Source organism: Bufo bufo, chromosome 10 (assembly GCF_905171765.1).
Source record: "Bufo bufo chromosome 10, aBufBuf1.1, whole genome shotgun sequence".
Taxonomy (NCBI): domain Eukaryota; kingdom Metazoa; phylum Chordata; class Amphibia; order Anura; family Bufonidae; genus Bufo; species Bufo bufo.
In genome coordinates, this window is record NC_053398.1 from 98,735,913 (window position 1) to 98,880,091 (window position 144,179).

Below are 144,179 nucleotides of genomic sequence, written 5' to 3' on the forward strand. Positions count from 1 at the left end.
GTCTTCTGGTAAAATAGATAAAAATATGTCAAGTTTTCCCCCATCATTCTGCACTCAATAACCCCCATTGGTCTCTCTGCCTGAGCTTCAAAGGCCTTGTCTGCTGCTTTATTACAGAGTGGAAAGAAAGAAGTATCTCCTCCATAAAAGACACATTAAAGTTTCAAAAAAAAAGCATCTAAAGGACTCTCAGACTGTGAGAAACGAAATTATTTGGTCTGATAAAACCTAGATTGAACTTTTTGACCTTAAATCTAAGCGTTATGTTTGGAAGAAACCAGACACTGCCCAATACCATCCCTACAGTGAAGCATGGTGATGGCAGCAATATGCTGTGGGGATGGTTTTCAGCTTCTGGGACAGGGAGACGGGTAAGATTCGAGAGAAAACTGAATGGAGCAAAGTACAGAGATATTCTTAATGAAAACCGTATGCAGGATGCTTTGGACCTCAGACTGGGTCTAAGTTTCACCTTCTAGCAGGAGAATGACTAGGGATGAGCAAACCCGTGAATGTTCTGGTTCGGCAAAACTTTGTTTCAAAGTTTAGTTTGAGTCCCGAACTTAACCCTGAACGCCGAACCCCATTGAAGTCAATGGGGACCCAAACTTTGGGGCTGAAAAATGGCTGTAAAAAAGTCGTAGAAAGGGCTAGAGGGCTGCAAAAAGCTCCAATGTGGGCATAAGAGCAGTACAATTGCCCTGCAAACAAATGTGGATAGGGAAATGACTTAAAATAACATAAAATACATAAAAATAAAAAATATTAATCTTGAACCAGGAGGCAGAGGTTCAAGTGGAGTAAGTTGTTGAGGAGTCTGTAGAGTCTGGCAGTGTAGGTGGAAGAGGTGGAGGAGGAAGCCAACACTGTTTTTGTTTCTTTTAAAAAAAAATTAACTATAGCCATTTTTAGGGTGTGGCTAGTATGCTTCTCTACTTTGCCAATATAAGACATAATATTTGAGCCAGGAGGCGAAGCTCTGAGTGGAGGAGGAGGTGGATGTGGTGGTAACCATTGGCAGCATTTTTTGTTTAAAAATTATTATTATAATTTTTTTTGGTTTGTGTAGGCCCCAAAACATTGGCAAAGAGAATGCACTAACTGCACTGGAGAATAACAATGGCTGGGGGCAGCTGGTATACCTCTCTACTCTGTGCAAGGTACGGACAAGTCCCGTGGGATCCATGCCTGGTTCTTTTTAATGAACGTAAGCTTGTGCACGTTGGCTGTGGACAAGCGAATGGGCCTGTCCGTAATTAACCCCCCCCCGTCCCGCTGTGCTAAACACGCGTTCGGACAATACACTTGCCGCAGGGCAGGCCAGTAGTTCAGACATGCCCAGTTTGGAAATGCAGAAGATAAATGGGGTAGACCCATCAGTCAGTACATGCAGACGTATGCACACGTACTCTTGTACCATGTTTTTGAAATTCTGCCTGCTAAGACGGTCTGTATCAGATGGTGGTACTGGATGTTGTGGCGTGCTGCTCATTTCAGCCATGCTAACCCTCCCTTCTGAGGTGCTGGCAGAGCCCCAGCTGAGTTGGCAACTTCCTCCTCCTCCTCCGCCTTGTGCTTCCACTGAGCCCCCGGTGTCAGGTGGGAATGCCATCAGTAGCGCGCCTACCATTGTGCGTTTTTCTCATGCGTCTTCCGATCACGCTCCAGTGACGGAAGTAAGGACAGCACGTTGTCCTTGTAGCAGTGATCCAGCAGGGTAGCCACCCAGTAATCAGCACTGGTTGCAATGAGGGCAATTCAGCAGTCTTTGCGCAGGCACTGTAGCATGTAGTTGCTCATGTGTGCCATGCTGCCCAGAGGCAACAACAAGCTGTCCTCGGTGGGAGGTGTATCATCTGTGTCCTCTGTATCCCCTCAGCCACGCTCCATTGATGTCCGTGAGCTGATTTGGGTGCCACCCTGCTGTAAACAAGGATCCTCCTCCTCCTTATCATTCTCATCTTCCAAAACTGTGCCCTGGCTGGACAGTTGGGTACCTGGCCGCTGTTGGTGCAGGAACCCACCCTCTGAGCCATCTGTGGACAACTGGCTGGATAACCGTGGGAATGATCCCTGTTCCTCCTCCTTTTCCTCCTGTGCCACATACTCATCCATCATTGCCTGAAGCATTTTTCAAGGAGACATAAAAGTGGGATAGTAACGCTGATGACAGCGTGGTTAGTGGTGTACTCAAAACAGTGCAACATAGCACACATGTCCCGCATGGAGTCCCACTCGTTGGGGGTGAAGTGGTGCTGTTCCGCAGAGCGACTCACTCGTGCGTGCTGCAGCTTAAACTCCACTATTGCCTGCTGCTGCTCACATGGTCCAGCATGTGCAAGGTGAAGTTCCACCTTGTGGGTACGTCGCATATGAGGCAGTGAGTGGGAAGGCTGTGAGGCAGTGAGTGGGAAGGCTGTGAGGCAGTGAGTGGGAATGCAGACAGGTGAGCAGCAGCAGGGTGAGAACACCAATAGCACGCACAGACGACCCGCACTTTCTGCAGCATCTTTGACATATTGGGGTAATTTTTCAGGAACCTCTGCACCATCAAATTCAGCACATGTGCCAGGGATGTGCATCAAACTGGCTAGGCCCAGAGCTGCTACGAGATTTCATCCATTGTCGCACACCACCAGGCCGGGCTTGAGGCTCAGCAGCACTAATCATTCACAGCTTAATGGTCCACGTAATGGCGGTTATGTGGACCTTGCCACTGATGGCGTTGCGCAGTGCACACCTGTTTTTTTCCGCCACTTGTTCGTGCACGGCAGGGACAGCCTGCCTGGAAAAGTACTGGCAGCTGGAAAAGTAGTGGCGGCTGGGAACTATGTTCTGTGGGACAGCCACCATTAAGTTTTTAAAACTATCCATCTCCACCAGATGAAATGGAGGCATTTCAAAGGCCAGGAATTTGGAAATGCTGGCATTCAGGGACAGGGCTCGCAGGTGGGTACTTCCTCTTTCTCTCCAGTGTTTGGGGGATGGACAGCTGAATGTTTCCATGGGACAGTGTTGAGATGCTCGGGGACACTGGTGGTGTTGTTGCTGTCGCATCCTGTCTTTTAGGGGTGCCAGGAGGCCCTGTCACTCTAGAGGGGGAGGAAGAGGCCGAGACAGAGCAGAAGAAGAAGCAGAAGGAGCCTCAGCTCTTTCAAGGTTTTTCAGTTGTCTATTCCACTGCAGCTTGTGCTTTGCAGTTAGATGCCTGGTCATGCAGGTGGTGCTCAGGTCTAGAACATTTATGCCTCGCTCCAGGCTCTGACTGCACAGCGTGCAAACCACCCGTGTCTTGTCGTCAGCAAATTGCCTGAAAAACTGCTACACCAGGGAACTCCTTTGAGCTGGCTTTGGTGTGCTCTGTCCCTCGGCACTGGGCAGTAGCAGGCGTACTTTCAAGGTGCTAGCCACACTGCTTTTGCACCCTGCTCCCTCTTTTGCTGTGCGGCTGGTGCTGCGTGTCCCCACCTCATCCTCCAAACTGCACATGTCACTTGGATGACCTGGATGCCATGTGAGGTCTAGAACCTCATCATCCTCCACATCATCTTCCACTCACTCCTCACCCCTACTCTCCTTGACGGTCTGCACGCTGCAGAAAGCCGCAGCAGTTGACACCTGTATTTCGTCATCATCATCAGCGACGCGCTGTAGCGGTCCTCCCACGTCTTCATCTGTGAGATGGGGAAACCGCTCTCCTTGTCTGAACACTGTTTGTGTAGATTAAATTAAATGTTTTAGACTGACATTCTGCTGTTTGGCCACAAGATGCCGCTGTTTCCTAAACACAGCTACAGACTGCACATATATCTCCATAATCATGACAGGTGGAGTTTAAAACAGAGCCTGGAGAGGAAGAGAAAGACAGAGCATCCATCTTAGAGTAAGGTGAAAACGAAGGAACTGTGTGAGCAGAGAATCTGACGGCATCCAGGTGTGAGAGCATCCCACAGATACCGGAGCTGTAGCTAAGTGAAGCTGATCGTGTCCAAGGCCCTGATCCTGTCCAGAGGAAGGAAGATTGCAGCCAGGAATGCTGATGAGAGCAGAGGAACAAAGCAACATACACTGTGGTACTGCATGCTTGTTGGAGAGACGTAGTTACCAGCGGATGCAAAGCAGACCCGGGTCAGTAAAATCGTGCACGCACCTCATCATAGTGTCGGTCGCCTAGAGACTGAAACCAGGCCTGTAGTTAGTTAGTCAGGGTTTCTGTTTGTGTCGGGCCACAAGTGTTACTCGTATTCATTTCAAGGACTTTATAACTTAAAGCGACATTTCACATTGGACAGCTGATAAAATTCTCACGAACTCAAGGCAGACTGGCGTTTTCTTGCTCAGGAGGAATACTCAGGCACACGCTACAGGACCTGTTATGGGAGGAAGAATACTGTAGAACTTGTTAAGATTGTAAGCTATTGTGCTGCACTGCAGGATAGCCCGTAACACACGCACCCATACAGTGGTTCTTGTTTTCAGGGTAATAACAGATAAGGGGTGGCAGTGTAGTTGTGTCCGCCAGTAGGTAAATTACTGCAATTTTCCTCCTTCATCCGTCGGAGGGCGCAGTGCTGTGCAGCACAAGGGTCTCAGCCTTCGGGTTGACTGTATGTAAATTGATTGTATGTTCTCAGCATTTGTGATTGTGTTTATTGCCACAATTAAGTAAAATTCTGTTTTGACAAAAGCTGGTCTTGGGGTTGCTTTCCTCGTTCGTCACTGTATCCTGGGGAGCCCACCATGGTACACGGCTTACACATCCGCAAACATAAGTGGTTGGGCATCAGTGCACTCAATCTCTTCCACTTCTGGGGCAGGGCTAGGTGGATGGCCCACAAAAACCCTGCCAGCAGAGTCATCAAAAAGCATAAATGAATACTGTATGACTTGGGGTTCAGACTTCTTTGATGATGTGCAAGGGGTTGAGGTGGAAGCCACCTGTGCCAACTCAGCGATTTCAGCAGGGGACCAGGTGGAAACAGTGTGAAGGAACTGGAGGCACTGTCAGCCATCCAATCTACTTCTTCTGGCCTCAGTATTCATAGAGCGGTATTCGGGCCTACAAAATGACCTGGAATATCCTATCACCTTAGTGCACCAGAGGGAGGTGTTTCATTTGGGCGCCTAGCTGGCACAGATTGACAATGTCCTCTCCCTGCAGCAGGAGCTCCACCAACACCAGCAGCACCACGACCACATTCCCAATTTAATGCCCTTCTCATGTTTTTTTAAGTTCAACCAAAAAATTGGCTCACAGGTGAACAATTGTATTTTTGTGTCACGGCTGCAAATGAGGTGTTTTGCACCCCAAAAAATGGCTATAGGTCATCGACAGAATTAACAGACAGGATAAATATTGTATTTCCATGTCACGGATGCAAATGAGGGGTATCTGCCGACCAAAAATAGGTTTATGTCGCCGACAGAATTAACAGACTGATTAACTATATTTCCATGTCATGGATGCAAATGACGTGTATCTTACCTCAAAAAATTGTTTTATGTCACCAACAGAATTAATAGACAGAATAACTATTGTATTTCCATGTCACGGATGCAAATGAGGGGTATCTCCCCACCAAAAATAGGTTTATGTTACCGACAGAATTAACAGAAAAATTAACTATTGTATTTCCTGGTCACGTATGCAAATGAGGAGTATCCCCCCCACCCACCAATTAACAGACTGACACAATTAACAAACCGATAAACTCTACTATTACAGTAAGATGCAGAAAATGGGACATGCTAGCTGGATCAGTCCTTCTAATTTAGTGCATTTTTTACTTTTTATCAATGAGTAATTAATTGGGTGGGGTTAGAGATAAGCGGATCGATTCTAAACTGATCAGATTTGTCACAATTTTTGCAAAAATTCTTCTTCCAAATTAATCTGAAGTTTTGGTGATTCGATTCAGATGAATCGTGCAAAACAGTGCCATTTTCCTTTTAAAATTCAATACACTAGTAAGGGAAACAGGGCAGGGAAGATGAAGACAGAGGATCACATGAACCTGGTCGGGGTCCTGGCAGAGGGTGGGGGGAGAGAGAGCAAAAAAAATTAAAGAGAAAAAAAGATCAAAAATATGAGTCCTAGGAGACCTCAGAGTGTCATACATAAAATTCCAGCCCAGTTGGAACACTTTTGATTCGGGTAGAATCGATTTGGACTCTAATCAAATTTTTGACCGATTTGTTAGAATTGGACCCAAAACGAATTTCAAGATATTCGTTCATATTTAGTGAAGGGCACAGGCAGATTTTCTGAAACTGTAATCTGGTAACTTCCTGTAAGCACACATGAGATGACCATTTCTCATGTACAGGTTCACATACTGAGTGTATGATTTCAAATGAAAACTATTTCTGCAGTCAGTCTTTAAAAAGGAAAGCTTTCTCCTCACATTCCTTTTATCCCAAGTGGATCTTTAACTATAAAAACTCTGCTATGTAATTCTTTTAGTGATTCCCACAAAAGAATCTTTTTGTTCCTTTAGCTTTGTTCAGAAAATAGTTGAAAAGTTCAGATGCTGCTTTATGTTTGAAGAAGCCTCACCCTCAGTTAAAAGGCTGTGTTCCGAAATCAGGCGAACATGCTTGTACCATCTAACTGTCTACAGTTTCAAACTTAGTTTCATGAAAGGTCATCTTATGAGTGCACATACTTCAGATTATCCCATTGTATGAAACTCTAGAACTTTTTTTTTAAATGTTATAGGAGGACAACTTCTTAAAGTGCATATTCACCTTTGAACACCATTTAACAGTTTATGTGCAGGCTGAATATCTACATAAGCCAATGAGGAAGGCTGCAGGCTGAAGTAGCAGACAAGAGGTTGTCCAGTTTCATGACCCAGGATAGGTCATCAATATCAGATCGATGGGGTTCCGATTCTCAGCACCCCCACCAATCAGCTGTTTGAAGAGGATCAACAGTTGTAATTACTCTGCAGCACTGCTGGGTAAACTTTGAAGAGGATGCAGTGGGCCCCAGCACCTTGAGACAGCAGATTAGCAGGGGTGGCGGGAGTCGCCAATCTTATACTGATGACCTATTTTAAAGATAGGCAGATAACTTTATTGACATTAATCTCATGGGAACATGAGCCAGGAAAAATCCAATTCGGCCATTTTATTTTCTCCTTAGACGTCCCCCATAAAAATCAGGGCAACAGTGTCCTATATGGAAAGTCACAAAGATGTCAGTTTAAGCCACAGTGACATTAGCAATATAAGCCTCAGTGAGGCAGCCACTTTACTGGATAACAGTTACAGTCAAGGTGCCCCTAGAACAAAGTTAGCCAGTTTCTCCAGTGCCATACTGCTCCCTGTCAGCAAAATATCCTTTCTAAGGCCAACTATAGATAAAACAGAATTAGGCCTCATGCACACGACCGTTGTGTGCATGCGTGCCCGTTGTTCCGTTTTCCATGATTTTCTGCGGACCCATTGACTTTCAACTCGGAAAATGCACCGTTGTTCATCCGCAGCCGTTATCCGTGTTTCCTGTCCGTCAAAAAAATATGACCTGTCCTATTTTTTTGACGGACAACGGTTCACGGATCCATTCAAGTCAATGGGTCCGTGAAAAAACACGGATGCACACAAGATTGGCATCCGCGTCCGTGGCCGTAGGCTACTTTCACACAGACGGATCCGCAGATCCGTCTGCATAAAAGCTTTTTCAGAGCTGAGTTTTCACTTCGTGAAAACTCAGATCCGACAGTATATTCTAACACAGAGGCGTTCCCATAGTGATGGGGACGCTTCAAGTTAGAATATACTACGAACTGTGTACATGACTGCCCCCTGCTGCCTGGCAGCACCCGATCTCTTACAGGGGGCTGTGATCCGCACAATTAACCCCTCAGGTGCCGCACCTGAGGGGTTAATTGTGCGTATCATAGCCCCCTGTAAGAGATCAGGTGCTGCCAGGCAGGAGGGGGCAGACCCCCTCCCCTGTATTATATTCATTGGTGGCCAGTGCGGCCTCCCCTCTTCCCCCCCTAATTAAAATCACCCCCCCATCATAGGCAATGCGCCGCACAGACCTTTCACTTACCAGTAGGAGGAGCGCCCGGCCGGTCACAGACAGCGAAGGTAAGTATAATGCTTCTAAAATTGCTAAGTAACCATGGCAACCAGGACTGCAGCAGCGTCCTGGTTGCCATGGTTACCGATCGGAGCCCCATCGATTAAACTTGGACTCCGATCGAAACTCTCCGCTGCCACCAATGATGGGGGAAGGTGATTTTAATTAGGGGGGGAGAGGGGAGGCCGCACTGGCCACCAATGATGGGGGGGTGATTTTAATTAGGGAGGAGGGGGAGAGGGGAGGCCGCACTGGCCACCAATGATGGGGGGGTGATTTTAATTGGGGGGGGAGAGGGGAGGCCGCACTGGTCACCAATGATGGGGGGGTGATTTTAATTAGGGAGGGGGGTGAGAGGGGAGGCCGCACTGGACACCTATGATGGGGGGGTGATTTTAATTAGGGAGGGGGGGAGAGGGGAGGCCGCACTGGCCACCAATGAATATAATACTGGGGAGGGAGGGAGGGGGGCCGCACTGGCGACCAATGAGTTAAATATAGGGGAGGGGGGGTCTGCCCCCTCCTGCCTGGCAGCACCTGATCTCTTACAGGGGGGCTATGATATGCACAATTAACCCCTCAGGTGCGGCACCTGAGGGGTTAATTGTGCTGATCACAGCCCCCTGTAAGAGATCGGGTGTTGCCAGGCAGCAGGGGGCAGTCATGTACTCAGTTCGTAGGATATTCTAACTTGAAGCTTCCCCATCACTATGGGAACGTCTCTGTGTTAGAATATACTGTCGGATATGAGTTTCACGATCTAACTCAAATCCGATGGTATATTCTAACATAGAGGCGTTCCCATGGTGATGGGGACTCTTCAAGTTAAAATATACCATCGGATTGGAGAAAACTCCGATCCTATGGTATATTAACTCCTGACTTTACATTGAAAGTCAATGGGGGACGGATCCGTTTGCAATTGCACCATATTGTGTCAACGTCAAACGGATCCGTCCCCATTGACTTGCATTGTAAGTCAAGACGGATCTGTTTGGCTCCGCACGGCCAGGCGGACACCAAAATGACTTTTTCTTCATGTCCGTGGATCCTCCAAAAATCAAGGAAGACCCACGGAAGAAAAAACGGTCACGGATCACTGAAGAACGGAAATCCGTTTTGCGGACCGCAAAAAAAAAAACGTCCGTGTGCATGAGGCCTTATTGGCCAGAATACAATCAATTGGTCATCTGTGGGATAATTCCAATGAATGATCCATCCAGCTGATCATGCCACACACGTTTTAGCTTTTTGTAACCAGGGCCCAAATTTTCCAAACAGATTGATAACATTTTAAACAGACAGCCTGCCATTGGCCGTCTCAAACAATTTTTATATAATGGCTGGACAAAATAGAAAAGTTGTCTATTATGGACAATTTTATTTCATGTGTATAGGCATATGGTGATGATCCTTCCTAAGATGGTTTTGTGCTCAGACCATAGAAGTTTCTAGAACTGTCTTTGTTTGTTCACATTTAAGGTGTGTCTCTAACAGAGTAAAAGGGGCAGGGTCTTTGAAGTGTGCATACTCCATTAATTGTCATTTAACATCAACATGTCAAGCCTAAAAGCACATCCTCTCTTCCTAAGCAAATATCAACAGCTCAACACCTCTAACAACAATGTGATCTTCTGGATAATCACATGCATGCCAGACAGGGGCATACACAAGCTTTTCACAAGGCAGGCATGGGGAGAGGGTGTTTTAAAAACATCATTATGAAACCTTGGGCCAAACTCAGGGTGTTGTGCACAGAGTCCAATATTAGCACTGTTTAGTGACCATATGGTGGTGGGTGCCAGATCTATACAGGTGATTTGCAGATCGCATAAATAATTACATTACAGGAATATCCAGTTACTCTTTTTCATCTCGAATCTGACACAGTCATGACAACCCATGATACAAGGACTGTAAATACGGATATATTTACAATAGGGGTGTGAATGGGGATGGACCTCTCTTCAAGGATGGCGATAGAGGCTATCCCGACCCACATAACCCTAGAGTGAATGGAAATTTGGGACTGATAATCCCAACATCTGGGACAGAAGTCACTGTATGATGGGACTTGGATACACAGTCCTCCAGTGTGAATAGTTGGGTATGTCACAACTACCACTGCATCCAACGTTTTATTCAGTGCCCCTCAGCAGTCTCCTGGCCTACCCTCATAATATTACGTTAACTTTAATTGCTTTCTTCTAAATACTGACCTTACTTCATGTTTTGGTAGGCCTTCATTTCCATTATATACTAGCCAGTTCGTCATCAATGATTGAGTTTCAAAATACATCCTCTTATTTCAACTGAATGAATGGGAGGAAAGTCTGACTGCATAGATAAAAGACGATTTCTGTCTAGTTACTGTAATATCTCCCGTTTGCCAATACATTTTTGCACGGGTTGATATGGTTATCCGGCATCGGCACGCTCCGCGTGTCATGTGACCGGAAGTCTTTCAGCGCTGTTGCCGGAAGCTCCTTCAGCGCTGTTGCCGGAAACTCCAACCACGTGGACACACGTGGAGAGGAGACGCCGGTAAGCGCACCCGTGCGGCTAGACGCCGTCCATAAGCAAGTCTCTGTACGGTCCCCTCCAGCCTTGAGTAACTGGAAGATTTGATTCATGTTTTTCAGTATTGTATGTTGATGATGTCACCCCTTCATGGTATGTGGGTAAATGTGTAATGGGGGAGGGGTTGGTACCTTAGGGATGGACCTCCCACTCAATCAGTTTTAGGCAATGTGTATTTATTCTGTTCATTTGTTGTATTACATTGAGCTTGATACAGACTCATTAGAGTCAAAAAGTCGCACGCTGGGTGAGAAATAAACACAGAATTGACTTGAGAAGTTGGAGTGTTGCGGTTTTTCCTTCTACTCCTGTATCTTGGGGATCCTAAGAGGCCAGGATCTGACACCACAGGCACCGCCACCGAATGGACTTACGGAGACATCTTAGCAGGTAGTTCTGTCTTACCTCTTTATTTACTCTACAAACATTATCATCACTTGCTGTTCCCACTGGAGCTCACAATCTAAGTTCCCTATCAGTATGTCTTTTGGAGTATGGGAGGAAACTGAAGTATCTGGAGCAAACCAAAGCAAACACGGGGAGAACATACAAACTCCATGCAGATGTTGTTGTAGGTCAGATTCAAACATAGGACAGCAGCGCTGCAAGGCACCATGATGCTGCCACCATTATGTTTCGCTATAGGGATGGTATTAGGCAGGTGATGAGTAGTGCATGGTTTCCTCCAGACATGACCAGAGAATCTTGTTTCTCACAGGTTGAAAGTTCTTTAGGTCTTTATTGTAAATTCCAGGAGGGTATTCATGTGTTTTTACTGAGGAGAGGCTTCTTTCTGGCCATAAAGTCCAAATTGGTGTAATGCTGCAGTGATGGTTGACCTTCTGGAAGTTTTCTCTTCTGCAAACAGGATCTTTGGATCTTAGCCAGAGTGATCATTGAGTTCTTGGTCACCTCTGTTACTAAAGCCCTTCACCCCCAAAAACTTGGTTTGGTAGTGTACCGGTTTTTCAAAACTTTTTCCATTTAATACTTATGAATGCCTCTGTGCTCTTAGGAGCTTTCAGTGCAGCAGAAAGTTTGTTTTACCCTTTTAAAGATCTGTGCCTCCACACAATTCTGTCTCTGAGCTCTACAGGCAGTTCTTTCCTCCTCATGGCTTGATTTTTGCTTTGATATGCATTGTCACCTCAGACCCTATATAGACATGAGTGTGTCTTCCCAAATCATGTCCAATAAACTGAATTTACCACAGGTAGACTCCAATCAAGGTGTAGACACGTCTCAAAGATGATCAAGAGAAATGTGAGCCCCCCAATCAAGTGCCATATTAAAGAGTCTGAATAGTCATGTCCATGCAAAATGTTAGTTTTTCCATTTTAATAAATTTGCTAAAATTTCTAAAATTCTGTTTTCACTTTCTGATTGAGTGCAGACTGATGGAGGAAAACTTTATTTTAATTTTTTTAGCCTGAGGCCGCAACATAACAAAATGTAAAAAAAAGTGAAAAGGCATTGTATTAGACTTAATTAATGCTATAGGGGTAAAACTGTCTCTGATATGAAATAAATATCATATGTCTTGGCTCTAATTTAAATCCATAATTTAGGCATAATATTAGCTCTCTTTTTATTCTCTTCATTGTAGGTCTAATCTTCAGCATCAAAGGGACATTTTTATTTTGTCCCTGCCGTGTGTTAGCCACAGTTTACACAACTGAATGCAGTTTAACAGCTCCCTCTCTTTTGCTGCTCTCCCTCTTTGGGTTGATCGCCTGCGAGCATTGTTTTTAGATGCAGACATACACAACTTATTAGATCCCAACATCAAAGCTGATGTCCCACAGTCTTGCTGTCAAAGGCCCCATTGTGTTTCTGTGCGGAAAAAGCTGCTGGAAAAGAAAAATATTCTGTTCAAAGACTCATCCAGAGGGGGCAGGAAGAGGAGTGGATGAGGTAGGGTGCATCTGTTCTGGGGGAGGGAGTCTGAACCCCTCAATTCGCTGCTCTATATGACAAAGGATTTTGTCATTTAAAAGACGCATACATTTTTATTTAGTGCAGGGAACTATTCATTTGCATTGCAGCTGGGACAGGATGGATAATTCAGCGAGAGTCAAGGAGTTTTTTTTACTGTATTTTAATTGTATTATATCTCTGGATATTGGGGTATAAAAATGTATAGAAAGTATTCAATGCAGAGTAAAGACATAAAACAAACATGATGGAGCATGTAGCAGGCACATTTATATCACTGGTCATACTGTAAGGCTACATTCACACAACAGTTAAAAGAATGTGGCCATGAAAAACAGACAGATTTAAATCCCATCCCATGCAGTATACATAATGTCCTCCATAGTGACCCCCAGCGTTATAAATGTCCCCATAGTGATCCCCAGCAGTAATGATGTCCCCCACAGTGGTCTGCAGCAGTAATAATGTCCCCCATAGTGGCCCCAGCAGTAATAATGTCCCCATAGAGACCCCCAGAGTTAAAAATGTTCCCCATAGTGACCCCCAGCAGTAATAATGTCCCCCATAGTGGTCTGCAGCAGTAATAATGTCCCCCATAGTGGTCTGCTTCAGTAATAATGTCCCCCATAGTGGTCTGCAGCAGTAATAATGTCTCCATAGTGACCCCCAGCAGTAATAATGTCTCCATAGTGACCCCCAGCAGTAATAATGTCCCCTATAGTGGCCCCCAGCAGTAATAATGCCCCCAAAGTGGTCTGCTGCAGTAATAATGTCCCCCATAGTGGTCTGCAGCAGTAATAATGTCCCCATAGTGACCCTCAGCAGTAATAATGTCCCCATAGTGGTCTGCAGCAGTAATAATGACCCCACAGCGGCTGTCAGCAGTAATAATGTCCCCATAGGGGCTCTCAGGGTTTAGGTGAAGAATTTGGCATTGGGAGGGTGCTGTTACAATTTTTGCTTCAAATTCTTAATTTGCTTCCATTTTTCACTAGTGTACCCATTTTTACCAGACGTTAGACGGGTGCACTGCTCTCTAAGTGCCATTAAAAATTGTCCCATTGATCTCAATGAAGTCCGTCTGGCTGTGAAAATTTTTTAATATTCTATTTTTTGACAGCCTCTATTCACTGTCCGTTAAAAAAATTGGCATGCAAATAGCCCCATACACTTCAATGGTTCTGATAATAAGAACTTGGTATATATCGTATATTAAATTGATTGATGTGGTTTTATTGTGTGTGTTAACATTTTAACATTTTAGGGATTGCCCATGATTGTTATCTTGCAGTGAAGATATTAAATTGATAAATTGATAATCAACTCCACGGTTTATGTGTGATCCCCTCTGCAGAGAGTGCCCCTCTTAATTCTATCTATAGGTTCTGATAATGGTCGGGTGAATTTAGCCTAAGCTGTAGTGATCTCTAACCTGTGGCTCCACAACTTCCAGTAAGTCCTGACAGCCAAAGGCTGGAGATCACTATCCTATAGGTTCTCGAGATCAAGTTGCTAATAGCGATAAGCAAAACTAGAAATTGCGCATTCAGATGACTTGTCGAGGAATTAACTAATCTGCAATTTCTGCAACAAATCTGCCATGCGTGAATATACTGTAACCTAATGGAGCCTAATTTATTTAAGCGCCATGTTAAAGGGGTTGTTTTAGCTTTTGTGCTTTCACAACCCCCTTATTTAGGGGTTGTCTCATGAATGGACCTCTGGAAGTTGCTGTTACCCGATCCGTGGAATGAGCATCCATACAGTATATGGACGGTCCAAGTCCCCAAAAAGATGAATGCTGCTATTTCTTTGTGGTCCTAACCAGCAGAAGACACCATCACCCAATGATGTCCTCATGATGTCATAGAGACTGTGATTATTCTCATGGAACAACTTGATGCTTTACTTCTCTGGCACTATCCAGTACATCATCAAACATTTCTTACGTTTTCCTAAAGGCAATTCATTAACACTTTATTTGCAAACATCACTTGGTTAATGACTTTGCACTCCTCAGTTCTGACACTCTCTTTCCTCTCACTTGTTTTTGTCCACCCTTCTCCTCTCCCACCTCCTCCTCCTCCTCTTCTGCTCTCCCCTTTCATCCCCCACTCCCAGCCCCTAACTCCTCCTTACTCTGTGTAGACTGTGTGTGTGCCTGGCAGAATGAGCAGCAGCTAACAGGATAGCATGAGGTGTCACTGCTTCTAGGGGTCTCAGCTGCTTCTGGATTGCAGGTCCCTACAATAATCTGCAGTTGTGGATTCCTATTTTTTTAGAAAATCACATGGATTTTACTGGATTGTAATGTGCATCTGATGTCCAGGATCTGGGGGTCTCCTGCTGAGAGATGGGGAAACTTTATTCCAAACATGGTGAGTGATGGTCTTTATCTGCTCTATGTGTTGATACATATTATATAGAGGCTCTTTGCTTGCAGTCAGTCATCTAATCATCTCTTTTTGTTTCTTTTTCTGTACTTCATGTTCTTTCTCCTGACTGGCAGCTGCAGTTTGCAAACCCAGAGAGAGCCCTGAAGGTAGGAAATGAAATCCCCTGACAGATTTGCTGGCCTGTCCTGGTCTGTTTGGTTATTTGTTTAGTACAGCTTTTCAGTTTTGTCAACTTTGTATCATATTGTGGGATCATGTGTCCAGTATGAATCTCATCATAGTGTAAAAAGTGTCCCTTATACTGGTTGTCTGTCTGTGTAATTCACAAAAGGTTGCATATGAAGTCCAGATGACATCACGCCTCTTCAGTAGTGGTACTTTGTCATTTTCGTTGCTTTGATCCATGGGTTGCTTTACTAGAGACTGTTTCATAGCATCCCCTTCTAACACCAAAAAGTATCAGAGCTTCTGGTACTTGTTCCAGAATACCTAGGTAATAAATATGGTCCATTTTAAGGGGACTTTGCCATGTTATGGAGTCTAGCAGATTCAGTCTTGTGCCCCAGTGGGTAATGTAATCTATAGGGGAAGTTCCTGTTCTTTATCAGTCATGGTGATCCAGGATAAAAGTATGCAGGCAGCAGTCTGAAGTATGAACTTGATAGGAAAGTTTTTGTACTTTGCAATATAGACCTAGAGCGCTTCATGCTATATACTGGAGAGTAACTTGTACTTTTTACTCTAAAGCATGAAGAGCAATGCCTTTGAGGTAAATTATACTTCCATGTTGAGTTATTTAAAGTATTTTTGAACCTTTTTGAAGGTATTTAAAATTCATATACTCATGTCTGGTCACATATTGTCCATCATGTTATAACCATCATTTCTGATATCAGACACTATTTATAGGCCACTATTTGAGGATTGCACCAAAGTATTGCTGTCAATAGAAGGTGCAAAATTGTAGAACCACCATTGGGAGTCAACTGTGCGGAGCTCCTATGAACCTTTCCAGTCATGATCATGTCATTAATATGGAGTGACACTCTTCCTTGGTTACATGTTTAAGTTAAGCCTAACTTTATAAATTCCACCTGGCTGTGGTTTTTCTTTGTAGAGAAATAATTCCAGATAAAGAAGTCAGATCACATTACATCCTTGAAACATTATAACTTTCGTGTAAGGTTTTATATATCCTAATGCATTAAACCTTGCGTACATTAGTTAGTAAGTGTCCTTTACATATTTCCAAGATGACCCATTACATTTCCCAAGTTCTGAAATATGATATATACACTTTTAATGATGATGTACTCAGATTACATATGCAGATTGCGTGAACGTTCTTATCTGTGAAATGGAATTTGGTCTTTTATCCAATAATAATAATAGGGAAGGTGAGATGTTTGATATGGTCTTATTAATTTATTACCAAATTTTCAGGCACTGGTGATCTAGGATTTGAGGCTTCTGATGATGGACTGTTGTCTGCCTAAGTGTGTTTGATCAGAGACCAGTCCTTGTCTAATCCCTTCATGTGTCACTGACCCCGTAAACTGGGCTTTACCAATACTTAAGGTCGATCTTTGAAATGCTAGCTTCCTGTGATCTAGTCTAATTCCTTGGAATGTCTTAGATCACTGATATGGTCAAAGTGTTTTTGTCAATTCAAAGACGCTTTAAACTTAATTTTTCATAGCTTTGTTTAAAATAGGTCTCACTTGAGGTCATACTTGATGCCAGAGCAATAAAGTGTCCTCCAACTCATTATAACTGACAACCCATCATTCTGTAATATGGACTTTGAGGATCTGTGTTTTTTTATTATTAATCTATTTGGTTTATAAAGTGGGTGCCAGTATTGGTAGTATACCAGTAATTGAATGCAGATTTCAGTTTAGGATTACAGAGTCTATGTTGGGTGTTACAAAATTGTATTTGATAGTTGGATTATTGAGCTAAGTGTTCACTTCTGTTTGAAAACTCAGTCATGCCTTTTTTCTGTAGGTGACAGCTTTGCAGTAAATGCTTGCTTGGCCCGGAAAGGCATAGAAGAATGGATTGCTAAACAGAAGTCGTCAAATATTCCCAATCACAAAATTGGGTTTAAGAGGGTAAGTCATTGCCTTCAATGTGTGCCATATGATTTTGAGGAATCACTTGCTTATTTATATGGTTGTTGGTTAATTTCCATAAATCTATTATTCTATCGATATTGGATGTAAGTCTTCAATTCTATTTGTAAGGAATTTAGCAATAGGCCATATTGGCTGCATGGTGTTTGACTTTGGAAGAGTATTTTTTCACAAGCATAACCCATTATGAGGTACCGGCTCCAAAAAGTTGATTGATCACTGATTATGTTGGTAGCTTGATAGCATTGATACAAAACATCTAGCTCAGTTTTGGTATCTATACTTTTCAACATTTGTTATAACTTTGGTTTTGTAAATGATAAGACAGTTTGTGATCAACTTCCAGTTCAGGGGAATAATCCAAAATAGGGTTATCCTTCAGCAGAGCCACAAACCAACATGCCGTTTTTATGAGTAACCTCCAGTGATTTTGTCTACCACTCTGTTTTTCCTCTCTGTTTTATAGATAGACCTATTCGGTTCTAGAATGGACAGCATTTGGTCTGAATACTGACCTAATAAAGTCAATGAGCCAGTTGGTATGTGCAGTTCTCCGCACAGACCATCAGTCCATGCAGAGAAAATAGCAACACATACCATTTTGGTGTGATTTTCCCAAGACTTGCCCATACAAGAGAATAGGTGTGCAAGAAAAAAAAAATCCATCCCCCCCCCCCCCCCCAGGCAGTGCTTAGATGAGTTGGAGCTCACTCGTCTGAATGTGCCCTTAGACTTGCAATATGAAAAGTAATGAAGTAACTTTTTCACAATGTATTCCAAATAATGCCACCAGATGTACATTTATCTTGCCAGTAATCGATTGTTCTTTTCATGAAACGTTTCGTGTTTTTCATATATAGCGTGAGGAACCTAGTTGGAAGTGTTACTCTTACTGTCAAGAACAGCTGCCGCACAAGATGTTGGCTTTGGCATTACTTTTAAATTTCTGGCATTGTTCCATTTAACATTAACCCGTACTTTGGAGATCGATGCGGCACATAAGTATAGAAGCAAAGGGATGAAACAGATGCATATCAGAGAGAAGAAATCCTGTTTTACTACTTTGTATCTCTTCTGAGCACAACTATGTGTCACTCTTCTGCGGGAAACTTCATTTCAACACATAAGCTCCTTCCATTCAACTGTTTGATTAATGGCAGCTTTCTAAGCACTTCAGAACCTAGATAAAGCAAATACGTTTATCTGAGGGCTGGAAAATGCATCAGTCCTACAACAAAAGATTTCACAGGAAGATTATAGAGGTGGAGAGCTTTTTGAAATACTTGTTTGCTTTCCCTTCTTAAAAAAAATAAAAAGGTGTCAGAAGTTGTATGCAGAGATGAGCCTGATTGTTTCACATGGCTTGAGATGAGCACGGAATGCAGCCATTTTGCAAGGTCATAGCCATCCGCACACATGTTTTCTTTCTTTTCTTTTCAATGTCTGGCAAAGAAGTCCACACACTATTCCCAGATAACTACCAGGTGCTTAAGAAATGAGCCAGCTGCTCAGATCCTAACCCAAAAAATTAAGCAATGACTGCATATTTGGAATATAATTTTTCTAGTTATGCTTTTTAGGGCTTAGAAGTGATTTTAAAGGTTAGGTTTAACGTTGTTAAACCTGAATTTAGGTATATAACGGATAAATATCAGTTCTTTAGCATACTACATCAAGCTCATAATAAGCTTACGGGGATGTATGGGAGGCTGCCGATCTAGCAGGCAGGCATAAACAAGCCAGTACCTGTTGACCAGTGATGGACCAAGCTTTTTTGACCCCTAGAGCCACCCTATATCTATAAAGAACTGCTGATATCATCAAGCTCCAATGGGTTATTTCAGTATTAACCCATACAAAAAAAGACCCTTGATGCAAGTGGTTGGTCCTAAATGGGTATCATGAAACCTTTGGGGTTTATTTTTGCATCAGAGGCTGGGTCCACCAAAGGCTCCTCTGGTTCTTTTTTGCCCATACCGAACCTACTGACTTGGAAGCCACAGTAATTTCAAGTTTTTTAGGAGTTCCCCTATGTGTTACCGGTTCATTTGGGTGTGTGCAGGCTTTTTGACGTGTTCTAGATATACATACATTTTCAAAGACTGTAGGACCCTGTTTTTTTTGGAGGTGCCCATCGTATTTTACATAGCACTTTATCAGTTTCCTTCAACTTTTAAAGAGAGTAAGCTACCACTGGGTGAGCAAAAAGTCACGTCCAATCCATATGCAATGCAACTGATTTACCAAAATATACAGGGGCAGATTTACTAATCCTATAGATGATTTAAGATAAGGCAGTCTGTCTAGATCAGCACCAGATTTATCACAGGGGTTAAGGATGATAAATGTGGCGCAGGGGCAGACACTTTTGTCTAATTCTATACTACATATTGGCTTACTTTGAGACTGAAATTTACGCTACAATTGTGGCTCAGTTTTAGTGCAAAACCACAAATGTTAGACCACACACTCTTTCCGGCAAAGCCCCACCCCTTCTGCTCAACCTACACCCCCTTTACAGGCAAGTCGAAAGACTTTGGGGATACCTTAGTTGTGTCAAATTGCAGTAGGTACAGAGAGACAGAGACATTAGTAAATCTGGCTTGTTGTTTGTTTCGCATCCTATGATGAGGAGTAAAGTAGACATTGCTTTAAAATTATGTATTGCTATACTATTGATAGGGGCAGATTGACCCTAGATCGTACAGTAAAATTTCTTGATGGCCCAGGGGGCTGACCTAGCCCCCATCTTTGCCACTGGCTAGGTACATAATAAGCTATCAGTGGTAATTAACTCTGTGAAAATCTGGTACGCATGTACCCGGCCAGCGACATACCCTCCTGAAATCAACTATGTTCCACATCCTGCTCCACATCCTGCCTCTGTTGATGGCCAACTGAGAGGTACAGCTTTTGGGGCAATATATTGTCTGGCATTGCTGTATGTGGTATTTTGCGCTATGGTGTTGCTGACCCCCTACTTTTCCTGTCAATTTAGAACCTCCTACAATATGGGGCTACTTTTAGGTATTATTTTTCAGGGCCATTTTAGGTTCCCAATCCACCCCTGACTACTGAAACATAGAAACATAGAATGTGTCGGCAGATAAGAACCATTTGGCCCATCCAGTCTGCCCAATTTACTAAATACTATGGATAGCCCCTGGCCCTATCTTATATGAAGGATGGCCTTATGCCTATCCCATGCATGCTTAAACTCCTCCACTGTATTTGCAGTTACCACTTCTGCAGGAAGGCTATTCCATGCATCCACTACTCTCTCAGTAAAGTAATACTTCCTGATATTACTTTTAAACCTTTGCCCCTCTAATTTAAAACTATGTCCTCTTGTAGCAGTTTTTCTTCTTTTAAATATTCTCTCCTCTTTTACCTTGTTGATTCCCTTTATGTATTTAAAAGTTTCTATCATATCCCCTCTGTCTCGTCTTTCTTCCAAGCTATACATGTTAAGGTCCTTTAATCTTTCCTGGTAAGTTTTATCCTGCAATACTGAGCATTCGACAAGCTTTAGTAACTATGCCCTACTGTGCAAATATAGTATCAATTGGCATATCTGGTTTATTTTGTGCAAGCCAATCCTTTCCCAAAAAAGATAAACGAGGCTCCATAGGCACATCTTTTTTAATTTACATGATGAAAATAGTATTATAATACTAGATTTCATCCATAACCTAACTGTGTTCATTAGTGAAGCCTTATCTCTAGGTAACACTCCTAGGTGGTTCTTTCAGCCATTTGAATTCACCTTTAAATGCACAACCTTTACATCTTCCCTCACTATAGAAATGTTTGGTCAACGTCAAAGAATGGATTCCTGGCAATTATCTCATCACTGGCTACCAGTATATCATCTATTCAACAAGTCCTTTGTTCTTATAACACTTTTGTCTCAGAAAGCGCAGATCACTTAGACTTTGGAATTTCTGACTGCGGAGGGATTATAAAGCTTACATTATATTTGCTGCAACTGTTTTTTACGTTTAATAGAAGGAGCGTGCGGACAACTCCTGCAGCAATTCGTCTTTCTTTGATGTTCTTCTTCACAGAATGTTTATAGTTTCTAATAAAAGGATTTATTCTTCTTTCTGATTTAACAAAGAAAATGATTAATGGTGAGATTGTTCTTCTAGATTCTTTAATCATTGCAGGAAAGAATATTCAAAAATGTAGGGAAGGGCAAATAATTGTGACGTCGGCATACTGTTTATGCATATCTGTCTAGGTTCGTAGCATTGTTTGACACAGTATAAAAATTAAGCTTGCATTACCAGCCATAGTTTTACACTACTGTTGTAGAGTCATTTTAGACATTGCTCATCATATGTTTTGGGTCATTTTACGAGAAGTACATGTAAGTATTATAAAGCCAAAGCAGCCCAGTGCTCTGGTATAATATAATATGACCTATCAGGGAATATGTACATCATAGAGGGGAGTCCGCTGCTCAGGACCCCTCACTATGTGCCAAAACAGAGGCCATGCTACATTTGGACTTTAGCTTGCGATAACAGCTGATCACTGGAAGCAGCCTTCGTAAGAAAACCTCTTAATTAAGGGGGTTTGTTCCATCATAGCAATTTTGTACTTGATTGAGAACAAGTTTCTCTGAGTCCTTCAAGTGAGTGGAGTGAAAGTCATGCATATGCATTGCCACTCACATACTTATCACATACTTATCACATCTCACATACTTATCTCCTATCCACATGATCTGTGATAAGTGACAATTGCAGGCCCACCCCTTTAACGTATGCTTTTTAAATATGTTTATATTGGAGGACCACATTTGTCAGTATTTGCAAGAATTGTATGCTTGGCTATTTATATATGTGCCAGTCCTTGATGATACATTGATGCAGGGCCTTGATGACTATATAACTTTTCCAAGAGGTTTATCCTTCCAGCCACCCCTAGGGGGAGCTCAGTGCAAAGAGATGTTTAAAGCTTTCATTGTAGTCAGTGGTAGCTGTATAGATTCCTATGCACTAAGCTCCCCCTAGCGGTGGCTGCAGGCAGATACTTTTATAATAATCTGTGTGAGGGCAAGCAGAAGATTTATTAATGCATTTATGCCAGTGGTGTGATGTAATTACATTGAGATGTTAAATGTGGTACTATATTTATGAAGCATCTTACATTTAGGCCTCATGCACGCGGCCGTTCTTTGGGTCCGCATCCGAGCCGCCGTTTTGGCGGTTCGGATGCGGCCCCATTCACTTCAATGGGGCCGCAAAAGATGCGGACAGCACTCCGTGTGCTGTCCGCATCCGTGGCTCCGTTCCGCGGCCCCGCTAAAAAAATATAACATGTCCTACTCTTGTCCGCGCTTTGCGGACAAGAATAGGCATTTATATTGCCTGCGCCCGTTCCGCAAATGCGGAAGGCAACACGGGCGGCTTCAGCTTTTTGCGGATCCGCGGTTTGCGGACCGCAAAAAACGGCACGGCCGTTTGCATGAGGCCTTAGAAGTCAGACAAAGTGGGTGTTGCAGAGGGCAACATTTTATTGCAATTGTTTAATTGAAAGTTTCCAGCTAATATAAATAAATTGATCAAGGTCATCACACTTTTGCATCCTTCACTGCATGGGGGTGTTCGAACTGGGAACTAGGTGGGGATGGGGCTATGTTAAATTTTGGAAATGGCCCTATGAGATCTGTGTATGCCCTCAGTCTAGGGGTTCACTTTAAGAATTTTGGCTCTAGACATTTTTTTTTTGCCTTCTCTGTATTCTTTCTTTACAATGATCCTGCAATCTGAGTTGACCAATGCTTTCTTGATTTGGGAAGTGGAGAGAAATAACAGAAAGTTTTTTAGTGATAACAGTAATATTGGTACTAGAGAGTTAAAGGGAATCTGTTACCACAAAATGCAGTGCAATCTGCAGAAAACCTGTTATAGAGCAGGAGGAGCTGAGAAGATTGATATATAGTTTTGTGGGAAAATACTCAGTAAAACGTATACATTTATATCTCTGCTTTCTCTGACTTCAGTTGTACACGGGGATGGGGGCTGTCTTATCATATTGATAACATTCCCTGTGTAAGTGTGTATACAGAGATAGCTGTCAGTCATTGATAGCTGTACATGGGATGAGCTTAAGTTCAGAAAAAGCAGAGATATAAATGTACAAATTACAAGTTTTACTGAATCTATTTCCATAAAACTATATATGTATCTGCTCAGCTTCTCCTGTCCTATAACATGCTGCCTGCAGATTTTGTGGCGACAGGTCATGTTTAACTGAGTACTATGAACACTAACAATGTTTGCTAGATGGCAAGAGCCAAACAGGATGTTAGTTTAAAAGGAATCGTAATTAGAATTCAAAGTTATGAAAAGAAAAGTCAACAATTTGTGCGACTAGTATATCCCACTGCCCTTTTTATAGATAGACTATGCTACTATAATGTTTCTTGAAGTATTAAAAAGTTCCAACTTTTAGTGGAAAGTACAATGTTGAATGTAAAAGATCAAAGAGGCAGAGGATTAAAGGAGTATTACCAACACAGACATACATATATGCCATAGATGTCTAATAGAACCAGATCCACACCTCTGAGACCCATAACTATGGAGAGAATGGGAGTACCCAACAGTTTTAACCCAACTGGTGAGGAGAAGGCTGATGCATCTAGGCGGAGGGGATTACACATGTGTGCAGCTCTCTCCATTCACTTGCAAAAGCAGTTGAGCCACTGGCCACCTCTCCATTCTCTGCTTTGATGCGGCCTGGCTTCAACAGGTGGGTAAAACCCCAATGTAAAATGCAGGTTAAAAGAGTTTATATCTCCTCACTAGAAGGAGTTATGCTACGACAGCCACAACTCTTGAAAGCATATTGCATGGGAAGTTGATCTGAAGGGCATAGCTGCAGTTCCAACCTAAAAGAGCATCTGGCAGCATGATCAACCCTATTAAACCAGGCATAATACCTGGTAGGGTTGATCATGCTGAGCATACCTGTATTTTATCTCTATGGTATACTGCTGCAGCAATATATGACTTTTTATATTCATGTAGATGACCTTTTTGGAGCACCCTAATCTTGGAAACATCTTTAAGAGTGTCTCCTTTGAAATCCCAGGAATAGTATTCAGTGATGAAAAATATAAACAGCAAGATTCCAGGGCACTGTTTCTGAAAGAATATGAAACCTTCATTTAACATAGCATGCTGTACACTGGATTCTGAGGTTGTACCAACCTCTTCCTCAGGTACTCTTCATGGACACCTACAAAGTCAATATGACCAATAACATTCTTGCTGCTCTTCAAAATTTGGTGATGTCATAACTGTTGGCACAGGGAAACCCCATTGATGTCATCTGTCTTAATCAAAACTTAAAGGGGTTTTTCTGAGACTTTACTACTGATAACCTATCTTCTGGATAGGTCATCAGTATCTGATTGTTGGGGGTCCATCACCCGGGACCCACAATGATCAGCTGTTTGAGACGGCACTGACTCTCGCAGTAGCACCGCTGCCTTCTCTCAGCTTTCTCTAGGCTATGTGATGTCACGTACATTGGCACCTCGTCTAGGCGCAGTTCAGCCCTATTGAAGTGAATGGGGCTGAGTTGTAATACCAAGCACAGCTGCTATCAAATGGACGGCGCTGTGCTTGGTGAGTAGGGAGAGGGCCGCAGGGCTACGGTGAGCCTTCTCAAACAGCTGATTGGCGAGGGTTACAAGTGTCAAATCTCCACCAATCAGATACTGATGACCTATCCTTAAGATAGGTCATCAGTTGTAAAGTCTCCCTTTTAAGGTGCTCTAATAATCGCCAAAATCTCAATGATATTCCGCTAGTTTTGTCTTACATTGGTATTTGAAGTGGTATAAATGAATGTTAAAAAGGTGGAATCACCTTCTCGAGGGCATCTCTTCAATACTCTATCAACAGAATTCAAGTATTACCAAAATCAGGAGCTGAACCATGCAAAAATAGACAAATGACAAACCAAAGTACCCAAACGGGCACTGCACAAGACTAAAACTTAGAGAAGGTTAAAAACTCCTGTAAAGTTCTCTTTCCATGTCTTCCTCTGCTGAGCCTATATTATCTTTCAGTAGTTAGATTATGTGTAGACTGGCTGGCAGCAAAGTGGTTAAACTTGTCAATGTTGTTTGCTTATTAACTCTTGGGGGGAATACCCCTTTAAAGAGACTAAATGCTCTTGTGACATAATGAAGGGATTAGCTGCACTGCCAGCAATGTAACAAAGCCGGATTCCAAGGAATTATCTCTGAGCGATACCAGTTGCTTCCATAAGCTGGGTTCAGACCTCTGTACAGAGTTTGGGACACTAAGCCCCCCTCTCCATTAATTCATTATTTTGGGCTCTGACACAAAGCAGATTTATTGGCTGACAATTTGTTAGTGAACCATCTGGATTTCCAGCTGCTTTAATCAAACGGATGTCCAGCTGCCTCAGTGTGTGCTTCACGTATACTTTTCACCTGGATGATATCATATTAATTAAAGTCTACCTCCATTATAGATCACGAATGCAAGTCTCCACCCAATGTCAAAGCAAAACTTCATTAAAAATACTTCCCTCGTGCCACGTTGAGCAACAACCCTTTGAGGAGCCCCAAAAATACTACAAATAGTGGTTGTTAAAGTCCCTCAGTCATGGAAATACCTGAACCCAGGTACCAAGCAGGGTAGCAAGGAAGCAGTGGACTATAGGCTGCCGTAGAAAACAGTCTAAAGCTTCCAGAAGGGACTTTGGTGAAACCAACATAAGTTCAAATTGTCAACATCTTAGTTGTCAGCAAGCTCCAGAGTACTAATGTTATGTCCATTCATGACATGGTTGAAGCTTCAAACTACAAGTCCGAGAACTCAAGTGCTGCCTCCCAAACGGTGTCCACAAACAAAATCCACCGTGTTAACAGGCCCTTAAGGGAATATTTTCATTTGAGACATTTACGTCATATTGATAAGATGTGACAAAAATAGGTGTGGGACCCACCTGTGAGACCTGATCAAGAACATGGCGGTGTTCTGAATTCATGTACAGCATCCTCTCTATTCACTTCTATGGGACTTCAAAAACCACCTGCCTGAGCTAGCATGCTTGCCAAGTTTTTGAAGTTCCATAGCAATGAATGGAGGGTTGACCACACATGCGCGACACGCTCTCAATTCACCTCAAAACCCCGTTCTTGAGATAGGTCTGGGTCCCACCTCTGGGACCTGCTCTTATCAGACATTTATGGCATATCCTATCGATATGACATAATTGTCCCAGATGGGAATACCATTTTAAAGAAAGTTTCAGAGAATATACAGTACATTGGTGGCTTTTCCTTAGGATATGTTTGATGTGGGATCCAATCCTGGAACCTAAATGTAGGGGTTTACTGGAGCAGTGCAGCCATTGGAAGATATTGTTTCTTCTTGTGGAGTCTTACAGGCAAGGCTCCCTTTGAAAAAGTATGTAAACTTGAGCTTCTTCAGAGGAAAGCCCTAGAGAGACAGGTTTCTTCCTCCTTCAGGAATGCAAATTTACATTATCAGATACAGTGTTTTTTCTCAAGAGTCGACTCCCCGCCGATAACACATTAAAGGCCTATCATAAGAGTAGGCCATGGGTGTGTATTGCTGGGAAAAGAACTGTAAGGCTAATGTCACACCTACAGTGTGAAACTCCGGCATGGCTTTTCCGGCAGACAAGCAGAGAATTGTCCGGACACAAACCGCAGAAAGTTCTCTGCTTGTCTACCGGAATGCGTACGGATCTCTGCCAGACCCCATTATACTTAATGGGGCCGGTGGACATTCCATCCGCATCCAGCAGTGCACCTGGATCTATGAAACTAGTCAAAGGTTGGGGTCATATGTCACTGATTAGCTGCGGATTTGCCAACGCAAATTTCTGTGCAGCAAATCGGCAAAGTGGATCAGAATTTCTGAATTCTCATCCACACACTGCATAAAAAATGTTGTTGCGTTGTAGATTTGAAATCCATAGTATGTCAATTTATACAGTGGATTTCTCAGATTTCACCCTTTGCAATGGAGAAGGTGAAATCTGCTGACTTTTCTGCTGCAAAAAAACCTATATTTTTTTGCCTTTTTTGTGCATTTTTTCCTGCTGGACTTTCAGGCACTTGTGAACCCAGCCTAAGGGTATGTTCACACGTGACTGATAGCGCCGTACATTTGAATGGCGTTGTTTTTGCAGCATGTACATTAATATCTACAAGCCATTTTCAGAAGAATGGGAGTTTTGCAGAGGTTTCTGCAACAAATCTGACGTAATTTGAATACACTCTAAAGGGTGTATCCCAGAGTAGATAAAGGGTGCCCACAAACATCAGCAGTGCTGTTTTTGGGGGTAAAAAGCAGGCCCTTTAGAATTATTCCAGCAAACCTAGAAACAAATGATAAAAGTAAAACGTGGGTAAACATGTGGACACTGCTTGTCCATCTGTAGAATTTTCTGCATGTTCTTAAAACAGTTTGCAGAACTCTTGAAGAGAACACAAGGGTTAATTTCCTGCTGATTTCTTTAATTTTCAGCTGGGAAACAGCTAAGGGACTTGGCAGACGGGACTGAAAAATCTTTCTTTCCTACAGCCCACAGAGCAGTGGGAGAGGCTCCCTCTGCAGCCAGTTGTCTTACAGCCTGAACATCATAGTGAAGAGGAAGCGCATGTCTGATATCCTGGGACACAGCGAGAAGGATTTTATCTAAACTTCTCAGTTTTAATTGTAATGAGACAAAATTGGATGAACATACTATGTTTTTTGTGTGCATTTTTTATGGTTAGCTTTCCTTTAAGGCTATGTTCAGCAGACTTCTTGGTTGTATGTTTGGGCTGCTCGGTCTCATTTCTAGAAATATGAATAGGAGAAATATCTATAAGTGTTTTCAGGATCAATTTCTTTTCCTTTCAAAAATGTTTTTAGGAAGCTAAACATTACAGTTATAACACACTTGATTTGGAAACACGATAAAAAGGTGTCGATAAACCAGAAAGCATATTTGAAATATTTTCATGTTTTTTCTTAAAACTATTCTCCTATTTTCAGACTGCTATTTGTATTCCCACAAGATGAATGAAAGGAAAGATTTCTTTTTTTTTTTACGGGTTACGTGGCATCCAATGGGTTAATGCCGCATATGAAACACATAAACAGACTGGGAAGGAAGTAGCTGAATAAATACAGACTCCCAGGGTGCTTTGAGGTAGTAGCCAATAAAGACTTGGAGGAGGACTAAAGTGAGTAGGACAATCAGTCGTCTCTTTTAGAGGCAGCCTTTCATGTAGGCTGTTAGCAGTTTTGGAAGGGGTCGGGATTTCACCTCTGTGGTCTCCTTCATGTTAAAAAAATAACATCAGCAGCTCCTGGTGAAGCCTCTGCAGTGTAAAAACAAATAGGAGCACCATTTTGTTTGCTTTTCTTTTTGGTAAGGACATGTCTGTCTTACTGCGTCCTCTTCTTATGTTCCACTTTTCACTATTGGACATTTGTGGGATAAATCAAGACTGACAATATTACTACGTGGGTTATGGACATGAAAGCGAAGAATTTTGAGAGGCAACATAATATAAAAGTGTCATTCGTTTAGTTAAAACTCCATATTTGATTAAAGGGGTTATGCAACCACTAAAATAACTCCCCATACGCCCGGGCCCTTCACACGGATTGTACTTACCTCGGTCCCCAACACCCTCCTGGTCACCGCACAGCTGCCGCTGCATCTCAGGAGGCCATGACAGGAACAAGCCTCCCTAGCGTCACTCAGGATGCTAGGGAGGCTTGTTTCTGTCGTGGCCTGCTATTGGCTCGCACTCCCCCCCCCCCCCCTGATGCCAGATGTTTTCATCCGCGCGACGGGGGGATGCAGCGGTGGCCGTGCTGGCATGAGAAGTGATGCGGATCCCTGAGAGTGAGGTAAGTACAATCCGTGTGAGGGTCCCGGGCATATGGGGAGGCATTTTAGGGGTTGAATAACCCCTTTAACATTGACTATACAGTCAGCTTATTTTTAGTTTGGTAAGGACTGTGTGAGGACTTTTTCACTTATGCTGTACAACTCTCCGACAGAGAACAGCCTGCCAGAGCTCTCTAGATCCAGCATAGCCAGATGTTACTTCATGCCCACCAGCCCCGTTGACTGCAATGGGACCCAGCAGAGATCCAGCTTCAACCCATAAAATATATCAGGATTCGTCAGGATAAAAACCTGTGCGTGCAGCTTGTTTTTTTGTCTGGCGTAGCAGCTGGATCTCTGCCGGGGTCCCATTATAGTCAATTGTGCCAGTGGGCATTGCGGTAACATCTGGCTGTGCCCGATCCAGCAGCCTGCCAGAGAGCTTTGACACTAGTGTGAAACTCTCCTGGCTAATCTAAGCTCAGATAATACCACCATACACCATTTCAATACTGCCACAAACAGCCCACACACCATATTAGCCCACACTATATATTTGCCAAATAAGATGATAAATCCTAATAATACTCTCTTAGAGCGCTGCCATAATACTACCATATAGTTTCTATACAATACTGTGAATCAGTTCCGAAATAATACCACCATGCACTGCAAAATAGTACTAGGTTTTAGTTTTCTCACAGAGCTGCCATCCTAGGGGATGTCCACCAAAAAACTGGGGTCCTGGGAATCATATGTGACTACAGTGCTGGGATCTCTTCCCAGCTACTGTGCCTCCACTAATATGACTCTTATATCTGATTTCCACATACTTCAAACTTGTGTTCAATATGTTTTACTGGTTTCTCATCTTATAAGGGGCAAATTAGATTACAGGTGGAGAATGTTTCCAGTCAGCAGACATTCTTCAGGCCATCTGATTGCTCAGTCTGTTGTTGCAGACAGTTCCAGACTAATAATGATTTTCGGCAAAGAAAAAATCTCATTCTCACATATGGTGTGCCAATGTTCTCCTCGGGATAAATTAGTAGATATAAGTGATCTGTATTTATGAGGCTGGTATACGAGAAATATCAGTGCTCAGTGACTATGTCCATCCATCCATATGGTAATGTTGAGCTAAATCACATTTTTAGATCTCATAAAGCTTGGTTCTTCTCAGAAACTTGTATATCCAAAATAAAAAGGTTCATCTAGTTCCTAAATATGGCTTTCATTGAAAGCTTTGTTTCTCATTAAATGCAAAGGCCTGTGTTACAGATGGACTGTTTCTGATATAAATGATGTGCCTCAAACTAAGGGTCCATTCACACGTCCGTAGTGTATTGCGGATCTGCAATACACCCGGCTGGCACCCCTATAGAACTGCGGACAAGAATAGAACATGTTCTATTTTTTTCAGGGCCACGCTCTGGAAATGCGAATGCGGACAGCACACTGTGTGCTGTCCGCATCTCTTATGGCCCCATAGAGAATGAATGGGTCTGGATTCGTTCCGCAATGTTGCGGAACGGATCCGGACCCATTCTACGGACGTGTGAATGGACCCTAAAAGTGTGTGTCTTCATGAAAAAAAAAACTGCTCATATGCTATGGACACCTTATAGAGGGGGTTGATCTTAATAACCACCATATATTCAGGGTTGGACTGGCCCACCAGAGTATCTTCTAGTTGGCCCAGGCTCTGATAAGAAAAAAACAACATTTGGCTGCCTTTGGAGCCAATCAGTTGCCGATAAAATCTATTTGTTTTATTCAAAGCCTATTAGACTTTATTGGTGACATAAGGGTTGACCCTTGAGAATAGTTTCCTCAAGAAACCCCAGTCTGAGACTCTATGTACCTCTACATTATAAACAGTTACAAAAAGGTGCTCTTCATGAGACAGCCTATTTAACTTTGTGTAAAATGTATATGAATATGTTATGGAGCTCTATCACTATTACTGAAATGTGAATAATGTGCTAAATGTGAAAACTTATCTATGACTAAGGATTGCATTTTACTCTCTGTATTTAGTTAACTACCTAGGAACATTCCTATACTTGAGCATTTTCACTCAACCACCCACTGAGTGATCCAACTGGTCTGATTTCACAACAGAAAAGCCTCACTTTACAGCAAGGTCTTTGAATATGGTTAACTAATTAAATAGTATTCTTTTTTGTGTTGGTCAGGAAAATGGCTTCATATAAGTTTCAAGTGGCATAGATGAATCTGTAATACACCACCCATAGAAGTTTATGGATCTGAATGTACATCCTTATGCCTCCATACATCTCTAGTTTCACACAGAGCTATACATAGGTTTATTGAGCTCTTTGACTGAGGCATTTAAGAATACATCTCCATAAAACCTGTTTTTCATGATGCGATAGTTGTGCGGTTCCTCTCCCAACCACTAGCAGTAAGTTCGAACATGTCCCTCCTGCCGCTAACAGATGTGTGAAGGTCCTCTCCAATGTATAAATGGTGTGTGGATTTCTCCCCCGTGACTATTTTATGACAGATCAATTTGTTTTTACATCTGGTTTGGTCTATTAGTAATGTTAACCTCTGCTTTCAATGGAAAAAAAAATCCATTCCTCTCGCTATTGGTTTAGAACAAACTTTGCATCGCTATGTGAGTCCCTGGGACAAGAACATTTTTGCAATCTTTTTATAATGTCACGGAGGGTCCAAAAGGATTTGAACTTCTTGTTCCTTAGATCTTTGCTAGAAATGTGGAAAGACTTTTGAAATCCTGGCATCAAACTCTGCCAAATTCTTCTGAGCTCTGTCGTGAATCCTAGCCATATAAAATACTTCTTTTCTGAGCCTGTTTCATTACACAGACGGCAAAAAATGCAGAGTCCTGGATGGAGATCCTCTTTGTTTTGCTTGTTTGGATGTGAGAAGGGTAATCTTTGCTTTTTATTCTAGTTCTCCCTTTGACGTCTTTTGTGTTTTAGGAAAAACATCCAGGCTACTCTAACTTAGACAAACTCCTCTCACAAAGGCTGCTCTGTTAAACATCTTTTAAGAGTTCATTTTGATGGGATTGAGAAGCTTTGGCAGACGAGAACAAAGAGATCGTAAAGACAAACTTATTTTGCAGTCATTGAGACTTGATAATGTCTGTAGTCTTACCCTAAACAATAAAAGTAATATATAGTTGATGCTAACAACAGTGCTTTTTTTCTTGTGCTTTATCCATTGTGGTTGCCAAATTGTAACAAAAATATGGTCAGGTATGAGCCTTCCACTGGCCATACACATTAAATATCTTTTGGCCGAACCTTCAGTGGGTCCAGCCAACCATCTAATGTGTATAAGAGCCTTCTGACGGCAAAGAGCTACCTAATGTATATAGCTGGCCTTAGACCCCATAGAATAATGAAGATGTATAAAGCTGTCATGTGCATGAGGTTTTAAGGCTAGGTGCATGTACTCCAGTTAGACTACAAATTTTATTCTCACAAATATTCACTTAAAGGAGCTATCCCATGATTAAAGTAAAAATGGGAACCAGACATAATGTAGTACATGATGATCTCTTTCTAATAAAGCTAGAACCAGCTCTGTGCCTCACACGGATCCAAAAATCTTTCTATTCGTTGCTCCAACTGCTCAGCTACGTTCATTTTCAGCTGGCAGCTCAGGGGGCATGTCCTTTCTGAGGGGGCGTGCCCATGTGCTGCAGCTCTCTCCCTATAATTGTCACAGCTTCTAACAGTAGATACAGCTGGTTGTAGTAGGAGGATGGAACTGAGCATGTGCAACCACCTCAGCAAGGTGGACAAAGAACAAAGGAAAAGGATCAATAGCTGCTAGTGCTATACATATGTATTGTATTGAATAAATCAGTTGCTATACTATATTTTTACTTTCATACAATTACAAAACTATTTAGATCCAGGTGATGGTTTGAAAAATGTTGAATATTTTTTCATGGGACAAGCCCTTTAAGACTAAATCCATATGTTACAACAATTCATTTGTATATGGAGATTACTCTCTCTGATACCATTTGCAAATGTCCAATTACAGTATATTGAATATTCCTCTGTCTAGAAGCCTTTGTAGTAATCCAGAGGAAATAATGGGGTCTTCAGAGTGAGAACCTACCCACTCTTGGTTTTGTAGTAACATGCTGTCTTGGTTTCATTATGTACGTCATAGGTTTATTTCTGGTTTACAGCCATTAGTGATTTGGACATTGTTAACTAGAGCGACCCAGGAGTAACAGATCGTTTTCAACTGAGGCATCAACACCATAAATCCTTTACACAGGCTGGCCTCACAGTGTACCTAACTGATTTGTGTCCTCCTTTGATATAGGATAGGATCCTTATGTCTATTCAGCTGATATCATGATTGCAAAATGCAGTCACTTCGAGCATGCACACACAAAAAAACCTTCTTACTGCGGGAGCTCTTGGTGTTGCAACCATAATACAAACCCCCAAAAAGTGGTCTAAGGTCTGATTCATGAAGCCTGATTGAAACCTGAAGGGTAAATATGGTCATCAGCCAGAGTTATTTATGGTATTTTCTACAAGGCTAGACAGATTTATATAAAATCAATAGATTATTGTAACAGCTTATTAAACGTCTTCTGTAAGTTTACCTTGAAGGAACTGAAAAATCAAGCAAAATGCTGTGATCTACCAGAGAGCTGTGCATGAATTCTCGGCTCCTGCCCAGTTCATGCACTTTTTCTCATTTACCCTAAAAATATAATTTCATCTTGCCTACGTTTTCCTTTTCCCGTCCTTTCCTTCCTTAAATTCTGGTGTTACTATGAAAATCTTGGCTCATTACACAGTAGACAGGGTGTGCCACGCAATTGTCACACAAACTGAACAGAGTCTTTGCACACAAAATGAGACTGGCATGCAAAAAAAAACTAATCTTTTGTAGAAACATTCATGTGGCACTGAACAGTCAAATATCCCAATTTATATTTCCATCTGTAGAATTTTTCGCTCCCATTAAACATTGTGAAAGCATAATGCACAGTCTTTACAAGATTTAAAATAGCTGGAAAGTACCCTAGAACTTTCGTGATGTTCCTCTTTTGGTGATCATTTGTGGAACTTTAATATGGATTGCATAAGTATGCTCTGTGTTGGAGATGTGGGCAGTGCAATTTACTTTTAAAGGGGATGTCCAGGACTGAGATATTGATGTCCTAACTCCAGAATACATCATAGACATCTGATTGGTGAGGATCCGACTCCCAGCACATCTGTCAACTGTTGGAAGGGGCTGTAGCGTTAAACCAAGCATTGCCACGTCATCCTCAGCCTGTGACGTCATGTCCATCAGTCACATGGACCTTCTGCAGCTCAGTCCCATTCAAGTGAACAGCCACTATGTGTATAATGCTGGGCCTGGTACTCATCTGAGAACTCTGATTCCTTTAAACAGCCGATCGACAGGGGTGCAGAGATTAAGCCCCCATTGAGCTGATATGGATGATCTATCTAGAGGATAGGTCATTAATACTTAAGTCCTGATACAGCCCTTTAATTGCAAGTACCACAAGTTCTGTGTTGTTGGTGATATGGATCAACTCAAAGTCTGGGAAAGGCATGTATGTAATATTTTTTTATATTTCTATATTTTCTAATACTTTCGGACCAAAGCAGCAATCTTAGGGGGAAACGTTGCATGGGAATGCCAGTTTAAATGCATTATTTCTTAGGTATAGTTTATATATCGGTAGTGTTTCAATAATTTAAGGTATATTGAAGACTTTGGACTCTGATATGAAAGAAGTGTTTAGCCAGTAGCTAAATCCTACAGTCCTATGATCCTACAGTAGCACTGGTGCCTTGCACAATAAAGGTCCTGGGTCTGAATTCGACCAAGGGCAACATCTGCATAGAATTTGTATGTTCTCCTCATATTTGTGTGGGATTCCTCTGTGTATTTTGGTTTCCCTCAGAATCTCCTCCAAGTTAATTTGAAATTTAGATTTTGAGCCTTAAAAGGGACACTGTTTAGTGACAATCTGTGTACCAAGCTGAGAAATATTTTGGGGCTATATAAATGAGTAAACTTAATGAATAAAACATAAAGTAATAACCTCCTTCTGTTGGAATGATGACTTGTGTCCATTACTGTTTTGTTCCCTCAGGCGGGCACGGGGGAGTGACTCACCCTGCTGATCCTTCTGAGGCGGTGGCCCAGACCCACTTGCCCTCAGCTGCCTACCAGCAGCGGGTTTGGCCGCAGGTGTCCTATGTGTCTTCTGCAGGTTGTGGCCCCTGCTTCTCTGTGCAGGCCTCCTAGCTTGTCTCAAGGTGTTATGCATGCTCTCTTAAAGAGCCAGTACATGCACCGTAGTTTCCTTCAGCCAATGGCTGATCATTTGAGGGTATTTTAAGCACCTTCCCCTATGCGGGGGGGTATCTGAGCTTTAGGTTTCCTATGGATGTAGCAGAATTAACAGTCACAGTCCTAATATGTTAACTAGATGTGATAACTCACCAAGTCTATGTGTTAACTCTGCTGAATTTGCATAGACTTAATCATAAGAAGTACAGATGCAGCAGAGTTAACAGTCACAGTTATAACGCGTTAACTAGATGTGATAACTCATCAAGTGAAGGTGTGTTGCTTAGTTTGTCTGCCTGTGTACTGACCTCTTCCTGTTTACTTACTCTGACCCTCTGCTGCCTTTCCTGACCCTAGCCACTTTACAATATTAACCCTTTCCTGCCTGCCCTAACTTTTGATCTGTTTCCTGACTATGAGTATTGCCTGATCCCTCAATGTTTTGCATTGGTGTCTCTGACCCCAGTGAGTCAGCTGCCAACCACACCGAGACTATTCTGAGAGGTAGTGGCCTGGTGATAAAGATCTGTGTGGATATAATCAGCATGTGATCCTTGGGGGTCTTGATATCCAGTAACGGGTGGTCACCTGCTTTATGCCCTCATACCTATTAACCAACCAGTGACATCTACTCCTTCACAACTGTAGATGTGCTGTTTAAATATCTCCTTCACATGCTTGCAAGACGACACCACAGTCCAATGGACCTAAGTTTTACATCAAAAAAAATCTGAAAATAGTTTTTAAAAATGTGCTTTCCAATTTATTAAAAGGCATAGTCTTTCTCCTGACAGCATGTGTCTGTGCAATTAGATCCATCACTCACCCAGATGCCTCCAAAGCACCGGCAGTGTATCTTTTAGCCTTGAAAGGCGGAGGTGCTTTTTTTTTGAACACCTACTATTTCACCGAATGAATGCTACTATTGTAATACGCGAAAATCGTCTTATTTTCCATTGGCAGTTGAACAAAGAATTTAATTATGAAGGATTTTTGCCTTTCATTTTTTTCATGTTTGTGGCTTTGGTCCCAGGCATAGGGTTGACAACACAGAGAGATGCTGCTATTTTGGGCTTTATTGGGCACTAATTGATGTCTACTAGTAAAGATTTTTCCTCAATCTGATTAACTGTGTATGTGCTGCAGTCAGTCAACAGCAGATTTATTCATTCAGAATTATCTATTACACTGCGTGCAGAATTATTAGGCAAATGAGTATTTTGACCACATCATCCTCTTTATGCATGTTGTCTTACTCCAAGCTGTATAGGCTCGAAAGCCTACTACCAATTAAGCATATTAGGTGATGTGTATCTCTGTAATGAGAAGGGGTGTGGTCTAATGACATCAACACCCTATATTAGGTGTGCATAATTATTAGGCAACTTCCTTTCCTTTGGCAAAATGAGTCAAAAGAAGGACTTGACAGGCTCAGAAAAGTCAAAAATAGTGAGATATCTTGCAGAGGGATGCAGCACTCTTAAAATTGCAAAGCTTCTAAAGTGTGATCATCGAACAATCAAGCGTTTCATTCAAAATAGTCAACAGGGTCGCAAGAAGCGTGTGGAAAAACCAAGGCGCAAAATAACTGCCCATGAACTGAGAAAAGTCAAGCGTGCAGCTGCCAAGATGCCACTTGACACCAGTTTGGCCATATTTCAGAGCTGCAACATCACTGGAGTGCCCAAAAGCACAAGGTGTGCAATACTCAGAGACATGGCCAAGGTAAGAAAGGCTGAAAGACGACCACCACTGAACAAGACACACAAGCTGAAACGTCAAGACTGGGCCAAGAAATATCTCAAGACTGATTTTTCTAAGGTTTTATGGACTGATGAAATGAGAGTGAGTCTTGATGGGCCAGATGGATGGGCCCGTGGCTGGATTGGTAAAGGGCAGAGAGCTCCAGTCCGACTCAGACGCCAGCAAGGTGGAGGTGGAGTACTGGTTTGGGCTGGTATCATCAAAGATGAGCTTGTGGGGCCTTTTCGGGTTGAGGATGGAGTCAAGCTCAACTCCCAGTCCTACTGCCAGTTTCTGGAAGACACCTTCTTCAAGCAGTGGTACAGGAAGAAGTCTGCATCCTTCAAGAAAAACATGATTTTCATGCAGGACAATGCTCCATCACACGCGTCCAAGTACTCCACAGCGTGGCTGGCAAGAAAGGGTATAAAAGAAGAAAATCTAATGACATGGCCTCCTTGTTCACCTGATCTGAACCCCATTGAGAACCTGTGGTCCATCATCAAATGTGAGATTTACAAGGAGGGAAAACAGTACACCTCTCTGAACAGTGTCTGGGAGGCTGTGGTTGCTGCTGCACGCAATGTTGATGGTGAACAGATCAAAACACTGACAGAATCCATGAATGGCAGGCTTTTGAGTGTCCTTGCAAAGAAAGGTGGCTATATTGGTCACTGATTTGTTTTTGTTTTGTTTTTGAATGTCAGAAATGTATATTTGTGAATGTTGAGATGTTATATTGGTTTCACTGGTAAAAATAAATAATTGAAATGGGTATATATTTGTTTTTTGTTAAGTTGCCTAATAATTATGCACAGTAATAGTCACCTGCACACACAGATATCCCCCTAAAATAGCTAAAACTAAAAACAAACTAAAAACTACTTCCAAAAATATTCAGCTTTGATATTAATGAGTTTTTTGGGTTCATTGAGAACATGGTTGTTGTTCAATAATAAAATTAATCCTCAAAAATACAACTTGCCTAATAATTCTGCACTCCCTGTAAAGGCTTATCTCACAAACTTGAAACTATTTTTACTCGAAAATCTGGGGGGCTTGCTTACCTTCCTGTTGGTGGGCAGCAGCTCATCAAGCACTTGCATCTCCCAGGATGTATAGAAGTTAGATCTTGTTAACCTCTTCTTCCCTTGCATAGAAAATAGTCCCTCATACATACTGTAGCTCCAGAGATGCTCATGGTATGTAATACCTCCACAATTTCTATCTCCAGTGTCTAGAGACATATAGCTGTACATTTCTATGACTTTAGAAGTAGAGGTGATTGAATGAAAGATGTCTGAGCAATTCACTTGCTTCTCTATGAGATCACTATGCCATCACTGTAAGGAGGGGAAGGGAGCAGGGAAGATTCCTAGCATATGGATCCACCTCTGAATGCAGGAGCCGATGGACCAGAAGTATAAACAGCAGGGGGTGCTACCAGAGAGGAAAATGTAATCTGCATGAAAACAAACAATATTTTTTTGCATAGATATTGAAATAATACTTAGTTTAAAAGGCTCTATTCATTGCATAGTAAAACTTGTGTCAGGATAACCCCATTAGATGCTATTTTTATGTCATGACCCATACTTTTTATTAAACAGGTACGGCGGTTCTTTTGCTATTTAAAACCATTTTTATTTAATTAATTTAAGCAGTGCTTACATATTCAACAACTCTGTCACAACCCAATTTAACCTGTCTATATATTTTTGAAGTGTGTGAGAAACTGGTTTACCTGGAGGAAACCTATGAAAACATTGGGTGAACATATAAAGAGCTTGACCTTGGTTTGATTCAAACTGTGAAGCAAGAGTGATAACCACTGAGCCACCATGCTATGGTTATATAACTCAGAAACATTGTACACATTTGGTGTCTATGTATGCTATTTACCTTATGTACTACTGATCAAGGGCATAACTTTTGGGGAATCCTAGAGCCTATTGTGGCCAAACGTCCATTTGCCCCATATAAAGAGACTAGTACTGTGAACTACCAATACATGTTATAGGAGGCCATGTCACATATTTTGATCTGGAGTCCAGGAGCTTCATCTAACGCTTCTACTTATGTTTAGGGAAATTAGGATTTATGAAAATAACTATACATTTTATGTACATTATCACCAAACCATATTGCTATAAATCACTAAACCAGCCTTCCTAATATAGACAGACTGAGCGGCTCTGCAGGACGTCCTCACCTGCCAGAATTCACACGGAATTGTGTTTCATCAGAGGTGATGGGGATTGGGAGGGGAAGGACATTTCAAGAGGGCATGACTTGTGTGGTGAACTGAGCAGAGCTGAAAGAGCAGCTGTTCTCAATTCACTGCCCCAGGCCTCTTCAGTAGGAGAAGTTCAAAGAAAGGCACATTTCCTGTTTGTATGACATCTCTGGTTTTGTAGCCATGGGCAGTCTCTTGGCCACTGTGGTATGTGCAATTTTAATATAAATTAGGGGGAAAAAAACTCATTGTGCATTTGATCTGCTGGAACAGATGTAATGCTTGTCCTGGTTAACTTTGTTCGGCCGGTCTAAGACACTTTTAATAACAGGATACAGATAGCACAGATGTGCTAAAATCCTTATAAGCTTTAATCAAATTTCATATAAAAGAGAAACTGTTACATAGAAGCACTTCATCTATCAGGTATGTGTTGCTTTGATGTGGAGGCTCCTGCTATGTCTCAGGTAAAGGCTGAGGTCTGGAGATTTGGACCTCCACTCTTTTCTTGTGGCGTCTAGTGTCAGTCTTATAAGGTGTCACCAATTTACTTCACTGTTCCTGTTTTGAGGGCAATACAAAATGTATGTTGTTTGAAAAATGTATGGGTAAAGGTCAGAATATCCGAGCCCTGGACCCTGGCAAAGTCAAAGTAGGGCATATTTCACTAATAAATAAATCTCCCCTTTACAAGATATTCTTTAAAGTAAAGGTGTCCGTACACATTAGAGGAAATTCAACTGTACTCCTTTTGTTGGGATTGGCCAAATCTCTCATGCGTACGGTGGTGTCCCATCTCTCTTCCAGTGGTAAATGTTGGGGGAAAGAACAGTCAAGCATGATGGATTTCAAGATGCCCAAGTTGTCTGGTGGTCTCTTAGGCCATACATTAGTGGTTTCAGTTGGCTGTTTTCTGAGTGACTTGTCTTTCATAGTTGGTCTGTGAAGGTTGTCATCACACATGAGCACTGCAGTCAGTCAATGGTCTCAGTGGTCTCACTGCTATGACTGGTGATTGGCTGAAGTGGTCACACGTGTCATCATGACATGACATCAGACCTGCAGCACTGTAAAGAAACATCGTCAGGGAGCACCAGAGAGGTAGGTCTGGTACATCAGGGATCTAATTGGAAAGTACTGCTTATTTTATTATTTTATACAACTTCTAGCCATAGTCCCATATTTTCTTGATCCTAGACATCCCATTTATTAACATGAAATTGCATCAGATGCCTTAAAATTATTAGGATATGCCATAACATTTATTTGAGACCCATACACATTAAAAAAACGAAGAGGCAGAGGTTCTCGAGATGTTTTCAGTGGAACTCCTAGCCACCCGCCCTTCAGAGATTGCAACACAGCCCCAAGTAAATTGTGATATGTTGTAGTTCTCTGCACAGTGGAGTCCAGGAGTGCCACTGTGCTCAGTGAATGGTTCATTCTAAGGATTCTTGGTGTCCAGGGAGTCAGATCCCTATGATCAGTAAGTAAGTAATTATAGTGATATACCATCTCTTACTTTAGTATGAAAACCACTTTCATTAACCTCCATCAAGTCTACAGTATTTAAATAGTATTTTTGTAATGTCGCTGAAATAAACCGCTGTAAGAAGGTACCTGGAATCATCATGGATGGAAGGTATGTGTCACCGAGGTTCCTGGCCTTGGTGAAGTAAGAGATGGTATTTTATATGTCAGCAGCAGCTATTGCTAATTGACACCATGAGATTTAGCATGCCTGTCAAAGCTGACCCAGGACAGCTCTTACTGGGAGTAGTCAAAGTGCTGGGTGGGTGACTACTCCCCATGTTCCAGACCAGGTTTTGCCAGGCATAAAAACCAGCCAGCACTGCCAGGTGTGGTGGATTTACCTCCCTTTGACATTGGAGCTCAGGAGTCTGTGTGCTGTGAATTGAGGGCTCTGCTGGGATTTGAGGTTTGAGCTGGGCTGGAGGACTCAGGCCCCTCTAAAAGCGAACAGGCCTCCTATGGACTTGATGAGGCTGAACTGCTAACAGGGTGTGAATTAACACCCAGGAGAAAAGGTGATTTTTATTGTTTATGGACTTTCCTTGTGTGTGAACAAACACCAAGCCATCTGCGTTTTGTGATACACCTTATCTGCATTTTGTTATACACCAATGTGTGAATAAACACCGCTGTTTGATTAAAGAACTGTGTACCTAGCCTCTATACTGCATCAGCTAGTCCTAACTACCAGAGCAAATCCCCACACCGCCCATAATGTTCGTAAAATCCCTATTGATGAGGACAAAATCTGGAATGAATATGATGGAAATATGCCTTTTTGTGAAGTCCCTAGTGTCAGAGTGGAATGTGACACAAGAGAACACCCAGGTTTTCACTTCCTTCTAACTTTATTGCAAAAAGTTCCCTCTTGGGTTTTTCTCCATCTGTTCTATTTTAGACTATAGCTTTAACTCTTTATGTTCTGGGGACTGGGACTAAAAAATATTATGAAAGTTCTTCATCTTCATCTGCGTTTACTTTTAGAGTATTTGGATTTGTGTGGCAGCGAGACGGAGAAAATACAGGTCTGAACACTGCCATGTTTTTTTGGACCAGCAATGTACTCATTATGCTGTGAATTTTATGTACTGTGGAAGACTTTGAGTAATTCAGGAGGAGTTCTCTAAGGCAGCACATTCCTAGTAGCCAGTCTGTCTCAGATTACTCAAGTCTTATGTTTGGTGGTTGCGTGAACTGTGCCCATGGTATTGTCAATGTAAGCTGCCCATAAACATTAGATCAGTGATGGCCAGTTCGCATTGTTCGCCCGCGAACATATGCGGGCTGCCATCTTTTTTTACAAGTCCGGCGAGGCGCAGGTAAGTCCTTACTTGTACCTGTGCCGCGAGCCGGTCTGAAAACAAGTGTGGTCAGCGGGAGCAGGCAGTTCCGAGAACAGCCACCGGGGGCCTTCATCGGGCTGTTCTCGGAACTGCCTGCTCCCGGTGACCGCATTTGTTTTCAGACCGGCTCGCGGCACAGGTAAGGGCTTACCTGCGCCTCGCGGACTTGTGAAAAAAGATCGCAGCCCGCATGTGTTCGCATGCGAACAATGCGAACTGGCTATCACTGCATTAGTATTGGCAGATCTGTGTATTGATACCTACTGAATGATAAATACAGTGTATAAGGAAATAGAGTTATAAGGAAAGGAAGCCTCTATCAGCTTTAAACATTAAATACCCTACTGACTGACTCCAGGCCATGCAGATTCTGGACCTTCTTGGTTCTTCCCATTCTCTGTCTCTCTCTGAAGTTCTTTTAGATAGCAATGACTTTTATGTTCAGAGATGATTATTCTCTGGAGACCAGGTCTAGTTTTTTGAGGAGAGAGCTGCTCTCAGTTCCTCAGCTAACCCACTACAAACTGAGCTAGAGGCAGATATATGTCTACATATAACTTCCTACAGAGGTTGAGTCAGGATTGTTAACCCCAACAGATCCATACAGAGTTATGCTGGTACGTTACAATACATTTACATAACAAGAACAGTTTGCAAGTACCCTGTTCTGGAAGCTGCATGTCTCACTTTTTCCATTGAAATATACAAGCAAACACACATAGATGAGACTACTGGGAGCTATCTTATGTCTAAGTCTACAGTGAATATTCACTCAAGACCTGGGAGCCGTGCATTACTATTTTTGATGGCAACAGGATTTCTCAGTCTGTTCTTGGAAGTACAGTATATTCCATTTATTGGAGGATGTCCAGTACTCTGCCCTGAGAAAGTTTAGAGAAGTAAAACGCTTGGTATTACAATCTGCCGCTATGTTCCAGCTGAAATAAACATCTCTCCAGTTTGGAAGTCACTCATACAGCTCGAATGTAGAAGTCCGCATTGCCATCTGATGTGTCTGTGAATGCCAGCAGCCTCGAGAATATGATAATCAATCATTACAATATGCTCTTAACATACTGTGGAATGGATTTTTGCCATTTGTAATTGTTTCACGTTGTAACTCAGCAGATGTGATTTGTTATCTCAAATACTGAAAAGTTTATGCTGCCCACCAGAAGCTCAATGCACAGAAGAGCCCGCTGCTGATGTCATGTACTAATACATATCTGTCACACTGGTTAGCTTCTCATCTTTGGATACAATTGAATATTAGACATTTAAAGAAATACACAATGTGTTTTTTGAAGTTTATTTATGACTCTCACCCATTTGACAATCTAATGTGCCCAATCCATTTGTTTCCCATGGTTGGTTGAATTTGTAGTTGTAAAGCTTACAGTTATCCTGTGTCTTTGGCCACCTTATCCTAGAATTTAATATTGGTGGCCTACTGTATCTTCGTTAAAGTCCATCAATGTCAGATCAGTGAGGGTCCAAAACCCCTGCCAATCCACTGTTTCATTGTAGTTTTGGTGCCAGAAGTACACAACTCTTTTTTTTGTGTAGTGGACAGTGCTGGTAACTGCAGCAATGCTCCCGTTGAAGTGAGATGGAGCAGCTCTACAGTTACCAGCTCCTTCTAATACTGTATTGTTCTTATACGGGCTGATCGGTGGAGTGCCGGGTGTCTGACCCCTGCCATTCAGATATTGATGGCCATTCTGAGGATATGCCATCAATTTAAAAATCCTGGACATACCCCTTTAAGGAAATGTTATTCAAGGTAATTTATCATCCCCTTATGCCATGGATTTGGCTTTAAAAAGTCGTAAAACCCTGTTTTGTGAGTTTTTAAATGCTGTTGCGACTATATTTAGTTGCAACTGGCAGTTTGGATGGGGCCATTGGCCTGGCATATTTATTATTATTTACGTCAGAAACTGATGTGAATGATGACTAAAATCTATGCCAACTATGACGTAGATTTGGAGTAGATTTCAGCCTGGAGGAGGCATTTAATTTATGACATAAATTAAATACCTGCCTCGGTAGCACAAGCCCTATCAAGGGCAGAGTAGCACATTCCAGTCTTGATAAGTCAAGGCCCATAACTTAACTGGTGGCGCCAATGGTCAGAGATACAATTGCATCTCTATTATAATGACCATTTAAAGTTGTAAAACCTGAACATGCAATTTATTCCAAATGGTTAAAATCTTTCCTTGGTCACTAGTTGATCTCATCCCAGCCAGATGAAAAAGTTTTACACAGAAATGTTAACGGTATGGTCCAAAACGACTCTGCGGATGTGTCCTGAACAGATAAACGTTCCAAACAATATTAACTATCAACATATTTTTGGAAAAATGTATTTGCATCCATGTCAATCTTTAGAAGGAACAATTGACCTACAATCATAGAATTGTCCCACGAGAAGCGTGGACAGAAACTGCAAGCTACGCGCTTTAGCATCCTGGGTTATAGGATCAGTTGTGACCTTTCATCTCAGCAGGGTAGGTGTTAAGAATTTATAAAATCTCATTCCCTGTGTGACAACTTCAGTATAGAAAATAAGATGAAAGACTTTTGTGGGGGATTATGGAGATAACAACAGAAATGTCATAAAGACATCCTCTCCACCTCCTTCTAAACGCACCATATGATATTCATTGTTTGCACAAACACTACATCTGCTGGAAGCCAAACATTTTGACAGTCAAGCTCAATGTGAGCTATTAGCTGTCCCACAGACACACACCTGCCGCACTATCGTGGCCTCACACGAGTTGGACAGTGAACACACATTTGTAGAGTCTTGATAACCGTCCAGAGTCTGATACTGAAATAGGCTCTGGGACGATGGCCAGTAATTGTTGGCCTCCGATCAATGAGATCTGTCGTTGTGTTTACGGATTGCTGGTATGCGGAGTTAGATCTTCATACCATGTCCCCGTTACTGGCACCCAGATTTAGAGATTAGTGCTTTATCAATATGTCATCAGCTCTTTTTTCCCCTTTGTGCTTTTAGTGTTTTTTTTTTTTTTTTTGGTATCTTTGACATATGATGCTAATTGAACTGCTTTATTCGAATATTTAATTTCTCATTTGATTATGTACATCATTTTCTTTAAATGTATGTCTTTAATTATTCCAATATGTAAATGTATTGAGGGTGGATTTCTTATCACCAAAGTGGTAAGTGGAGCAATAGGACTGTGCGGTGAACTGCAATATTGTCATAAAAAGACAACTTTGGTGAGATTTTAGGGTTGTTAGGGTCGGGGCGGACTGGGAACTTAAAGTGGCCCTGTAAAAAATACTAAAAGTGGCCCCATTTTGTAGTCGGGTCCAAATTGATGGAAGGCAGGGCCAGAAATACCATATTGTGGCACACTATACAACCCCAACAGAGCCAAATACCACAGTCCATCATAAAATACTGCCAGCAGCACAAAATACATCCCCAAAAACGTCCACTGGCTAGCCGTGATGAGGGCCCATAAGCCCACCGGGAAATTTCCCTGTAAGTTCTATGGCCAATCCGCCCCTGGTTAGCGTACATCCACATGGTCAGGTTCCTTGATGCAGTTTTGGAAGCCAAGATGAGGAGGATCATAAAATGAGAAAAAGTATAAAGGACAGACACAACTTCTCCTCTTTTTTTTTAAGTCACTCCTGGTTTTGGCTTCCAAAACTGCATCAGGAAACCAGACCATGTGGCTGCACCCTTATAGTTTTTCCATATATGTGTAGCTTTATGTACAGTGTATGTAACATGGTCTACTGGAGAAAAATGTACCCCATCAACAAAAGAGGTTACTTTCTAACTATTAGTTGAAAGGTACCTGAAAGAATATATCCATTTTAATCTAAAATCTTTAAATTTACATCCAACTTACCCTAAAAGACCTGATGTAAAGGGGTCTTGTTCTAACGTCTATATATGTTACACATCAATTTATCTACATTTTGTTTAAAATGTTTTGCCCTCAGAATGACTACACAGTTAATAAGGGAGGGGAGGCAACTAAGCTACAACAGTCCTCCAGGCTCAACGATGCCTAATTTTTAGGGAAGAAGGTTGGTCTATGGAGAACCTCAATTTGATGATAAATGAAAGGAGGACAACACTTTTATCATGTAAAAATTAGAGAACACGTATAAGCGCTAATCTGTAAACCCATGTTTCATTTTTGACTGAGATAATTGAAAGTAAGGCTCCTAATAGAGGTAATTTATTTTACTTGGCTTACAGGCAGGAGTAGGTCAGTACATATTGACTGACTGGTTTAAAGGAATTGCTGGCGTAATCATATTAGAAGATTATGACTGGTAAACAGGGTCATACTATTGCACTCTGAGAATATCATTTTTGTATGATAAAAGGAGGAATTCTGTGAAGTATACCATTAACTTTAGAGTTCAGATTGTGACACCAGTGCAGGTGTCTGCCATAAACTGTCTAATTGGCATTGTTCGTTTTGGCATGACGTATGATAAGTGAGGTGTTGCTGGTAGACATTCGGAGACTGTGTCAAAACTGTGAAAACTTCTTTGTGTAGATGCTGAATTGAAGTGATGTGCGGGGATCACTTAATGGGGCTTTATTAAGGCAAACACAAAGCAAACAGCAGTGCCTTCTCCCTTTGATCAGTGGAGTGGTCTATCCAGGAAGCTTGGAAGCCTGAGACAATTCTCTCTTTCATCTGCCTGGCTAACTGCTGCCCTGCTGATTACAAACACAGATGCCAGTATGGAGGAGGATAGGATCGGGGAGAGGGTGGGAGGATACAGGAATGTGAAACAGGAGGGAGAAATTGAAGAAGGGGATATTACTATATATGTATTGCCTTTAAAGGTGCATTTCCATTTCATAATGAGGTTTGGCACAACCATAAAATTATAATACAGAAAAAAAAAATAATGAGCCCAAATGACCTAAAGCATCCAAACATGTGTTTCCATTATTTTGGCCGACATCCAGGAATGTATTTTATAATAAAACAGAAATGTTCTTGGAAAGTCTCCTCATGCCCTAAAGTGTATTCTGCAGAGTTGAACAAAATTTGATACATCGCTTAGTCCTGCAATTGTTCTTTGTGGCTTCTTTTGGACATCATGAGCAAAATCTATGACAAATCAAATGAACTGAACTGGTAATTTTTTTTTTATGATTAATACTCATTTATGCTCTTATTAGAAAATGAAACTGAGAGAACATAGGGGGTGATTTATCATCACATATACCTCACTTTTTGGTGTAATAGATGCAAATGTTGTTGCACATGATTTTTGCATCAAAATCTGAGGCTTTTCTCCACTCTTTGAGAGCGACGGGAAAAAAATGTGGTGGTGGGGAAGCGGGCAGGTCGGCAGGCCCAGCTCAGTTATCATTGTCCACGCCAGTTTTTGGCATGGGAAATGCCTTAAATCTATGCCAGTAAGGGATTGGACACAGATACAAAATACGGTTGTGAGGCCTAATGCGTATATGTTTGTCAGGATATATAGCAAAAAACGACCTTTATACAGTTATTGTATTGGAGATAGAAAAGGTATATATAAGAAATATGAAACGAGAGCCTGCTGTTAACACTTTCAATTGCAATATCTTTGGGTTATATGATATGAAATTCTCCATAGCAAAACTTAGTATGGCTTGCCCAACCAAGCTTCCCAGTATGTATGCATCAAACTCTCCGAGCCAACATGGAGCACAAAACGCCACTCCCCAGATATTATAATCTAAAAAATGGAAGAAATTTTTAATATAAAAAAAAAATGATTAAAAAGGTCGCCCCTGCCTCACCCACTTTATCTGACTTATATGTCAGAAAAAGTGTTACAGGTGCTTCATAAATATGGCTTATTCGGAACACTACTTCCTTTCAGATAATATACTATATTATAAAACTGTCTGCCTGCAGCCACCACAAGGGGGAGCTCAGTGCATGGGAAATTATATAGCTCCCATTGAACTTAAGGAAAACTGTAAAATGTTCTATGCACTCTAGTGGTAGCTGCTAGGAAATGCAATAAATCTATGTCAAGAACAGGAGAAGCAGTTCAGCACCCTACCCCTGGGCCTTTAGCAGTCACGTGGTCCTCCTCCATGGTAGGTACACCAATAAGCATGCTATGAATAATAATTAAAGGGGTTTTCTGGTACTTAGGTATTGATGATCATATCAGTGGGGGTCCCCAATAATCAGCTGTTTTGGTCAGAAATGATACAGTGGACGGGAGGCTTCATCCACTTTGTACTGCTGCTCAGCTCCCAGTCACTTGTTTTGGGCAGCCACTGGCACTGGAAACTCTACAGTGGATTCCTAAGCTTAGAAAGGCAGGATTGCTATCAATCATGATGTGATTCTGGTAGATTGGACTGCTTGGACAGATTTCCTTTCAAGAATACCTTGTGAAATAAATGGCCATCAATTTTTTTGTCAAGATCCGACAGCTGCCCTTGGCATGGCACTCAGATATACAGTACAGACCAAAAGTTTGGACACACCTTCTCATTCAAAGAGTTTTCTTTATTTTCATGACTATGAAGGCATCAAAACTATGAATTAACACATGTGGAATTATATACATAACAAATAAGTGTGAAACAACTGAAAATATGTCATATTCTAGGTTCTTCAAAGTAGCCACCTTTTGCTTTGATTACTGCTTTGCACACTCTTGGTATTCCCTTGATGAGCTTCAAGAGGTAGTCCCCTGAAATGGTCTTCCAACAGTCTTGAAGGAGTTCCCATAGATGCTTAGCACTTGTTGGCCCTTTTGCCTTCACTCTGCGGTCCAGCTCACCCCAAACTATTTTGATTGGGTTCAGGTCCGATGACTGTGGAGGCCAGGTCATCTGGCGCAGCACCCCATCACTCTCCTTCATGGTCAAATAGCCCTTACTTTCAAAGTTTTCCCAATTTTTCGGCTGACTGACTGACCTTCATTTCTTAAAGTAATGATGGCCACTCGTTTTTCTTTACTTAGCTGTTTTTTTCTTGCCATAATACAAATTCTAACAATCTATTCAGTAGGACTATCAGCTGTGTATCCACCTGACTTCTCCTCAACGCAACTGATAGTCCCAACCCCATTTATAAGGCAAGAAATCCCACTTATTAAACCTGACAGGGCACACCTGTGAAATGAAAACCATTTCAGGGGACTACCTCTTGAAGCTCATCAAGAGAATGCCAAGAGTGTGCAAAGCAGTAATCAGAGCAAAAGGTGGCTACTTTGAAGAACCTAGAATATGACATATTTTCAGTTGTTTCACACTTGTTTGTTATGTATATAATTTCACATGTGTTAATTCATAGTTTTGATGCCTTCATAGTCATGAAAATAAAGAAAACTCTTTGAATGAGAAGGTAAGTCCAAACTTTTGGTCTGTACTGTAGCTAACATAAGTGGTGTTTTTTTCTTCAAAAATACTTGAAGGCAACTTATAAGGGGAAACTCCCTCTGAACAAAAGTAGAGACAGTTATCTCGCCGTCATCTTGGAATGTGTGCAGACAAGCCGTTCTCTCTATAGCGTTGTATTTTATTGTATTTTGCTCCTGCTGAATGAGTCTGCTGAAGAGATTCGTGTTAAGACGTCCTATGGTGAATAAAAGCAATCCTGTTACAAATAAAATCCCTAGGAGTCACTTTGTTTGGCTAAAAGGGAAAAAAAAAAAACAAAAGCAGGCTTTTGGCGCAAACCCATTGAAGTGCTATGTTCTGAGTTCCCATGGAATTATTTTCAAAATCACTTAAGAGTGGTCCCTTTAATGTTTGTTTTAATGGCTGAGGTTGTGCAGATTAGCGAACATTGAGATTTTACACCTGACTTTTTTTTTTTCTAATGCGATTGCTGCAGATGGTTGAAAAGTCATCAATCCAAGGCAGATGATCTGTGCTTAGGAATTTAATGAGTTACTGATTATTAACTCATAACTAAATGGAAAGTACACCAAGACTGGCTTTTAATATTGCTGTTTTGATGCGTTTTGTTGTATGCATTTTTGGAGCCATCGGAAAAATGAATGCGGGTTTTACCACTACGGATGAAACCACTTTCACCAGTTGTGTGTTTATCTGATTCAGTTTCCTCAGTGGCTCCAAAAAGACATCAAAAAGTAATCAAAACCACAGCGTGAAAACCTCGTCCTGTCTAAAAGCTAGAAAATCGGGGGAGATTTACTAATCAAAATGTGCCAGAATCATGGCCAAATTTACAACAGGGAAATAATACATGGAGCCTATCTGGGTATGGGTATGCTTAAATTAACAACAAAAAGCCATGTGGCCATGTTTTTTTTTAAAGATTTAACCCTCCCCCCCCCTTTATTTAAAACCTCTTTCTGAGAATAAGACCTTTTAATTTAGGTCATCTCAAGTATATATTTTATATACTTACCTTTGTTTCCTCAAGACCATTATGACTGCTACTTCTGGTTCACAACTATACAGTATGGTACCGATATACATTTAGGTATCCTTCATTTACCAGCTCATCGCACTAGAGCTATCCCCCACACTGTGAGCGCCACTGGTTATCTACCATCCATACATACATGAGCCGCTCATCTGGGATATCTGCAATTCTGCAGAGCGCTATGTCCTTGCGCATCTCGTCTATGTGCAGAACATGCAAATTTACAACAGAAAACGTATATACTTCGCACCAAGTTGTGTTTTAGATGCTTTTTAACCTCATCTGACAAGGGTACATGGTTTAACAGGAAAGGTGGTGAGGCCTGTTGGACAGTGGACATGGCTTTAAGATGCAACAATGTATTCCAAAATTGCACCAGAATTTTGGGCAGAAAATTCCTGCACAAAGTAAGCCCAACTAATAGGGCTTTTTCATACTGGGGGTCACTTATCAAGAGACTTGACCGACTGTACAACAATTTAAAGTCACATGACAGGTGTTTAAAAGTTTTTGTCTGTTGGTCAGGACAGGGGCAGAGCAGGGACCGCGCTGAAAATGTACTGTTTCCAGGCATACATGTTGGAAAAAAACTACAACAGCCTGGGGTTGGTGTAGTTTTTCCACTGGCCACAGGGCTTAAGATGAGACAAAATTTAATAAATGAGTCGAATCCTCTGGCTACGCAAGAGGAAACAAATGGCGACATAAAAACACCAGTCTTTGTAAATGTGCCCCACTGTCATTCCAAAATGTTTTTGTATTAATAATATGCCATACAGATTAGCGCTAGTGTTCAGCGTTCAAAGCGGAATTCGGTCTGAAATTTAGGAAAACTTCAATTAGAAACTAATCTGAATTTTCTCGTACTTCCTGTTAACAAATCATGTTTTCATAAAATGGTGGCTGCAAGTGTTACAAAGTGAAAGTAAGAAACCTGGGAACACGAGATCACCCATAATGCCGTTCAACCAGCCAATCAGCAGATAGCCATCTCCTGTGATGTCCTAGCCCTATAATACATTACGCACGGTCTTCGCCATGCTCTAGGGACTTTGTTGCTGAAAACGATTAATAGAGAATACTGGAGTAGGAGAGTATAGGGAGAGTGCAGAGAGGGTGTAGGGAGAGTGCAGGGACAGTGCAGGGAGAATGCAGGGAGACTTGCGTTAGTTTTATTTATTCCTACATTTACTTATTCCTACATCAGCCGTAAACTAAGATATGTAATTCAATACCAATAATGGATGGATTACTTTTTTATCATTATTATTAGTATGACAACTAATCAAATTTCTTGGTGAACTTTGGCGAAGCTACCGAATCGAATTTTTTAAAACTTCGCTCATCTCTAATGCCCATATTCCCCTGTTTTATTTTTTGTTTTATTACAACTAATAGGGCTAGACAGGCTATAGATGCACCAAATGTATCATACAACTTCATCCACAGTTTGATCTCAGCAGCAAACATAGCAATTAGCGGTAAATGGATCCCTAACGCGAATCAGAGTCTATGAGTTCAAGGAAACTACAGACACAACATGGATGACATCCGAGTTTGGTCCTTGGATTTAATTGACCATTGGTAGGATATGGTCGGGAAAATAATTTTCAGTCTAGCAGTGTCCGTGGAACACGGATCAAATACTGAGGGGAAAAAATGAAAACATGGACCAACCACGGATCCTTCACTGACATGGTCATGGCTGAGCCACTGACCATCTATTCACCCTTAATATACAACTCCATTCAAATGCATGGAATCGATTTTCAGTCTCAGAAACTTTCACTAACAATTCAGCCACATGTGAATATATACTAATACGGGCTCATGCACACAAACGTATGCCACCCATTCTGTGCATTGGGGACCACAGATTGCAGTCCCCCAATGAACTGGCACCATCCGTGTGGCTGGCATAAATGGATGCAGACCCATTCGACTTGTATGGGTCCATGATTCCGTCCACACCACAAAAAAATTGAATAAGTAAAAATTTTTTGCAGTGGGGAGACATGGACAGAAAACCCACGGAAGCACTCCGTAGTGCTCCCGTGAGCTTCTGTGCCTCTATTCCACACCACACCTTCCAGATTGCGGACCCAATCAAGTGAATAGGTCTGCATCCGTGATGTGGTGCACAAACGGCCTGTGCCCGTATATTGCAGGCCCGCTGTTTGCGGGCTGCAATATGGGCCCGGCTGGCACACATTCGTGTGCATGACCCCTACTTTAGGTCCGCAGTTATCCTGGACCTCAGGTGGGGCTGGACGCCAGCTAGCGGTACATTTGAATGTAACACTCAATCATCCTAACAGTGAGCTATCACTCACTACAGGTATTTCTGTATCTACCAGCCCCACCTTTATCTACTAGCCCATTTTTTGTGAGCAGTGCACCAATCTTGTGTACCCCCTGATGAACCTAATGACTGGGGGAAACGCGTCGGGGTGACAGGGTACTTATTTATTTGTTAGGGATAACCAGGGTAATCCAGGGTAGGTATGAGGACGGAGGGCCACCACCTTTAGGTGATGCCACCGGGCTGAGGATCAATCAGGATTATAATAGGGAAAGTGTTGTCCCCAAATGATTGCTCTCTGCATGCCACTTACTCCTGGGCCCTTTTTTCATCCTTTTTTGTGTGTATTGTTTGACCAGTACGGTCGTTTTAAAGATATCAATAAAATTTATGATTTTAGGGTTCTAAAGCTTATTTTCTAGGTGTTTTTTCATATTTAATAGGACTCGTCTATCTACTTATTATCTGAATATTGTTTGCCTTGCATGACCCCTACTTCATATGAAAATGGGTTTTCTTCACGGCCCTTTGGGTGTACTTACGTGCAGTGTTGTTAATACATTCACACATCACTATTTCAAAGACGTGTTACAGTTTTCTATAGTTTTCTATGGAAGCAGATTGGGATATTTTACAAAGCCTCCCAAATATAAGATGTGTTTCTTATGTGGTTTATGGCCGCACGTTTTTTTTTTACATGTTTCACAACAGTATTAAAAGAAAGTGCAACACAATTTGCTAGTGTCTATAAATCATAATATGCTTCAAAAAATACTTTTCCAATCTCTGCCACCTCTCCTGATATGTCTTAGTAACCACTTGCACAGTAATAATTCAGGAGCATCCTTTCATATAATTGTATGTTGTGTCATTGCTCTATTATTCCTAACAGACGTTTATGTATGAACTGCCAACAGTCTGGAATAAAGGTGCACCTGGGTGTTACCAGTTGGGGGTGTGCCCCCAGCACAGTCTGAAACTGGCAGCACGGATTGTATGGTGTCAGACTGTGCAGGGACAAACCCCCAGGGGTACCTTTATTGCAGACTGCTGGCAATGTATTCATAAATGTCTAGTAGGAATAATAAAGGAATACCACAACAAGGAGTGATAGGAACAGGTGCCACAGAATTGTTATTACATGGGGAATGCAGGTAGTTACTAAAACAGACATGTCAGGAGAGGTGACAGGACTTCTTTAAAATATTTGTCCATAATCATATAAAGGAATAACTGCCTGTATATGTAGTGATCATTTGCTATATATATATATATATATATATATATACACCCTAACTGATAAAGTGGTCCCAAGGTAGAGGTTTTATTTAACTGATTGCGTATTGCACGATGTATATTTTTTACGCAGAGGAACGTAGAAAATTTTCGGGTTTATATTCTCTGCGTATTTCACCAATTTGCATACAAATTATTTTAATACATTTTGTTAAATTATTTTTTAAAATCCATTTAATACTGTAACTACGTTTTCGCTTCTGCTGGTTGCTGCATCTGCTGAGCATCAGCATCCCTCCCCCTACACCTCCTTCTAAACCAATTAAGAAATTCTTTTAGAGTCAGGAAGTGTGTTATGAGTTTGGACTTCAAGACGGAGCAGCGGAGCAGGGGGAGATCAGAAAAAGGACAAGTCGCTCTGGTATCAGAAGAGATAAAAATATAGAAACAGAATGCAAAGAATGTTAATTCCTGTTAAAATGTATATTTACGTATGTGCAGATAGTGGAGGACAGAGGACTAGACAGAGAAGCAATGTGGAGAGGCCCTTTTCCTAAACATAAAGGGGTTAAAAGAAGGCGTAAAGGATTTTTACAATAACTTGACATGGTAATAGAAACCAGGTTTATGCTACGCTGCATGTAAGGGGAAAAGTCCATATGCCTAGGATTCTTTTTCTCTTATTTGAAAGAGCTCATTTAGTGAATATTTCCTGCAATCTTCAGTCTACACTGGGGAATTTTGTCTGATTTTGCAGTAGTTTGTGGTTGTGCCATAGACACAGTAATATTAGATGTGGTACTATTAGAGATTCTACACGACAAATAACTTCTAGCCAATATGATTCATCTTTTGCCGGAATGACATCATATGTAAAACATATAAAACCCGATATATACATAATAAAAGGTTTCTCCAGATTCTAGATATTGATGGCCTCTCCTTAGGATAGGTCATCAATATAAGATAGACGGGTATCTTACTTGAGTGGGACTGAGTTGCATATAGGCCATGTGATGTGTACAGGGATGTCACATGGCCTGGGAAGAGGTGCTTGGGTGCTCGGTAGAACACCCGAGCTTCGCGAAGTGTTCTATTAGAGCACATGAGCACTTTGGTGCTCGCTCAACACTAGTGGTAAACAAGTCTGGATTTTTCCCTCCAAAACATGCTCTTCCTTAAACCTTATGGTAGATTTGGAAAATTACTATCTTTTGATTAATCGCTAGGAAGTCCCCAAAGTCTCTCAGTGTTAATTAACCCTTTCTACAGTGCCATGCAAACAAAATAAAGTGAAATAAAGTAAGGAGATGATGACTTTGCATAGAGGAAACAGGGGCAAATCTCCACAAATGTCCAAACTTAAAAGTATTCCTGCTCCAGGGAACTAAAGGAGCAAAAGTCAGCAACTTTATTGCTTAACAGGGTTTTCTGGGAGTATGAAATTGATCAGTGGGCATCTGACTCCTGGCACCTTCGCCAATCAGCTATATGAAGAGGCTGCTGCACTCCATTGAACGGTGTGACCTCTTCCTAGGCTACGGATGTAAATTCTTCAAGTTCATTGGCCAGTGCAGCAGTGATAGCGGTGTAGTGAAGATTTTGTGGGACCAATCACTAGTCAGCAGTGTGGTCATCTGACTTCATGGTACCATCTTGGTTCGCTTGGAACCCTTCCAGATCAGGTACCAAAAAAGTACCAGGTACAGTTTTAAACTTGGACCTAGTTGAAAAACAAAAATAAAACATGGTAGGGTCTAGAAAAGTCAAGCAAATTACTTTTAGTGGAAAAAGTACTTAATTAACCATTAATATGCCAAAAATTATACAAATCCAAAATTGTGATTAGAGATGAGTGAAGTTTAGAAAATTTTTATCTGGCAACTTTATCGAAGTTATCCAAGAAATCTGATTTAGTTAGGAATCAATTTGTCATGAATGGCTAAAAATCAGGTATACCCAGGCCACTCTGCCTTAGGGTAAAGCCAGCAAAAGATGAGGATGGTCATCATCAAGAGCTGCCCCCCCTAAGGGGGGGGGGGGGGGCAGACGTAATGGTATCAGTTGGCACGCTGGCACCAGAATAAAAAAGGCTTTCATCTTATTGGTATTGAATTACATTTTTGCCTTATGTAGGAATAAGTAAATGTAGGAATAAATAAATAAAACTGATGCAGCATAAATCTCCCTGTACTCTCCCTGCACTCTCCCTACAGTCTCCCTGCACACTCTCTGCACTCTCCCTCCACTTTCCTTCTCCAATGTTCTATTAATAATTTTCACCAATGTTATCCCTAGCGCATGAGCACTTGCCACGTTTCTCCCTATGCTCAGCTCACAGGACAATGGCAGAGACCGCGTGGGATAAGGGTTTTATGGGTCTGTGACATCACAGGGGTTGGCTAGTTGCTTCTTACTTTCACTTTGTAACAAGAGCAGCCGCCATTTTAGGAAAACCTAAACTAATTAACACGAAGCGCAAGAAAAATTGGATTCATTGCGAATCGAAGTTTTTCAAAACTTTGGACCGAATTCTGCTTCAAATGTTTCGCTTCGCTTAACACTAATTGTGATCAATACCATTGAAATTGATGAATGCTGATATGTAATTACAGTTTTAGAACAGTTTCAGTATTTCGGTGTAAACTACAAACTATTTTAACAATATAATTCCTTTTTTTTTATTATACTCAGAATCCATGGCATCAGTGGAAGTGTACATGTAATGCTCGGAGAGCTTATACTGAGATTTTTGTGTCTCTTACTAGATGGGTTCCAACAGGTGTAGCCAGTCATTTCTACTGTAAGATGAGCGCTATTCTGCTATTCTGGAAACTAAGCGTTGACTTTCGAAATCTCCTTGGTCACGGGTTTTTCCAAACTGTTTATATACTATTATTATCTGCTCTATTGGAAACAATGTTTTTCCACTGATTATTTATATATTTATATGATACAGTACTCTTAAATCCATTTATAATATATAGATAAGCTTAAAGCTTATATTGTTTCTTGTGAATGATTTAGTGCCTTTACAAGGGGATATTCATTATGATTTCTCAGAATCCAATGAATCATAACAATTGTTGCTACCTCTAATACGGCTTTTACCAAAAATGTCAACGAAACTGAGAAAAACTGTTTGTGTATATCTTATCTCCCCACCGGTGAGAAATACATTTCCTCCGGGTTATTTTTCTGCTGCATGCTAATAGTTACTGAGAAGCAACTGGAAGAAATTTAAATGTCATGTGCAAATCTCAAAAAAAAATTAAAACCTTTGAAAAATCTCTTGACTGATGGTCTTTCAAGATGGCATCCATGAATTTTAAAATAATTTTATGGAACATGCCGAAGCATAAAACTAATTTGGAACACCCTTGGGTCACTTAGGATCTGGCAGTATTACATAAATTCTGTGCTGAGTTATTCTGTCATTACAAAACTATTTAGGAACCGTGTCCTTAATTTCATGGCTCTAAGCTTGGATTTGTGCACGAAAATGCCATTCATTCTGCTGTTGGCATATCTGGCACCGTCATCGGTGGATGCAGAAGTAGGAGGCACATTCCTTGTAGAAAATAGGCATCAGAATGATAGGGCGTAACATGCATTGTGATGGTGATATATATTACTGGACTTTGCGTAAACGTATTTAAGAAAAATATTTTCTTAACACATTTTTGTCAGTTTGTGGGAACAAAATTCACTGTCATGCGCCTTTATTAGTTATTTTAAAAATGTTCATACTTTTTGTTACTAAATCTATTTGTTTCATCCTATTTTGACAGGATCCATCAGGGGATATCTGTAAAGAGAACATAGGTGATGAACATTTTCGTTTGGAAGGTAGGAACTTCAGATTTTTTATCAGCATTTGGTGCAAAATATTGGTGTAAAGTTTATTATCCATAAAATGGGGTTAATGTCCTGTGGGATCAAAGGATCAGGCAAGCAGAAATCCAACATACAGGATCCTTCTTTCGCCTAACATCTGCTGCCAGGGGAGCATCAGGGCACCCCGATAGTTGGCCATAATCGGCAGAGTCAGTTGACTTTCCTCTAAGCCTGAGTTCAAATCACTGTTTAACTTTCCATTCCTCTAATCCGTCAGAAGAAAAAAACAGGATCCTGTAGAAAAAAATGGATCCTGTTGCATCAGTTGTCATTCGTTTGAGCCATTTCTGAGATCCGTTTTTTTAGACAGAAAAAACGTCCTACATGCAGTACTTTTTTCAGTCTAAAAAACGGATCTCAGACAGAAATGGCTCAAACAGATGACAACTGATGCAATAAAGATCCTGTAAAAAAAAAAATCCTGCAACAGGATCTGTTTTTCACAGGATCCTGGTTTTTGTTTTTTTGTCTCTTCTTCTGACGGATCAGAAGAACGGAAAGCTAAACGGTGATGTGAACTCAGCCTAATGTGTATAGGTACCTTAGTATATTATTATTATTATTTATTAATGAATCTGCCCCACTAAATACACTACATAAGGACAATTTGTATTTTATGGCACAAAACAGTCAGTCTAACAGTCTATATCCATACATTCAATACAAACTAATACAAACATAGGTGACAGCTTCTCTATAATAGTACAGAATCTCTTCCCGAGAAGCATGCCTCATGATCTGGTAATGAATATTGTACGCGCAGAAAGCAACAAAAAGATGGACCTGGCAGCAAACCTTTGTAAGGCTTCATGCACACAGACATGTTTGTATTTCGGTCGACAAACAACGGATCTGTAAAATACATACCTTCTGTCTGCATTCTGCATTTTTCTTACATCAATAGAAAGATCTATTCTCATCTGCAATACAGACAGGAATAGGACATCTTCTATAATTTACGAAACAACCACATGGATCTGTGAAATGTTTGTGTGAGTTTGCAATTCACAAAAAATGTGGATAGCACGTGGATAAAAACGAAAGTTGCGTGCATGAAGACTAAATCACTTTTCAGACACATTTGTATGTATTGGAAAAATAGGCACAGGGGTTTCATAAATAGGCATTGCTCCCCAAAGTTTCATGCTGACTCGAGCCGTTCTCAGTTTCGAGCTCTACAATAAGTGGATATCTCTCTTTATTAGAGAGCGTGGGCTGCAAGGTGTAATGAGCGGTTGGTACTGTTTTTCCTTGTGAGGCTTCTTCCTTCTGGAGGAGGGCTATTGCATGTAATCCTTATTAAAATGCTAACACAATCCTGCTTTGAGTTTGAAACTTGGCCTTTTCTTTTTACTCATACGCTCTGCAAATCTTATTTTCACTATCTAAACTATGTGTGATGTAATGTTAATAAAGAGAAACATAAAGGACAAAGACAGTTTGTAGACTAAGAATTCTTCAATGTACTCCGATTCAGTGTAGATCTAATGCCTCTTTAATTGGCAGACGTCTGCCTGTCTTCAGGGGGATCAGTCATGGCAATTTATTAATGTTCAGCCATCTCTTGGGAGGTCTTCCTCCAGCTCTGATCTTGAGTTTTAAACCATCTAATGGCTGACATCTGATACATTCCACATGAGAAGTTAGTCAATTAAAGGGGTTATCACATGAAGAGTATCCACAGGATAGGTGATAAATGTTGGATTGGGACTTGGTGGCCCCCAAGTCCCTTTTCTGAATGGAGCAGTAGAGCGCAGGTCAGTCCACCGCTCCTTTCACTTCTATGGGACTGATGCAGACAGCACTCGGTTCCATAGAGGTGATGGACTGAAACATGAACTACCACTCCTTTAAAAAAAAAGACTCAGGAACCCTCTGTTCTCGAGATCACTGGAGGTCCCAGCATTCAGACCCTCCTTGCAATCTAACATACAGAACTGTTCATGGGATAACCACTTTAAGTACAGGTAGAGGGGATTCAACAACTCCAAATAATGGACTGGGAGTGGAAACATTAATAGCATTATCAAAGGGGTTGTCCAAATGTTTTATACTGTTGACCTATCCTCCAGATGGGTCATCAGTATCTGATTGGTGGGGCCTGACTCCTGGTACCCCTACCAATCAGGCGTTTGAAGATGTTGTTCGAGTTCCAGTAAGCACTGATGTTACATTCATCAGTCACATGGCCTAGGCTCAGCTCAATCCCATTCAACTAAATGGGACTGAGCCATGAGGCCAAGCACAGCTGCTATTCAATGGACGGCGGTTTGCTTGGTAAGCTGCGATGAGGTGGAGGCCCTCCCCAGAGCACAGCTACCTCTTCAAACAGCTGATTGGCATTGGTGCCAGTTGTTGGATCCCCACTGATCACATACTGATGACCTATCCTGAGGATAGATCATCAGTATAATAAAACACTCGGAAAACCCCTTTAATAAAACATGCAGGAGGTAGTAGATGAATAGAAACGACCACATTATTTAGGGAGCAGAAATGCCTTACGGTAAATGCAACCTGTGCTGCTGCATAGGGGCTCAGTGGATGAGGGGGCCTACCGTCAGTACAAAGTTCTCTTAGTGTCTGACAACATACATTTGTATTGTAAAGGGATTGGTTACCATGAGTTGGATAAATGTAAGCTTTTATAGGATAAAATAAAAACTCAGATAAAAGAATGGGGGAGGGGGTTAAAAGGGGTTGTCTGAAGATGATAACCCCATTCACATGCCACATCATGGCTCTCTGTGCCAGGACGGAGAGCATCTCAGAACAGCCATTCGTTGTATATGTGTGACACTGGCTACAATAGGTTAATGCCACATGTTCAGGTGTTTTTATGCCGTTTTTGAAGTCAAAATCAGGTGTGGATCATATCAGGAGAAAAAATATCAAGGGTAGATACTTCTCCACTTTTTAAAATCCACTCCAGATTTTGGCTTCAAAAACTGCATGAAAAAACCTGAACGTTTGGCAGCACCATAGAGAAGCCCAACTGTCATGAGATCACCTATTAAAAGCAAGGAAGCGAGTTGTGGCTATAGATTATTGCAGCATGCATAAGCTTGTGAGTAAGGCTTAAGAAGTGATTGAATCTTTTATGTGTATTTTCATTTCTTTATGTACATGTTAACGGTTCTCTAGTGCGTAGTGATCCTATAATTTGGTCTCGGCTGTGCTCCGTCTGACTCCTGTCTTGCCCACACACAGTGAGTTATCAGTACTTATCAGAGATCACATCTTCCACAGGGCGCAGTGCTCATCTGTCCGCATTATATACTAGACTACATACAACCCCTGCTAGTTTGTATTGTGAATAAACATCTGACAGGGATCATAGAGGAGATAACAGGCGCTGGAATTCTTGCTCATTAAGATGTGTAGACCACACACAGACGATGACAACAGCAGAATTTCTTATCATATTACATATAATTGGGCAGATCACTTTGTCCACACTCTATAATAGTACAAGCCAGCCGATCCAAGTAATGAGTCTCTGAGTGTGACCCCTATGACACCTACAGATATTTTCATTTCATCCTTTATAATTTCCAGCGCCTCTCTATTATGTGAAGGTGGAAAAGACAGATGTTGGGAGAAAAACTGTGGGGACTGCAAATAGTCAGTCTTTATCATGATGCAGTTATAGTCTTAGTCACCCAAATGGTTTATAATGTTTTATTATGTATTAATGTCATATTATGTTTTATGTATCTATTGTATGCTTCAGCAATGATAAGGTATGGTTGACATTAGGAATGGGACTTACCATTACATTCCTCCTCTCTTGGTAGGAGTGGGCAGGTCCTACTTCCTGCCAGGAGGGGGAGCTCTAGAGAGTTCCAGAGTTAGCTCCCACTCCAGATCAGCTTGATTGTGAGGCCACTACTCCAAGGAGACTGCAGGGTACCAGAAGTTCTGCAAGCTACAGCATACAAAGTCAGCAGAGTAATCAGCACTACTGCAATACAGACTCTGCTGCAGGTGAGGGAATAACAAGTTAAAACACTCATCACCACAGTTCAGAACAGGCACATGTAAAAGTCTGCATTTCACAAGTGGACACCTATAGCCTATAGCCACAAGTGCAAAGTGTCAGCAAAGGGAAATCAGGAGAAAAAGAAGGTTTACTCTAGCGTGTGATGGTCTGAGGTGTCTTGCTATGTGGCACAAGGGTCTTTGGGCCCCCTCAGGCTCCTGGGCCCGGTAGCAACTGCTACCTCTGCACCCCCTATAGCTTCGCCACCTACGTGTTCTCATTTGGTTGCTGTGATGCTCCAGTTGGAGTTCCTCAAGCTTCTTGTGTTGCAATTGGTTTCACTCATGTCATTTCCTTTTAATTTGAAAAGAGGAATGGAGGAAAACAAAAGTCACACAATTTCTACTGTAAGCTAGTTGTGTAAAAAATATACATGTAACATGCTCTGTAACATGCAAAAATAAAAAACTGTGAGACAAGATTATCTGCTTTTTACTTTTATCCTGTATTTACAGTTTTAGTGTTTCTTAATAGTTATGTACGGAGTAGTAGTCCTGTATCCATATAAATGTGTGTTCCTTACTGTACCTCTATATGCCTCCAGCTTCGTATGGTCTACTGTACCCGTGGCAATGTATGTTCTTTACTGTAGCGCCCTATGCCTCCAGTTTCATATGGTGGCATAAAGAATTTTTCTTCGAATACCCCCTAATTCAGTGTAGCATTAAGTTGAACACCAAAGGAGAGATGTTAAAACACCATTTTTATTGCATTAAAAAGTTGCCGTATGCCATATTTCTGTGATAATTTGTGACTTTTTGAGCTTCTCTACACTTTTATAAGGAGTCAAAAAATGGTCGGCCTAGAGGGAGGGGTAGCGTTTTCCACGGCCCACTAAATTGCTATAATTTATACCAGAAACTGGTGTTAGTTAAAGCTCAAGTCTATGAGAATCCTTACCTGGCGTTGATTTCAGTTTCTGGAGCACGAAGGGCCAGAGATGCCCCAAATTTATTAAGAAGTATCTTAAGCCAAGAGCGTAGGAAACCCCAGTCATGATAACTCTCCCCCAAAGTACCTTTTGCCAGGGGTGAATTGGCCATAGACCTTACAGGGAAATTTCCCAGTGGGCCAATGGCCAGGGGGCCGCCTGGGCCCACCTCACGGCTGGCCAGTGGAAGTTTTTGGGGATGTATTTTGTGCTGCTGGCAGTATTTTATGATGGACTGTGGTATTTGGCTCTGTTGGGGTTGTATAATGTGCCACAATATGGTATTGCTGGCTCTGCCTTCCATCAATTTGGGCCCAACTACAAAACAGGGCCACTTTTAGTATTTTCTCAAGGGCCACTTTAAGTTCCCAGTCCGCCTCTACCTTTTGCTGTGTAGTGCCGCCATACAGCATCCTGCACACTGCTCGATCATTTGTGCTTGAGGTCCCGAGAGTGTTAAAAGGTGAAATGGTAGATCTGTAATAGCCTTCTATGCGGGTCCTGGCATTCCTGACTACCCCTAAAGATCCTATTCTATATAAGTCCATGGACTTTGCTATGTAATTATATTCTTATCCCTGTCAAAATGATTTCATGCTCTCGAGTAATGAATTCAGTCTAATGAGTGTAAACAAAACACTGATAATCACTATTGTGGAAAGGAATTCACAAAGTCTTCATACCCTTGTGCACGCTGTGAATGTCTGCTGCACGCAGAGGCTGAAATGCGTGTAAAGTCACCATGTATAACTGTTTGCTATAATATTCACCCATGAGAGCAGTGGTTTATTTAAAATGAAATGGGCAGACGTAAAAAGTGCTCTGGGACTCACACATGTCCGCTCTGTAAATGTCTTATTAGAATGGAACTAAAATCATAATTGTTTAACACAGAAGAATATGAACCTCCTACTTATACTGACTGGAAGACTTGCAAGGGATCTTCCTGAATGCTGTGATAAAGCCAGGTTCACATCTGCTTTTGGTAAGGGCGCATTTAAATGACCGTAGTGTTTTGTAGTCCGCAAATTGCGGACCCGCAAAACACAGATACTGGCCTGTGTGCGTTCTGCAATTTGAGGACCGCACATGGCCAGCACTATGATAGAAATGCCTATTCTTGTCCGCACAATAATAGGACATGCTGTATCTTTTTTTCGGGGCCACAGAACGGAACTACGGATGTGGACAGCACACCGTGTGCTGTCCACATCTTTTGTGGCCCCATTGAAATGAATGGGTCCGCACCCATTCTGCAATATTGCGGAACCATTCATACGGTCGTACGGCCCTGAATCTGGTAGCCTGTTCTGGCAGAGGAGCGGACTACTGGAGTTACCATATCCCGCATAGCCACACCCACGGGTTTCTGGCACAAATGCTGGGAAAATACCACATGCAGTGGTATTTCTCTGGTGGGAAACCTGCATTTATGTTGGAAACCCACCAGATCCTATTTAAGTGATGAGGATCCGGCCGTTCCTGTCTATGCTGGGTGCGGTAACTCCAGTAGTCCGCTCCTCCGCCAGAATAGACTACCAGATTTCCAAACCAGAGATTGAATGAAGCCTAAGGCAGCACTTAAAGCACATAGTAGGGCCAATTAAAACCAGATTCATTCTACTTGAGTCTCTTTCAATCAAAGGTTACATGGGACGAATCACATGGCCTTTTGTGGCCAGACATGATATTTTACCGCCATGAGAGTGGCCACTCAGACCACCCTCAAAAGCTGGACACTACAACCTCACTACCAGCTCCGCTACACCACACAATGACTCTGTTAGGCCTTGCACTCGCCCCCGCTGACGGATATTGAAAAAATGAAATGCAGAACTTCAAGTCAGCTGCGGAGAGCAGGAGGGTGACTTTAAGACAGCACAATGCTTCTGTCAGAGCGTGAGATGGTAAAAAGGACATCCCTACAATCATCCAGGCCATTTGCCAGACGGAGGGCATAGGGACCTCTGGCCACCCTACTGGCCATGCACTGAACTGCTTCCTGATGCACAGTTATAGTCTCTGAAGCCTGCACGGGGTGAGGAAGAACGGGTCACTGCCTACAGACTTTTACATGTTACTATGTTACTAGATGATGTCGTGGGAGAGAAGGATCGGGTGAAATTAATATTTTTTCCCGAACCTTTTGTTCTCCTGGGAAATAAATTGACGGTGGATTTCTCCCCTCTCCCTATTGACTACATGTTCGATCGAGCCAAACAAGTATATATATGAGGCAGTCAGAAGAGATAGCTGTCAGCAGGACTATCGTTTGTCCGACAACTATTGAATGCGTATGGTCAGCTTAAAGGGATTGTCTCTGAGACATTGGTGGCATATTGCTAAAATATACCACCAATGTCAAATAGGTGCAGTTCCTACCTTTGGGACTTGCACGTATCTCCTGAACAGGACCACCAAAGTGAGCAAGTTCAGCCGCACATACGTGGCTGCCCTATATTCATTTTTATGGGACATCCAAAAATAGCTGACCTCTGGCTCAGGTATCTCGAGCAATCTCATACAAGTGAAGGGAGCGGTGGCCGCACTTGTGCAGTTCGCTCTCCATTCATTTCTAAGGGACGTTTGAAAAAATTTCAGAACTTCTATAGAAATGAATGCTACGCTCTTCTTCACTTTCTGGAGATAGATGTGGGTCCCAGAGGTGGGACCTGCACCTATCTGACATTGGTGGCATACCCAAGCGATATGTAACTAATGTCTCAGATGAAACAATCCCTTTAAGTATACACATGTATGTGTATGGATTTTGGATCAAGAACCCTTTCTCTGTTGATGCTTAGAGTGCCCTTCCCAAATTTTGCTATTGGGTATAGTACAACTAATTATGCCTCTTAATTGATTTTTTAAATATTTTGCAATAAAATTCTGAAAAAATAAAACCGTGATCTGGGAAAAGTATTTTCAAGGCTCTGAACTTCTATACATGTGGATATTATTGTTCTTTTTCTTCGTATTAGTTGCTTCATTACATTTCACTTTTATGTTGTGCCCCGTAAGCATGATACAATAATACCTCCATCTACTGTATAATAATTGAAGTGAAAAGTGTTTGACGGTTCCATCCCTAAGCATTTGATTTGTCTTTGTTTCAAGCTAGCATGTAATTCGCATTAAAATATGCAGCGTTGGTGGATTCCACTGTTCCTCTAAAATTTTCACATCCTCACTGATCAAAAGCGAATCTTGCTGCTATTTGTACATAGAATCCAGTCTAAAGCTGATAAGATCCCACATCTTTTTATAGTTGGTTGAAGGAGAGAGCGCTTTGATGTTTTCAGGGAGGGATAGAGGGGGGTAAGATTTTCCATAGGGGTGTTTGGCTAACACAACAAACACTGTTTAAAAATGTAACTTTGCTTAATTAATTAGCGATTCTGTTTAATACCCCTCTGATCTCCGTCCAACAAGGTATTTTGAGCCTTGAGAAAAAGAACTTCAAAGTGCTGTTTAAGATGGTCTGAACAGGGGTGTTAACCTGTTCCTTGCTGGAGGAGTGCCAGCATCTTTACCAGGCAAACAATTAAGTTGTAACGTCTTTGGGGCACAGGTTCATTGCACTTAATAAACGCAAGTTGGTTGGCAGCATGGTTATACTGTATACAAATAATACTTCATCCCATACCCTGCATATAACTGGTGAAAACTCTATGGCTGCTAGCACTTTTGTAGGGGTGAGATATTTTGTTTTTGCCCAGGTTAGGAGTGATCTGCCACTCCCCAAAATCCTCCTTAGATGTTTGATGAGAAGACATCAGGGTTTTTCCTAATAGTTCCCTTGAAACTCTTAGTACTCACTATGAATAGTGGGTTATTAATCTCTCTAAGGAAATTTCTTCTGCTCCCAGATATTACAAAAACCAGTAGAAGGAGTATTCATTTTATTTTAATCTATATAGAAATCAGTGGAACTGATGACACCCTCACAGAAGCTAATAGTGTAATGAAACAGAGGAAAGAAGCATCTTGAAGCCCAAGACCTCTTCCATCACTGAACTGAGGACCTCAGGTCACTAAAGCCTGTATTACACTGCCTGATTTTTTGGAAGATAATCGCTAACAAGCGCTCGCATGAACGCTAATTAGCGATCATCTTGCAGTGTAATACTTCCTCTCGATTGCGTGATGAACGAGCAAGGAGCTCGATCATCAGGCAATCCAAATCTTTTGGCATGTTATAAAATTATCGTTTTCCAGCAGCAGATCGTGGTGTCTAATCATAATCTGCCGCTGGCAAACCACTGTACAGCATAGGGGCGAACGATGGCATAGTGATCACTCCTCCCCATGCTGTGGAGGAGATTGCTGCATGTAATAGCAGCAGTCTCCTCCGCTAGCCAGCAGGCGATTGCCAGGAGGGAATGCTTCCCTCCTGCCAATCGTCTGCTACATCAGGCTGTGCAATACAGCCTTAAGGCTTTGGTATTGTGTTTGAGACTTTCTGGCTGTCACAGATGGGAGTCCTGGACAGGTTGGACTTTAACCTCTTCTATCCTTAATTTCTTCTGAATGTTTCTGGTAAATGTCTTATATCCTTGCTATAATGCAATTTTCTTATGTTTTATAGTTGCTCTCCCACCTGAGAAAAGTGAAGGTCTTTTTACCTGCGAAGAAAAGAAGACAGGAGACAAAGACTCAGATGGACGGGCAAAAAAACAGCTGAAATTTGAAGTATGTCTTCTCTTCACATCATCATTTGAAATGATAAGATTTTTAGACACTTTTCTATGCATACTGACAGGTATGCTAGTCTTGAAGGGGTTGTCCAAGATTTTGATATTAATAGGAGTGAATGGGAGCATCACTGCAGTTACCAGCTCTGCCCACTACACAAATGGACTCAGCGGTGTAGCTGCTTGTTCCAGTGCCCAAAGCAGCTGATTGGCGCGGTTGAGGGGTTTCAGACCCCTGCCAAACTTAGGCCTCTTTCACACTGACGTGTGTGATCCGTGGCCGTATTGTGGCCCGCAAATCGCGGGCCGCAATACTCGGCCACAGTTCCGTGTGCATACCGCATCACGGATGCGGACCCATTCACTTCAATGGGTCTGCAAATCCGGAATCGCGGAACGGCCGCACGGAACGGGACCCCTCGGAAGCACTACGGAGTGCTTCCGTGGAGTTACGTCCCGTACTTCCATTCCGCAAAAAGATAGAACATGTCCTATCTTTTAGCGGAACGGGCGGATCGCGGACCCATTAAAGTGAATGTGACCGCGATCCGATGCGGCTGACCTACGGCTGGCGATCGTTCATTGCGGCCCGCTATTTGCGGGCCGCAGCACAGGCACGAGTCACACACGTCAGTGTGAAAGAGGCCTTATAATGATGGCCTGTCCTGAGGCTATCAATATCAAAATCCTAAACTAGCCCTTTAAAATGGTTGCAAAATGATGCAAAGAAAACCTCATGTTCTTGAGAACCCAATAAAACAATGGCCCATATTTTTTATCTCAAAACTTAGCATCTAATTCTTGAGAAATCCTCTGAACCTAGCAAGGGAGTGTGGCTTACTGGAAAGGGGCTTGGCTTCATGGGAGAGGGGGCCATGGCCTAATATGCGATATTTAGTGCCAAATGATGTCACAATTCTGGCATAAAACCATGTCTCTGTCTGTTTATAGTTGGTATAAAGTTAGACAAAAGAGTCCAGCCATGCATCACATTTTTCATCCAGCCTCAGCCACTGTGATAAATCTGGTGTAGGTCTAGATAGTGTTGGGCGCGAATATTCGAATAGCGAATATTAATCGCGAATATCGGCACTTCGAGAATTCGCGAATATTTAGAATATAGTGATATATATTCGTATTTTAGAATATTCTAGAATTTTTTTCATCTGAACCCATGATCCCTCCCTGCTTCTTGCTTGTGGGCCAATGAGAAGGCTGCAATGTCTTTGTCTGAGCTTAGCAACATCCATAGCAACCAATAGGAAAGCTGCCTACCCCTTACTATATAAGAACCTCCCCGGCAGCTATTTTCTACAGTTTTTTTAAAGTTCGGAGAGAGAGAACAGTGTCATTGCTGTGCTCTGTGCTTTCCACTCGTTACATTAGATAGTTAGTTAGATAGCTTATATATATAATACAGATAGTTAGTGAGAGATAGTCAGTGTAGGTTATATCCTGATATAGTGTAGCTGATAGGTTCTGCTGTCCATACATACATACATGCTACAGACATAGTGCTGTAATGTCGCAACAATACATAGTGCACCGATCAGTAATATCTACTCAGACCTGATAAATCTGAAGTTTCACATATTGCGCCAAAATATGCGCATCATTAATTGCCGATTAGCGCAATCGCGAATATATTGGAGCACTCTATCTGCATATAAAGCCATTTTTAATGTTCTGCCGTGCCAACCATTTTTTACAGTCTCTGGAAACTTCTAGCAGCTTGGAAAATGTAGCAAAAGTGACCCACGCCTGTATTGCGTGTGCTTTATGCGACTATTACATTGTCTATTTTTGCAATCAAGAAAATTATAGTGAATTCTCAAATTCGCGAATATATGATGAATATTCTATAAAATATTAGGTTTAGTAAATCTGCCCCAGTGTGTTGCCTGTTTGTTCATTTGTTCATTTAAAAGAGCACTAAGTAATACCAAAAACTTTCATTAAAAGCTAGTCTCATAAAACGAACACCTGTCCATATGCCTACTTAGGGCATATGGAAGTCATCAAGGGGAGTCCCCCACTTGGAACCTTCCTCTGTGAGCCAGAACAAAAAGCCACTTTGCTCTTAATGGCCTTCACATAATGCTGGATTTCCCCTGTAGCAGGAGAAAAGTAAAGCCAGGCATGTCTATAACAGCTGATTGCCAGGGGAAGGTGTAAAGTCAGGCCCATGGCACATCAGCTGATCATTGGATTTTTTTCATAAGACAACCTCTTTCCACAAATTGTGGTCGTTCTCTCTAAACTTGATATAGCATTTACTATGTATAATCACAGTAATCTCATAAATATCTCATCAAAGTTCCATATGCATCTAAAGCAAAAGACATCACAGAGTACACAGTACTAAAATAACTTTTAATGGCTAATATGCTGAAAAGTGATATCAAATGAAAACTCTAGAAACAAAAGGGGTTTCACAAAACTTCAACGACCATGACACCCCCATGGTCAAACAAATTTTTCAAAATTGAGTATACAGTCAGGATAGGAAAAGATGAGGGAAGAGTCAGGATATTTATTAGCATAGATAATAATATGAATACGGAATTATGTCGCACTCGGGTGATGGGGAATCGCTTAGAGGTGCTCCCACTGGCAGACAACACCCAGTCTGACAAATCAAAAATAAGTAATAAATAAATAGTAGTGGGGCACTCCCTATAGTATTGGGATTTTATTAAATGTAAGATAAAATTCAGATAATAATTGTTACAATTGTATAGATAGGTTAATAAAACAAATATTGTACTCAAAATAAATAGCAGCACTGATAGAAAGTGGATATATATATTAAAACCACATACACGCGTGTTCATGATAAAATATACATCCAATTGGTCAGTTTCAATCTCCATGCCTCCTGGCACTGATGAAGGGGTCATCTTTCTAAACCCCGAAACGCGTTTGGTATTTCCCCTATCTCCAAGAAACGCACATCGACCGATTGAGGAGGCGTGGACGCTATTACTGGAAATACCGAACCGCTTAAGACAACTTTCGCTCCACGCCTCCTCAATCGGTCGATGTGCGTTTCTTGGAGATAGGGGAAATACCAAACGCGTTTCGGGGTTTAGAAAGATGACCCCTTCATCAGTGCCAGGAGGCGTGGATGCTATTACTGGAAATACCGAATTATCAGAGGTCTGGTAGACTGCTGGTTCTAGAGATTGAAACTGACCAATTGGATGTATATTTTATCATGAACACGCATGTATGTGGTTTTAATATATATATATCCATTTTCTATCAGTGCTGCTATTTATTTTGAGTACAATATTTGTTTCATTAACCTATCTATACAATTGTACCGATCATTATCTGAATTTTATCTTACATTTAATAAAATCCCAATACTATAGGGAGTGCCCCACTACTATTTATTTATAGATAACAATATGGCCTCCTGACCCTACAATGTCACCTAGAACCCTATTTCTGTGAGGCACCCCACAAGGGAAAACCAACACAGAACTGGAACCTATCCCTGTCTGTACCCTACAAGAACCTTATGCGTTCCCAGTGAGTTTCCCCCCCCTGAGTGCGTGTTCATCAGTGGACGAGGGGTAGAGGAGTAAGAAATCCTCCCAGATAGAAAAGAATTGGTCTAAAGCCAACGCAATGATGTACCAGACATGGCACAGACCGATTGATGAGCATATAGGTGGCCACAATCACCAAACCCTCAATGGGGCACTCACTGCTACCACATACCAGAATGAATATTTAGGGGCCCCTCTTCAGCCCCAGTTGAACCTTGCACTCGGGAGAAACTCATCCAGACAACATAGAGTATTTGTAGGGTACAGACAGTTCTGTGTTGGTTTCACCTTGTGTGGTACCTCACAGAGATAGCGTGTTCTAGGTGACATTGTAGGGTCAGGAGGCCATTTTGTTATCTGTGCTAATACATATCCTGATTCCTCCCTCATCTTTTCTTATTTTTTTCCTATCTTGACTGTACACTTCATCTTAGGGTACTTTCACACTTGCGGCAAAGGATCCGGCAAAACACTGCCTGCCGGATCCGGCAAAATGATGGCATTTGTCAGACGGATCCCGATGCAGATCCGTCTGACAAATGCATTGAAATGCCGGATCCGTCTCTCCGGTGTCATCTGGAAAAACGCAGACCGGAATGCCGGATCCGTTTTGCAGGAACACTTAATGACGGATCCGACACTAATACACTTCATTGTAAATTAATGCCGGATCCGGCATTCCGGCAAGTGTTCAGTTTTTTTGGCCGGAGAGAAAACTGCAGCGTGCTGTGGTATTTTCTCCGTCCAAAAACCGCACAGTGACTGAACTGAAGACATCCTGATGCATCCTGAACGGATTGCTCTCTATTCAGAATGCATGGGGATAAAACTGTTCTTTTCCGGTATTGAGCCCCTAGGACGGAACTTAATACCGGAAAAGAATAACGCTAGTGTGAAAGTACCATTAAAAAGTTTGTTCCAGCAGGGAGGTATCATAGTGATTGCAATTTTTTTGAGACCCTTATGTTTTTAGAGTTTTCATTTTCTATCAATTTTTTGCATATTAGTCATTAAAGGTTTTGTTTTAGTACTGTGTACTGTGTGTATTCTGTGATATGTACATCTAAGGGGGAGATTTATCCAAAGGTGGTGTAAAGAAAAACTGGCCTAGTTGCCCACAGCAACCAATCAGAGTCCACCTTTCATTATCCAAAGGAGCTCTGAAAAATGAATGGTGAAATCTGATTGGTTGATATGGGTAACTAAGCCAGTCTTCCTTTACACCAGTTTTGATAAATCTCCCTATGGTTAAACCATAACATGTCGAAAGAATAGGAGAATCCAAGTGTGTAATGATGAATTAATTCTGGAGAATATCTGGACATTCAGAGTGCAACACATTCGCTGGTTCTAGCCCAGGCATCATGTTAATGCGTTTGGTGTCCCCCTGATAGTTTAAAGCAGAGCTTTTTTTAAGACACTTTTTATCTCTGATCCAGACCTCCTCCTCTTGCTCCCGTTTTACCTTCTCACAGAGAATCAGCCTAGTTACGAGTACCATGTAATGTGAGACTGGTACCGTTTGCAATATCTCAGGCTGGCTTATTACAGTCAGGAGGCTTTGAACTCAGTAGGAGACACAGACTCTTTAGAACTGCCAGAGGGAATGGATTTCAGTCAGCAAATCTAGCAGGTAACTGGGCTGCACACAACCGTGGGCTATTCTGAGCGGCTTACTTTGCCGAGTTTAACTTGATGTATTTTAAGCACCCATTCACCGTCTCTATATCCAGAACAATATAAGCAGCTAACAGGCTAACTTCCCTGTTGGTTGTATTATTTGCAGATGTATATATATATGTATGGGGTCACTCTGTTGTGCCCATGTTTCTTTTGAATTTTCTCCTCTTATTTCGCCATTAAAGGAAATGTGTCATCAGAAAATGACCTGTTGTGTAAATCACATTTTCATGTTTAACATATTTTTAAAGAATGTTTGGTGATGTTAGTTTCAATATCTATATTTAAAAAATTAAATAAAATCCTGCAGTTTCTCAACCTAATAGTAGGCGCCATTTCTGCACAGATAACTTTACCGCAGTTATCTGCTTATCTGTCATTCTAATCCTGCCTGTAATGATATCACCTCTGTGTATAGATAAGACAGGATCCTCCATTGACAGTAGGTGATTGTCAAAGCTTATATATTCCTTCCATGTACAATGCCCTCTGCACAAGTCACAGAGCATGCCTAGAAAACTCTCCCATAGAAGTCAATGAGGTCACCTCCTGATCATTGTGTCTATGGACCATGTGGCTGCTAAAAAGCTATTTTCTAAATGCTTTCTAAATGTTGTTTAGGCATTAGCAGGTCAGGCAAGATGGCCGCCCCCATAGTTATGTTCAGGAAATAGTAATCATAAAATTAAAAAGAGATTAGAAGAAAAGGATATGTGTTGCTATCTGGTTTTAACTGGTGGGGGGAAAAATGGTGACACATTTCCTTTAAGGAGTACCTTCAGTTTGGGATATTCCCTCACACAATACAATACATGGGTCCTATAGGGGTAGTTCTTGCAAAAAAGACGCTCAATATTCATAGTATATAAGAGAACAGAAAATCATTGAAAATTAACTCGTCCATCCCACCCCTCTAGAAGGAAGAAGTCTGAAAATACAATGTCGGACCCTTTAAAGAGACTTGAAAAATGACTCAGGATTTTAGCCGAACCAGAATCTCCCCTAAAAAAGAAGAGACACCCATATCTTCTTCTTTTTGGTGGAGACTCTAGCTTTGCTAAAATTCCTAGTCAAGTTCCAAGTCTCTTTAACCCCTTCCTGACACTGCATTTTTCCCGATTTAGCGTTTCCCTTTTCCACTCCCTGCCTTACGAGAGCCATAACTTTTTAATTTTTCCTTTCACATAGCCATATGAGAGCTTGTTTTTTTTGTGGGATAAATTATACTTTCTAATGGCACCATTTAATATTGCATACGATGTAGAAGTAAGCTGGAAAAAAAAGGGGGTGGAATTGGGAAAAAATGCAATTCCGCCATATCTTTATGGGTTTCATTTTTACTCTGTTGCCTATGCTGTAAAACTGACCTGTTACCTTCATTCTCTGGGCCAGTATGATTACAGCGATACCACATTTACATTGTTTTCATTGTATTTTAATGCTTAAAAAAATAAAATGTTTGAACAGATTTTTTTCTTTTGCTATATTTAGACTCCCTATAGTGGTCACTTATTATTCATTTTTTGGAAGGTCAAACAAAAAAAAACAAAAAATGACAAAATTTTTAATCAGCCAATTTATTTATTTATTTATTTTTTGTATTATGGCGTTCACCATAAATATTTTTATATTTTAATAGCACAGACATTTTGGGACATGGCAATGCCTATAATCTTTATTTTTTTATTGCTTATTTATTTTTATTTTTGTTATGGGGAAAGGGGGTGATAATCCTAGGCAAACCTTCCTCCTATGGCAGGATCGTCCGACACTAAAGGGTTGGGCAGATTATCTGCCCAATCTTTGTTAATGAGCGTTAGTATGGCAGTGTAATACTGCCACCGATTGCCGGATAAACGAGCAAACGCCTAATTGATCAAACAATCAATGTTCAGCTGGCAATCCAGATCTTTTAGCATGCGGAAAGATCAGGATTTTCTGATGGCAGATCATGCTGTCTAATTACGATTTGGTGCCGGCAAACCACTATACAGCATGGGGACGAGCAGTGGCATAGCGATTGCTCCTCCCGATGCTGAGGAGGATATAGCTGCATGTAATACCAGTGGTCTCCTCCTTTAGCAAGTAGGCGATTGCCGGGAAGAAACACTTCCCTCCCGACAATGGTCTGCCTGATCAGGGTGTCTAATACACCATTAATACATATGGGGGACTTTCAGCTGTTGGGATAAAAGAATTAGGAGCTATCACTTTCAGCGCCTCTCCAGTGAGTTAAGCTGCTACTAGAGATGTCTAGCAATGGCTTCTTCTCTCTTCACACTGAAAACACATACGTGTTCATATCACAACTATTTGGGTTCCAAAGCAACTCATTTAGTTCTACACTACTTTAGTCTGTAACTGAGAAATTACTTGTTATAATCCACTTTTACATGACTTTAACTATATAGCATTCTGTATAGCATAGATCACATAACATATATAGAGTTTCCAAATCTGATATACACATTACATTTTACTCAGGAACTTCAGTGTGATGTTTCGGTGGAAGAAGATAACCGCCAAGAGTGGACGTTCACCTTGTATGACTTCGACAACAGTGGAAGAGTAACCAGAGAGGTACACATTTTCATTATCTTTGCTGGTGGGCTCTAAGATGTATTTATCTCTTGCACATTGTGCAACCCTACATCTAAATGGGATTGAGTGTAGTGTTGAGCGCAAATATTTGAATAGCGAATATTAATCGCGAATATCGGCACTTCGAGAATTCGCATTTTTAATATTGTGATATATATTCGTAATTTCGAATATTCTAGATTTTTATTTCATCAGTAACCTCCCTTCTTGTTTATGGGCCAATGAGAAGGCTGCAATGTCTTTGTCTGAGCTTAGCAACATCCCTAGCAACCAATAGGAAAGTTGCCTATCCCTTACTATATAAGAACCTCCCCAGCAGCCCTTGTATGCAGTATTTTGCAGATCTGAGAGAGACAGCAGTGTTATTACTGTGCTCTGTGCTTTCCTGGGTCATTGCATTAGATAGTTAGTTAGTAGAGATGTCGCGAACATAAATTTTTCGTTCGCGAACGGCGAACGCGAACTTCCGCGAATGTTCGCGAACGGGCGAACCGGGCGAACAGCCATAGACTTCAATAGACAGGCGAATTTTAAAACCCACAGGGACTATTTCTGGCCACAATAGTGATGGAAAAGTTGTTTCAAGGGGACTAACACCTGGACTGTGGCATGCCGGAGGGGGATCCATGGCAAAACTCCCATGGAAAATTACGCAGTTGACGCAGAGTGTGGTAAGTTGAATTCGCAATGCGATTAATATAAACTGCATTAATCGCATTGCGAATTCAACTTAGAGCTAAGTTCCTAATGGTTGTATTGCTAGAATTGACGATTATAACGAATATAGCACTATATTCTCAATCTTCGTTATATTCTAGCAATACAACCATTAGGAACCCAGCTCTAAGTTGAATATAACCTGCATTAATCGCATTGCGATTACAACTTAGTCAAATTTGTGACACTGCAGCTTCAGAATGAATCTAAGATGGATGCTGTCCTTGCTTTTTGATAGGGGTGGGAGGGTCTGGGAGGGAGGGTATGCTGATTGGCTGGAATGTGTCTGCTGACTGTGAGGTACAGGGTCAAAGTTTGCGCAATGATGATGTATAGGGGGCGGACCGAACATCGCATATGTTCGCCCGCCGCGGCGAACGCGAACAAGTTGTGTTCGCCGGGAACTGTTCGCCGGCGAATAGTTCGGGACATCTCTATTAGTTAGTTAGTTAGTTAGTTTATATATATAATACAGATAGTTAGTGGGAGATAGTCAGTGTAGGTTAGATAGTGATATAGTGTAGCTGATTCCAGTGCAGGGTGTTAGGTAGTGTGATAGGTTCTGCTGTCCATACATACATGCTACAGATATAGTGCTGTGATGTCACAAGTTCACAACAATACTTAGTGCACCAATCTCTAATAAGTTGTCAGAACTGTTAAAATGTGAAGTTGCACGTATTGCGCCAAAATATTTGCATCATTAGTGCCGATTTCGCAATCGCGAATATATTGGAGCCCTCTATCTGCATATAAAGCTATTGTAATGTTCTGCTGTGCCAACCATTTTCTACAGTCTCAGGAAACTTCTAGCAGCTTGAAAAATGTAGCTATAGTGACCCACGCCTGTATTTCGCGCGCAGTACACTAATATTACATGGCCGATTTTTCGTGATCAAGAAAATAATCTCGAATTCGCGAATATATGACAAATATTCTACCAACTGTTAGCGAAATATCGCGAATTTGAATATTGCCCCTGCCACTCATCACTAATCGAGTGTTGAGAGCTGCTGTGTAACTCACACGGTTTCCAGAAATATCTTGTACTTATTTCTAGCTGACATAGTCATTATTGTATGATGCTGCTGTTTCATCAGGACAACTTTAATGACTGTCCTTAACATTTAAAAAAAATGAGTGAAAGAAGAATGGAAAAGCTAAAAGGCTGACAAACCTATTACATACAAGAAGGCTGTTGTGCATAGTAGTAATGACCCTAACTGTGACCCTATAATATCAGCACTTCTGATCGTATACTATTCGCCTTCTCAAATTAATGCTTAAGAGATGTCTCATTACAGGATGACACATTCCATGACTCTATTGCCAAGTCAGTGTAGAAAACACCCAGCTCCTGATGGCTTTGATGAGCTGTTCAGTCCTCTCTTTGTGCGCGTGTTAAGATAACCGCATGTCTTTAATACTCCTGTTAAAAAGAATTAGCTAATAGAGTGTTTTTCTCCATTGACAGTTCAATTTATTTTGCACTTGAGTTCTCTTTCTACAACTGACAGGCTGCCCTGTAATTATCTTTGTAGGAAAAACGGCTAATCGGACTGTGATAATTGAATTAATGTTTTGTGATCCATGAAAAGTGTTTGAGGTTTAAAAGGCCTGGATCACCCTCATCTGCTGCTGACTTTATTAACTCCTTGCTCATTCGCAGTAGTGTTCTTGTCTCTTTAGTTCATTTTATGCTAAGGAGTTCAAAACTCTCCTTGAAAAAGTACAAGGATTGAGCCTTCAACCGTGTAGTATGGCGCTCCTTCTGGTACATTTAATTAGAGGTTCACATAATAATGCTCAAAGTTTGCATTATAAAATGGTGATGGTAGGCTTAATATGATTTCAGGTACTGTTTTTCAATAGGCCCTATGTTTTTTTTATTTATTATGGTCATGGTCAGGGGTTGTATGTAGACAACCCTAAAAAATTTTAGCAAACCTTTTTTGTCTGGTGTAGATAGTATAGGGGTAACTAAGACCTGCTCACCTTTTATAGTTTGCTTGTTTAGGCACAGTGGTAATGTGGTAAGCCGCAATGTGGTAAGCCCACCTTAATGGTAGAAAGCTTGTGAGGAACATGCTGCCACATGGTATCATTTGTTAATGACCAAATAGATAAGTAAGACGTTTATTTAGACTAGATGTTTCGAAGTTGGACTGTCTTCTTCATCAAGCCATATAATGAAGAAGTTCATCTGACTTCAGTGGGGCAGATTTACTAACCCTAACAATTAGACTGTGAAAACTTAGACTAGACAGTATAAAGGTGTGCCAAATGTATCAAAGTGGATAATGCTGGATGATAAATTTGGTGTCTCTGTAGACATTCTTGTCTAACTATGCAACACTTTTTGGTTCGCTTACCTTGCACCAAAAGTTTACGGTGCACATTGGTGCATTTTAAGCCATACCACTTGGATCGTTGGTGCAAACACAAAAATCCCTATTTCCCAGTGGAAGATCGTGCTGTGTAAAAATGATCTGCTGCCGGGAAACAACGATTGGATATAAGGAAGAGCAATGGCATTAGCGATCACTCCTCCCCGTCTCTAGAGGAGATCGCTGCATGTAAATTGCTTCAGTCTTCTCCACCAGAGATCATCAGATTACATGTCTTAAGTTTTAAGAATTAGGCTGTATTATCCTGGCCAAGGGTCGACCAGATCATCGCGAAAAAGTGTTTGTTGGAACACTCGTTAGTGATGATCTGCCTGTGTAAAGGTGTCACAAAAATCATTGTTTACTGGCCGACTGATGGCATTAGCGATTGATACTTCCCATACTGTGAAGGAGATGTCTTCATGTAATTGCAGAGGTCTTCTTCTCTGACAAGCAGACAATTGTCAGCGGGGAACACTTCCTTCTCTACAATCGTCAGCCTCATCTGCCCTTAGGCATTTCAAGGAATAACCATTCTAAATGCATATGTTTTTGGAGCTCTGTATTCCCACCAAATTGTTTCTTACTTTTTTGTCAAAAGATGCATATTTTGAAAGGAAATGTGAATAAGGCATTTTGCATGTGTCTTTACAGCATAACTCATAAGTTCTGTTTATCTAGGACATTACAAGTTTACTACACACCATATATGAAGTATTTGATGCATCGGTGAATCATTCCTCTAGCTCCAGTAAAACCCTTAGGGTCAAGCTATCTGTGGCGCCAGATGCCACTCTGAAGAAGAGGACTGTATTGCTCAATCACACAGGTAATACTCAACATTCACATTTGTAGCCTATCATATAGAAAAAGATGGGGACAAATTGCGTAATGCATTGGGTGACTTTCAATTAGCATGTACAGAAGTGACTATGCACTTTAAAGAGGACCTTTCATTACGATAAAAAATCGAAACTAAGTATGCTGACATGGAGAGCGGCGCCCAGGGATCTCCCTGCACTTACTATTATCCCTGGGCGCCGCTCCGTTCTCCCGGTATAGGCTCCGGTATCTTCAGATTTTCAGCTCAACCGGGAGGAGCCTGCTCTTGTTCTCCTGGGCGTCTCCTTCTCCCAGGCTGTAGCGATGGCCAATCGCAGTGCTCAGCTCATAGCCTGAGAGGTTTTTTTTTGGGAGAAGGAGACGAGTTGAGCCGAAAATCTGAAGATACCGGAGCCTATACCGGGAGAACGGAGCGGCGCCTAGGGATAATAGTAAGTGCAGGGAGATCCCTGGGCGCCGCTCTCCATGTCAGCATACTTAGTTTTGATTTTTTATTGTAATGAAAGGTCCTCTTTAAATTAAAAGATCTGGAAGGTTCTCCAATAATGATGATCTAATGGGAGCCATTTGAACAGAGCTTTTAATAAAATATCAGGACACCGTGAGAGTTTTTGGGAGTAATTTTGCTAACACTGTATCTGTGGATATCCTGTACAGTTACATGTATGTCCAGCTTATGACTGATAGTTTGTGTAATTCCAGAGATACAGAATGGAAGATACAGAACTGAAAGCAAAGTTAATGAAGATCTTAAGAAACAGCGTAGTTCTTCACGGTAAATTTTAGGGACTGCAGTGTATATATATATATATATATATATATATATATATATAATGAAAAAAACCTACATATATAGTGAATGTCTTAAAAGTTGTTTCACAACATTTTTCAAAATATTTGAAACTTCCCATGGTATGGAGCACAGGCAATGATCCATGGGAAACAAATATGCAAAGAGGTATCTCCCAAAAAAGAGAACCCTCTCGCCAGCGCCACATATTGGAAATGGCTAACTATGAGTCAAGATTCAACTTTCCAATAAGCCTTGTGATTTGGCAAGGGAATATAGCCAAGCATGGCTTTTCTCTTGTCAAATCCCAAGGCTTGTTGGAAAGTCAGATCTTGACTCATAGGGGGCCACTTCCAATAGGTGGCGCTGGTGAGATGGTTCTCTTTTTCAGGAGATACCTCTTTGTATATTTGTTTCCCATGGAGCATTGCCTGTAGGGCTCCATACCATGGAGTGCTTCCAGGAAGCCTCCATACAGGACTGGTCACCCTTTGGAGATTCAGCTCCCTGCCTAAGCCGCTACCAGACAGAGAGAGAAGCATTTCCTGGCCAACAAGACTCTGTACATATACTCTGCATACTAGGCTCTATCCATAATGTGAAAGAGCACCCACAGACAACACATATATTATATTGTCTCCCTATTTCTCTCCCTCCCTTGAATTCCAAATCGATTTGCTAATCTAATATATATATACAGGTGAAACTCGAAAGATTTGAATATCGTGCAAAGTTCATTTATTTCAGTAATGTAACTTAAAAGGTGAAACTAAGATATGAGACTCATTACATGCAAAGCGAGATATTTCAAGCCTTTATTTGTTATAATTTGGATGATTATGGCTTACAGCTTATGAAAACCCCAAAGTCACAATCTTGAGGTCCCCTTTGCTCAGGGGGTATGGATTAATTAGCTGACTAGAGTGTGACACTTTGACCCTAGAATATTGAACCTTTTCACAAAATTCTAATTTTAAGTTGCATTAATGCAATTCCTTTTAAGTTGCATTACTGAAATAAATGAACTTTTGCACGATATTCTAATTTTTCAAGTTTCACCTGTAATTGTTACGAAATTCATGCCACTTTGCTATTCAAACTTGTTGAAAAGAGGCAGTACATCAGCATCTCTATTCACCTATTGTTGAACTACTGAGGAGTAATGATACTGTATCTTAGTACAGATTTATAGCATAACATATCTGGTAGTTTACAGAGATGAAAGCAAGGGTCCCAAGATCTTCCAAGAATATTTATGTTGGCAGCAGCTGATGCCTTCAGATCCTTGTTGTCTTACATTCCAAGCATGGTTGTAACTCTTATGTCTGCACTGGGTCTCTATGTGGAGAGACTCCCGGCGATGGATTAGTCGTTCCACTATGATAAAAGTATTCTGTGGCCTTCAGAAGCCAGAGCAGACAGTCCTGGGATTTACTGTGTGCAAGATATATGAAAGGTGAAGGCAGATAAAGGAAAAGATAAAAGAGAGTGTTATGGCTGAAAGTTAAGAAATGTTATGCTAGGGGGTAGAAATGTGTAGGGCACAGCTTTCAGATGACAGTCTAAGGAGTCTCTACACAATTCAGCTACGCTGAAGAATTATTATTATAACGTCTATGAGTAGGCAACATGCACTTATGTTTTTAGAAGAAAACTCAACCCATGAAATGGAATCTCACTCAGAAGTGACCGCAATGCTGTGCTTTATACAGCCCATTTGTCAAATGCTCTAAAATGCACTTTTCATTTCACACAAGCGTATGTGTAAACAGAATAAACATCTATCCAACACATCTGTATTTATGGAATATATAGTGTCCATATGTCATTCCAATTGCGTTTCTATTATGGATCTGTAATATTGATGGGTTATTTTAAAATGAGGAACAGATTAGACACATCAGAGAGTCTTTAGGAAGTACACATGCTATATGGATGTAATACTAATGACATACAATACGGAGAATATATGAATGTATCTGTATTTTAACAAGCCATAGGCTTAAAGGGGTTTTCCAGGATATTGATGACTTTTCTGTTGGCTAGGTCATCAATATCATTTTGACTCCCCGCACCTCGCTAATCAGCTGTTTTAAAGAGTTTTTTGAGCTCCGGTGATATCTCCGGTCTTAGATAGGACCCTACTCTATAATGACTCCTCTACTTGTGCCAATTGGCCTCAAATGAATTCAAGGAGGAGTGGCTCTCTCCATTTTGGTTGCACTCCTAACAAACCTATTTTTCCCACAGGCTGTTTGTAGTTAGTGCATATATAGCTGGAGCCTGCATTCCCTGAATTCATTTGAGGCCAGTTGGCACAAGGAGAGAAGTTATCATATAGTAGGTTCCCATCTAAAAGAGGTCACCTTGCCGTGGTATATGGGCATAAATGAATTTGATCAAAATATATTTGCCAACTACATTGTACTCTAAGTCTACTTTCACACTGGCGTTTTGGCTTTCCGTTTGTGAGATCCGTTCAGGGCTCTCACAAGCGGTCCAAAACGGATCAGTTTGCATTCTTATGCAAATGGGAAAGGATCCGCTCAGAATGCATCAGTTTGCCTCCGTTCAGTCTCCATTCCGCTTTGGAGACGCACACTAAAACGCTGCTTGCAGCGTTTTGGTGTCCGTCTGATGAAACTGAGCCAAATGTAAGTCAATGTAAGTCAATGGGGACGGATACGTTTTCACTGACACAAGCTGGCACAATAGAAAACGGATCCGTCCTCCATTGACCTTCAATGGTGTTCAAGACGGATCCGTCTTGGCTATGTTAAAGATAATACAAACGGATGCGTTCAGAATGGATGCAGACGGTTGTATTATCTGAATGGATCCGTCCACGATGGATCCGCACAAAACACGAGTGTGAAAGTAGCCTAAGAGTGTTTTGCATTTCATTTTTTTGACCCATACTGTAACAGCTGCTTCTACCCCTAAATTCTGAGTATTTCCTCATGGAAACTTCAAAAAATAAAATAATTACAAAATCAAAAAGCAGTGCAATTATCTGACGAGGCTTTCAGATGCTGAATGTTATATTCTAATCAGGTCTGGGATCAAATTTACTGTTTAAAGCAAAGTCCAAAAATAAATGATCAGACAGCAGAACGCTAGAAAAAAATCCCACAGCTTGTAAAAAATAATGTCTCTGCAGATGCTTTAATCTGTTTATAGATGTTTTGTGAGTGGTTCCCAGATGTATCCTGTTCTTTGTTATCTTCTGTAGACATAACCCAGCTGAAAATGAAACAGAACAGACAGAATGTCTCCGGCAGTGTGTGGATGAGAACATTGAACGGAGAAACCACTACTTGGATCTTGCTGGAATTGAAAACTACACATCAAGATTTGGGCCAGGTGTGTATGTGCTATTACTGCCGGAAAATATGAGTGGATGCGGGGAAATGCTCATAAAGGGATCAATCATTTCCATGGAGTAAGGGAATATTCATGGACAGGGTAGAACATGCTCTTTTAGAATATGGGAAAACTAGAATTTCCAACTGCTTTTGATCAGTAGTAAGACACATTTGGCTATATTTTGAATGATTTTATTTTTTGAACAGTATGAACACAAACTACAAGACTCCTTAAAGTCTTGTGCAGTTATGAAGCAGTTTGGGTTTTGGATAGTTCCTTTATATGCAAAGCTGATCTACACACATATACAGTATACAGTATATATACAATTCAATACACTCACGGTGATCCACTTTCAAATATAGCGTAAACAAACAGTAACATCATATCCCTTTAAAAATATTACTTTATTTAAATAGTCATAAAAGACATCAAATACATACAGTAGGGAGTCAATAGTAAGTTGCCACCTCATCTCTACAAGTATACATAAACTGACAGTGGGCTCAATATATTTAGCCAAATCTATACAATGAATGAACCAATGACCGCTGACACTAATCTGACGGCGCAGGTGTACATAAATTAAATAACAGGGTGCTAGCTGCGTCCCCCTATTAGATATAAACACTGGGCCTAATGAAAAAGACTGGACAATGGCCTATAATGTGAATAACATACAAGAGCAGAATCAAACACGCCATATAATGAGAGCCTAAACTGACATTACCTCTAAAGAATGGAAGAGATACGGGTGGCTCCTTCCCCTCTACGCGTGTTTTGCGTGTCTGCTTCATCAGGAGGAGAGCTGCCTAGTAATGGGCTTCTAGTGACCACAAGTGACCACTTTGGATTGCCATAATTTTGTGACGACCAAAGTGGTCACCTTGTTTGTTAAATAAATGTTAATATCTCATACTGCTAGTGTATCACAGCACTGGATTTCAGCATTATGATTACATGTATGACGTCACACTGTATTTTAGCTTGTTGGCCATCCTAACAAAAAGTCATTATTTTTCCTACTCGGCACTGTGCAGCCTCCAAGTCATATGGAGTAGCAATCCGGCCAGGAGTCCTTATTGTGTAATACCTCCATGTGCTTCATATTCCATATTGTGGCATACAGAATTTCTTTACATTGGGACTTTCTCCATATGCACTCTATCTGTGCCACCTTCCATCAGAGGGTGTATTTAGGAGTTATTCTCCCTTAGACGCATTGCTTTATGGAGACACCATATGGCAATAAATGAAGTGCCTACTTCATAGAACGGAGCTCTGTGTGCCTCCATACAGGCTTCATGCACATGGACCGGCTACAATTTTAGAATTGTGAGTAATATAAGTAACTCACAATGTGGTCAGATGTAATTGCAAAAATCTAAAAAGAAACCTCTCATTTTACCTCCTCTGTAGGAGTACTAGCAGTATTTAGCCTTCATATTTGGGGACTGTATACATTCAGAGAACTCAAAGAATTCAAGAACTCAAAGAATTCAGTTTTGTTGAAATAAGAGACACAATGTCGTCTCTTTAAAAAGAAATGAAACATTTTTTTAACATAAGATATTTCAACCATTTAAGTATCCGGTAAGCCTAACATATTTACGGTAATATGAAAAAAAAAATTATTAAGAATAATGGTAACAAATAAAAAGAAGGTAAAAGTACTAATCAATTATTGAAAAACTTCTATGGATATAGAGAAGGTCCAATAAATTTTTGCAAAGACTACAATTTTAAGCCATGTATTCATGATTGTTTACCTAATACTAAACATGTAAAAATTGCCACACCGCATAAAGACTCTTCATTGGATGACAATGAAAAAGGGCACAAAGCCTAACATTTCTTTAGCTAATTATTTGTCATGTAATAATTACCACATACAAACGCTGCTAATCAGCTTCCATAGGCCTCCATATTGGATAATATCCAATACAGGTCAAGTGCATGAGTCAGACAGGTTGGGTTGTACAACTTTAGTAGCACAGAAACCCTCTAGTACACAGTGGTCCATAAAAGTAAGAGTTTTATTATTTCAAGTTAAAAATCAAGATTTGCAGATACTATTTCTCATTGTGGACAGTGTCTAGAAGGCGTAAGGAGTCTTATAGGCCTGGATTCTGATAAATAGATATGCAAATTAGCTCTCTTTTCAAAAATAAAGCAAAGCTGAGTCTCTCCAAGTTAAACTTTAAGGCCTCTCCAAAAGGTCGAGCATTGACTTATAGGATGGCTACCTTACATTTGGTGGCATTAGAGGCTCAGCTTTTCTTTTGGAAAAGACAGCTCATTTGCATCAGTTAAAACTCATACATTGGATAGCTGACGTGTTTTGGTTTATAATAGCCTGTAGTCATAGCTAGACTCGGACTGGCCCACAGGGGTACAGGGGAATCCCTCGGTGGGCCTGCAGTCTCCCACTCTCTGCACAAATGGCACATAACACATTAGACTTACTTCACTACATACAAATATTCAATGTACAGCACCTCAACCAGCCTATGTTCAGATAAAAAACCTTGTTAGATTATTTATTATATTTGAATGTATCCATATGGAGGGCCCCCAAAATAAATTTTACTGGTGGACCCTCAGTCCGACACTGGTCATAGATATCTACTGTATGTGCTTTTAACTAAAAACAATAAAGCTCCTGCTTTGATGGACCAGTGTGGTGCTTGTATCATTTAATGTAACAGTACCGCCTAGAGCAGTGGTGGCGAACCTGTGGCACGGGTGCCAGAGGCAGCACTCAGAGCCCTCTCTGTGGGCACCCGCGCCCTGGAGAAAGTCTAAGGCGCACCAATATGCCTTAGACTTTTCATGCCATTCATCAGCGCGGGGTGCACTATGAACAGCACAGGCAGCACATTGAATGCAGGCAGGCTATTATAGCTAGGTAATAAAGTACATGGAAGAAATACTATACTGGACTGTAGTATTCAAGTGCAATTGTTGTGTTGGCACTTTGCGATAAATAAGTGGGTTGCAGTTTGGGCACTCGGTCTCTAAAAGGTTCGCCATCACTGGCCTAGAGGTATTATTTACCTGTTGGAAATTATTCAACAGACAATACATCTTTATTTCTACAATGCAATTATTAAAAATTAAATAAAACGGAGTAAATTGTTACTAGAACTGCATACCGAGAAATGATACCTCTGGGTTGTTGATTAATTGTCTGATCCCTGTAAAAATAAATGAGGCTAAAGCAAACTATTTCTTTTTGTATTTCACAGGCTCTTCTGCAGCACCTGAAAAACCAGATTCACATACAAGAGCTTCTAATCAAATGAGGTCTCGTTCTCATGAACCAGAAACTCTGCATTTACACCAGAGAAGATCTCAAGCGTTGGATGCTGGACATTTCAATCTATTAGACCCTTCTCATCCAAAGATGGTAGAACTTCAAAGGCAACGAGGTCAAGAATCTAACAGACATTCTGTCAGAAGTCCTAAAGCCTCAAATAAGAGTGGAACAGCATTAAATGGTCAGCCAGGAAGGACAACAAGGAGCAAACCCATCCATGGTGTGCAAATTCCTGTGACTTCCCCAACTGCACTTATGGGCCAGAGCTATCCTTACCACCATTTACCACCTCAACAACCTCATAGAAGGAGCAAGCAGAAAACCAAGGAAGGCCACCAGATGTGCAAAGCTTTCCAGTCACCTATTAACGTAGTGGAAAAAGAGCATGTGAGGGATTTACCAAGCATGCTAATGTACGATGGCCATAGTGGACACTTGATACAAAGACATGAGCATCATCATCACCATGAGCATCACCACCACTATCATCATTTCTACCAAACATAATTTGGACCATTTATTCCGCATCTTAAGAAGAACTCCAGAATTTGGTGCCTGTTCTGAAAAGGAAGTTGCTTTGTTCGGAACAAATTTGTCTGACGTACATTTCGTTAACAAAATTATTGTAAAATGGCAATGTGGACCCAAAAAACCCACTGGTGGATATGCCAAATATATTTTGAACTCAAACTAGCACTTCTTAGAATTTGGACCGGCCGTGGAAGATTTGCATTTAGTGGTGTTTTTTCATCTAATACTCGGACTGTTTGCACACACGCCTTTAACTAATCGGTTTTGGACACCAGACAATAAATAACAAAAATCCCCACAAACAGCACACTACCTCTAGTATTATTTTTAGTTTAAGGCGGGTAGACCTAAGTGATATATGTCTATAGGTTAATTGTTTACCTTATCCCTGTTTAGGAACACAGGAAAGCCAACATTCTTCACTTTTCTATACTGTATCTAAATCATTGGTAATATTTATATGTACAGTAATTTTAAGTTGTCTTTTTCACATGGAGACTAATGACAGGTAGAAGAAATAAGAACTTATGATGTTTTATATTATCAATTTTCAAAGTGTGAGGTGTCTAAAGAGAGATTATCTGGGTAAAAGAAACCCTGTACCATACGGCCTACCGGGTATGCCTCATTTATTAGCTACAAGTAGAAAAATCTTAGTCTAAAAGACTGCTGGTTTCTATTGAAAAATGAATGTCCATGGGCTCCTTGTAATGGTTCATTTTTTTTGCAGCTACACTACAGGTAAAAATGGACACTTACATATCAGGTCCCTCAGTGATAAAAGCTGATCATATTGGCTACCAGTTAAGTAGGATTTCAATCTGGCCATCTTTCTAGTTTTAAGATCACATCATAACTTAGGCCCCACTTCCCAGCATAAGGGAGCTCATCACATCGCTTTGCGTACTGTTTCTGGTGTTATAATATTTGCAAGTGTAAAAGGCAACACCTCAATTTTTCCCTAGGTTCTCCTCAACAGACAGAGAGTTTTTACTTCTTTTTTTTATATATTTTTTTCCTTTAAGCCTTATCAGGTATATAGTATAAATATATATAAAGCTATATAAAAGTATATTATATATACACTCAGGTACTTATTTTGCGTTTAAACAAATCTGTGGTTTGGTTATTTGTAGCAGTCTGTTCTTTTTTAATTATTATAATTATTATTTTATTTCAAAGAGTTTCTATGTATTATAACAAAATCTTGTGTTAAAAACATTGTTGTTTTCGGGACAAAATTACCAATTTTTAAGGAAAAAAAGCTGATGTGAAGGAGAATATTTAATTTTTTTTTATAATCACCTTAATGGAAAATAAAGCAAATCATAGGACTGTCCCTGTTATGCAGGTTACTGTCTTTCACACAGAAATGGCTGGCTGTGGAAATGCTATTTTGTAAAGTGCATCAAAATATGTGCAAAGTAAAAGCAGCCATATTTTTGGACTTAATGAGTTATGGGACTGCAAGCTGTCAATTCACTAAGAACTAGTAACTTTTTTCTGGTCTTGGCATCAGGCACACCAACATTTTAATGGATTTTAATGCCACTTCTTTCATATTCCCACTGATGATGTCACATGCAGAGTGCACTAGAACTGGAGCTGACATCTTTAAGACTGTTGCTTGGATTGTTTCATACTTCGCTCTTGTGTTTGTAAAATAAAAAGGGTAAAATTCCCTATAAAAGTGTTACATAACCAGTGAAACCTCTTTGAGCTAACCACTCCCAATTGGATTGAAAAATGGTCTTATGATGGGGTTCTTCTCAAAGGAGATACACATTATGCATAACATATGGTGGAGCTGAAAATCTGTCCCAGGGCATTTGGTCTAGATAAGATAGTGGCCTTCTCAAAGTCTTTTGGAGAGGTTTCACTGTATATATTAGCCTAGATACTCTGTTTTCAGATGAGTCCTGAAATGATGAAGGTAAAAGGACATATCTTCTTTTTAAATCAGTAAACTTTCCCACATTGTCAACCTTTTTCTATTATGGTGTTAAAATATTGATGTTCTGGAGTACATCCGGTAGTCCTACCTTAAAGTATTGCCTAGTTTGTATGTTACAATTGCCATAATGTCCAGAATAGTGCTAAAGGGGTTCTCTTTATAGGGCTATAGTAAGACAAAGTGTAGCACATTCATAGACGTGGGGTAAATGAGTTTATATCCTACGTTAAATGGACAAACATTTTTGTAAACATAACCCCCGGCAACCATGCTTGCCAGATCAGCAACAAAGTTACAGCATGCCAGTTATATATTATTTATATGTTCTTTAATAGAATAAAGATAAAACATACATAAAATTTAAAACATTGAGGTCCTTACTTCCTTAAAAAAATAAAATGTGTAACTTGTGGTGTAGTGCTACCCTTATATGCCAGATGCTCAGTGGTTCATTTATGTTTCATTGTCATAAGGGAAGGTGCTTTTTAAACTTGGAATATGGTTAGCAATGCATGTTACCCTTGCTGCGGTGAAGTACCAGTAACCCTACTGCCTATTTTATACAGAAAGGGATGCATCCTTGGAGAGTTTGCAAGATGTGTCCAATCTAAAGAGATGCCACATACCAGATTTTTTTTTTATCATGACCATTTCTTCAACTGTAATTTCAACTGGGAATCCATTTGCAATCTGAAAACTCAGGTCTTGCTTGAGTGCATCTTGCACTTTATCCCTACCTGAGGGTTCCTATACAATATCCATATTGCTGTCTTCAGGGTCTCCATCTGGAATAGTATGGCCATTGTATGTTTTTGGCTCTTTGTTGGTGACTATGAAATTGGAAGGCTTGCTTGAGGTAGTTATTTGATCCTCATAAAGTTAGGCTTTGATTATTAAAAAAAAAAAAAAACATTGTAAAGTGATCCCCCTCTATAAAACTCTGTCCCTTCAAGAAACAGATTTAAATGAATTCAAAGCATCAAATTATTTTTGAGGGCCATCCTTTAAGGACTCCAGTGTCACCTTTTGTAAATTATCCAAGAGTTGCGTTGGCAATATTAAATTCTTAAAGTCTAGTAAGATCAAAAATGTTGGTGAAACAGTAAATGCAATTCTATTGGGATGTCATGAATTTTCTTTACAAATAGGCTTTTTTCCTCTTCTTTTTTATTTTAATAATGGTAAATATTAATATTAGTAGTAATCCATCCCTCTTGACCCCGGTTTTGTGGCTTTGGTCCAGGATTGGTTTTGTCATGCTATGTAATTGAGCACAACATAATACTTCGCCAATCATGATGACTTAAAGATGACCCTTTTGAGTTTCCTGTATTAAGGATTGGAGTAGTGAAAGTGTTTTAGGTGGCAAGCACTTAGAAATTACTGCATTTGTATCTTTAAAATAAAGGGTTTCTCTACTGTTGCGTCAGTATGAAAAAGAATAAACCTGTTTTATAACATAAAAAATATTTTCTAATCTTGGGCAACCCCTTTATATTATAGATAATTATATTCCCTTTCAAAATATCAATGTTTCCAAGTAAGACATATATCATGGAGATCTGATGACAAAGGTGATAGCAGAGAAGACCCTTAGAAAGTCTTCAAGGGGTAGGTTATCAATATTTACATATTGATGACCTATCCTTAGAATAGGTCCTTAATATGAGAATGTTTGGGGTCTGACTCCCAGCACCCCCATCAATCAGCTGTTTTGAGGAGGCTGCAACATCCTCGCAGCTCACCAACACAGCGAAGTACATCGTATAGTGGCTGTGCTTCGTATTGCAGCCCAGCCCCATTCACTTTAATGTGACCAATGAACGTGATGCCACGTGGCCTAGGAAGAGGCCTAAGCGCCCATAGAGGGCCACAGCCTCTTTGTACAGCTGATCAGCAGGGGTCTAGGGAGGAGAGATCACCAAAGGTAAATCCCGGAGAACCTTTTTAATGTAAAGGGAGTCTGAATAAAAAGTACTTTTGATCCATATGTAAATGAACAATTAAATGCACCAAGGCAGGCCCAAGCCATTCTGTGCACCCATTGTCCTCCTCCTTCCTCTGAAGGCCCTTACTATCCTTCTTAATTGACACGGCTAGGTCCCTGCATGGTTGTCTTGCTGGCCTGGTCAATTAATAACAGGGAGGTGCTGGCAGAGGAAGCAGAAGGAGCAAGGGTACATAGAGTGGCTTGAGCCCAATCCTCAGAGCACTAAACTTCTCATGTGCATATGGAATAAAAAATACTTTTTTTTCCAGAAACATAAATTGCTAAGTGAAAGATATCAATACATTCTGCTGAGCTAGCCCTACAACTCAATACATTTCCTGGTGATAGACTCCATTTAAAAAATGGAACAAACCAGTTGTCAAATGATCTGTTGTCTCCGTACGTTATAGCCAACAATACTGCTCCTTCTGATACATAACACGTAAAGTAGTGTACAATAAAAAACACCATAAAGGAAGCATGTGTATATATGTTTGTATATGGTAGAGGTTCCTTTGAGGAATAAATATTCTAGAGGTTGAAGCATGGTGAATACTGAAGTAGTTATTAAATATTAGGTTTCAGAAAGTTTTTCTGTGATGTGTACTAGATGACTGTTACTGAAAAAAAATAATTAGGAGATGTCATTAGTGAATTAGGCACAATTTTAGAAATGGGTATGATTCAAGAGGAATTTACATTTTATTGTTCAGTCTAAAACATTTCCTAAGAAGGTATATAGCTGGGAAATATAAATGTAATATATATGTATTTTGCTTTAGCAAAATTGATGTCACACCTTTGCCGGCTTAGTTTTAATGCTAAGGACATATTTTTATTATCTCCTGCCTGTTCACATATCAGTCGAGTAGATCTTGGGAATGATGCCAACGGCTGAAGGCGAGTGTGATATTTTTGTGGGAGGCAGCGACCTGTTACGTTATTATATTCATTTGGAAGAGTACTGCATGTAATAAGGATAGTGTGATAGTCATCAGGTTAATGGACACGTAATAAGCCACTAAGTAGCATATATAATTTATAATAGGCTTGTATAAGCCAGATATGTGAAGAATGTGTTAAGCGTAGGGCAATGTGCTGGCAGCAGCAAGCAATATTGCCCTCTCGTTAGGTCAACGGGACTGTTGACTCTGGTTGTCCTGGATGCTTTATAGAAAGTATGTTGTAGTGAATTGTATCCCCGTCTCAGTGTTAATGAACGGGCCTTTAGGTGACATGTTTACTCCTGCCAAGCCCAGGCATGTGTCAGAAGTTTTCATGTCTCTCAGGCCACAGAGAGGACATGTAACAGAAGCCTCATTATGTTGTGAAAGGTCTCTCATGCAAGTATGTCGAAGAGTTAGATGATGAAAATGTAAGATTCCCCAAAGTAGAAGAAAGATGTAAGCCTGCTATCAAACTGAAGCTGCTATCCAGCTGTCCCTATATTGCTCTGTGGGTGCATATAAATGCAGTGGGGACAATATAAGGATGACAAGGAGGTTCCAGTATGCAATCAATTTTAAAAATTCCATGTCATTTCAGTTTAAAGAGTCTTCCTAACAAAGCTGTAAATGAGTGTTGCTAAGGAGAGTCTGTCTTCTCTAACAAGTCAGGAAGGGTGACGGGCAGTCATAGTTAAAGGGGTATTCCCATTACATACCATGGGGGCATATCACTAGGATATGCCCGAAATGTCTTATAAGTGCGGGTCCCACCGCTGGGACCCGCACCTACAAGGAGAACGGAGCGGGTAGAGCTGTGGCTGGAGGACCCCAGGTTTCCCGGGTTCCGTCCACTACCAAGCACTGCTCCCATACAAGTGAATAAGAACGCACCGCGCGGCCCCTGCTCCTATTTATTTCTATGGGGCAGATGGAAATAGCTGAGCCAGCACTCGGCTATTTTCGGCGGCTCTATAGAAATGAATGGAGGTCGGTTGCGCATGCGCAGTGTGCCCTCCGTTCATTTCCCCGCCCCGTTATTGTTGTAGGTGCGGGTCCCAGAGGTGGGACCCGCACCTATCAGACAATAGGGGCATATCCTAGCGATATGCCCCCATTGTATGTGATGGTAAAACCCCTTTAAGGCACATGTACGTACATAGTCAGGGACTGGAGTAGTGACAGGAGGCGGCTGGGAGCCTCTGTATTTTACACACAGGCGTCTTCAGTGCTCAGTAAAATGCTGAAGACAGCCTCTCCGCAGGAACAATGTTAGAGCTTTGCTGAGAAAACTCTTAACTCCCTGTTTTCTAGAACAAAGAAACATCTTTCCCTAATGAAGTATATTACAAAAACGCTTAATATCGCTGTCCCCACAATATATTAAACATAAACTGAAACGACAGTTACACTTAAGTATCCTTACACTTCAAAGACAGTGCCTTTGGATTTTATGGAAGCTTGAATAAAGATGCAATTTTTCCAATTTAATGAATGCTGGAACTTCCAAGTCAGCTGCTATCAAACTGGTTTAGGAACACTGTAGTGATAAATACACCTCTATGTAAAACAGGAATCTATTAGTCAATTGGGGTCATTTATCAAACTAGTGTAAAGTAGAACTGGCTTAGTTGCCCATAGCAACCAATCAGATTCCACCTTTAATTTTCCAAAGGAGCTGTCAAAAATGAAAGGTGGAATATGATTGGTTGCTATGAGTAACTAAGCCAGTTCTACTTTATACAAGTTTGATAAATGACCCCAAAAATGTCCTCTTACCATAAGATCCCATGAACACAATTGCTTTATGGGGCAGGGGCCCCAATAGATGTACATTTCGGTATTACCTCTGCCAGGTAGAAAACATTAAAATATGTTGTACGATAATGAATGCTATTTAATTTGCAGCTACTTATAAATTTACTAGTCGTATGCATTATTTAAAGAGAACCTGTCTCCAGAAAATGTGATAGAGCAGGAGGAGCTGAGCAGATGGATATATAATTTTATGGGAAAAGATTCAGTAAAACTGTAAATTAGACATTTATGTCTCTGCTATTTCTGACTTCAGTTGTACACAGGGTAGTTGTTATCAGTGATTGAAAGCATTCAGTGGTATTTGTGCAGGGGGGTAGTCTTAAATTCAGATAAAGTAAGAATTATAGACATCAATCTGCTCAGCTCCTCCTGCTCTATATCATGCTGCCTGCAGATTGCATTTTGTGGTAACAGATTATCTGTAAGTTTATTTATATGGCAATTGGTGCAGAGGCAGATTTTGTACGCCATATGTGTAAGAACGTTTTCCCCATTCTGATTCCAGCCTCCGGAGCACTTGTGTGATTCCCCTTCAAATTTTCAGTTGCTAGTCACAACACGACATGGGCGGGATCTTTGTCAGTGGGGTGGGCGTGGTCAGTTCTACTTAAAATTTTAATTCTCATTTGTTTACTGCATTTATTTGAATTATTATTTCTTTTTAATATTTAAAATACTTCTAATTTTGCTCCTTTGCTTTCTATAAAAGTTAGAAAAATAAGGGTGGGTTCACATCATGTTTTTGCCATCCGTTAGACATATATGTTGGGGGGGGAACAAAGGATACAAAAGCATAATACACCACGCTTTTTGTAACCTGCAGAGTCGATTAACTTATACAGTACGTTTTTTTTTTTTTACAATGGAACTCTATGGTGAACGCATGCCACAGTATTTCATCAGTCTCAGGCATCCGTTAGCATATGTTTTTTCATATACCATAGTTAAACGGATGGCAAAAATGTGATGTCCAATTTACAATACGTAGAACGGAATATTCATCCTAATTATGTTTTATTAGATATGATGTTGTTAGCCAGAAAAAACAATAGGCTAAAGCAGACTACGTGAGGTCCATCTATTTTGTGCAAATAACATTAAGGAAAAGCCGCAAAACAAAAATAGACCACCATGACCACCAGGCACATGGCAGTACAGTATGAGCCAGAATTCTATGGATACTATAGTCAATATCTGTGTGACATGCATGGAGCTTAACCCTTAAAGCTGCTGATATAATTTTAGTGGGGAGGGGGTGGAGGTAGAAGACCACTGCTGGGGAAGGAATCAGAAGTAAGGAATGGTTAATAACCTTAATTGGTTGATTTATTGCTTTCGTGCTGTAGCCTTCAGGAACAGTACATAATACATATGGTTATGCTGGAACCAATTTTTTATTTTTTTAGTTTGATGTATTCTTCTTACAGACCTTCACACGTATTTTTAATATGGCCCAAAGGTGACTTTTTTTTTTTATATTGCATGTTTATTGCTATGTGTATACTTGATCAAAACTTTTCAAGAGACTACTTAATAATTCTTCAAACCAGTTACTCTGAGTACGTTTTCTTAAACTGAGACCTCATGTTGTATCATTCGTCAAAGACCCCGAACCCAAGATTAGCTGTAAAATACTTTGAATATCTGATAATAGAGACCTTTACTGGCCCTTTAAACAGTAGTGGCTTTTACATATGTACCTTTGCATTTTCACCTTTACTTTTGTGCCATTTTGAAAATACAGATAATGGACTAGAGCAACTTTTCACGAGTGACGTTTTATATCACTGAACAATTATGACTATGCCGATTGCCATGCTGCTGGCTGGAGGATGGATCAGCTACTACCCACCAACCCCACCGATCAGCTATTTTCTGCAGCCCCCCAGCACCGGAACGAACTAGCACTTTGAATGGAACAGGAAAGACGATGTGTTACTGCTGCTCAGCTCCCATTCACTTTAATGGGAGCATGGCCACTACGCTTTGAACAGAGCAGTGCTTCCTGCTCTGTTCAAAGCGCTAGTTCCAGCAGCGGAGGCTGCAGCAAGCAGCTGATTTATGGGTGGTGGGGTGTCGGACCCTCACTGATCAGATATTAATGACCTATCCTGATAATAGGTCATCAATATCAGGAACCTGAACACCCCTTTAATATGTGTTTGATATATGTTCAGGTGGGGGTGGAAATTTATAGGATGCATAATTTGTACAGGAACAAAGAGACATAAACCTTCACCACTGTATGTAATATATAAACTGTATTTCTTATTTAATAGCATATCTGTCTCTCTTTAACGAGTATTTATCTTTTATGTTGGTGTCATGTAAAGAATCATTTTTGTATCCTGTGTTCGATCTATTCTGTAAGTGACTTTGTAGGGACACCAGTGTTCAAACCAAAATGGCTTATTTTATCACAAGGGAAGCAGGAAATGTAACCTTAGCTCCACTCGATGTCTCATGGTAAAACTAATTTAAAAATTAGAATTCGAATGGTTAAAAACAGAGAACCTAGAATCTATCTCAAGAAATTGTGATCCATCCTGAGCTCCATAGAAAATGTACTAATAGTTTGTGATATTCATGAAAAATTAGGAATTTAAAGGGCGTTGTATGGCCTTTAAGAAAACGTTACCCAATGTTAAGGGAAGCCATAGTTTATGACAAAGTGGCATCAGCAACGTCAGATATATAGCGAAACAAAGACCATATCATTCAGAAATGTTGTATCAGTTTGTATTCCGTGAAATTCTGACTTATGCATCAAGCAGTGAATTAAATGATCGTTTTTTTCTTACCGTCATCACTAAGAATCTGCATATTGGAAATTTTAGTGTTCAAGTGGAAACGCTCTGTGAAATCAATTTTCTACTATAATCTGACCACTAGGTGGCAAATCTGCCACAATTATTTTTTGGCTTGCTAGGGCATTTGCTACCATCTTCCACAGATACAGATGTTCTCTAGGCATAACAGCTATGTCAGTCATGTTGCTGTAAATTTTTTGTAAATAAAATAAATGCTTTTTATTATACTTTTACAGACATGTTACATGGAATTTTTATGAAATGAACTGTAGACAGTCATGAAAGTGGATTCATCCTAAAGAACCCTTTACGTGGGAAAACTATCAGGCCGTACAGTACAAATGCTGATTCTCTATAAAAAGCCCATTTAAAGGTGCCGCTGATTACCCCCATTCAATGGTTGAAAGCATCATTGATGCTGATGCCAAAATCATTGTTTCTGGGCAGCAGATTGTACAGCGGAAACAATGATCTGCTGCCCTGAAACAATGAATCTGCTCCTCATAAAACTGGGGTGATTGCTGAAGGTACAGTAATCGCAGATCTCACTTACTCTGATGAGCAGGCAAATATCAGGAATGAACATTTCATTCCTGATAATTGCCTGCTCAGTCGGCCTGTGTAAAACTGGATTTTTGTACTCAACGTAAAATCCTTTTCTCGTAGGATGCATTGGGGGACACAGCACCATGGGTATACGCCTAGCTACTACTAGGAGGCTACACTAGATCAGTGTTTCCCAACCAGTGTGCCTCCAGCTGTTGCAAAACTACAACTCCCAGCATGCCCGCACAGGGAGTTGTAGTTTTGCAACAGCTGGAGGCACACTGGTTGGGAAACACTGCACTAGATAACAGAAAAGTTGGCTCCGCCCAGGTGGGCTTTACCCTCTCCACAGCCACTAAGCTATTCAGTTTGTACCAATAGCAGTAGGAGAGAGAAACAAAAGCGAAGAACCAACATATCCTCGACCGGGGAATGAAACGAGAACAGCAACCCGGTGACAGGAAGAGACAAGAAAAGAAAGGGTGGGATCTGTGTCCCCCAATGCATCCTACAAGAAAAGGATTTTACGGTGAGTACAAAAATCCTATTTTCTCGTGAATTGCAATGGGGGACACAGCACCATGGGACGTCCCAAAGCAGTTGGGTGGGATTGAAAAGTCATGCAAAAAGTCGGGTGCATAGGTGAAGGAGAACCATGTGACCCAACAGGACCAGGAGAGATCCAGCATGAAATGGTCCCAAGGAAAAAATGGGAGACCGTAAGGATCCCAAGGGCAAGTGCCCGAGAAAAAGGCCTGCCAGAAGGAACAAGGAAAACACCCAGCTCCACCCAAGGTGAGAAAAAGAAAGCGCTAGAGGACAGGAAGCAGGGCAGATGTCCTGCACGAGAACCAGGAGGTAAACAAGACTGCCCTAGAGTAAGGATCTGGAAGAACCAGGGCTCCCCTGAAGAAACAGGGGAGTAGTACTGCCACGTGTGTTGGTAACAACCTAGCTCTCTGCCTAGAGAAGGATGCTGCAAGATGAGAATCCATAAGAGAAAAAATGAAATGAATCCAGCAAAGGAGAAAAAACATCGGCCATGGTTGACTAACCAGCCCAAGTGTAGTGACTAGCAACTTTATAACGCTCTCCCAGAAGCGTCAGGAAAAGCAGCCTGACACAATCTTGAGAAATCAAGACTACTGAGAGAAGACAAGTTACATCATTATCACACAACTTGGGATATTTGGAACACATTTATTAAAAATGACTTTATCTTAAAGTTTCTATAATTATCTCTTGATATTATACATAAAGACAGACGAGTCAAGCTCGCAAAACGAGCCCTGATAAACCCCCTTACCCTAAGTTTATCTCTTACCCTCCCCCCAGTTATCTTTGTTAAGATATTTTGATATATTAAAAGGCATACAATATGCACGTATCTACATCATCTATGTAAAATCAATATTACATATACCATGCATGAAGATTAATGCTATGTACCTCATGATTTAATTCTCAGACTCTAGATTTGTTAATAAAGACTACGGTCCTTTCTGGAATATTAATTAAGTATATAATGTCTGTTGTTATATGCATACAGTTGAAATGAAATATATTTTGTCACAAGAAATGATTATGCCTAATATATGAAAAACTTTCAATAAAAAGAAAATGTTACAAAGGAAAAGCAGCCTGGATTCTGCTACAGGTGGGGCGGGACTACACAGACATGTAGAAACCAGCTTTCAACCAGCACAGTGAAACCACCAGGGAAGAGAAAGGAAACCGACAGGTGCAGACAATGCAAGGCCCAAAGGAACTGCCCTTGTGTCCCGTAGCACAACTAATCAGAGAACATAAGGGGGTACAATGAACACCCGGACCATGAGTGAACTACGGAGCCATGTCTGATACTCGAGCAAGCAGTTGATAAATTCCACCCACCAGCAGGTGAGTGGCGCTCAGTAGCCCTGTCACAGCCATATCAGAGAGGACGTCCAACAATGACAGTTGTCCTTCCAACACCCAGAGATTCTGTATGGTGAAGAACCTCCAGAGATGACCCGAAAACTGCAGTCGCGGCTGTTGCCGACAATACTTCGTACCCCTGCAGGATAGAAGATCCAGTGGTGATTATTGTAAACTACCAGGAATAGGCCACTCCGTGGAAAGAAAGCAGAGAGACAATAATAACAACGTGAGTACTCCATAACATGAGCAAACCTAGCACAAAACCAACAACCACCTGCCCATGGTGAAGGGAGTGTGGTTGGTTGTGGACCACCCCGGTCGGATCTGAAAAAGCCACCCATACACTGGATCTAACAGTCGCAACACTAGTCCTACGAAGAAGGGGGAAATCTGGACCACCCCTGTGAGACATGGTTACCAGGTACATGCTGTAACCACGATGGTAAGTTGTAGACAGTGCCCTGAGAAGGTGCTAGATGGGTGTTATAACCAGAAAAGAGGAATGAATACAGCGACTAGTGATGGAAACATCACTCCATAGGACAGACAAGAGCCCGGAGGAAGGAAGCACCCAGTAATGCAGAAACTGTATGGGCCAGAGATTGCAGCATATGGCCCAGCATGTGGGATACTGCAAATACCCGCCTATAATAGGGGTAAAGTGGCTGCACGTTGCACTCTAATGAGAATGGAAACAGAGCCACAGCATCCAGGAATGCTACAGTATCTGGCGATGGTACAAGCACTGTACCTGTAAGGCAGAAATACGGCTGTGTAGTGCAGAGGTAAAACCAGACAGGTGAAATGGGTACAGCACCTGGAGGTGGTAGAGGTACTCCACTTGAGAGAGGAGCAACGTGGCTGCATGGTGCACCCTAGAATCCGAGAGGTGCAACGTCAACCGCATTAGAAAGGGACCTATACTGCGCCCAGGAAGGGGGAAACAGGGCTGCATGGTGCACCATAGACCAAGAGAGGCGCACACTATAATCAGGTAGGTGCAATGGTCACGGCAAGTGAAGGGCCTCCATATCTCGCCTGGAAAGGGGGGAAATTGGGCCACATGGAACACCATAGAGCCAGACAGGAGTAATGGATACATCACCTGGAGATGGTGCAGGTATTCTACCTATGAGGGAGCAAGATGGCTGCTTGGTGCACACTAGAACCAGGAAGGCGCTATTGCTACGGCAATGGAAGTGGCTTCTATATCTCGCCAGGAAAGGGAGAGATAGGACCGCATGGAACACCATAGAGCCAGACAAGCGTAATGGCTACAACATCAGGGGATGGTGCAGGTAGTCTACCTATGAAGGGAGTAAGGTGGCTGCTCGGTGCACTCCAGACCCAGGAAGGGGAAATTGCTACGGAAATTGAAACTGGCCTCTATATCTCACCTGGGAAGGAGAAATAGGGCCGCACGTAGCACAATATAGCCAGACAGGAGAAATGGCTACAGCATCTGAAGATGGAGCAGGTACTCTACCTATGAAGGGAGCAAGGTGGCTGCTTGGTGCACAAGTTCACAGCAATACTTAGTGCACCAATCACTAATACGTAGTCAGACCTGTTAAAATGTGAAGTTGCACGTATTGCGCCAAAATATTTGCATCATTGGTGCCGATTTCGCAATCGCTAATATATTGGAGCACTCTGGAAACTAGAGCCTGGAAACTATAGGCCGGTAAGTTTAACATCTGTTGTGGGTAAACTGTTTGAAGGTTTTCTGAGAGATGCTATCTTAGAGCATCTTAACGGAAATAAGCAAATAACGCCATATCAGCATGGCTTCGTGAGGGATCGGTCATGTCAAACAAATTTAATCAGTTTCTATGAGGAGGTAAGTTCTAGACTTGACAGCGGTGAATCAATGGATGTCGTATATCTGGACTTCTCCAAAGCATTTGACACTGTACCACATAAAAAGTTAGTATATAAAATGAGAATGCTTGGACTGGGAGAAAACGTCTGTAAGTGGGTAAGTAACTGGCTCAATGATAGAAAACAGAGGGTGGTTATTAACGGTACACACTCAGATTGGGTCACTGTCACTTGTGGAGTACCTCAGGGGTCAGTATTGGGCCCTATTCTCTTCAATATATTTATTAATGATCTTGTAGAAGGCTTGCATAGTAAAATATTAATTTTCGCAGATGACACTAAACTGTGTAAAGTAATTAACACTGAAGAGGACAGTATACTACTACAGAGGGATCTGGATACATTGGAGGCTTGGGCAGATAAGTGTCAGATGAGGTTTAACACTGACAAATGTAAAGTTATGCACATGGGAAGAAATAATGCAAGTCACCCGTACATACTAAATGGTAAAACACTTGGTAACACTGACATGGAAAAGGATCTAGGAATTTTAATAAACAGCAAACTAAGCTGCAAAAACCAGTGTCAGGCAGCTGCTGCCAAGGCCAATAAGATAATGGGTTGCATCAAAAGGGGCATAGATGCCCGTGATGAGAACATATTCCTACTACTTTACAAATCATTAGTCAGACCACACAGAGTACTGTGTACAGTTCTGGGCTCCAGTGAACAAGGCAGACATAGCAGAGCTGGAGAGGGTCCAGAGGAGGGCAACTAAAGTAATAACTGGAATGGGGCAACTACAGTACCCTGAAAGATTATCTAAATTAGGGTTATTCACGTTAGAAAAAAGACGACTGAGGGGAGATCTAATTACTATGTATAAATATATCAGGGGTCAGTACAGAGATCTCTCCCATCATCTATTTATCCCCAGGACTGTGACTATGACGAGGGGACATCCTCTGCGTCTGGAGGAAAGAAGGTTTGTACACAAACATAGAAGAGGATTCTTTACGGTAAGAGCAGTGAGACTATGGAACTCTCTGCCTGAGGAGGTGGTGATGGTGAGTACAATAAAGGAATTCAAGAGGGGCCTGGATGTGTTTCTGGAGCGTAATAATATTACAGGATATAGCTACTAGAGAGGGGTCGTTGATCCAGGGAGTTATTCTGATTGCCTGATTGGAGTCGGGAAGGAATTTTTTATTCCCCTAAATTGGGGAAAATTGGCTTCTACCTCACAGGTTTTTTTTTCCCTTCCTCTGGATCAACTTGCAGGATAACAGGCCGAACTGGATGGACAAGTGTCTTTTTTCGGCCTTATGTACTATGTTACTATGTTACTATCTGCATATAAAGCTATTGTAATATTCTGCCGTGCCAACCATTTTCTCCAGTCTCAGGAAACTTTTAGCAATTTGAAAAATTTTGCTATAGTGACGCCTGTATTTCGAGCACATTACACGAATATTACATTGCCGATTTTTCGCGACCAAGAAAATAATCTCGAATTCTCGAATATATGAGTCTATATATATATATATATATAGTCTACCAAATATTGGCGAAATATCGCAAATTCTAATATTGCCTCTGTCACTCATTACTAGTCAATTCTACAAGAGTTTCCAAAAACAATTCAAGGTAATGCTGTCACAAATAATGTCATGTCTGTGTTGCGTTATTTGCAGAAAATTTGCCAAACATCACGCATGGGGTAAATTTGGTGCATCTTTAAACTAATACCTTTGTCAATTTTATTTATGCCACTGCCCCACTGAAGTAAGATTGTGCTGCTTTTGCAACTTTTAAAAAGACTCTGTTGATTAATCTGGTGTGTACTGAATTAACATATCTAGACATGCCTTTCCACCCACTTTTCAAAAGTAATTAGGGTAGTATGAAATCACAAAAGGATGATAAAATTTGTGCAAAAATGGAGTGCACCAAAATGTTCTCCTTTTTTTTTTCAAAATTGGCCATAGGATGGAGGATGTCATTGAACTAGAGATGAGAAAATTAATTCAAAATGAATTGGATTCATTACAAACGTCACAAAAAGTCTTCTGCCAAACAAATTCAAAGTTTTGGCAATTTGCTTCGGATGAATCACGCAAAACTGTGCCCATTATTTTACTGTGAAAATCTAAGGGAAACAGGGCAGATAGGATGATGATGGAGGATCACTTGACTCTGGGATGGCGGGGGATTGCTCACAGCCACCCTGACAGCCAGCCTGTGAGCCAATGAGGAGGCAAAGTGTTGACAGGTAGTGATGGACGAACATCTGCCGGGACGGTTCGCGAACGCGATCGCGCAAATGCGATCAAATGTTCGCGAACCGCAAGTTCGCGGCGGGTCCCATTCATTTTAATGGCAGACGAACCTGAAAGACCTTCAGCTCATATTTGCAGCCAAGAAATAATTACTAGAAGTCAAATTTGCGATCTCCATTTATAATTTTTTTAATGCGAAATATTGGCAATATATTTTTCACGTACGCGCATGCGCAAATGCACTATACATTACCCAAATGCACTATAAAGAAAGTATATTGGTATATAACACCCCGCTTCAATCTGTTTTTTTGGGGGGCGACTGGTATATCACACCAGTAGAAATTATTTGTTCCAATAGTGCTTGTCCCTCTATATACCTGCAGTATCGCAGCAGAACCGCACACAACTGCCGCACAATACAAATGCACTATAATCTACTTTCTAACATAGAAAGTATATTATAACATTGTACAAAGAAGGCAATCCATTAGAATATACATAAAGATAAAACGTAACCTTTAATAATTTTATTGTGAGGGTCCATTCACACGTCCGTAAGTGTTTTGCGGATCCGCAAAACACGGACACCGGCAATGTGCATTCCGCAATTTGTGGACCGCACATCGCCGGCACTATAATAGAAAATGCCTAATCTTGTCTGCAATTGCGGACAAGAATAGGACATGTTCTATTTTTTTACGGAAACGGAAGCACAGATGCGGAAGTGCGGATAGCACATTCCGGCCCCATTGAACATGAATGCGAAACGGATGCAGACCCATTTTGCGGACGTGTGAATCCAGAGGACCCCCGCCGATCAGCTGTTTTAGAAGGCAGCGGCGCTCCAGCAGCGGCGCCGCCTTCTCACTGTTTACCGCTGGCCCAGTGACGTAACGACTAGTATCAACTAGCGTGGGCGGGCTAAGCTCCATTCAAGTGAACAGAGCTTAGCCCCGCCCACGCTAGTTGATACTAGTCGTGACGTCACTGGGCCAGCGGTAAACAGCGAGAAGGCCGCTGCACTGCTGAAGCGCTGCTGCCTTCTCAAACAGCTGATCGGCGGGGGTCCCGGGTGTCGGACACCCGCCGATCAGATGCTGATGATCTATCCAGAGGATAGATCATAAGTTAAAACAAAGTGCAGAACCCCTTTAAGCAAAAAGCATAGATGTGGTAGGCAACAACAAGTGCTCGGCGGCACTAAATCAGGTGCTCAGCGGCACCAAATCAGAAACCATATGTCCTACCACAATCCGGTGGGTTCCAGTGCACATCCATGAATCCCGGAGGGAGAGCAAAAACCATCTATCCCTGGGCTAGATGATGATGTGGTATTGAAGGACAGGGTGGGCAAAGAACTGTCCCTGATATTGCCCTACAGGGGGGTGCTATTCTGGCCCTGATAGCCTAACCACAGACCACCCGCCCTGATAAGAGCGACCCTGTCCGGAACCTAACTCTATATAAAAATGGTCCTAGTAAGCCCCTAGCCCCTAGGCCCCTGACTTCCAGGTGATCACTATATAGATCTATGTGTTTTTGACTCATTATAAAAGTATATCGCACCCCTCTGTGTATCACACATATAGATAGCAAACCTATACTAGTCCTTAAAATGACTTTTGTGGCCCTATTAGCTAGCGTTTGGTGTCCCTAACAGCCTGTCCCTGCTCCACACAGCAATCTCTCCCTACAGTGGCAAAACACTGAATGTAAAATGGCGGCCAGATCAGGTTTATTTATAAGGTAGGGGGTGTGTCCATGTGCTGAAATGTCTCAATTGGCTGTCCTGTACCACCTGATGGATGTGTCATGGGTCAAAGTTTTTCATAATGTAAAAGAATATGGCGGGCGCGAATTTCTCCATATGTTCGCATGTTTGGCGAATCGCGAACATGCAAAGTTCGCCGTGAAACAACCGCCGGGCGAACCGCAAGGCCATCTCTATTGACAGGTCCTTAAGCTGTGTGCTGTGTTTAAAGCACAGATGTCATTTTGACCTCAGCCTTCCATGTGAGAGGACGTGTAAGCCTTTTCTCTGGCAGACGATTACAGACACAAGCCAGCCATGTAAGGGTGTTCCAGGTATAGTTTAGGGATATATTTAGTTTGGTAGATTGAATTAATAGGTAGAAAAGTTTGTTTCATCAAAAAAGGAAAGCGTAAGGTCAGAGTTCTGTGTGTGTGTTCTACAGTGAGGGGGGCAGCTGTTAATTCAATGCATTTTATTGTGTTAATGTTCAGTACAGTTTAATTCAACACAATGAACAGTATCAATATACCCTAGCAAATTGTCAACACCAGTCTACTGTGTGTTTGTAGCAGAGGAAATAAAAAAACTGTTGCAATTTTGCTACCATTTAATAACCAGTGTACTAATCTGTGACTTGTAATAGTTTAAAGTGTAACTGCCATGTTTTAATCAAAAAATCCATTTTAGCATATGTTAGTGCTGCTGCAGCATTATGCATAAAGCAATCTTTAGTTTCTTCACATACCACTGTTTTGAGTTTTCCCCTTAGTTACGGCTGTTTTAACCTCTACAATATGAGGACCTCCTCAAGATGGCTCCTCTGCCAGTTCTCTGAGGCCAAAACTGCTTTCCCTCACTTTCCATACACACTTGCTGTAGCCAGCAGCTCCCTGCCAGCCAATCAGATTAGATTACTAAGAGACACGCCTCCTAACTCTGAAGCCTAATGCAGCCATACAGTGTAAAGGACCTCCCCTCCGTCTCCTTGTCCTCTTAGTTGGAGACAGACAAGCCATAGCAACTGTCTTTTAAGGGAGCAGTGGAAAGGGACAGAGGACATTAATGAAACCTGTTATTATAAGGTAATTACAGACAGGGACAGGGACAATACAAATCTTTCACGGTCCACTTGGTCAATGCTTTTTGTAGCAACAGTGAGTCAGGCTCTATTGACACCTCCACGTTTGTGCCAGTCTGGTTCCTACACCAGGCACTTATACGCCTCCTCTACCTCCTCTTCCAATCACATCCTCCCGTCCCCCACAGAAACAGGGCAGAGTGTCCCTTCCACTCCCTCTCCCCCTCCCTCTTATTGTATGTGTAAACTGAAGCATTGCCATGCTGTCTTAGAACTGATAAGCATTGGTGAGAGTAGTCACACAATGGATCAGTTGCTAAAGTGCATCAAGCAGCAACCATCCCACTGGCTGTCACTCGGCCAACTACAGCTAGGCACGGTGGTCAGCAACAATGGCAGGAACATCATGGCTATGCTGCATTTGGGGAAAATTACACATGCTCCTTGCATGGCACAGCCATTCTTATTTGGCAAGGAATGCCCTCCTGCCCATTGCACCACTTGATCCACGATGTTCCAATTCGCAGGAATTCCACCTTGCATATGCTAGAGTGTCTGTATAAGTAGCATAAAGCAGTGAATGATTTCATCATGCACCAGACCACCACAGCAGGAAGCATGTGTTGTTTTGAGGACAGGCAGTGGCAGTTCATCAGAGATGTGTATTGCAGTACAAAGACGCCACTAGATTTGTTAGTAGTGACAACTGTAGCATCAACTATGTCATGCCCCTTATATTCATATTAGATCAAATGCTCATGCTAATGCAAACGGAATGGTGAAAAAAGAACAGCTTCCGCATCTTGCTGGCCACCCTGTAGATGTTGAGGACCCACAAGGACAAAGTCCCATGGAGGAAGAAGCAGAGGAGGAGGAGGATGTGGAGGAAGAATCAGAGGAGGAGAAGGGGCAGTGGTGGAGGACAATGATGCTGATGATGATGATGTGATGATGACACTGGCCAATTATTGTAGTGGGGGTGGAGCTAGGTTCTAGGGCAGGCATCCTCAAACTGCGGCCCTCCAGTTGTTGTAAAACTACAACTCCCACAATGCCCTGCTGTAGGCTGATACCTGTAGGCTGTTTGGGCATGCTGGGAGTTGTAGTTTTGCAACAGCTGGAGGGCCGCAGTTTGAGGATGCCTATTCTAGGGCATGCTGGCAAGCATGGCAAGCTGTATGTTTGCTTGCTTACGTACTGACAGACATATCATTAGCATGAAGCATTTTGATGATTACTGGATAGCCAAGCTTTTTCCTGTTGCTGTAAGGGAGTTACTATTGCTATATTACCAGGATACACTGTGTAGACAGCATGCCGCCCACGTGTCTGACCAGAATGCCCCTCTCCACCACCCACTGTGTCACAGACCTCCCGACGTCTCTACTACCACAAGTAGCAGAAGTTGCTGCAGCCACTTCAGTCTAATGAACATGATGGAGTCTTGTTTCATATGCCGGGCCAGGCTGATACAAAACAGCAAACAAATACGTTTTTTCTGAATAATCGGGTTCATTCCTACCTGGACTGTGGCCTCTCTCTGGCACATACCCTGTTCCCTGACCTCATGGAATTATGGGCAGACAGATAGGAACAGTGGCCAACAATGGCCCAGTTTGCCCTCTTTGTACTACAGTCCTGATCAAAAGTTTAAGACCACTTGAAAAATGGCAAAAAATCATATTTAGCATGGCTGGATCTTAACAAGGTTCCAAGTAGAGCTTCAACATGCAACAAGAAGAAATGGGAGTGAGACAAAACATTTTTTGAGCATTCAATTTAATGAAAACAACGAATATACTGAAACAGGCTGTTTTTCAGCTGATCAAAAGTTTAGGACCACACCTCCAAAAAATAACTAAACCCCCCAAAACAGAAATCCAACTTCCAAACATGAAATCAGTAATGAGTAGCTCCGTCGTTATTGTTTATCACTTCCAAAATTCGTTTCGGCATGCTTGATGGAAGCGTTTCCATGAGGTGAGTGGGAACATTTCTCCAAGTGATGAAGACGGCCGCACGAAGGCCATCTACTGTCTGGAACTGTTGTCCATTTTTGTAAACTTCCCATTGCCATCCATCCCCAAAGGTTCTCAATTGGATTTAGATCAGGGGAACGCGCAGGATGGGCCCAAAAAGTGATGTTATTCTCCAGGAAGAAGTCCCTTGTCCTGCGGGCATTGTGTACTGTAGCGTTGTCCTGTTGAAAAACCCAGTCGTTACCACACAGACGAGAGCCCTCCGTCATGAGGAATGCTCTCTGCAACATCTGGACATAGCCAGCGGCCGTTTGACGCCCCCTGCACTTCCTGAAGCTCCATTGTTCCACTGAAGGAAAAAGCACCCCAGACCATTATGGCGCCCCCTCCACTGTGGCACGTAGAAAACATCTCAGCTGGGATCTGCTTGTCATGCCAGTAATGTTGGAAACCATCAGGACCATCAAGGTTAAGAAAAATTCTCATCAGAGAATAAAACTTTCTTCCACCTTTGAATGTCCCATGTTTGGTACTCTCTTGCAAAGTCCAAACGAGCAGTTCTGTGGCGTTCAAGGAGAAGTGGTCTTTGAAGACGTTTTTTGTTTTTGAAGCCCTTCAGTCTCAGATGCCGTCTGATGGTTATGGGGCTGCAGTCAGCACTAGTAAGGGCCTTAAAGAGGACCTTTCACCAGAATAAAGTATCTAAACTGACTATACAGACGTGTAGAGAGGCGCCCAGGGATCCCCCTGCACTTACTATTATCCCCGGGCGCCGCTCCGTTCTCCGGTTATAGCCTCCGGTATGTTCATAGTTAGGCTCCACCCAGGGGAACCTGCCGGCGTCTCTTTCTCCTATGCTGTAGCGCTGGCCAATCGCAGCGCTCAGCTCATAGCCATTTTTCAAGTGGTCTTAAACTTTTGATCAGGACTGTATGTTGTCCAGCCTCCAATGTCATTTCAGAGAGGGTTTTCAGAGACGTAACATCCAAACCGACAAAGTTGTCATATGCAAATGTACAAAACATCACTGCCTGCTTACCATCATGTTCCCTAATGTATGGCGGCAGCTGCTGCCACTGCTGCTACTCCCTCCACTTTCACTACCATTACCCCTGCATAGCTTAATTTGTAGACCATTTGTTCAGAATAAGCCACAGTTTTGTTTCCGAAATACCATTTGCCCACATTAATTTTTGGAACATTTTTAATTTTAAAAACCATAACAAAAGCGATGGTGTGTTTTTGAGCCTAGATCCAGCTAGATGTATCATGTATAATTAGCACAGGGCATTTTAGTTTAGCTCCAGTAAGTGAGACAAATAGAGGGATCGCGCTGCTCCAGCAGTTATCTACATAGCGATAGTGGAGGAGATAAGGCACGCTGAAGGCTTGAGCAGTGTGACTATAGCTTAGAACTTGTTCTCCTCCACTGCCCTTATTTGTGAGCTACCAGAACTGGACAAAAATACAAGTAATTTAGTGCCTGTAAATAGTGACATCAATCCTTGCCCAGGCTGGCTGTATTACTTACCGGCCTAATTAACCCCCTTGGACCCGCTATACTTGGATATCGTGGTCAGCCTTAGGGGCTTGTTGTTTGGGGGACATACAGTCAGATCCATAAATATTGGGACATTGACACAATTCTAACATTTTTGGCTCTATACAACACCACAATAAATTTGAAATGAAACGAACAAGATGTGCTTTAACAACAGACTGTCAGCTTTAATTTGAGGGTATTTACATCCAATTCAGGTGAACGGTGTAGGAATCACAATAGTTTGCATATGTGCCTTCCACTTGTTAAGGAACCAAAAGTTATGGGACAGAATAATAATCATAAATCAAACTTTCACTTTTTAATACTTGGTTGCAAATCCTTTGCAGTCAATTACAGCACGAAGTCTGGAACGCATAGACACCACCAGACGCTGGGTTTCATCCCTGGTGATGCTCTGCCAGGCCTCTAATGCAACTGTCTTCAGTTCCTGCTTGTTCTTGGGGCATTTTCCCTTCAGTTTTGTCTTCAGCAAGTGAAATGCATGCTCAATCGGATTCAGGTCAGGTGATTGACTTGTCCATTGCATAACATTCCACTTCTTTCCCTTAAAAAACTCTTTGGTTGCTTTTGCAGTATGCTTTGGGTCATTGTCCATCTGCACTGTGAAGCGCCGTCCAATGAGTTCTGAAGCATTTGGCTGAATATGAGCAGATAATATTGCCCGAAACACTTCAGAATTCATCCTGCTGCTTTTGTCAGCAGTCACATCATCAATAGATATAAGAGAACCAGTTCCATTGGCAGCCATACATGCCCATGCCATGACACTACCACAACCATGCTTCACTGATGAGGTGGTATGCTTAGGATTATGAGCAGTTCCTTTCCTTCTCCATACTCTTCTCTTCCCATAATTCTGGTACAAGTTGATCTTGGTCTCATCTGTCCATAGGATGTTGTTCCAGAACTGTGAAGGCTTTTTTAGATGTCGTTTGGCAAACTCTAATCTGGCCTTCCTGTTTTTGAAGCTCACCAATGGTTTACATCTTGTGGTGAACCCTCTGTATTCACTCTGGTGAAATCTTCTCTTGATTGTTGACTTTAACACACATACACCTACCTCCTGAAGAGTGTTCTTGATCTGGCTAACTGTTGTAAAGGGTGTTTTCTTCACCAGGGAAAGAATTCTTCGGTCATCCACCACAGTTGTTTTCCATGGTCTTCTGAGTCTTTTGGTGTTGCTGAGCTCACCTTCTTTTTAAGAATGTTCCAAACAGTTGTTTTGGCCACGCCTAATGTTTTTGCTATCTATCTGATGTTTTTTTTTCAGCCTAATGATGGCTTGCTTCACTGATAGTGACAGCTCTTTGGATGTCATCTTGAAAGTTGACAGCAACAGATTCCAAATGCAAATAGCACACTTGAAATAAACTCTGGACCTTTTATCTGCTCATTGTAATTGGGATAATGAGGGAATAACAAAGACCTGGCCATGGAGAAGCTGAGAAGCCAATTGTTAACAAGTAGGAGGCACATATGCAAACTGTTGTAATTCCTACACCGTTCACCTGATTTAGATGTACCCTCAAATTAATGCTGACAGTCTGCAGTTAAAGCACATCTTGTTCGTTTCATTTTAAATCCATTGTGGTGGTGTATAGAGCCAAAAATGTTAGAATTGTGTCTATGTCCCAATATTTATGGACCTGACTGTATATTATTAGGCTTGCAGATATGTGTATTGTTTGAGCACCGAGTGATTTAATTCACATCCAATAGGGGTTTCTTCCACCCATTTTAATGAATGACACTTTACCAAAAAAATATTAGTTTTCTTTTTTAGCGTCTATAGTTCTGTGAGCTTTATATAATTAGTGACGCAAGTTGCTTAGTACAAACAGCTGTGACTTTTGTGTTTTTAAACTGGCTGTTAACACCACCACCCACGTGTTTACCCATAGCTATATAGGTTGAGAGAATTTCTTGAAATTAATTTTATTTTGATTTATCTGATTTGGGTACAAATTGGTTCTACCCAAATGGAGAAAGATAGAAAATTGGCCAGCCAACACATAACACTCTTCTGGAGATAGACATGTGCAAATCAAAAAAATTGAGTATCTTACACCACCAAATATAACATCACTATTCGAAAATCAATGCTTAGCGTTTTAAACAAGCTTAAACATAACTTGATTTATAACTAGAGTTGAGCGAACACCTGGATGTTCGGGTTCGAGAAGTTCGGCCGAACTTCCCGGAAATGTTCGGGTTCGGGATCCGAACCCGACCCGAACTTCGTCCCGAACCCCATTAAAGTCAATGGGGACCCAAACTTTTCGGCACTAAAAAGGCTGTAAAACAGCCCAGGAAAGAGCTAGAGGGCTGCAAAAGGCAGCAACATGTAGGTAAATCCCCTGCAAACAAATGTAGATAGGGAAATGAATTAAAATAAAAATAAAATAAATAAAAATTAACCAATATCAATTGGAGAGAGGTCCCATAGCAGAGAATCTGGCTTCACGTCAGCAGAGAATCAGTCTCTTCATGCCATAGCAGAGAATCTGGCTTCACGTCACCCACCACTGTAACAGTCCATTGTCATATATTTAGGCCCCGGCACCCAGGCAGAGGAGAGAGGTCCCGTAACAGAGAATCTGGCTTCATGTCAGCAGAGAATCAGTCTGCATGTCATAGCAGAGAATCATGCTTTACGTCACCCAACACTGGAACAGTCCATTGTCAGATATTCAGGCCCAGGCACCCAGGCAGAGGAGAGAGGTCCCGTAACAGAGAATCTGGCTTCATGTCAGCAGAGAATCAGTCTGCATGTCATAGCAGAGAATCATGCTTTACGTCACCCAACACTGGAACAGTCCATTGTCAGATATTTAGGCCCAGGCACCCAGGCAGAGGAGAGAGGTCCCGTAACAGAGAATCTGGCTTCATGTCAGCAGAGAATCAGTCTGCATGTCATAGCAGAGAATCAGGCTTTACGTCACCCAACACTGGAACAGTCCATTGTCAGATATTTAGGCCCAGGCACCCAGGCAGAGGAGAGAGGTCCCATAACAGAGAATCTGGCTTCATGTCAGCAGAGAATCAGTCTTCATGTCATAGCAGAGAATCAGGCTTTACGTCACCCAACACTGGAACAGTCCATTGTCAGATATTTAGGCCCAGGCACCCAGGCAGAGGAGAGAGGTCCCGTAACAGAGAATCTGGCTTCATGTCAGCAGAGAATCAGTCTTCATGTCATAGCAGAGAATCAGGCTTCACGTCACCCACCACTGGAACAGGCCACTGTCACATATTTAGGCCCTGGCACCCAGGCAGAGAAGAGAGGTCCCATAACAGAGATTCAGGCTTCATGTCAGCAGAGAATCAGTCTTCATGTCATAGCAGAGAATCGAGCTTCATGTCACCCACCACTGGAACAGGCCACTGTCAGATATTTTTAGGCCCCGACACCCAGACAGAGGAGAGGTTCATTCAACTTTGGGTTGCCCCGCAATATAATGGTAAAATGAAAATAAAAATAGGATTGAATGATGAAGTGCCCTGGAGTACAATAATATATTGTTAAGGGGAGGTAGTTAATGTATAATCTGCACAAGGGATGGACAGGTCCTGTGGGATCCATGCCTGGTTCATTTTTATGAACGTCAGCTTGTCCACATTGGCTGTAGACAGGCGGCTGCGTTTGTCTGTAATGACGCCCCCTGCCGTGCTGAATACACGTTCAGACAAAACGCTGGCCGCCGAGCAGGCCAGCACCTCCAAGGCATAAAAGGCTAGCTCTGGCCACGTGGACAATTTGGAGACCCAGAAGTTGAATGGGGCCAAACCATCAATCAGTACGTGGAGGGGTGTGCACAGGTACTGTTCCACCATCTTATTGAAATGTTGCCTCCTGCTAACACGTTCCGTATCAGGTGGTGGTGCAGTTAGCTGTGGCGTGGTGACAAAACTTTTCCACATCTCTGCCATGCTAACCCTGCCCTCAGAGGAGCTGGCCGTGACACAGCTGCGTTGGCGACCTCTTGCTCCTCCTCTGCCTTCGCCTTGGGCTTCCACTTGTTCCCCTGTGACATTTGTGAATGCTCTCAGTAGCGCGTCTACCAACGTGCGCTTGTACTCGCGCATCTTACTATCACGCTCCAGTGCATGAAGTAAGGTGGGCACATTGTCTTTGTACCGTGGATCCAGCAGGGTGGCAACCCAGTAGTCTGCACACGTTAAAATGTGGGCAACTCTGCTGTCGTTGCGCAGGCACTGCAGCATGTAGTCGCTCATGTGTGCCAGGCTGCCCAGAGGTAAGGACAAGCTGTCCTCTGTGGGAGGCGTATCGTCATCGTCCTGCGTTTCCCCCCAGCCACGCACCAGTGATGGGCCCGAGCTGCGTTGGGTGCCAGCCCGCTGTGAACCTGCTTCATCCTCATCCTCCTCCACCTCCTCCTCATCCTCGTCCTCCTCGTCCTCCAGTAGTGGGCCCTGTCTGGCCACATTTGTACCTGGCCTCTGCTGTTGCAAAAAACCTCCCTCTGAGTCACTTCGAAGAGACTGGCCTGAAAGTGCTAAAAATGACCCCTCTTCCTCCTCCTCCTCCTGGGCCACCTCCTCTTCCATCATCGCCCTAAGTGTTTTCTCAAGGAGACATAGAAGTGGTATTGTAACGCTGATAACGGCATCATCGCCACTGGCCATGTTGGTGGAGTACTCGAAACAGCGTAACAGGGCACACAGGTCTTGCATGGAGGCCCAGTCATTGGTGGTGAAGTGGTGCTGTTCCGCAGTGCGACTGACCCGTGCGTGCTGCAGCTGAAACTCCACTATGGCCTGCTGCTGCTCGCACAGTCTGTCCAGCATGTGCAAGGTGGAGTTCCACCTGGTGGGCACGTCGCATATGAGGCGGTGAGCGGGAAGGCCGAAGTTTTGCTGTAGCACAGACAGGCGAGCAGCGTCAGGATGTGAACGCCGGAAGCGCGAACAGACGGTCCGCACTTTATGCAGCAGCTCTGACATGTCGGGGTAGTTGTGAATGAGCTTCTGCACCACCAAAATCAGCACATGCGCCAGGCAAGGGATGTGCGTCAAACCGGCTAGTCCCAGAGCTGCAACGAGATTTCGCCCATTATCGCACACCACCAGGCCGGGCTTGAGGCTCACTAGCAGCAACCACTCGTCGGTCTGTTGTTCTATACCCCCCCACAACTCCTGTGCGGTGTGGGGCCTGTCCCCCAAACATATGAGTTTCAGAACGGCCTGCTGACGTTTACCCCGGGCTGTGCTGAAGTTGGTGGTGAAGGTGTGTGGCTGACTGGATCAGCAGGTGGAAGAAGAGGAGGAGGAAGCTGAGTAGGAGGAGGAGGAGGAGACAGGAGGCAAAGAATGTTGCCCTGCGATCCTTGGCGGCGGAAGGACGTGCGCCAAACAGCTCTCCGCCTGGGGCCCAGCCGCCACTACATTTACCCAGTGTGCAGTTAGGGAGATATAGCGTCCCTGGCCGTGCTTACTGGTCCACGTATCTGTGGTTAGGTGGACCTTGCCACAGATGGCGTTGCGCAGTGCACACTTGATTTTTTCGGATACTTGGTTGTGCAGGGAAGGCACGGCTCTCTTGGAGAAGTAGTGCCAGCTGGGAACAACATACTGTTGGAAAGCAAGCGACATGAGCTGTTTGAAGCTGTCTGTGTCCACCAGCCTAAATGACAGCATTTCATAGGCCAGTAGTTTAGAAATGCTGGCATTCAGGGCCAGGGATCGAGGGTGGCTTGGTGGGAATTTACGCTTTCTCTCAAATGTTTGTGAGATGGAGAGCTGAACGCTGCCGTGTGACATGGTTGAGATGCTTGGTGACGCAGGTGGTGGTGTTGGTGGTACATCCCGTGTTTGCTGGGCGGCAGGTGCCAACGTTCCTCCAGAGGCGGAGGAAGAGGCCGAGGCGGCGGCAGCAGCAGAAGAGGCCGAGGCGGCAGCAGCAGAAGAGGTAGCAGGGGGAGCCTGAGTGACTTCCTTGTTTTTAAGGTGTTTACTCCACTGCAGTTCATGCTTTGCATGCAGGTGCCTGGTCATGCAGGTTGTGCTAAGGTTCAGAACGTTAATGCCTCGCTTCAGGCTCTGATGGCACAGCGTGCAAACCACTCGGGTCTTGTCGTCAGCACATTGTTTGAAGAAGTGCCATGCCAGGGAACTCCTTGAAGCTGCCTTTGGGGTGCTCGGTCCCAGATGGCGGTGGTCAGTAGCAGGCGGAGTCTCTTGGCGGCGGGTGTTCTGCTTTTGCCCACTGCTCCCTCTTTGTCTTTTGCTACGCTGTTGGCTCGGTCTCACCACTGCCTCTTCCTCCGAACTGTGAAAGTCAGTGGCACGACCTTCATTCCATGTGGGGTCTAGGACCTCATCGTCCCCTGAATCGTCTTCCACCCAGTCTTGATCCCTGACCTCCTGTTCAGTCTGCCCACTGCAGAAAGACGCAGCAGTTGACACCTGTGTTTCGTCATCATCAGAGACGTGCTGAGGTGGTATTCCCATGTCCTCATCATCAGGAAACATAAGTGGTTGTGCGTTAATGCATTCTATCTCTTCCACCCCTGGGGAAGGGCTAGGTGGATGCCCTTGGGAAACCCTGCCAGCAGAGTCTTCAAACAGCATAAGAGACTGCTGCATAACTTGAGGCTCAGACAGTTTCCCTGATATGCATGGGGGTGATGTGACAGACTGATGGGCTTGGTTTTCATGCGCCATCTGTGCGCTTTCTGCAGAAGACTGGGTGGGAGATAATGTGAACGTGCTGGATGCACTGTCGGCCACCCAATTGACTAATGCCTGTTCCTGCTCAGGCCTTACCATCCTTAGAACGGCATTGGGCCCCACAGAACAGCCACTTCCTCTCCCAGCACCAGAGGGTCCACTAACACCACCACGACCATGTCCGCGTCCGCGTCCCTTACTAGATGTTTTCCTCATTGTTACCGTTCACCACAATAAGAAAAATATTATTCGGGCCAATGTATTGAATTGAAAATCAGGCCTTTTTTTACAGACACCTAACACTATCTGGCTATCTATTTAGGTACCGTATTACACTAATACAGGCACACCAGTAATGACAGATTTAGCTGAATACAAATTTGAGGCCTATTATTTAGGCTCTGGGTGACAGGTATACGTTTACGGACAGAATTAGACTTGGATCTGCACTGTAGCGTGTGTGTGAAGTTCTTGAGAATGACCCTATCAGCACCTTGAATCTAATCTACCCTTTTAGGGATAGATTTAAAGTAGGCCTGATACAGCAGAAACCACTAATTTTGAGAATTGCAAAATTGGGAATTGTTTTTCAACCCAGAACAAAAACTGTGCTTTGTTGGACATTAAATAACTTGACCAGCTAAAACAGTAATGACAGATTTGGATGAATATAAATGTGAGGCCTATTTTTTAGGCGCTGGATGACAGGTATACGTTTAATCACAGAATTAGACTTGGATCTGCACTGTAGCGTGTGTGTTAAGTTTTTCAGAATGACCCTATCAGCACCTTGAATCTAATCTACCCTTTTAGGGAAAGATTTAAGGCTACTTTCACACTAGCGTTCGGGGCTCCGCTTGTGAGCTCCGTTTGAAGGCTCTCACAAGTGGCCCCGAACGCATCCGTACTGCCCCAATGCATTCTGAGTGGATGCGGATCCACTCAGAATGCATCAGTCTGGCAGCGTTCAGCCTCCGCTCCGCTCAGCAAGCGGACACCCGAACGCTGCTTGCAGCGTTCGGGTGTCCGCCTGACCGTGCGGAGGCAAACGGATCTGTCCAGATTTACAATGTAAGTCAATGGGGACGGATCCATTTGAAGTTGACACAATATGGCTCAATTTTCAAACGGATCCGTCCCCTATTGACTTTCAATGTAAAGTCTGGACGGATCCGTCTGAACAACTTCCACACTTAGAATTTTTTCTAAACTATAATGCAGACAGATCCGTTCTGAACGGATCCAAACGCCTGCATTATAGGAGCGGATCCATCTGTGCCGACACCAGACGGACCCGCTCTGAACGCAAGTGTGAAAGTAGCCTAAAGTAGGCTTGATACAGCAGAAACCACTAATTTTGAGAATTGCAAAATTGGGAATTGTTTTTCAACCCAGAACAAAAACTGTGCTTTGACGGACACTAAATAACTTGACCAGCTAAAACAGTAATGACAGATTTGGATGAATATAAATGTGAGGCCTATTTTTTAGGCGCTGGGTGACAGGCTCAACTTGCCCCTGGTGTAGTATATGGCCAAAAAATAACCACACTATTGATGGTTAAATGCACTTGATGAAAGCTTGACCCTGATGTAGGATATAGCAAAAAATAACCACACTATTGATGGTTAAATGCACTTGGGTGACAGGCTCAGCTTGCCCCTGATGTAGTATATGGCCAAAAAACAACCACACTATTGATGGTTAAATGCACTTGATGAAAGCCTGACCCTGATGTAGGATATAGCAAAAAATAACCACACTATTGATGGTTAAATGCACTTGGGGGACACAGGCTCAGCTTGCCCCTGATGTAGTATATGGCCAAAAAATAACCACACTATTGATGGTTAGAGGTGCAGCGTACTCAAGTTGTGTTTAGAAATGTTCCTGGGTGTTGTAGTGCAATAGACACTAACCTGAGACGGCTGACTCTCTGCAAGGGCAGGTGATGGTAAGAAATGTTCGTGACGCCAGTGCCAATTAAACGGTGGCACGCCGTTTGCTGATAGCAGGAATAACTGAGGAACCACGTGATGTTAAAGCAGAACTCAAACTTTAGTAGTTATCATATAGGGACATTAACGGAAGCGCAGTTCCTTTGCATACAGTTGATTTTCAATACAGTTGATGCAGGCAATATATATGTATATAGCAAGGTGACTTCAGAGTGTGAAACACAGGACTTGCAGTACAGGCAGCTTGCACTCTATTCCTGACTGATCCTGGAACATAGAAACTCTTCTCCAAGGTCCAATGCCCTAGCTCTGGCGTATATCCTTGGTTTTATCTTTATAAAGTACCTCCTCTGTTGTCTTGAGTACCTCTTGCTTTTCTTGGCTTGCCTCTGTCTCTCTCTCAGTTTCCTCAGGCTCTTTAACTGAGGTGTTCCTGCTTCTGCATATGTGAACTCAGGAGGGGAACCTTCTCCTTGAATCTGGAACCCGGTTACAGGGGCTGCAAAACCCTCTCCTGGTCTGCAGGCTTCAGGCCTGGACTTGACTCTGACATGGTCTAATCTCCAACTGGTTAGACTAGACTACTCCCCTTAGACTGACTTTCCCTTCCCTGACTGGGCCTTATATAAACTAGGGCTCCCTAGCTCCCTCCCTCATTTTAGGATGGGATCCTACATACCGTGGCATCCAATTTGGATCCTCTGGACCTAGTGTTCTACCTCCCGAGGGGTGGTCCTCAGCCTCAGGGGTTGCCCGTTTAACTGCCAGCACGTGGATTCTGTGTGTCCCAGCTTTTTGCAGTATGTACACACGGGCCACTTACGATCTCTATTACGCCTCCCAGGATCCCTGGGGTGAGTCTCTTGGTAAGGAGGTGGGAACGGCCTAGGAGGTGACAGGAATTCTTCTTCTGTCATTATGGGTTTTTCCCATTCCTCTATTTTTCTGCACACTTTCTCTAGACTTTTAGTGAGGTGATTTACTTGCTCTGTCAGCATGGCAATAGTATCGGTAGCTGACACTTGAACAGCTTGACCGGCCTGAGCTTGGTTAGTGATAAGCGGTTTTGGCTTGCAGGCTGATGACTCAGGTGGGGTGCTTAACTCCGTAGATACTGCTGACCCCAGAATTTTTATAGCCAGTTCTTTAAAGTCCAGAAAGGCACTGTTAGGGTGCTGTGCGGACAGCATCTTTAACTGGGTCCTTATTTGCTCACTAGACACCCCGGTGATAAATTGTTCCCTTAGGGTCTGGTCCTGGTTATCAGCCTCTTTGGGATCTATCTGAATTACAGCCCCTATAGCCTCCTGAAGTGATAGGGCATAGTCACGGAGGGACTCACCGGACTTCTGTTTCTTGCCAAAGAAGTGCATCTTTATCTCTGAAGCAGTCCTAGTTTCAAAAGTGGCTCTGAGGTGGGTGAATATCTGTTCTAGAGTACTCCGCTCAGTAGCAGGCCAGGATAATACCTCCCTGCGGGCAGCTCCCTCCAGTTGCGCTAGCAGGATTTCCATTTGCTGGTCGGCATTTATAGGGTACAGTCGGAATAGTGCCAGCAACTTTTCTTTAAAGTCTCTTAGGGTATGAGTCTCTCCTCTGTAGCGGGGGAACCATGGGGCCCCGAAATAGTAAGGCATGGTAAAGGGCATCATGCTGGGGGCTGTAGGATGATTAGGAGCCGCAAGCTCTCCCGGGGCCGGCTGCTCAGGCACTCCCGGTTCTGACATGGTAGTCTATTGAGAGGTGGCCGCTGGCGACTAAAGGGGCCGGAACACTCCCCTTCCCTCCGGTTACAAGTGCTTACCGGTATCGCCGGGCTTGCGCAGGCCAAGTCTCGAGAGATCCCGGACGTCCTGAGAACGCGGTGACGTAGGAGAAGCAGGGCCGCGGCGGTGCGATGATGACGAGGGGCGGGATTCTCTGTGTCTTTGCAGGGATCCGCCCACGAAGGTCCTCAGCAGCGCGGGAAACTTTACTCCAGGCGGCCGGTGGCCATCTTGGTCACCATTCCCTGACAGCAAGCAGGGTTGTTGAAAAGTCCATAAAACCACACTCCAATGTGGAGATTTTCTTCCTCTTGATAGCGCAACACTGCACAGCGCTTTTTGGAGATTTTAGGCACACTTTGGGTATGTTTTTCAGTCCACAAAGTCCACTTTAATAAAACAGGCAATTTGTCACTTTGGTCACAGGGCAACTGTATAAGGCACAAAGTTCACGCTTCTTGCACTATAAAGCGTGCGTATCCTGTTCGTGACGCCAAAAGAGAGGTGCAGCGTACTCAAGTTGTGTTTAGAAATGTTCCTGGGTGTTGTAGTGCAATAGACACTAACCTGAGACGGCTGACTCTCTGCAAGGGCAGGTGATGGTAAGAAATGTTCGTGACGCCAGTGCCAATTAAACGGTGGCACGCCGTTTGCTGATAGCAGGAATAACTGAGGAACCACGTGATGTTAAAGCAGAACTCAAACTTTAGTAGTTATCATATAGGGACATTAACGGAAGCGCAGTTCCTTTGCATACAGTTGATTTTCAATACAGTTGATGCAGGCAATATATATGTATATAGCAAGGTGACTTCAGAGTGTTAAACACAGGACTTGCAGTACAGGCAGCTTGCACTCTATTCCTGACTGATCCTGGAACATAGAAACTCTTCTCCAAGGTCCAATGCCCTAGCTCTGGCGTATATCCTTGGTTTTATCTTTATAAAGTACCTCCTCTGTTGTCTTGAGTACCTCTTGCTTTTCTTGGCTTGCCTCTGTCTCTCTCAGCTTCCTCAGGCTCTTTAACTGAGGTGTTCCTGCTTCTGCATATGTGAACTCAGGAGGGGAACCTTCTCCTTGAATCTGGAACCCGGTTACAGGGGCTGCAAAACCCTCTCCTGGTCTGCAGGCTTCAGGCCTGGACTGGACTCTGACATGGTCTAATCTCCAACTGGTTAGACTAGACTACTCCCCTTAGACTGACTTTCCCTTCCCTGACTGGGCCTTATATAAACTAGGGCTCCCTAGCTCCCTCTAATGACTAAGAGCTGGAATGACACCCCTAGCAGGCCTGTACATGCAAATTTAACAGTAACAGGGAAATACATAGCATTACATTCAATTACATTTTATAACCAACCTCCCCATAATTAAGGGGACACGACAGCACACAAAGTGACCCTTTTGTAGTGACGGGCATTACCGTCCCTGTACACTACAAATGCACTTGATGACAGCTTGACCCTGATGTAGGATATAGCAAAAAATAACCACACTATTGATGGTTAAATGTACTTGGTGGCAGCTTGTGCTGGCGCACCACAAGCCACAAAATGGCCGCCGATCCCCCCAGAAAAAAGTGACTGAAAAACGCTCTGGGCAGCCTAAAAACACTGAGCAATTGAATAGCAGCAGTTTAATGATCCACAGCTGTAGATCGATCACTGAATGAAGTCTTTTGGAGGAGTTAATCGCTGCCTAATCTCGCCCTAACGTCGCAGCTGCAACCTCTCCCTACATTTGTATCAGCAGAGTGACATGCAGCGCTACGTGACCCAAGCTTATATAGAGGCTGGGTCACATGCTGCACTGGCCAATCACAGCCATGCCAATAGTAGGCAAGGCTGTGATGGCCTCTTGGGGCAAGTAGTATGATGCTTGTTGATTGGCTGCTTTGCAGCCTTTCAAAAAACGCCAAGAAAGCGCCGAACACCGAACTCGAACCCGGACTTTTATGAAAATGTTCGGGTTCGGGTCCGTGTCACGGACACCCCAAAATTCGGTACGAACCCGAACTATACAGTTCGGGTTCGCTCATCTCTATTTATAACTAAAACATCATCATATCTACAAACAACTCTTTCAGGGTGACTGCCCTTTATCAGAACAGAGCAGAGAAAGTTGGCCTGGCAATTCTTCTCTGGGTTTCTGAGAAAAATAGATGGAAAGAAAGCTAATTTGCATGTCTCCCAAAAACCCAAAGATATGCAAATTCATTTTTTTCCAAAAGGAAAAGAAAGCTAAGCATCTCTTGTGCCACCAGTTGTAAGATATGCTAATTTGTATACATTTCCAAGAAACTCAAAAGAGCATTGCTGGACTACAATATTCTTCACACATACTAGACACACTCCATAATGAGAAAGAGTACCTCCAGACCCTAACAAAGGCCCCAATTTTCTCTGCTTTGTTCTGATCAAGGGTACTTATCCTGAAAGAGCTGTTTGCCGATGAGATGATGGCTTAGCTGATATCCAACATATGCCTTAAAGGGGTTGTCTGAGTTAAGTAAAAAAATAAATAAAGCAATGTAAATCTGATGGTCTGCAATATATACTTAAGCTAAGCAAGTTTTAGGCAAAAGAAAAATTATATTTACTCATTTCCCTAGTTCTGTTCTGGCCCTTTGTTGATATGCAGTTGCAGAGCTGTGGGGGCATGTAACAACAATCTCTACCATATGCTGATCGTAAAAGGGGTTACACTTAGCTGAAGAATCCAGTGGGAGGAAAGACACAGGGCAGACAGCTCAGCCAGCAGATCACATTACAAGGGGCAAGATCAGCAGTTTAGCAGTGCAGGGGGCATGACTTGTCACTCCAACCAGCACACCCTTCACAGTGAGGTTCCGTGCACATAGGCAGATCTGCTCCTCCTGCACCCTCAGGCTTGTGCATGGAACATCATCAGAGCAGGGAGAGAAGCTGACATCACAGGTCATATGATGCTCATTTAACTAGGAGAACAGGGTCACTGTAGATGAAGTAAGTGAATTGAAAACCCCTTACATTTGCTTAGTTAGAAACATTAAAAAGAACAAAAAATCTACTTGGACAACTGCTTTAAGGCCTGTTTGAAAGGATAAGCATTGTGCTTTTGAAAACTATGTTACATCAAGTGGTGTGAAATGCTCAGTTTTCTTTTTCTTTATGGAGAGAAAACTGATTTGCACATCTGTGTCTCAAGAGGAATGTTACACATTGGCTGGCCTAATCTCTTCATCTCACTCAAGATTCTATCTTACCAAATCCCCAAAATTTCTGATTTTAATGAATCGGATGTAAAAAAAAAATTGGGTTGAATTCCGAATCAATGGAATTGATTCACTTGTCTCTGCTATATATGTCAGTGTAACTCTGACATTGCTGTCATCTCATTACAGAGCTTAAAAGGGGGCAGAGAGAAGGAAAAAGTAAAAAAAAAAGAAAAGACAAAGATGAGGGAAAAAAATGTGAGTCCTAGGAGACCTGAGTGCCTTATATCAATTGTCAGTCCAATTAAATCACTTTTGTTTCAGGTAAAATTGATTAATCAAATTTGTGGATCAATTCTTTTCAAATTTAAAAAAATATGCTCATCTCTACACCAAATAATAAGACAACAATTTAGCAGAAAATCACTGAATACATTAAAAATAGCTTTTTTATCAATATACAAAATAAGTACCGTATTTTTCGCTTTATAAGACGCACTCTAAACATTTGTGAAGCATGGGTCTAATGTTAATTTATTAATAATTATGACAAAAAAATTAATAAAAAAAATTAAAAGTAGTTTAAAAAGAAGAAAAAGATAATCCTCTAAGAATAGTATGAATAGTATGAATATAGTGAGTATACCCACTGATGAAGGAGCACGGGGCTCCGAAGCGCGTCTGCGAAATGCAATAGCTATATAGCCGCAGCAGGCTAACAAAAAGCAGTACTAATTAAGGCGCCGAAAAACTTTGAATCCGGACAACATACAAGTGGAGCAAGTATTCCCTCACATCAGCAGGATTACTTTCGACCACATCTAAATTTAAAAGCCCGCTCCCGATCACGTGGGACGCCACATGAAACGCCGAGCTGGGACGCCCGGGAGAGCGTACATCGCTAGCACGGATATTATACTAACCATGTGGGATGCCGGGACGCTGAGGAGAGCAAACATTGCCAGCATCGCTGTGCAGATCCACACCGCAGATCCCTATTGACACATCATTTATCCAGGAGCGGTAATGTACCTCTAACATTATTAAAGGTCCAATAAAACAGCAATATCATTGTGCGTTGTTCCATGAAAGGAACAATATTGCTTATATAAAATACCTTGATATACAAAATTTTTTTATCCCTTTGGCCCTTGGAAGGCCTGGAAAGTATACCCTTGGGAATACAGTGACCGACATATCTGAATGACGATTTGATTGATATAATAGAACGCTAATATTGGCATTTCTGATCAATTTTGAGACTAATCAAATAGAAAGTATCTCTCTTTTTTCCATATCAAGATCCCATCATTTGGATCCAACATTTTGGATACTTGCAGGATCCATCCCTTTTACTCCTCCATACAGACTAAATATTGCTGCTATTTTCACTGTTGCTGCTATTATCCTTGCTGCTACTATAGATATATACTTTCAATTGTCGCTATAGGATCCCTGCCGTCACTCATTTATTGCTGACATTGACCTATTGCTGTTTTTAGCAGTTTTTTTATAGCTGCTATTTTTGGATACTATTTATTGGTGGTATCGCATTTCTATTGTTCATTGATAATACTTTATCAACATCATTATCACACTGTTATGATTGATGATATCTCATTGCTACTGTTTATTTCTTTGACGTGACTGTCGTAATAATTGCATATACATATTGGTATATGGACTGAGGGTAATTCCTCCTCTCCCCCTTTTCATATATAAATCATTGAGTTATCTACCTTATTGATGCACCCATATTTATTTTTGTATTGATATATATTCATACTATTCTTAAAGGATTATCTTTTTATTCTTTTTAAACTCTTTAATTTTTTTATTCATTTGTTTGTCATAATTATTATTAAATTAACATTAGACCCATGCTTTGCAAATGTTTAGTGTGCCATCCATTTGTCTTCTAATTACATTCCTTGTTTTAATAATGCGGTGGATACACATTTGGATAGAGCACCTTATTCATTAATCCGAATAGGTGAGCCACTGATTATACACATTAGTTAATAATAAAGGGCTGATCTGAGGTCTGATAGGGGTTAATAATAAAGGGCTGCTTTGAGGTCTGATTGGGGTTAAAAAGAAAGGGCTGATTTGAGGTCTGATAGGGCTCTGACATGGAGGGCTGATATGGGGGTCTGATATGATGTCCTGATATGGGGGTCTGATCTGAGGATCTGATATGAGGCCTGATGAAAATGAAAAAAAAAAAATCTAATTTTCCTCCTCAAAAATCTGGGGTGCGTCTTATCATCGGGTGTGTCTTATAAAGCGAAAAATACAGTAATATTAACTTCACCAACAAAAATTACCAATGTGGATCAGGCCACCGTTAAGGTGTCAGTATGAGTATAATCTGGTTGTGTTATTATAAAGCAGGAATGCTCAACCTGCGGCCCTCTAGATGTTGCAAAACTGCTACTCCCAGCATGCCCTAATAGCTTTAGGCTGTCCAGGCATGCTGGGAGCTGTAATTTTGCAACAGCTGAAGGGTCGCAGGTTTAGCATCACTGTCATAAAGTATTAGTGAATTAGTGAAACATGTACACCACCAGATATTATTTATGCTGTAATAAACACTGCATACGCTATTACTATTACTCTATTTGATAAAAAATGGAGTGTGCTACAAACCTGGGACCTGACAAATATTAGCACACCAGTGCAGTGTCCCAGGGAATCACTGCATTATTGCTAAAAGGGTTCTTTTAATGTTACAGAGTTAAATATTGAGATTTACTGTCAAAGTACTTATTTCTTTGTACACTATGTACTCCTAATAGCAATGTATGACAACAAATAGTTAACTAATTGTCAGACTTGGCTCTCCCCATAGCCCTTAACAGGAACAATTAATTCTGAACTGTGGGCTTCCAAGTCTGTTGGCGCCCATGACACAAACAGCAAAACTCCCTTCCTTTTCCCACCACATGTCTCTGGTTATACTTATTTTGATAACATTCTACATGTACATGTACATCACACATTTTTATATAGGGAGGTTTAGGGTTAGTAATAAGACTTCTGTTATAACCCTGGGACACTAGAGCAGCTCGGCAGTTAAAAGGGTGACAGAGTAGGTCATCAATATCAGATTGGTGGGTGTCCGACTCCTGACTACAGCATGTGCACTGAGAGAGTTTTCAGACCCAATGCATACACTTAATATACACATAGTCCCAGTGTTATCTTAGTCCACTGGTGTACCAGGAACTCCCCCAGTGGGTCCAAGCTGAAACCTATAACTCCCCTCATCTTCTAGGACCTATATCCCCTCTAATTATGAACATGGTCAGGGACAGCCTGTCACCTTATCCCCGCACAGCTGAGGCTGTGGATGAGAGGGTGATAGTCCACCCACTCTATATAAAAAACAGCAACAGCAGCAGGCACAGTTCATTGGGATGGGAGTGGGGGCTATGGCACACTACATAATAGGCAGCAACAGACATAGTTCATGGGGAGTATGATACACTATACAATACACAGCAGCAGGCACAGTTTATGGGGAGTATGGCACACAGTATAATAAGCAGCAGGGACAGTTCATGGGGGTATCACACACACTGTATAATATACATCAGACACAGTTCACGGTGGGTAAAGTATGCTATATAATACACATCAGCAGACACAGTTCATGGGGGTTATGGCATACTGTACAATTAGCAGCAGCAACGACAGTTCATGGGGGATTGTTGCACTATATAATTTGCAGCAGCAGGCACAGTTCATAGGGGTATGGCACACTACAGTATATTATACGCAGTAGCAGGCACAGTGCATAGGGGAGGTGTGGTACACTACATAATAAACAGCAGGCACAGATAATGGGGGTATGACACACTATATAATAAACGGCATGCACAGTTCATGGGGGCGTATGGCACACTATATATTAAACAGCAAGAACAGTTCATGGAGTGGTATGGCACACTAGATAATACCACAGAAAAACAAAAAAGTTCGCCAGCACATCTAAAATCTTTATCCATTATTGTCACATCCTTAAAATTATTATATGGATAATAAAAAAGACTCTTACACACTTCGAACACATAATTGAGTGTTCAAACTGCATAAGGGTCTTTTTATTATATTATACAGTGTGGGTCTAAACGCTGTAAATGTTTCAACATGATATCTAATCAAGTAGAAGTAGTGAACATTTCCACAACAGGGGAAGTGTCCATTTGCAGCACCATATGGACTGTGGATCCACATATATTATTTATATGCTTCAATGCCCGTGTGGTTTACAATACATAGGAAGAACCACCCAAACAGTTAGGGAAAGACTTAGCCAACATCGTTCCAATATAAAACGGAAAGTCAAAAACCACAGTGTTTCTGGGCATTTAGCACAGGCCCACAACAGTGACCCAACATCTCTTCAACTTCCCCAATTGAGTAGGTTCCACAATCATACCAGCGTACCTGTAAAAAAAGAGATGTATTGGATTTTTCAATTTAATACATTAACGCTAGGTTGGAATGAGTCCTTGGAGTATACTAGCTACTGATGCAAAATTACTTTACATGTAGCAGTGCATTAGGCTGGAAGGAGTAAGATATAAATCAGTATGGATAACCACATAGAAATTTCAGAATAATCAGGAAACGACCACATCATGTGAAACTGAACACCGGATCTCTGCCATCTTCCAATAATCTCTTATGTTTTATTTAACCACTTCCAGACCACCACCCAGTGGCATGCCCAGGGTGTTTGGCAGGTCATTTCTCTGGCACCCCCCTTCCCCCAATACTTGACCACATACCTCTTACATCCAGGGACATCTCCTGTCATGTAAACCTTCTCTTTCCTCTTCTCCTCCGTTAGACCGCCATGACAAATTCTTTCAGCCACATCTCGTCTCTACAGAGTTTGTAACACAGACACGTTAGATTTCTAAATTTTTCCATCAACTCCCCCCCCATCCTGGTGTCCCCACAGTGTCATCCTGCTGCCACTCCCAATACTGTGCCCGTTGTGCTCCCCAATGCCCCAGGTACTATACTGCTGAAAAAATAGTGACCCTAATAGACATAATTGAGGTCATTTATCAAACTGGTGTAAAGTAGAACTGGATTTCCAAAAGAGCTGTCAAATATGAAAGGTGGAATCTGATTGGCTGCTATGGGCAACTAAGCCAGTTCTACTTTACACCAGTTTGATAAATTACCCCAAATGTCCCTATAGTGTCTACAGCAGCTATAATGTCCCCTAGTAATAATAACACCCTATATTGTGCTCCAGGTAATAATCCTTGTATAGTGTCCCCAGAAAAATAGAATGGCCCCTACAGTGCCTCCCCAATAGCAATGTCCCCCACGCTGCCCCCACACAGTAATTTCCCCCACACTGCCCCCCACACAGTAATTTCCCCCACACTGCCCCCACACAGTAGTGTCCCCCACAATGCAGTGTCCCCCACACAGTAGTGTCCTCCACACTGCCCCCCACACAGTATTGTCCCCCACACTGCCCCCACACAGTATTGTCCCCCACACTGCCCCCACACAGTAGTGTCCCCCACACTGCCCCATACAGTAGTGTCCCCCACACAGTAGTGTCCCCCACATTGCCCATATAGTAATTTTCCCCCCACATAGTAATCCCTCCCATAATAATTTGCCCCCACACAGTATCCCACCATATCCCCCACACACATGTCCTCCTGTGTGCATCCCCCTCATGTCCCCCAACTTGGCACATAAAATAAAATTAAAAAAATTGCCCCCACACAGTATCCCACCATATTTTCCCCCCCACGTCCTCCTGTGTGCACCCCAGCCCCCTCATGTCCCCAAAAGTTGGCACATAAAAGAAAAAAAAAAGAAAAAAAACTAAAAGCTAAATACTTACCTGCGCTTGCTCGCAGAGTTCCGGCACAGGCGCGCGCGATGATGGTCATCACGCGCGCCTGCACCGGGATTTCACTACTGCATAGGCTTCAGGCAGGGAACTTTGTGCTCCGCTTCCTTCTTTGCCGCAGTATGTGGGTGTCAGCACTTCAGCAATGAGCACTTCCATCTGTATTGATGGAAGCGCTCATTGCTTCTGGGCCTGCTGGCACCCCTGTGAGAGACGGCACCCGGGGCGGCCCGCCCCCCCCCCCCCCCCCGGGCACGCCACTGCCACCGCCACTGCTGCTGGCCAGGACCAACATTGCGCCCACTCATGCATGCAGCATACGCCATAGCCGCCGGGTGCCTGCTGTTTCATACAGCTGAAACCCGCGGCTTAAGTCCGCGACCATCGGTAATGCTGATTGCGAACTTTTAACTCTTCAGATGCCGTGGTCAAATCTCCCCAATCTCCGATGCACTATGCGGTAGCTTCAGTCCTTCGGAATGAACTAAAACTACCACACATTAGTTCCTATGGAGACCCTGTCTGTGGCAGGGCTCCATAGGAATACATTGAAACTCTCATCTGATGATTGCTTGTTAGAGTTCCTTAAAGGGGTTTTCCAAGTTATATTTATTGATGACTTATCCTCAGGATAGGTCATCAATATTAGATCGGCGGGAGTCCGACACCCGGCACCCCCGCCAATCAGCTGTTTGAAGAGGAGGCACGCCCCCTGCCAGTGCTGCCTCCTCTTCACTGTTTACCTTCTAGCCCATTGAAATGAATGGGATGGCTTGGGTGTCATTACACCTGCTCACCACTACAGATGCAACGGCTAGAAGGTAAACAGTGAAGAGGAGGCAGCACTGGCAGGGCGCGTGACTCCTCTTCAAACAGCTGATCGGCAGGGGTGCCGGGTGGAGGACCCCCGCCGATCTGATATTGATGACCTATCCTGAGGATAGGTCATCAATAAATATAACTTGGACAACCCCTTTAAAGGAACTATAAAATAGTGTTAAATAAATACACATCATGGGTCTCACAGCATGCAAAAACACCCGTACTATTAAAATATAAAAATATTTTTCCAATAGGCAAGCTCAAAACTCAAAATGCCCCTTCATCCCCCACAAAAAATAAAATAAAAAGTAATCAAAAAGTCTTACACACCCCACAATGGTATCAATAAAAATGGGCCCTCACATAGCTCCATACACATAACTACAAAAACGTTATAGGGGTCAGAATATGGCGATGAAAAGAAAAAACATTTTTCAACTTTTTTTTTTTCAGTATTAAAATGCAGGAAAAACTATACATGTGGTATCGCTGTACTAGCACTGACCTGGAGAATGTAAGTAACAGGTCAGTTTAACAATACAGAGTACGTTGTAAAAACAAAACGCATAAAACTGTTACAGTTTTCCGTTAGTTTTTTTCAAATTCATCCTATTTGGAATTTTTGGTGTGCATTATTAATGGTGGAATTAGAAATTGCTACTTGTCCTGCAAAAAACAAGCCCTCATGCGGCAATGTAAACAGAAAAGTAAAAAAGTTATCACCCCAGAAAGGCAGGGAGTGAAAAACGAAAATGTACTAGACAGTTCTTTTTATGAATTTTTATTTGAAATACTATATTTTAGTATTCTTATTTTTACAGTGGAGTTTTTGGTATATACTCAGGATTAATGTATTTTATGTATATTTTCTTAATTAGGATGATTTTTCTAGGATTATTGTAGTTCTGTCTTTAAAGTAGCTGACCGGACCTGAACTATAATTTATACCACATGTGATGCAATCGAGGTAGGATCCCGCCATATGATACCAAAAAATTAAAACTCAGTAAGTTTTTTTTCCAGATATCTATTCATTTAGTAAATTGGAGATTTATTTTAATAAATATTTATTTAATACATATCTAATATATTTATTTCATCTCTATATATCCCTAGAATATTAAATTACTGTATCCATTCAATTTATCTATTCAATGAATCCATTTAATTGGAGGATGTTTATTTAATTAAATATTTATTTAATATCTACTTAATATATTTATCTAATAACCCTTAGAATATTTATATATTTATGTATTCAATTAATTGATTTATAGTTATTTGGATACATATTTATTCAATTCAATACATATTTATCAATGATAATTTACTCAAACAATTTTTTGTATAATTTTTCTTTGCTTTTTTTTGTTCTTTCCAATTATTCCAATCTTTTTCACTTTCATTAAACTGATAACACTTAGAACATTTAATGTATATATATATATATTTTTTTTTTTTTAGGTTGCATAACATGGTGCGTTCAAGGCTGGAACGCACCACACCAGAGAGGACCCTATGTGAGCCTTATTCTTGTGCGGCGCTTTACAAGCTGGAGTACGAAAGAGGTGGTCCCCATGTTCAAATGCGTCACCCAGCGTCGAGTTGGCGGGTTTGGTGCGTTCCAGGTTGGAACATATCACACCATAAGAAGATCTCTATTTTTGCTCAGATTGGAGATAACAGATGTCTCATACTTATTTAAGATGCTCCAATTCACTGCCCATACCAATCCCCTTATTAGCGATGACACAGCGTTTCAGGTTGGAACACATTAACAATGAACAACTGGGACTTTCAATCCCGAGATGTGACTCTTACTATGGCAGTATCCAGTCTTTTGCAAGATGCTACCACCAATCAGCTAACCTTAATGTGTCCATTTTTTATTGTTTATGTTGTACTCCTTATGAACGGGACTTTATTTCCCCAAAACGGTCGAGTTGATTTCCAATAAAGAGCAGTTGATGACGAGAGAGCCCTTCTGTATTATCTGGGACAACATCATTGCTAAATATCTACAAACGACCTTGGCGAGGGAGAATTAGGACTGCAAGTGTCTTAAGTTTATCTTGCAGACCACCTCCCTGGTGGAGTGAGTAAAATTTTCATGGTATCAATAAAAGTACTACATGTGTACTACATTTTTTCCTTCATTTAGACTGCTACAGGCATTAAAGGGGAGCATAGGCTGTGCATCGGTTGTCTGTATCTGGGACTGGCTGTAATGGCGGCATCTTTGGCTGATGAAGGCCATAATGGGAGCATCTGTGGCTTGTGCAGGCTGTAAGGGGATATCAGGGATATAGAAGGGACAATTTACAGGACCTTTTATGACAGTATTTTTTAAATACTTATGGGATTTTCTGACATTCAAATGATATTCAGAAACCCCTTTTACTGTGCCAACTATAGAGAAACAAACTTACAGTCTTGAAATAGTCTGCTTACATAGTTAAGGCCAGCTGGGGCAGTGGGCACAGTTATAAGTTTTCCAAACTTTACACAAATATCACAAAACTCCTTGAAGACACCACAAGAAATGTAAAATGTTCTCCATCTTCCTGCTCTACTTTTCCATAGCTAACATTCCAAGAAACCCATTTGGACATAGGAGCTATACAGTTATTTGGTTGTAGCAAAAATCTGTATATATGTAAAAGCTCTATTTACCCACATCATGCTTCTGAAGATAGGATGCATTTACACAATTTGGCCACACATTCTGTAAAAGAAGAAGGAAATATGTTTCTTTTAAAACTTAAAGGGAACCTGTCACCGGGATTTTGTGTATAGAGCTGAGGACATGGGCTGCTAGATGGCCGCTAGCACATCCGCAATACCCAGTCCCCATAGCTCTGTGTGCTTTTATTGTGTAAAAAAAAACAATTTGATACATATGCAAATTACCCTGAGATGAGTCCTGTCGCTGACTCATCTCACATACAGGACTCATCTCAGGTTAATTTGCATATGTATCAAATCGATTTCTTTACACAATAAAAGCACACAGAGCTATGGGGACTGGGTATTGCGGATGTGCTAGCGGCCATCTACCAACCCATGTCCTCAGCTCTATACACAAAATCCAGGTGACAGGTTCCCTTTAAACCTGTCAGCACTTTCTAAGCCTATTTATCCACTCACTTTCTATGAACACTTTTTAGTACATTAATAATGATATTAAAATTGAATCTGAGCGAACAATCAGTTCGTAGAAAAACCTAAAATAAATGTTCCAGCCATATATGTAAATGCACCTAAGATGAGTCCTGTCTCCTCCATGCTTCAGAGATGAGTCCAGCGTTCTCTGACTCTTGGAGTGCAGCCATGCCCACAAACGTATAAGACACACCCTCTACGATTGCTCATCTCCTCCCCTTCTCTTCCAAGTCTTGCAGCTGCGCAGTATACATTATATGTTCAGTAGTGTTGATCGCAAATATTCTAATCGCTAATTTTTATCGCGAATATCAGCACTTTGGAATCGCGAATAATCTAGAATTTTTTTTCATCAGTGAGTGAGGTGACTGGTTCTGCACATGCGCGGGATTTGGAACGTGAGTTCGGGAGGAGGGTAGGATCTTTAGATTCTGTCACTCTTATAGTGGGAGGTGGGGTTAGGAATGGGAAGTGATGAGATAAGCATTTAATTTACATAACTTGAAAAAAGCGAAAGTGGACTTTAAAAGAAGTACTTGGAGGTGTTTAAAAAAAAAAAAACTAGGATGATTAGGATGGGGGCGAACTATCTCAGGATGCTGATGATTCTTATGGTTAAAAGCCGGTGACAGGTTCCCTTTAACAGGGATTGTAAACATTTCTCTATGTATACCTATGCCTGCTGTATTTTTACACTGTAAACCATTGGTCACCTAAGGTAACACACATAACTTCCAGGGTAAGAGGAGGTGAGCAGGCACCAGCATAGTTTAGATAAATCTGGCATTACAGCAGTGTATACATGTGTAAATACATTTGTCAGAGTTGGCAGTCTCAAGTGTACATATATACCATACTAGCAGAATGACATGGCTTTGCATAGATATATTTCATCTATTTCATTTAATGTTGGTGTGTGATTAAAGATATCCACAATGTCCCACATAACAGTGACCTCCACAGCTCCCTGCCCCTTTAAAAGAGACCTGGACATCACTATGTCCCCTTAACAATGACCTCCACAGCACTCCACCCTTAACAATGACCTCCACAGCACCCCACCCCCTCAACAGCGACATCCACAGTGGCCCACCCACTTAGTGGATACCTCCACAGTACCCCACCCTCTTAACAGCGACCTCCACAGCAGCACTCCCCCCTTAAGAGTGACCTTCACAGCACCCCACCCCACAATGGTGACCTTCACAGCACTCCACCCTCAGCCCATTAAAGACAGACAGTATTACTTTATAAAATACTTATCAATCAACATTTCTCATATGTCTACTTTATGTTGGCATCATTTTGTAAATGGTATTTTATTTTTCCAGGAAGTTAGATGGCTTTCAATTTTATATCTAATTTTTTGATTTTCCCCAAAATTTCCCAAACCCATTTTTTAAAGGACCAGTTCATTTATGAAGTCACTTTTGGGAGTTTACAAAAATAGAAAGTTCAAAAAAATTACCACATTTTAGAAACTACACCCCTTAAGTTATTCAAATCTGATTTTACAAACTTTGTTAACCCTTAAGGTGCTACATAAGAATTAAGGGAAAATATCAGAAAAATTTCAAAATTTCTCTTTTTTTGCAGATCTTCCATTTGAATCCCTTTTTAACTGAAATATAGCAAAGGTTAGCAGCAAAACAAAAGTCAATATTTATTATACTAATTCAGTAGTTTACAGAAACACCCCATATGTTGTTGTAAACTACTATATAGGCACATGGCAGGGCTCAGAGGGGAAGGAGCTGCAAATGGCTTCTGGAGGTAAGATTTTGCCGGAATAATTATCAGGCATCATGTCACAATTGAAGACCGTCTTTTGCACCCCAGAAGTGGAAACTCTAAAACAGTGACCCCATTTTAGAAACTACACCTCTCAAGGAGTATTTCAAGGATGTATTGACTATTTTGCTCCAATAAGTGTTTCATAGAATTTAGAAACACTTGGTCATAAAACTGAAAAATTTATTTTGTTTTAAGAAAATGACATTTCAGGTCCAAATTTTTTATTTTCACAAGGGGTAATGAGAAAATGCAGCCCATATTTTCCTCCCCATTCCCTCCTGAATGCAGCAACACTCCATATTTGCTTGTATACTGCTATATGGGTGCACCACAAGGGTCAGAAGGAAAGGAGCATCAAATGGCTTCTGGAGGGCAAATTTAACAGGAATAATTTTTCAGGTGCCATCAGACAGTTGAAGACTGCCTGAAACACCCCTAGAGTGGAAACCACCAAAATTGACCCCCATTTTGCAAACTACACCACCCAAGGAATATTTCAAGGGGTGTAATGATTATTTTGACCCAATAGGTGTTTCATAGAATTTGAAAACTCTTGGTCGTAAAAATGAAAATCATTTTTTTTTTCAAGAAAATTACATTTTAGATCCAAAATTTTCTGTTTCACAAGGTGTAACTGAAGAAAATGCATGCATAATTAGTTACCCATTTCCTCCTGAATGCAGCAACACTCAATATGTGTAAAAAATATATAGCAACACCCAATATGTGCTTGTATACTGCTATATGGGCGCACTGCAGAGATCAAAAGGGAAGGAGCACCAAATGACTTCTGGAGGGCAGATTTCAAAGGAATAATTTCTGGTACTGTGTCACATTTGAAGACCGTCTGAAGCACCCCTAGAGTGGAAACCCTAAAAAAGTGACCCCCATTTTAGAAACTACACCCCCCAAGGAATATTTCAAGGGGTGTAATTACTATTTTGGTCTAATAGGCGTTTTATAAAATTTAGAAACATCTGGCGTAAAAATGAAAAATTAAATTTTTTACAATTTCTAAGAACAAAATCTTCTGATACGTTGCCTGGATGATTAGCCGCAGCAGGTCCGAAGGTGATGTTGGTACAATTCACACTCAGTTCAATGCGTTTTAATGGACTGCGCAATTTTCAAGGTAACCACTCCAAGTTACAGCTATCCACTCCTACACGTATGGGTAAAATATTAGTCTCCACAAGAATCTTTCCTCCTCCAATAATTCCTATGTGATGCCATAAAATCACACTGATAGTGAAGTACTGCTGTTGTTAGTTATATGAACACCTGATATTATACTCACAGGCGCACAGTAGTATGCAGGCACTTCAAACAAGCGCCATAGGAATGAGCAAAGTCCTCCTTCCCGATGGTGATCCTATAAGGAGTTCGCTCTAATAGTGAAGCACTGTCTCCAATATATATAAAAACAAGTATTTATTATACTCAAAAAATTCCATAAAAGTATAGACCAGGGGTGTACAACCTTTTTTGGTCTTGGGGCCGCATTGTCACATCGCACTTTTTTAAGGGACCGAAGAAAAAAAAAAAAAAGTTAATAAGCGCCTGTTTGCATTAGCCTATTACACAGGCTAATGACTGAGGAGGAATGATCACTACCACAGTCATTACTCCCTCATTCACTTCTATCGATTACCAGTATCACATTCCTGATTACACAGTGAGATGTCCTGACAATAATTATACATCCTGATAAAGTATGCAAATCAGCCGACAACGAGTGATTCCTTGTTTATCAGCTGATCAGTGGCACAATTATACCGGACAGATATCAGGAATGAGCGCTCCTATGAACACTTGTTCCTAGTAACTGTCCTGAATATCGTGCTGTGTAACAGGGGCTTAGAGATTTTCTGGTAAAAAATGATTTTTAACACGTTCCTGCAGAAGATTCATACTTCATACATGCTCCTGCTGCCTCCATCTTCTGGTTCCGGGCTGTTTGCATCCGGTTGGATATGGGCATAGTCACTTGTACCTCTCCAGCCAATGACTGGCTTCAGTGGTGATGTGGCCACAAGCAGCGTTTCACCGCTAAAGTCAGTCATTTGCTGGAGAGGTGCTCCGAGGCAGGAGGATGGAGACAGCGAGAGCAGCACGGAGTAGGAATCTTCTGTATCACGGGCCATGCTGCAGGAACTGGTTTAAAATCATTTTAACTAGGAAACTCCTTTAAAGTGGCGACGTTTCATTCCTGCCTCCTATTCACAAATGAGCGCTTTACTTCACTGCAGAGGACGGCGCTCACTGGTTATTACCACCTTCTGCACCCCCAGATATACTGTAGGTGCCCTGCAATAACTAGTAAGCACTTTCCCTGAGGGCTCACGCACCCATTCACTTCTACGGGGCCGCAAAAGATGCGGACAGCACTCCATGTGCTGTCCGCATCCGTTACTCCGTTCTGCAAAATGCAGGGCACGTATGGCTGCTGTCCTGCGGACCAAAAGAAAAGGTACGGTCGTGTGTATGAGGCCTTACTAGCCGGGAAAGCACTTATTGGTTAACCCTTTAATGACCAGGCCTGAAAAGACCTTAATGACCAAATACTTTTTTGTTATTTAGCGCACATGATTCAAACACTTGTAACTTTTTTTATTTTTTTGGACTACCAAAAGAACTTTTGCAGCTTTTTATTACATAACACAGGGCTTTTTAATATATTTAATTTTTTTGTTTTATTAGGGGGAAACTGTATATGATATTTTTATTCAAACTATAGGTCGTTATTTAAATATGCAAATTATTATAATTAGTTCCCTATATGCTTTAGATCGTTTTATTATACAATATGCATAGTTTCACATTTTTGGTTGGTGTGGGCTTTGGCGTGGGCGTTTTTTTCATTTATGTATTTTACTATATTTTTTTTTTAAACTTATTTTTTAATATATTTCTGCTACAAAAAGACCTTTGGGGGACACTGACTTTTTTATTGTGCACATTTTCTTTTTTTTTCCTTTTATTTGTATTTTATTTATTTTATATTTTTACATTTTTTTATCATCACTTTATTATTTATTTTTAAAATTTATTTTTGCCACTTCTTTTTGCTAAAATGTTCTTGCCTTTTTATTTTTTTTAAAGACCTCTGGGGGACACTGACTTTTTATATATTTTTTTGCACTTTTTTTTTTCCTTTTTATATGTATTTTTTTATTGTGTTTTCAATGTTTTAATTTTTTTTAACTTTTAATATGTATTGTGACACAGTGAGAGGTTTGGTCTGGGAAAACAGGTATTTTCCTCCCAGGCTGTGCTGCTGGGCTGATTTACAGCCAGGTGAGGTCAAATACCGGACCGGATTTTAAGTGCCGGTCCGGGTTTTGGCAGCACCTGGCTGTCCTTAAATAGGTAGCTGGGCTCAGAAGACAGGTCTGTGTGCTGGGATCTGAGGCCTGTGCTGGGCTGGAGAGCTGAGACCCGTGTGTCAGGGGAACAGGCCGCCTAAAGCCTGTATTTGGACTTTCTGAAGCAGAACTGCCACCAAGGTGACTTTTTGTTATATTAACTTGCCATGGGGTGTGAAGTAACACCAACACTGCAAAAGTGACGTTTTGTTTTTGGCACCATGTGTGAATAAACACTGAAGTTTGAATTAAGAACTTGTATTTTGCCTCTGTACTGCGCCCGCTTATCCTAACTACCAGAGCAAATCCCCACAATATATTTGCCACATAATTTGTCCCCAAAAGGTCCATAAAAGTCCTTTTGGGACGCCGACTTTTTTTTTTTGCACTATTTCCACTGTAACTGGAGCATCCAAAGGAGCCCCAGTTACAAGGAAAACCAGCCTGCTGGGGTAGACTTTGTACAAGGCAGAGCTGGTGAGGCTCTGCATTCCTCTGACATGATCACCGGGTCTAAACTGCACCGCTCACCTGTGTGAGGAGAAGGCAGAAGCGCTGATACACTGCTTCTGCCTTCTCCTCTGGTCTCGTGCTGTCTCTGACAGCCGGGGACCCGTCCTGCTCCTGCTACAGTGCAGATGGGAGGAGGAGCTGTTGGAGGAAGAAAAACAACTGTTTGAATTGACCTCCACCAAACTACAGGAACAGACAGCTGTAGCTCTTAAACATAATGACGATCCGGACTTTGCTAGATGTGAGGCGTCATTACAGACCTCCGTTTAGAAATGTCAGAGCCTGATCAAGGAACGGAAACATAGGCAATTTGTCCGTGACCTTAGTGAGTTTAAAGAAAACAGAGCGTATATACAACATCAAGAACCTGTAGCTGGGTCTGAGATCTCGACGTCAGATGTTGACTCCTCGGACACAGATTCATACCCTAGGCCATACGGGGGGCCATCCTACAGGGGTTCATTTGGGCCTAGGAGACGAGGGGGAAGAAGATGGCCCAGGGATGGGAGCAGGGGAAGAGGGGGGCTGGCACGCGGGACTGGCTATCCAAATGCCTCCTCTTCTTCGTCTCCATCCTTTGCCTTCAACAGCATCCCGCCTCTACAACAGCCCTCTTTTTTAGAGAAGAGCCAGATCCCTTATCAACTATGGGACCGGGGCAGGACAGACAAGGGGCAATAAATGATCTTCAGATCATCAACTTGACCTCTAGGTCTCTTAGTGCGGTAGAGATGGGGGTTCTTAAGAGGGGACTCTCGCTCATACCTACCACGAACTTTAGTCTCTTCACATGGACTAAGGACCTCCATCTGTTCTGCAGGAGACTTAAATGGCACAAATTCTTTAAGAACTCGAACAGACAGACATGTGAAAGCCTCGGGCTGGATGAGGGGGACTTCATGGACCTCCAGATCCTTACTGAACTAGGTGAGGAGAGTGCACGTGATACAGGCAAGGGTCCTTTCACTGCATTAAAACCTAAGAGCAAAAGGATGCCACCCCCCTCAAACTACGAGTATGTTGACATCTTCCTCCAGATGGTCGTCACTGACCTTGATCGAATGGGTAAAGTCGATCCTAGGACCTTCAATCTTTCTCTTGCTGAAATGCAGGCATTGAGGTCACTGGAGAAAGATGACTCCATTATCATCAAACCGTCCGATAAAGGCGGCAATCTGGTCATTCTTGACCAGGATATCTATCTACACATGTGCCTTGACCTTTTAAAAGATAGGGATGGATATAGGATATTATCTACAAATCCTACTCCATCCTTTCTGGAGGACCTAAAACTGTTACTATTGGTGGGTCTTAACAATAAGGTCATTAGTCCATATGAATTTGAGTTTCTCCTCCCTGCAAACCCGTGTATAGTGACTTTCTACGGATTGCCTAATATACATAAAGGTACAACACCACTCAGGGGTCGCCCAATTGTTTAGGGGGTCAATTCCCTGACACAAAACTGTGGTGTTTACCTTGACCGGGTGCTGAGGCAGTTCGTTGTGTCCCTACCCGCATATACGAGGGACACAATGGACTTCCTTAATAAGATCGAAACACTCAATTTGGACCCTGACTGTCTACTGGCGAGTATCGACGTAGAGTCGCTCTAAAGCTCCATCCCGCACCACTACGGACTTATAGCCATTGAATACTTTTTAAGGACGAGAGGCACACACTGTGGTTTACACAACATCTTTACCTTACAGTTGTTGAAATTCACACTTACTCATAACTTTTTTTTGTTTAATGCATGTTTCTACCACCAGCTCAGGGGGACGGCAATGGGTAGTCCCTGTGCCCCCACCTATGCCAACCTCCTCCTGGGCTGGTGGGAAGATACATGTGTGTTCCCTGACCAAACGGTCTGGTGGGCTGACAACATTTTATTTTGGACATGCTACATTGACGACATCTTCGTGGTGTGGAAAGGGGGATCGGGGGATTTCAAAAGGTTTGTCGCCGACCTTAATAAAAACGAAATTGGCCTCCGATTTACCTTTGAACTGGACCTTGACACAATCACCTTTTTAGATGTTCGGGTGACTAAGGAGGGTGATAGGCTTGTGATGAACATACACAGAAAAGCCACAGCCACTAATTCCTTGCTCCACTGGAATAGCTATCACCCTGTCCCCCGGAAACGGGGTATACCCAGGGGCCAATATCTGCGAGTAAGGAGGAACTGCTCTGAGGGTGAGTCCTTCTTCAGTGAAGCAAGAGGATTACAAACAGGTTCAGGGCCAGGGGATATCCGCAGACGGTTCTGAAGGAGGCTTTCAAACATGCCCAGGGAAAGAATCGGGCTGACCTTTTGGTCCCGAGACAGAGAGCCCTTGAGAGACATCAACCACTGCAGATTATCTCCACCTTTGATGTGGCCAACCAAGAGGTGATGAGTGTTTTGAAGAAATATTGGCCCATTTTTTGGATGGACTCTGATCTATCCGATGTTGTCACTGAGCATCCCGCCATCACGTATCGGTGCTGTAAAAGTATTAAAGATCGCGTTGTACACAGCCACTTTACACCCCCAGCCAAAACTGGCACATGGCTGGATCAGAAACCTATAGGTGATTTTAGATGTGGCTCTTGTAAGGCGTGTGAATTTATTTCGACATCTAAGGTTATCACGTGCTCTGTGACCAAACAGACTTTTCAGGTCAGGGATTTCATCAACTGCAGGAGTAAAGGGGCAATTTATATCTGCCAGTGTACGTGTCCAATGGACTATATAGGTAAAACAGTGAGAGAGGGGAGAAGGAGGATCCTTGAACATTTTAATGACATAGTGAAGACGAATACAACACCGGTGGCACTGCATGTGAGTGTGCAATGATCATCATGGGGGAGACCCGAGATGTTTAAGATTCTCGGTTCTTGAACTGGTACCTCCATCTCCCCGAGGGGGTGACTGGGACAGGAAGATCCTTCAGAAGGAATGTGAATGGATACACCGGTTCCGGTCCCAGAGTCCCCGCGGGATTAATGAGAGATTGACCTTCTCTTGTTTTCTCTGACTGTTACCAATAAGGTAGCCGGTGCCCTGTCCTGGCTGTCTCTGTCTGATATGGCTGGGCCCACTGTAAAATTCAGTATCCCTTTACTGGCCAGATGCGGGAAGCATCTTAAACTTTAACATTGTCTTGATCAATGAATCTGACCGTCTCATTGCTAGGTGTGACACCCTCTACAATCTAAGGAGGGTGCCCATTGACAGTACTAGACTATGGTTCCACTAATCACTGTACTTCCTAACTGTATTGAGTTCCTTCCCTTTACCTTTATACCATCGAGATTGGTCATCTTTGACAGTGACATCCATTTATTGCCCTAGTGCTCTCCATGCGCTTTTTGTGGCTGTTATGTATATGCTCTAGTAAGATAAGGATAGTCTAGGTGTCAATTTGTATCTCAATGATCCAGACAGGTTTTTTTTCACTATATCTGTACCTGCGGTCCATTGCGCTTCACTGTCCGGAATCACGTGACCGGAACTGCATCTGCGGTCCACTGCGTTCTATGTACCGGAAACATGTGACCGGAAATGCGCACACGTACCTAGGACGAGTCTGCGTTCCATCGGCCGGAAATGACCCATTTCATAGACCGGAAGTGACGGCAATTGGTAGGCGACGCGGACGCGTTGTAGTGCATTGTCTGTGGGCGGGAACTCTGACTATTAGGAGTGTATTTAAAAGGGGGACATGGGGCGCATACGGTAGCGGGCCTCTGGAGGAGCTGGGACGCTCTACCTTAGAGATGGACGACTAATCATAAGTAGGATATATGCAAAGGTTTGGCAGCACTACTGTCCCAAATTAGGGAAAGCCATTAGGAAATACCTTTGGGGTAACGGTGGTGCACGCAGATGAGGATCCTGGCTGATGATCCCGACGTCAGACAAAAATACAAAAATCCGCAGCACTCGTCAGTGTAGTAAATCCAATAGTGGTTTATTCAATAAACAGCATGGTGATGCGACGTTTCGACCTATCTCGGTCTTTCTCAAGCAATAAAATGAATTAACAAGCATGTGCCTTATATAATACAAAGTGGGTGGAGCTATCCCTCCACCAAGTGGGATGGTACATCCATATACATATATATTCGTGGGTCATCATTTATAAACAAGGATCACTTCTGATCCAATACAGTGTATAATAAATACTCTCAGTGACTTATAATAAAATAAACACTCCTACATAATAATATTACCTCCTACATTGAGGTGACATCGCCGGGATTTTACACCATGTCCGCAATGTTTATGAAGCACGCTGAACTCAGCGTCCCGGAAGCTATAGTGCGCATGCGCCCTCATCCGCTGTCAGCCAATGGGGAAATTTCCCAAAATGACGTCAGTTGTTGCTAGTGTCTGTAGTAGCAAATGCGCTCCACGGCACTGCAACATCTGAGCATGTAGCATAATGATGACGTAAGGGGTTGCCATGGGGACACGGCCGTCCACAAAACAAAGTCATGGATCGTCCGTGTCGCCCCACATCCCACCCCATCAACAAGCAAGTGGCTCAAAGGCAGGTTCAGGCGGGCAAAAGCCCCCTCAGCTAAGTCATCATACCTCTGATCTTTAAAGGGGGTGATTCTCAAGATCCCACCATTAAGTTACGGGTTCAAGTCCCCATATACCCTAGATGTTATATGTGGTTCTTCCAAGGTGAATAATGATTTCCCTCAGTTATTCCCCCTCTATGAGGATACCACATACCCATACATACTTCCCCTTTTGGGAGATGTCCATGTCTTCATCCGTTCCATCAGATGAGACATGTATCCATTATTCAGGGGTTTCACAGTCGTCAGGGGTGTCCCACGGGCCGATCACTACAGAGTGACAACAGCCCATGTGGCACACTACGACCGTCCATTCACACACTAGTATATACTCAGAGGCCAAGGACTAGAGAGATGGACTTACTCCCACCAGCCATGCCCGGACACCACAAATACTAATATAAAAGACTTAT

At 42.0% G+C, this 144,179-nt stretch overlaps 1 protein-coding gene and 1 long non-coding RNA gene across 2 annotated transcripts; both read left to right on the forward strand.

Annotated features, from left to right (window-relative positions):
• The first annotated feature begins 14,764 nt into the window (after positions 1-14,764).
• Positions 14,765-91,321, forward strand: LOC120980757 (protein naked cuticle homolog 1-like). Its single transcript, XM_040410034.1, has 10 exons — positions 14,765-14,985; positions 15,117-15,149; positions 17,011-17,117; positions 58,010-58,067; positions 67,677-67,780; positions 75,504-75,599; positions 79,406-79,553; positions 80,270-80,342; positions 83,590-83,720; positions 86,972-91,321. The coding sequence occupies exons 1-10, from the start codon at positions 14,961-14,963 to the stop codon at positions 87,547-87,549; spliced, it is 1,353 nt and encodes a 450-aa protein (XP_040265968.1). The 5' UTR covers positions 14,765-14,960; the 3' UTR covers positions 87,550-91,321.
• On the forward strand, positions 71,888-73,615 carry LOC120980758. The gene is made up of 3 exons (XR_005774571.1): positions 71,888-71,899; positions 72,626-72,628; positions 73,479-73,615. It is a non-coding gene; the product is annotated as an uncharacterized LOC120980758 (long non-coding RNA).
• Positions 91,322-144,179: the final 52,858 nt, after the last annotated feature.

What these genes read in the sequence shown, in the direction of transcription:
- LOC120980757 (XM_040410034.1), top strand. Translation starts at nt 14,961, where the DNA reads ATGGGGAAACTTTATTCCAAACATG. An exon ending in ACAAAATTGGGTTTAAGAGG is followed by an intron (nt 17,118 to 58,009) that starts GTAAGTCATTGC and finishes CTATTTTGACAG; the next exon opens with GATCCATCAGGGGATATCTG. An exon ending in TGTATTGCTCAATCACACAG is followed by an intron (nt 79,554 to 80,269) that starts GTAATACTCAAC and finishes GTGTAATTCCAG; the next exon opens with AGATACAGAATGGAAGATAC.